This window comes from Gallinula chloropus (assembly GCF_964237585.1).
Source record: "Gallinula chloropus genome assembly, chromosome: 8".
NCBI classification, from domain to species: domain Eukaryota; kingdom Metazoa; phylum Chordata; class Aves; order Gruiformes; family Rallidae; genus Gallinula; species Gallinula chloropus.
In genome coordinates this window covers 11,348,146-11,478,349 of record NC_140093.1, presented here as the reverse complement: position 1 = coordinate 11,478,349, position 130,204 = coordinate 11,348,146, and the positions used below count along the sequence as shown (strand labels likewise).

The following is a 130,204-nucleotide window of genomic DNA, read 5'->3' as shown; positions in this document are numbered from 1 at the left end:
GGGTTGGAAGGCAGCAAGGGGAACCCAAGGCAGTGCCTGGGGTGTGCAGTGCTTGGGCCTCCCCTGCGTGTCTGTACGCCGTGGTGTTCACAGCTGGCCAAAGCGGTGTGGAGGGATGGCAGTTCTTCCATGTAGCCTCGAGCCTGGGCTGCCCAGCAGGAGCTTCTCACTGGGAAATTTTCTTTTGCTGCTAGGCCCATCATGAGAGCAGGAGAGATGGTTGTTATCTTTGTCTGGTGGCGCCAGCGGTTGAGCAAGAGGAGCGGGAGGCCGGCTGCTGGCATCTGTATTCGTGCCATCCAGGGCTCCCACCTAATCCCACTGGGTGGAGGACCTGCAGTCATGGTAACATTCATGGTATGGTGTATCTCACCTTTTGTTTCAGTGTAATTAGTCTGAAAGCGGAGAAAGGATATAGCATCTTCTGCCTCAAGGGGAACTGCTAAAGATTCGTTACGCTCCCAGAGCAAACACAATTTGCAGATTTGGCCAGATTCCTCCCAAGCAGCGATGCTAGCAGTGCAATCAGTCCCAGCAGCCAAGGGATGGGCATGCCAGCAGCTCTCTGCCACGCAGACCCCACAGCCAGGCTGCTTTCAGGGCGCTGGCAGGGTAGGGGGTCACGGCTGCTGCATCAGTGTGGCAGCATCCGGCACAGATGTTCAAGCGAACAGGGAGGAACATGTGTAGTGCCGCTGATCAGGATGGTTTTATGCTCATCAGCCAGGCTTTCTCTCTCTCTGCAGCGCCTAGGTTTGGTTCACCTTACATTTGGTAAACTTTATGTTTACTTTCCCTGCAGTGTCTTGGGCAGCTACAGAGGGGTGGGCAAACCCTAGCTGCCAGGACAACCTGATGGCAGCACCATGGGCTTATGGCTGGCAGGGTGGACCTGGGCTGGGCACAGCAGAGCATGGCATATCGGTGGCTCATGGCTGAGCTTTTGGAAGATGCATGTGAACATCCTCTTCATAGCCATAAGTGAGGTGGGAAAAAACCCTCCTGGGCTGCTTTGCTTGCGGAGGTGCTGCACAGCCCAGGTGAGTCACCTGGGGATGCACAGGACACAACCAAGCTCAGGGGAAAGTCCACATAAACTTTATCCCATCCCTAATTCACTGCTGGAGCTGTGTTTTGATGTGGAGACAGTTATTCTGAAAGTGTGTGCTCAGAGCACCGCAGGGTGTCAACCGCACGCAGCTCAGGGCTTTCCCTGGGGACCTTTGGTGACAAACCCCTTCCCTGCAGCTGCATGAAATGAGGATGGGCACCAAGGCTAGGATTTTCAGTGATCACTCCTGGGCTGGCAAGGAGCGCAACCTGCTTCATCTGCTTCCAGTGCCATGGGATGCCTGTATTAAAGGCTTCCTTTTTCTTTGACCCATTGCACAGAGCAAGGAAAAATGGGCTTGCACTAGAGCTGTTTCTTGTGTGTTCGAGCTGGGGATAGTCATGAAACTACTCAGCTCCTTCTGCCTCACCCAGGGCCAGAAGGGGTTTTTGAAAACAAAAATAAAGGGGAAAATTCAGTCTCCACCCATCCACCTAATTTGGCCGGCAAATCAAATAAAACAATCTTGGAGCTGGCACCACTGGAGCAGTGAATGCCAGCTCCCAGCCTCTCACACGAGGTGTCGAAACGAAAGATGAACAAACAACCCCCAGGTGCCTGGGGGCAGCAAACTGGTTTTAAGATGCTGGTGGGTTGGTTTTTTTTTTTTTTTCCTGTGCAGTGGTGAGATCAGCCCCCCCCTTGCCCAGTCGCCCCAGGACTGGGAAACTGCTCCACACAGTGCTTGGCCATCTCTGGGCCACGGATACACATGGATAGGGCTCCATAAGAAGGGCTTCACGTAGAAATGCATGTCACCACAGAAGGTTTTCATGGGCATCCTGGTGTATGGTGATGTGGCTAGTGACTAACAACGTGGTGAAGGGGATGTCAGGCTTGGGCATCACCTTGGCTGTGCCCAGACACTGCCGAGAGCAGATATAAGCCTGATGCCAATATACCTCACATGAGCTGGGGCCCCTGCCCCTATACTTGGCCTCTGTATGTCTGGTTACTGTGATTAATATGAGGCTTTTAAAATACAGGGCTTTTCTTTTAGTGGTTTTCCAGCCCCAGCTCCCCTGCTAGAGCTACGTACACTCAGAGACAGCTCTAGGTTTGCCATGAGCAGGCCTTTGATGTGCACAACAAAGATCCTTGCAAAATTTTCCAGGAGGTCCACGTTCCTCATTGCAGTCAAACCAACTGGTTTAGTTTCTTGCACTGGAGCTGCCCAAAGGTTATTGGGGGCAAGCAGTGGCCTCATTTCTCACTGACGAAGCAGGGGCCAGCCTTTAGCCCAGCACCTTCAGGCAGCATCAGGTGCAAAAGCCCTGCAAGGAGGGAATGGTGATGCTGGGCTGTGCTGGATGGTCAGCCACGTTCCTGGCATTGCCAGCAGCAGCTGGGCCAGTACAATGCCACATGTTCCCCCAAACTTTGGAGCAAAGCCACCCTCTGGCCACTGCAAAACAGCCACAGGAATTAAAAGGGTTGTTTTTCCAGTGTTCATCCCCATGTGCTGGCTTTGTTGGGCTCACATGTGAGGCAGCACAGGAGCTGCTTATCGTCTCACCCCATCTCGGCAGCAGACTGATGGTGCCACTACCATCTCTGCTATTAATCTCATTACAAATAAAGGAGGGGTAGAAGCTAAACTGAGCTCATATTAATTCCCCCTGCCCTGCCCTGCTCAACCTCAGGAAATACCTACTAGAACTGCCATTCTTGTGATCCAAACCACCCCTGGAAACAATCATTAGCTGACTCTCTCCTCTGCCAAGCCTGTCCACTCGCCAGCCTGGCTCTGTTTGCCCACGGGGCCCTCGCGCTGCCGGCTCCTGCCACGGCACGCACCGCGGTTCCCTGCACCCGCGCTCCCCCGCACGCTGCCCGCTGCCAGCAGCTGGACCAAGGCTGAACCCTGCTCCCCTGTGGCTCGCCGACTCTCTCTGCCTTGCCCTGGGAACAAGGTGAGGGTGGCCAGGCAGCTCCCTGTGTTGCCTGCTTTGCTTTTTCCAGTTCCTGTATTGCGCTGGACTTATTTTTGGCAGGGTTGGATGGTGGCCAGGGGGTTGGGGCATGTTGACATTTATGATCTCTCTCTCTCTTTTTTTTTTTGCATAACAAAGTTTTGCTAAACGAGAAGGAAACAACCCCAGTGCCAGCTTCCACCGTGTGTTCAAAACAAGATAAAAGTAGTGCTAAGCTGGCCCTACTATCCACTAGGCATGTGGAAACGGCAGTTTGGTGGTGCAGTGTGTGCTCTGGAGATGGATGAGTGACCCACAGACACCATGCAGTGCTCTGGGGGTAAGTGGGGTTGCCCTGCTGTTCTGTGTCCTCTTCCCTAGCCTCAAAGTGAAGTCGGGGCTATGCCTGAGCTGAACAACACTGCATGAGCTGGCCTCAGGCACAGCTGCACTCTGTTGTTTCTGGGGTGCCAATGTTGCTGCTGGCACCAAAGCACCTCAGACACTGGATTTGGGTGTCTGGAGATGGGGCGGTGGGAGGAGAAGCGCACGCATATCTGTGCTCATCCACACCTGGGGAAAGAGCAAAATGCCATGGGAGCTGATGAGGGTCATACCCCAATGTGCAGAGAAGCAGCATTTCCCACAGGAAAAGGTGGCTCTTCTAGTGGGGTGTGGGTGTAGGAGCAGTTGGAAACAAAAGACACGCATGCTGCTTTCCTTTTTTATTATAGTTCTTCCTCAAAGCAGATCTAGCCCATTTTTATCTCACTGCCAGCTGTTTTGTTCTTCTTTTCCCCCAGGCTGGGCAAGGGTGTGGACAAGAGGAAACAGACTTTTTTTTTCTTTTTTCTTTTTTTTTTTTTAATGACAGTTTTTCATGGGAAGATGTTCAGCTGCCTGAGAGTGTTCAGGTTGGCTCTGCCTAGATTTAACCATGAGGGATGAACAGTGCTCAGTGCATACTCCATCTCCTTCCACTGCTCACACCTTTCCCATGGCCAGGTTGCTGCAGCTCACAGGCAGCCAGTGGCTGTAATGCAAAGGTGACAAACCAGTCCAGGTTCTGCTCCTACCCACAGCCACAGTGCCTCCAAGACAGGGAGACCCTTGCACAGAGACCGGCCAACCTTAGATGCAGCAGCTGGCAGGGATGATGCGACCCCAAGTGTCCATCACTAGGGCAGAGACCGAGGAGACAGCAAGAGGGATTAAGTTGCTGGGTGGGATGGAGTGGCAGAACTTCAGCTGGGTTGGCTGCTTGTAGGTCTTGTTACTGGGTCTCCACAGGCCATCAAAGCTGCTGTATTTTGGGGTGGCAGTTTAGTCCCTGAGAAATTAAGGGGACATACAAATTATATTTTATAAGCTTATACCCCAGCTTGGAATCAATGTGGATTAGTCATAATCCAATGGAGCTGCTGGGGATTGACTTGTTCACATGCTTCTAGGCCTCCATAGCAATAGTGGTGATGGTCAGTTGCTTAACACCTCAAGAATTCTTGCAGACAAATGCTTAGAGGGCATGTCCAGTTTTTATTAGACTCTGTAGTCACTGGACATTAAGATATTTAGATATTTCAGCCTTGACTGGGGATTTGGAAATCTGCAAATTCCCACAAGTCTTATTTTCAGGGGTGAGCGTTTGACAGGAGGGAAAGTTTCAGCAGCCACTTGCATTAAGGCATTTACAGCCCAAATGGGCTCAGCCTCAGGCTTTCTGCTGCTCTCCATAGCTGATCCTTTACTTGTGCAGTGTGCTGTCCCTGCTGGTACCCCCTGTGCAGGGCCCAGGTGCATCTCTGAGCTACCATGACCCCCCTGCTAGCTACTGCTCCCCACACCTCAGTGCCCTCACTGCCGCCAGCTCCACACACCCTGCTGCCACAACCTTGACTGCAAAGCACAATGATTCATCTTCTCCTTAGCAAAGGCATCCGTTTCATCTGTATTTCATTCCTGAAACATTACTGAATCCGTGTGGCTGAAGGCAATGCCCATGGCAGAGACCGGCCTCCTCCAGTCTCCCCACAGCCCCCAGCAGCAGCCTTGTGCAAAGGGTGACCAAGCCTGGCTTGGATCCACCCGAATAGCAAAACAAAACGTTCCTTGCTAGTTAAAGATCCCCTGGCATTGAGCAACACTGCCCAGGGCTTTGCTTTCAGAGCAAGGGCCGCACCCAAGGGCGAGCACGCCTGCGCACACACACACACAGTTATTATTTTAAGTACTTTTAAATTCTAATACGTTTCCTTTATGAGTTGCTTCCTTTTTTTTTTTCTTTCTTCTCACTGTCTGTCATAAATCAACCCCACTAATCCCACCCTTTATCTGTTATTAGTATTAGGAGGGGCAGAGGAACAAGGAACTAAGACATGGTTCAAGCATCTCCGTCTTCAAACCGCTCCCATTGCTGGTGATAGAACTGGGGCACATGCAGCAAGCAGCCAGTGGATAACAGTAAAGTAGGTTGTGGCTCCCATCAGTGGCCAAGTCTTGGCTAGAGGAGTGCAGAGCTGGCCCAGTAGCTGTGAGGCTTGCTCTGAAATGCACATCAGCTTTATTGACTTCAGGCACTGCTTCCTTGGGGCAGTGGGAAGGAGCAGAAACCAGACTGGCAGGGCAAAGGGGAATAACCAATGTGAGCCAATGTAGCAGGAAGCAAAAATGTTAAGGCACCAGGTTGTCCCTGAGGCACATTTGACCAAGGAGGAGTGTATATGTTGTTAGCTTTCTTTTTCCAGGGATGCTGGTGCCCTGTGGGCACTCTGGATGTGACCCTGACAGCTCTGGCAGATGCCAGCCTACTACACCAAATCTGAGAGTTAAAATTCACTCCTGAAAGGCCAAGTCACTGTGGTGGCAATCCGTCCCACTTGGACACCAAAGGGATCCGAAAGCCTGCATTGTGTATTGGTACATACTCCAGAGAGCTCTGTAATGCCTACATTGTATATTGGTGCATACTCCAGAGAGCTCTGTAACTTGCTCCTGTGAGGCTGTGGCGTGCCAATAAATTTGGCAACCACCTCTGCTGTTGCAGCAGAAATACAAATCCACTTCTGAGTGAGACTTTGCCAGAGCAGAGAGCTGGAAAAACAAACAAATAGGGAAAGTGCCTTTGACTCACTGCATTCCTGTTTCCTGGCTTCAGCCTGGCATGGACAACAGGCAGGTCTCAGCGGCAGAGCAGTGCAGTGAGCGGCACAGCCCCACCAGCCCCTGAGTCTTTCTCCTTCTTGCAGATTTGCAACTGAGCCCCAAAATGTTGCAGCCTTCTGAAGCTGCTCCACCATTCTCCACCAAAGCTGTGGTTTCACTAGGAGCCAGCCAGCAGCCTGTTTTGTTCCCCAGCCTGCTGTGCACCCTAGCAGCACACAGGGGCTGCAACATTCCCCTCGTGCTCCCCAAATTGCCTGAAGTGTACCAATGGTACCCAAGGTACCAAGGTACCCAAGGCAGCTGGATGCAAAGGAGATGAACAGACAGGCAAATGCATGCACACAGCTTTGCTTAATCCTGTCCATACCAGTATCTTTGATGCTCCTCTGGCATGAGAGGGGTCGTGTGTGTGTGTCCGTGTCCTAGGACCTGAGGCAGGATACCCCAAAGGGAGAAGCACTATTGTCAGACAAACCTCACACCTCCAAGTCTTTCCTTCCAACAGCTGGCTAAAGAAAGCCAGACAGCCTCTGTTGTTGTTCAGTTTATGTCCCCTGGATTTAGGCACAGCTCTGGTTAACCACCTCAGCAGCAAACCAACCTGCAATGTCCCCCTGCCCCCCCATTCCCACAGGAGGACCAGCTAGTGGGATCCCTACAGCTCCTCAGAGGACAAGCTCTGCACCCAGCTGCGGGGGGTGGGGGGGGGGAGCGGGGTGTCAGGGGCCAATGCTGCAGGACATGCTCAGGCAGATGTAGCTGTCAGGGGATGGCAGCACAAGCTCATGCTGAAGGCACTGCATGTTGGGAGTCAAGCCTTGGATGCAAATGTGGTACAGAGGGGGGCCAACACAATGCATATTTAATTTCAGCTCTCCAGCAGCTCTGCCCTCCTGCCTTCCAGCTCGTCCTCTGGCTATTGTAGAAAAGGAGACTTAAGCATTTACAGGGGAGGCAGGGAAAGGTCTCTGAAAGCAGAGGCCTGTGGGCAGTTCTTTGGGGAGCCAAAACAATTTCCACAGTCTATGAGGAAGGGAACTAATCTCCAAGAAACAAGCTACACCAGTAACTCAGAACTTTCTCTCCTGCAGATTCCAAATTGGAGGAGGTGCAACAAATGACCTTTCCATCACTTTCAAGGCAGTAATCTCTCTTCTGAGGAAAGTCTGAGAGAGCCTTTAGTCTGGAGAAGAGAAGACTGAGAGGGCATCACATCGATACTGGTAAATATCTAAAGGGTGGATGTCTATAGGATGGGGCCAGATTCTCCACAGCAGTGCCCAGTGATAGGACAAGGGGCAGCAGATGCAAACTGGAACACTCAAGTGGGAAAACTTCACTCTGAGGGCACTGGGACAGGCTGCCCAGAGAGGTTGTGGTGTCATCTCTGGAGAGATTCAAACCCTGCCTGGGCACAACCCTGTGCAACCTTCTCTAGGGGATCCTGCTTTAGCGGGGGTTGGACTTCATGTCCAGAGGTCCCTTCCAACCTGTCCTCTTCTGTGAATCAGGGAATCCCATTCTGTGGTTTTGTAATGGTGCCTCCTTCAGAGTCTGGGTTTTTTGCTTGTTTGTTTGTGGTTTTTTGCTAGATATGCTGCATACCCATCACGAACCAGCCAGGAGAAGCCTGGGACCAGCTTTTGGGGACACCTCTACAGAACATCCTTGTCTGTGGCCTTTGCAGCCCGTGAGAAGGTGCTGCTGAGCCTGGCAGGTCTAGGTGGGCACATGCTGCATGCACAAAGAGAAAAGGCAATTCCTTATTGCAGACTTTAGGTCCTGGAAATGCCAAAGCTGGCAGAGGGGAGCAGAAAAAGGACTGAGAAAGTGCTAATGCATCGGGAACCTGAGCAAAACTGCTCAGGGATGGAAACTCCAGCCAAGATCCCTGCAGTGCTTTCTGGAGATAGCAGCAGCCTTGCAGTAAATTCAACAGGAAAAAATGTGGAACCTGCCTTTTAGGAACTGCTTTCTAGCAGCAGAAGTAGCTGTTGGGTCAAAATAAAAGGTGCAAGAGCAAGAGCAGGGACTGACCATGAATGGCACACCCTATTTCACCAGAGTCAGCTGCAAATCAAACCCCTTCTCATCTGTGCACAGCTCATGCCCCTGCCCAGCTGGTGACTTCTGGAAGCTCTGCTCAGAATGAATGCCCAAATGCCAGCTACAGAGAGATACGTGTTTGATGGGACCTGGGTTTGCTTTGTTTTTTCCATAGAAAGCATGTTTCAAATGGTGGGTGGCTCCAGTTTCCCCAAGGGCAGCATTGCCCAGATCTTCAGCTAGTACACAGCAGCAGTAGGAAGACGTGTTTGTTATCACACCTGAGATATTTCTCTAGCAGAGGCTAAAGAGAAGCAGGCATTTCTGGCTGAAGAAGAAAAAAGAAAGGGTTCTACTAGGGGGCACAGTGGGTCTGTGTAAGTCCTGAGAAGTACCAGGGAATCAGACATGGAGTCTGTCACAGCAGGAGATACTGGCACAGAGATGAGGGGTCCCAGCAAGAGCTGTCCTAAACACAGAAGAGACTCCTGAAACACAGTCATATTAACCTGTTAATTTATACAGCAGCTCTGTACAAAAATAGAAGGGTTCTAATAAGATTAACAATATTAAATAAATATTTAATAGAAAAAGTCTTTGGCCTAGTTCATAGCTCATCCTTTGGGTTGATGTTCATTTCACTGGGTCCTAGATGCTCCTGGTCCAACATTGCAATCACTTCATCTGCCTGGATTCGCTCCTGCAAGAGGGGAAGGGAAGAAGCTGTAACACCAGACCTTCAGTGCAGGCTCTCAGGTTATTCAGTGTGGCTCAGCTGGGAGCACCCCTGCAAGCAGCTCATCCAGGGACCAGCAGTGTAGAGAGGGGACTCATGCTGGGGATTTGCTGGGCAAAATTAACCAAATCACTTTGCACCTCTATACCTACTTCCCCTCATCTCTCTGAGGGGTTGCAATGGATGGGACAGAGATGATGTATTGCTGTTCCTTTATCACACTTCACTAGCAGTCACTGAGTACCCTCCTCCTGCCTCCTCTGCTTGATGTAGATTTCCAGCTCCCTGGGCAGGGCTGATGTGTCATGTCCCAGGTCATCGTGTGTGTCATCCCCCCCACCCCACCAGAGGCACCAAGCACAGAGGACTTTCAGCTAGCACCAATAAGCAGAGACACAGTGAAGTGTCAATAAGCTTCTCCCAAAATCTTGCAGCCCACCTGCTTCAAAAGGCAAAGTCAGGGAGGTTTTGTTCTCTCTCTGCATTTACTTGGCCTTTTATCTTCTGTTCTTATAGACCAGAATTGCCATTGCAGGGAGACAGTGGCTAGTGAAAGGCACCACAGCCCAGATCTTCCCAGGCATCCTGGTGACCAGACCCAAGGACTTCAGGCTGCCAAACTGCCTTCGATGACCCGGCAGCAGCTGCACATCAATACGCTGCGGAGGACCTGCCCGTTCATCAGTTTATTGCCACTAGGTGTCAGAGATGGCCAGCACAGCCCAGGGAAGAGCCCTCCCGCACCCTGCTCTGAACCCCAGCCCGGCCCTGCACCCCGGGAGCATGGCTGGCAGGGAAAATCGTTTGGTCCCAGGGCCACTGGCTCATGGTGCAGCGGATGGGCATGCTGCTGTGGGGGAACTAGGTTTACTGGGACTGGAGGATAAAGATAGTCCAGGTTGCTCTAGGATGCTGGGTACCCCCCCAGCTCCCCTCACAGCATGGTGGAAGGACTCACCAGCTCTCTGTAAAGTGGGTCCAAGGTGAACCAGAGAGCCACTGCGCACCGCTGGCCTTTGGTAACCGCCTTCACCCCATGGGGGTTCTCGCCGCCCGATGAGAAGCTGATCATTCGCCCACACTTGGGCTTGATGGAGGCCTGCAGGAAAACAGGTGACACCAGAGTGACAGGGAGCATCATGGCTGCATGCACTGACCATGCCTGAGCTCACCATAGTCCAGGTCCTGGGATCTTAATGGCCATCACCCCAGGACCCAGTGAACTGCTCTGGAGGACACGCAGAGCTCTGGGCATGGCTGTAAAAATGTGTGTGGTAAACACAAAGGTGTAAGGCTTAGTCCTGTTTGTACTGACACCATAGAGAAAGGAGATAGTGGCATGGTGTCCTTCAAAGCCTACAGGTGACAGCCTATGGCAAAAGAGAGTCATGGCAAAACTCAAGGGACGTTCGGGCTAACGCTGGCATGGGCTGTGAAATGCCTCTTTCTTCTTTCTGCTGAGTCCACAATACGTATCATGCAGGACCTCAGGAGCAGAAGTGCCAACTAAATCATCCCTCTGGCACTGGTCATAGGTAGATGCAATCTGCCTTCCTGCATCTACTGGAATTCAGAGCCCCGTGGCCAGATACTCATGCAGGGGCTTCCCAGCCTCCCAAATGGCCCCACACAGAGGTAGGGACTTGTGCCTGAGCCCCATCCTTTTCTGAGACTGATGTCCACCACCATGACTTGCTCCGGGCCAGGCACTGCATATGTACAGAGACAGTGCCTCGTGTTTGGCCACGAGATGGGGTGGGAGCTCAGCGGTCCTCCAAACTGAGAGTCATCCCTCTCATCTGCAGGTTTCCTGCCTGGCTCTGCCTGGGAGCAGGGCACAGACGGTCTGTGCACCTCTGTCAGCAGGATTTTCTATGGGCTCTTCACAAGGTAGGAGCCCCAGCCTGCCTGGGGAAGCCCAGAGCCTGGGTACAGGCTGCTGAGGAACAGCATTTGGTTCACAGCCCTGACTTACCGTCACCGTCTTGGCATCCATCTCGGTGAAAATGAACTCCCCGCCTTCGAAATCCGCGTTCATGTACAGGAGGGCGCTGGGGGAGGAAGTAGGAGACCCCTGTGAGAAGGGGAGCAGCAGGGAGGGCTCGGGGCTGACCCTCACCTCCAGGGCAGGTCCTGCATCACTCCACCAAGACACAGGTGGGGGTCTGCGGGGTAGGGGTTGCCTTGCTGTGGGGCCTGTTGGGGCCACCCAAACTGCCCCCATTTTGGAGGCACAGCTGAGAACCATCAGATCTCTCTTTAGGTAAAAATTCTCAAAATGTCCCCTGGGTCCCAGCTCTCACCCTCCCTCTCTGCACCAAAACCACCTGGCAGAGACACAGAACTTTGGGCCACAACTAGAATCTCCTCACCTTAAAATATCACAGCTTAGCCATGACGCCTGTAGCCACCAAAAACTACTCTCATTTCTGCCATAGCTGGGAGGTACCAGCCTTAGGACATACAGCTCATGGAACAGGATGCCCTGCCTTGGGAAGGGTCCCCAGCAGCAGCCACCCCCTTCCTATCTACCTGTAATCCCGAAAGGTGTAGGCAGGAGGCTCCTTCCAGCACTCATTGGCCTCAGGGTCCAAGAGGCAGTTGTCAGCGTGGATGGGGTGGCTCAGGTCATTTCTTCGCTCCTGCTGGCCTAGGCAGGACCATGTGGAGGAAGGGGGAAGGAGAAGGGGTGGATGAGATGGAAATGCCATGCTCCGTGAGATCCGTCACTGCGGGGGAGCCTGCTCCAACCCCACTCTGGGTGGTGTGCACAGGTGAGAGGAGGAAAGGAAAGGCTGGGGAGAAAAGGCAACATCTGAGGACTTGGGTCTGCACAGCTCTGCCCCTTACTGCATGGAAGCAAGATGGAGAGCTGGGGGATGGAGAGGAGAAAGGACAGTGAAAGGAGGCAACAGAAGGGGGAGAAGAAAAGAGGAAGAGTTGGAGACATGAAAAACAAGAGACACCCCAGAAATTAACTTCAGGACAGCAGTGCCCACCCTTTGCTGCTGTGGGGGCAGTGACTTTGCCCAGCCTTCAGGCATCTGTTCAAGCATCAGGCAAAACAGAGCTACTCTCAGGCTTGGGTGTCCCACTCATAAGCCCCTGTCCCGTGGGAGGCCAAACCCCTCCTGCCCTCCCAGCTCTGCCCTGCCAGCAGCCCCCCAAGCCCTCACCAGAGAGCGCAGTGCGGCACACCAGGTGGGTGTAGGAGAAGTAGAGCGTTGAGTTCAGCATGAAGTAGGACTCGACGATCCTGCGAGCCTTCTCACTGATGTCGTAGAAGAGCCGGGCGCTCTTCAGCGGGACGCGGCCCTCGTAGCCGTACTGGGGAAGGAGAAGAGGTGAGAGAGGGTCAGTGCTGTGTGCCAGCTGGGAAGAGGGCATGGGAGAGGAGGAGAAAGAGGGAGCTGTACCTTGAGGGCTTTGAGGACGGTGGCTCCTTCAAATCTCTCGTTTGGAGTGTGGGGGGAGGTTTTGCCCCTGTAACCATCTCCAGCCAACATGATTCCCTGAAAGACATGAACATGGGTGAGCAGTGAACTGGTTGCCCAGGCAAGGGAGAGCTGCAAAAGAAGCATATGGGACTCTCTTCCCCAAATCCCCCAGGGTTGCATTCCCTAGGACAGGTGAGCTGGGTGGGAAGGTGCTGCTACATGAGCACAGTCCATTCTGAGATGATGGAAAACAGCCACCCACCTCCCAACTGGGGATGTTCGAGCACCCTCAGTCCCTCCCCAGGCTCAGCTGATGATGAATGGGAAGGCTCACCCAGGCTTGTGGACGAGCATCCTTTGGGGTTGTGTATAACACAGGGCAAGGAGCCACCTCTGCCAGGGCTCTGTCTTACAGCATGTTTCTAAGAATGGCCCAAGATGTAGCACCAACTCCTGTGCTGCAGTTATGGGTGCGTTATGGGGATAAGCATCTGACTGCTCTCTCCAGACATCCTGGGTTAGCTGCAATACTCAAGAGTGAGGTATGAACCCAGAGCCTCTCCAGGGGCTGATCACACATTCAGCTCTCACAAAGCAGATACTGGGGAGGACATCAGGCACTCAGCCTAAGAGGCAGTCATGTCCCAACACAGGGGCATTGCCTACTCACGCTGGCCACCCTGTGGAGCTCTCGGCACTGCTCCTCTGAGATGACGTTATCCAGGAGTACTCGTTGGGTGCCATTCAGCTGCTGTGAGTTGTAGACAAACTTCACATCACTGTAGAGAAGTGGACCTCCTGATGGAAAGAGAGACACAAAATGACCCTGCTGAACATGCCCTGGCTGCACTGGCATCTTGTCCCATGGCCAAGGGCCAGCTGAAGTCACCCAAGCACGCTGCCAGGGAAAGTGCTTCACAGCAGAGAGCAGTTTGGCCTCACATCAGCAACAAAAGAAACAGAAGCATAGGAAACACCCAGAGATTAAAGCAATTTGCTGCAGGAGCATCAGCATTTTCCATGTTCTCATTAGCTGCCTTGCAAATGCAGGGACCACAGCCTGAAAATGCCAAAACCCATGAGACACGATGAGAGACACAGACACCAGCTAAGCTGGCTCTTCTGTGCAGCAACCAGCTTCAATGGAGGCCCTGTTTCCAATGCCTTTGTGCTGCGTGGCTCCGGCTGGCTTGGCATGCAAAGCTGCTCTCTGCAATTGTCATCAGGGGGCTGGGTTCTTTCTTACTCATGTAGAAAACTTGACATGGTGCAGAGCTTGCAGCAAGCATCACTTGTGCTCCACCAAGGAGGGCTGGGAAGGACCGTAAAGGCTATCCTCCTCCACAGAGGCAAAGGAGCTGGTGTGGCCATCCCTGTCATCCCACCTTCCCTGTCTCTGAGCTGCATCCCTCTGCTTGCCAGCAGCCAGGGACTTGGCTGTGCTTTGGAGGATGAGAATATAACTGTGGCTGGACTCCCACACTGCCAACCCCTGCCTTGCCATGGTCTAGGTGAACAGGCAAGGAGAAGGGAGAGATTATCACTTTACAGAAGTTTGGATCCATCCCCCTCATAATTGCCTGATCAGAAAAATATAACAAGGCCACTAAATCACTCTTTTCCAAAGCCTGTTCCCCTCATCTCCTTGATGAGAGCAAATGAAAGAAACAGCAACAACAACAAAAACCTAAACCAGATGTTTCTCCCGGAGGAAGGTGAAATGCATCTAAATCATGGGAAAAATTATCTGTTGTCACAGAGCCACAATAAACCAGAGGACACTGAGCTGCAGAGCTCTCCCTATACAGCACAAGGAAACTCCTCTGCAATGCCACTTCTATAATTACCACTTTTCCTGCCCATTAATGCACAATGTGTTTTTGGAAGGTGTCCTTGGCCTATGGAGGACATGTAGCCCTGAGGGCAAAGCCTCACCACTAGCCCACAACTATTTCTGGAGAGTTAAGTTTCTTGGAAACGGAGAAGATGGGATGTTCCTCGTGTTCACTTTGCTGTTCTTGTTGCTCAGTAATTACATTTATTATAAATGCATCTGGATCAGAAACAGGACTCTGAAATCCACACTCCTGCACACACCAACTCAGGGCTGAGTTTTCCAGCTCGGATGTTGCTCTTCCCTAGCCATAGGCACAAGAGGGACAAACCTGGAAAGCATCACTCACCACCGGGAAGTGTCTTCTGTTCCTCCCAGGGAACTAGCTGGGGCTGCCCTGTGCCATGAACACTGAGCCCTTGTCCCACATAGGCAGTCCACTCCCAGCTGCCTTCCTCACCCCCACCGCTTCTAAGCACCAGCAGAGAGACCCATTTGCTGCATGCATGCTCTGTGAAAAACACCCCAAAGAAATTGGGGTATTCTTTGGTCTTTTGGGAGTAAAGAAATTGGAGGAAAAGAGGAAGGGAGGAAAGAGAGAAGTACAGAAGGAGTAGAAATTCAAACCAGACTTTTTCTCTATCAGCCTTTTCTCTTTCCAAGTGAAAAGAGAAAGAAAAAAAGACAACAGAAAGGAAGCAGCTGGATGGACATTTTCTTCTTGAAAGGTTTCAGTTTTCTTTGTAAAGACAACACATTCTGCAACTAAACCAGAATACAAGCACAGACAGAAGAAAAAGCCAAGAAGACACACTCTGAAATTATTTGGTCATAGAAGGCAAACATGTCAACAAATATAAATCAACAGGCTCTTGGCTCAAGTAAGGTCTTCAAGACCTTCCTGTGGTATTTGCCTATTTTACATATGGCTGGAGAAGGGACAGCAAGACACTGAACAACACACTGAGCAGCTGGGGACAACTTGTGCCATGGAAAGCTGTGAAATTCCCCCAAAAGTGGAGGCATCCTTTGCATTACAGGGAGGTTAAACTGCCTGCTGCTATGGAGCTAGAGACACAAGACACCTCCTGGCTTGAGATGCCACTGTTTCACAGTGAGAAGCACACTCTGGTATTTGGGCACAATATAGATTTTCAAAATTGTTATGGGGAAAGTCTTGTCTGTAGTAGAAGATGTTAGGGCATTTTCTCTGGCTGTCAAGAATGTGTTGAAATTAGTTACAATCTCTGCTGACAGGCTTTAAACCCAAGGGATTTTATGTAAGTCAAGACATGTGATCTCAAGCTGGTCTGCCAGCAGGAATGGTTGTTAATATGGTGTGATCTGGTGCACTTAGCAAAGCATCAGGACTGGAGTTCCCGAAACCTAGTGCCTTCAGCATCCATCCTTCTGCATCCTGGACAACAGAGAACATTTTAACCTTAAAAGCAGCTGGGGAAAAACTCCTGTTTGTTGGTGTCACCTTTCCCATGATGAGGAGGAGCTCTGCATCTCAAGGTCCTGTGCTGAGCAGCTGAGCAGGTGGGAAAAACAAGTCCAAGAGCAGAGCAGTGCTGGTGGGATCCGCAGACCAAGAAATGCTGTGGTAGCAACAGAGATTCCTCTGTCACTGATAAAACCCTTCATCTCTCTCAGGTAGAATTGGCCCTCATTGCTTACCTACCAGGCTTTGCAGTCTGTAGTCTCCAGCAATAGGAAGAAAAACCCTTATGTTTTTGTTAAAACACTCTCATCAGACTTACCCTCCTTCAACTCCCGATCTGGTTTTGGCGTGGGTTTCTTTGCCAGGGACAGCCTTGGCCCTTCCTCTGGTTCACTGCTAATACTTGATGGGACACTGAGGAGCAAGAGAGAAAAGGAATATTATGACTTTGGTCATAGGTCTCCAGTTCTGGAGACAGTTCCAGTTCTGTTCTGCACTCCTTGGTAACCAATATATGGGGGCAAAAAATAAAAAATGAGCAGGTTACTACTCTACAAATGCCACAACCTTACAGTAGAAGCCCACACCCTGTCCCATGATAAAACACATTTTTCTGGTAATGGAAACATTGGTTTCCACCAGCCAAGCACAGACACCAACTAAAGCTGACCAGCACCATTTGCCTCACCAAACAAGTTCCCTCTGGACTGTTGCTGGTTTTAAGGCACTCAGCTAAAATAAGGTGCTTGTGGGAATCCCTGTAATGGTAACGGGCACACAGCCCTAATTTAACCACAGTAGGGTGCTGGGGTACATGGGCAGCACCACTCAAGCAGCAGGTTGGCATCCCATCAATGGGCACCTTCCCTTCACAACCCCTCCATGGGGATGAGGGGGGCTGTGGATGCGGGCAGGGTGGCGGTGGCTCACCTGTGCTCATCCTGGCGTGCGCCGTACCTGTTCCAGTAGTTCTGTGGGGAAAGAGAGAGGTCGTGATTCTCAATTTAATGCTCCAGCCAAAGGCAGGGAGCTGCCTGCTCTGTCTTGCACCTGCACCCAGGGACACCAGCCAGCCTCTCTGGGATGGATCCATCCCACACAACTTCAGGCAATTGGTTGGGGTGAACAAATGGAAAACATACCCCAAACCCAAGCTGGCACCACACAAGTACAGAAGGTGGCTAGCTTGCCCATCCTTCTCTGTCCCACCCCACTATCATGGCTGTGGCTGAGACACAGCCAGACTCCACATCAGGAGAGCTGAATTAGGCTGCATCTGCTTCTCCTTCACCCCAGGAACAGCAGCCTCCCTTGTTTTGGCATCATCATTTTCCCATAGGGAACAAACTGGGCCAAGTCCCAGCTGCTGAGTCACCTACATGGGACTCGCTTTACAGGAGAGGGAAGCTGGCCCTATAGCTATGAAGTCCTAAAGGTCCTCGGTGTTGCAGACCCAGGCATTACCGGCTCTGTGTAGCTGTACCCGAGGCTGGCTGCAGCCACCTGCAAGAGGTGAGACTCCAGTTTATGGCGCCGCAGCAACGTCTTTGCTTCCTAAACAGAAGAGGAGAAGGGGAGCATTTACATGTGCAGCTTTCACCAGACACAGTCAACGTAGCTAGAAAATTACTTTTCAGTGCAAAAAAACCCCCCATTTATTTTATTTTTACAGAATAATTCAGGGGTTTTTTCCTAGATTCACTTGGTGATGAGAAACAGTTATTGTTCTTGTTTTTTATCATTTCCTTTGTCTTTTTTTTAGTATTTTACCAAATTCACCTTGATTTTCTTGGAAATCAAGGAACTCCCAAGGGAATGGAAAATCCAATTCTCACCTATCCTCTGCTTATGGCGCAAGGGGAATGAGCCTTAGCAGGGCTGATGGGACAGGAGGAACTTCTCTTCCTCTGCATCGTGAGAAAGACAGCTCCAGGGCTGCAGATAAAGGCTGTCCAGACTGGAGAGGAAGCCTGTCATGCTGGGTGACTGAGCACATACTGGTTGGTTGCCTGAGCCCAACCTAACACTGTGGTAGCAAAACTGCTGCCTGCAGAACAGGCCAGACACTGAACTCCAAGTTCAGTGACTCAAGACATCCCTATGTTCTATCATCCCTATCTCTACCATCCCTATTTTCCCTTAGGAAAATATTTCTCAGCCCTCTGTTCCCTGCTTCACTGCATTCCTCCTCCACATCTCCTCCAGAGCACTGAATGAGGAGTTTACATTGTTGAGACACTCGGTCATCGCCCTCCCTACCCTTGCTTGGGTTTTGCTAAGCTGCATTCCCCACTTAAAGAAGACCCTGCCCTCCTGTTCCACCCCCACATCAGTGACTCCAGACTTGCATGATGACAGTCAGCATCACCAGCTAGTCTCCACATCTGTTTTCACTGTGGGAAAACTGTCAAGCTGCTTCTATTTCCAGGTGGTGTTTTTGTTAGAGCCTTCCACCAAGGGCTCTAAGATCACTCTCACCTTCCTGGGTTTGACGGTGTCTGGATCCATTGTACCTTCCAAGAGGCCCTCATAATAGGCTGCATTGTCCAAGACATCTTCATCATCCGGGTGGAAGAGGAGGTAGGACTTGGCACACTCCAAGGCTTTTACATAGTCACCGACTGGGAGGCAACACAACAGTTGTCAGGGGGGCAGAGGGGGCACAGCCCCGCCGGCGGTGCCGGGGGTTCACACAGAGCATGGCAGGACAGAGATGAGTAGGGGAGCCTGCAGAGAGGGAGAGCAGAGCCTGAGCTCTCCATCAGCTGAAGGGTGAGCCCAGCACTTTACAAGGCTCTTCTGATGCAAACTTTCTCTTTACCACTCCATTTCACTGGCAGGGAAACTGAGGCACGGAGACACAAATTCACTGCAGTCATGCACAGCTCAGATGGTATCCAAATTGGATCCCACTGGATGGCCAGGGTGTGGATGCTGTCCAGCAGCAAACTGCCTCTTTTCTGTGCCGCATCCCTCAGGGCTTTGGGGCTCTTACCCACGGCATTAAACCTCTAACTGGGCAGAGGAACAAAAAAGCCTGTACACCACACACAAAACACTGCTGAGACCTCCAGCTTCCTTCCCACTGCACTCATGAATAAAGAAGCTTTAGGTCTGAGCTGCAATTTTGACCCTCCCACATTTTGCCCTTGTCAGGACAGAGCTCTTAGCAGAAGCCTGAGACAGTGGACTCCTGCCTAGATTTTCCTTTATGTAACAGAACATAATAAAATACCACACAGGACCACACAACTGGCAGTGTTTTACATACATTCACACTGCCAAACTCTGGTATTTTGCAATGTTGCCGACACCTGCAACTTTACTGCCATTCTTAAACTATTTGGTAATTAGCAGAAACTGGCACCTTGGGATAAGCTTGGGCTAACTTATAAATCTGTTACATATTAACTTAGAAAATCTATGAGCTGGTTTCAGAAAATGGGAAACATATAGATGCCCAGAACTTTAATATCGAGAGACAAATGAAAGGACCCTAAAAAAAAGTGAGTTATTTAAAGAATAATCATGTTTAAGCTAAAGGCTGAGCTTTTAAAACCTAACCAATGATTTAAAACACTTTTACAAAAACATCTAACTGCATTTCAGTCAACATGATTTTGGAAGAGAGAATTGCCAATGCCTTTTGTTTCCTGCCTCCTTCAGACCATGCCACTGCATCACTGCAGCACAAACATCATGGAGAAATATCCTGATTTCCATGGGAAACAATTCAAACTTGTACAAACTGTAACACAGCTCAGCAGTGCTATGAGGAACAGAAAGACAGCTTTTACCTCTATAGTAGGCAAACTGCAGGTAGTCATAATGGAGAGGAAGGAAATTTTCGATGGGCGAGATACGTCCTGAGCGCGTGGCAAGTTCTCGGACACAGTCATGTTTGCAAGCCAGGACCTGCATGTAGTGATCTGCCAAGAACAGGAGAAGACAGTCTGAGGATGGTGAAGATGCTGAGATAAGGACAGACAGAGGTTAAATCTCCCCAGCTGAGGGACATACAACTCATGCTGCTCTGAACCAACAGGCTATTTTGCACTACTAGAGCTCAGGCTACTTCCCAAAGTCAATGGAGGACTGCGGTCACGCTTTTGCCACTCTTGAGAAATGCCTTTCTCCTCCTGTCAACTGTAGAGGGAGCTTGAGCATCTCTTTTGTGTGCCGGGAGCTGCTGCTTCTGCCCAGGAAAGCTGGATGGGTGCAGGGACGCGCAGGCGGCAGGTAGCTCTCCACTCCAAGGACCAAGCCAAAGGCGAGGATATCCACTAAGCAAATGGAGATGTGTAGAGCAGGAGGCCACATCTGCTGCCACACAAAAGCCATCTCCACTCTCCCTCCCTTCAGCTCATCTTTAATCCTTTCCTTTCTGAAACAAGTGAGCTCTGAGGGCACAGGGAGGTTTAGATAAGAAGGGTCGGTGCAGCTTCTCAAGCATGGCTGAGCAAGCCACCTGCACCACGAGTCTGAAAGGTCTAAGGTGCAAATATTGCCAGCAAAATTCACATGTTTGCTGCTATCAAAGATGAAATATCTCCCAGGGAAATGCAAGCATGTGGTAAACATCTGCCATTAGCAAGGTTTCTTAAATTGGTGGGAGTCCACAATATAGGCATTGAACCAGCTGTAAAATTTTGAAGCCAATGCTGACATCTGATTCCAGTTTGGAGCCTTTGCTGCAATGTACTTACAAATCTACTTCGCTTGCTCCATCTCCGTACACCATTAAAAACCTTAAGAAATAAACACAGGCTAGGAAAAAAAATGTGCTCAGCTACCAAAGCATTTCTCAGAGCTGCCAAAAAACAGCCAGAGGAATTTGCAATGAAATCAAGTGGAAAGTCAAAACAGTCCCCATTTGCTCTGGGCAGGTAGTCTGAGTAGTTATCTGACTTACTATACACATCCTGGGTATTACATGAAAGAAAGCAAGAAGGAAAACCTCATAAATCATTTTGCTGCAATTTAAACCTATTTAAGCATCCTAGACCTGGAATAACCCATCACCGAGAAGCACTGCTTTTTCCTGGTTCTGTTGAGGTGCCCTAGACACAGGCTACAAAGGCTGGAATCAACTCACTGAACTGTGCCTGTCCCTGGGCTGGAGAGGTGAGAGCATTTCAACCCCATGCAGCAGCACAGCAAATCAGCTTGCAATTGGAAAGAGAATCGAGCTAGGAAGAAACATCAACTCTCTTTCCTCGATGTATTAGTGTTCCCACTCGCTGCTCAAACATCTGGGCACTCTGTGACCCAGGGGTAAACTCTGGATTATGCTGTCCTGTAAGGAACTACTTCATTTCTTACAGCCAAGAGATGTATTAAGTATCTAATTTCCTTCTGTGTGCCCTCGCTCCTCTCCTTCTTTGGGTGCCTGAATAGCTCTGGCTGGGGTTTGGAGTTGTTATTCCCAGACATATCTGGCCAAGCCAAGTGACACCACTGGCAGAGACCATTTGGCTTGTCCTCACCCCTTGATGCCATGCTAGGTTCAGGGCCACCACACCATGACCATGTCTGCACTCCGCATGACCCAGCACAGAAGCATCTCTGCACTGGGGCTGCACTTGACTCCTATAGCACAGAAACAATTTAACTGAGACCAAAACTTACTTTACAAACAGCAGCTTTCAGTGAGAAGAAAGGCAGGTTTTCTTTGTCACTGAAGGCTGCTCACTGGGAAGGCTTGGTATGGCCTGGGGTGTCCAGGTCACAGCTCTAACAGCAAGCACGATCAGCTGGTACCAAGTTAGCCCTTACAACACTTCTAATATATTCTGCATGGGTACATAAACCCAACAAGGCAGCTTTCCATCCAGTATGTTGGTGGTTTCTTGTCTTGGTTGGTTCAATTAGATTTCCTGTCTCGACACAAACAGAATTATACAAAACCAAAGAACAATCTGCATCCGAGTGAAGTATTTTCCACACAAGAAGCAAAACTCCAGAGCTTGATGCAACTCCAAGACCATGAGCAGATAAATAAAATTTCTGTCACCAAACAAACCTTAATTCACTGCTCTTCTTTCCCTTACCACTAATTAAATGTAATCTCATTTCTACTAAGAATGAATGGTTTTAATCCCCTCTGGCTCCGAGCCACACATGCAAATCTGAAGATTACATAGCAATGTTCAATTCTCTCCAGAGACTTCACTCAAGATCATAATTAGGCAGGCCTCCGCTAATAACAAATCCATCCTTTGGATGGGGAGGAAATCTATCTTCTGAGCTTTTTTGGCAACTTTCCTGGCCATCTGGAGCGTGACCAAGAGGACCCTGCTGCTCTCTTCATATGCACTAAAAAACAGAGAAAACATAAACAGAGGCCAGCAATGCCTCAATTCCAGCAAGGTACAGGGCACTGCGTACAGGGGGACACCCAGGCAGTTTTTGTTAAAGCACCTGTACTCTCAGCTCTTACAGGAAGCTGCAAATGCTCCACACATCTGGCAACACAAGTCTTCTAGCCCAGCTTCTATTCAGGACCAAACTGAGATGTTCGCGTTTCCTGACCTCTCCATTTGCATTTTCTGGCCTTCCAACTGCCTCCTGTGGTGTTACTCACCAGCAGCAGTGATAGAAGGGAAGACCACCAAATTCAGCCAAAGGCGTCAACTCAATTAAAAACCCAGTGCCAAGGGTGAGAACTCTAAAGATGCAAAAAGACCTCACCTGCAATAGCTTCATAGAGGCCAGCCTTATATTCCAGGTACTCATGCTCCTCAAACCTCTGTGGTCCCTCACACATGATCTGGCAGTCTTCATCCTCAGAGTAGTACCCTTTCAATGCACGCTCCAAGAAACTAATGGCCAGCTCGTACTCCTCCTTGTCGTAGTGTCTTACTCCAGCACTGTAGTCTTCCTGCAAAGTAGGTGAGCAGAAGACAAGGTTGTGAGTGGGAAACTGCAGGTGCTTCTCAAAAGAAGGCATAAGTGGGCAAGGACAGAACGATCAGCTCAAGTACCTACCAGATGGATGCAGTTGTACCAAACCATGGTTAAGCCATTAATGGACTTTTGGACCAGTGGAACATCATGCCACTGCTGCATTATGTGAAAAACTATTCCTTTTCTTACTTTATACCCTCCTACCCAACAGCTACACTGAATGCCAAGGGAAAAGACTGCTCCTGATCTGGGCAGTTCAGCCCTAGAACGGGCCCTAATGAGCACCTCCATTAATTACATCAAACAGCCACTCCTGCTTCTTTGTGTCTTGTGAAATTAAAGGCTTTAGGGTGGCCCTGGCATTCAAGTTGGGCTTTCACTTAGGGGAGGTGGAAAAAGGCATCCCTCTCCCACCTGCCATCCTGCACACTCACCAGCACAGCCTCTCACGTGCATGTACCCTGCCCAGATGGGAGAAACCAGCTCAACAGAAACACACTTAAGCCAAGATCTGTCCATCAGTGGCCATGAAGGCATCCACCAAAGCTGCCTGCTGGTGCATGTTCAGAGCCATGGATGACCCCAGAGCTCTCTGGAGAGAGGGACCAGGTTGGGGATGTAGTTATCAAAGAACGAGCAGTGCCTTGAAAAAGCAGGAGAGCGCTGAACGGGAGAGTTTGTTTTGCTGTACTGTGGCACAGACCTGGCCAAGAATCTTCCCATTCAGACATCTTCTGACCTCCTAAAGCTCTTCTCTCCAGACTGCCTGACACTTTACTCACATGCCTCTTCAGCTCAGACTCACCATATGCTGCCTGGCCTCTCGGTCAATCAAGCTGACCTTGCCTGCCGTGGTCTTGTAGTTCTCAATGTCCTGCTGTATCTCCATGTGCTCAGGGTTTGCCATGAAGAAGGTGTGAGCTGCATTTGCTGCCTCCTCCAGCTTGTTCATCTGTAACAAGATAGGAAAAACCAAGTGGGTTGGTGATGTAGGACAGTGAACACAGCAGTTTATGATGCACCCTCTGACACCAATACCACCCTTTGACACCACCAGACTGGGCAATGATGGGAAAACCAAGGAAAACCTGAACACAGAGGCTCAAGAAAACAGCTGTAATGATGGGAAAGCCCAGTGCAAGGGCAATCAGAAGAGCTGGAGTTCCCAAGAGCCAGACAGGTCACTTATCTGTCTGCTGATGGGATCCAGCCTACTTTCCAGCTGCCCATCCTCTGAAATCAGTTACTCCAACTCCCTGCACAGTCCCAGGTGGAGAGATGCTCTCATGAGATACGAGACAGAGAGAGGAGAGGAAAGCAGCTACTGAGGCTGCTCTCTCCACAAGCCTTCCAGGCTGAGCTATGTCCAGTCTAAGTGTTTCTGTTTGTAAATGGGGACTTGGGACCAACTCTGAAGCTCAGCCATGTCTAGCTGGAAAAGATCAGACTCTGCAGAGTAAGAGATATAAAGAGGAGTTTATTTTGGTCTATCAAGTTACTTTGGACTTAGAGATTCAGAACTGAGACAAAACATCAGTTTCACCCTGGAGAAAGCCTCCTAAACAAACAGAAATGCTAGTGCTTAACACACCCACAGCAGCTGCCAGGAGCTCAGGGAGCAGGCAGATGTTTAGGTGAAACATCTGCATGACCTAGCAAGAAAAAGGCCACTTCTCTGGCTAATGCACTTGTTCCTGAAAGAAAACCAACACCACTGAGTACTAGCAAGGTGCAGAGTCAGGTCCCTGGGATACCATCTGCAGTCTGAGCAGGCTACCCAAGCTTGTTAGCCAGGACTAGGGTAATGCTAGCCCTGGCAAGGCTATGTCTGAGTGTTCTCTCCTTGACAGTAAAACCCACACCAAACCCTGTGCCACTGCTCCTACATTCCCCCGAGGTACTGGAGCCAGCAAGCTCCAGCACATCTATGCCACTCTGCCCTCATGGTAAGGCAACTCACCTGCAGAAACCTGCTCATTTATCTACTGGACAATGCAAGTGGCAAGATGATGAGAACTGCAAAGAGGGACCTGCAGGGAAGCAGGGGCTTCATGCCCTGTTATGCTACTCCTGGAGCAGAGCAGAGAGGCCACGTGAGGTGAGGTGAGACCATTGCTACCCTCAGGACCCTGCTCATCCCTGGGAGACAACAGTGGCTCCTTGAGGCTCCTTAACATTGGATTAATATTTGCATGCACTTAATGAGCATCAACTATAACTTGCCTTTCAGCCAAGCCATGAAAATACCCAAAAAATCTTTCAGTGAGCCCCCATGAACTGCCTAGTTCCCTGCATGTCTTGGGGCTCAGGGCATACAAACACCACCACCAGAAATAAAATAATGAGTTTCATCTCTGACATGTGGTTATCTTCAGAAATGTGGGTGAACTGTAAATTATTGGAGCAGCCACCTTGTCAGTGGGTTATTTGTTACCTCTGCAGAAGTGTTTGCAACCATTTTTAGAATGAAAATACACATCTGATAACATGTGAAATCATGTTGGACCCAGTGGGATTGACATCTGGATGGAAATCATGGGGCCTTCTCCTTGAGAGATGCCCCTGCATACTTCTATCCTGTGGCATTTTTGCTTGTGGGGGTTGCAAAAGCTTTGTGGGGAAATGCTAAGGGAAAAAATGCAAAGGATTCGCTCAGGGCACTTGGCTGCAGCAACAGCATGGCAGAAAATCCTGTGTTATGCCAAACACTGCTCTGAGCAGGGATAAGTGGAGTGGGGAGCAACAGCTTCGATTCAGCCGGACAAGGAAGAGTCCCCCTGGAAGCTCCGAGCCTGCACCAAATCACAAGCAGAGCTGTCTGCCAGTGTTAATAACATACTCCTGCTGTTTAACTGGCAGAGTGCTGCCTCCTTTCCTACTGCATGTAAAGCTTGGCAAGAGTCTGGAAAATACAGGGTGAAGACGGGCATTATTTTTGCAAGGTAACCTCCTCTGAGGACAACGTGGAGGGAGTGGTTCTGGCTGCAAAGGAAGCAGCTAATACTTTGAATTCCCACTCTCAAACACAAATTTCAATTGACAAATCTTAAAATATTACTGTAACAGGTTTCCTTTGGCTTTTCCTCAAAACAAGGTGGAACTAGAAAAATTCAGCAAGCTGCTGAAAACAATTTTTGCATCAGAAAAAGCAGATGGATAGATGGTGGTGAGTGGGAACCCAGCCTAAAGGTGAGGGAACCGGAGCCAGCACTTTCACTTGGACTGTTTAGATTAGGATGACTACAAACACTCTCCAGAGCAAACAAGGAGGCTACCGTGAGTCAAGCTGGTGGCAACTGGAGTCATGACAGCTGTTGGAAAACACTGGCTGAGCTTGTCAGGGATGCTCGGGTGATTCTGACAGGGAGGCACTGAATGGGAGCAGGTACCCAAACCTACCAGGAGACTTGTGACATTGGCACTTTTAAATCAGACCAGCCATTCCAGACACACTTTCACATTGCTCACTGGGGCATGCAGGCATTTTGAGAGCAGGTGCTCAGATACACAAAGACCTTTTGGAGGAGAAGCCCAGCCATTGCTGCAGGCCAGACCCATGCCAGCCTAAACCCTAAACGCCATCTTCTGCTCTGCTGCTCCAGCACAGCCAAAATTGCTTGTCTGGTTCCCTGAAAGGCCAGGGCAGAGCTGGCCAAAGAAGCATGCATGAATACCTCCAAAAGGAAGATGAAAGCTCTGGTCAGACGGCATCACAGCCTGCTCCCCAGATCTGCCCTTTGAACAGCAAAGCACCACTGGGCTGCAAGGCCCAGAAACACAAAAAAATCTCCCTTGTGTAAACTTGAAAAGTTTTTCAGGATTAGCTCTTTGCTGACAACATACACAGGGAAGCCAGCTTTCACTGCAAAAACAGGATCTATTCCAGTCCTTCACTTGGAGTTTTCCTAAGGACACCACTCTCCAGCAGCATAACAACCCCTTGGCTTCCCAGCCAGCAAGCAAAATGACTGTATGAATTTTTTTATCCATGACAGCACCAAAAAAAAAAACAACTGACCCCCCAAGCCCCCAAAAACCCCAAAGCACCAAACCCCTTCACTATAGAAATAAAAATTTAAAAATAAAATAAAAAAAAACCCTAAATTAAAAAAAAAGAGAGATTCCTTTTCAGAAACATAAATTCCATCCTAAAAAAATGTCTCAACATAATCCCATCCTGGAAAAGGCTATCACACCTGGACAGCATCTGATATAGGAAAAAAGGACCAATGAGAGCATGTTACAGTGAGAAGTTTCACATCATACTGAGTGCAGGTGGGACTGCTACTGCAGTCGGTAGAGCAGTTGAGATGGGACAAGAGGTTTACTGGAGACACACGAGCTGCAGACCCAATCCAGTGGACTGTTGTTATGCCACTATCTGAGCTGCTTGGTAAAACTGCATCCTTCCACGCCATGCCACTGATTTCTACTCAGAGACAGCATCCTGCCTGTGCAAACTTGAAAGGGACCAAACACATCTCAGCAAGGGAACTGGTCCCTCGAGACTCAAACTGCAATAGTCTTGTGGGATGCTCTTTTTCTCCTTTGGATCTAGCTCCTTTTCAGAAAGCTGTCAAAAACTGCCACAGATCCGAGGATGGGCTCAGTTCTTCCTGGATAAAATCCACCCTGTGAGATTGGAAGAGTCTGATTTCCAGACACAGCAGAAAATCCCTTTCCCACTCTCAAAACAAGGCTCATACTGTGTCTAGTCCCGCTGGCTCTTCACAGAAGAGATGACCTTTGGGTTTTGCTAAGTGGACTTAAAGAAGAACATCTCAGCTCAACACTTTTCAATTTATCATGTCCCATATTGGCCTCAGAAACATCCAAATAACACAAAGCAGCCAACAGCTGTTTTTGGGAGGTTTTAAGCGGATGCGTGTATATAAAAGCAAAGTAATTCCTAACTGGTAAGACACATGCAGAGTCTAGTGCTGACACTAATTATGAAACACTCCAGAGAAACTTTTGCCAAAACATTCCAAATTCACAAGGAGCAGGATATTTTGGTCTTTAAAGGACTGGGCTGGGACTCAGGACACCTGGACTCAGTTCCTGGCCCCCTGTTGCAATTTCACTGTGCAGTCATTGGGAAAAAAACCCAAACCAACCACTTTGTTTTCTTTGTGCCTGATTTTCCATTGTTTTAAATGAACAACAATGAAAATAATAGCATTTCCCCCCCAGTCATTTTGTTTATTTAGATGGCAAACAACCCAGGAACCGTAAGCATATGCGAGCCTGTAACACATGGGAATTTTGATCTTTGCACTGAATAAAAATCAGCAAGGAAAAACTGACAGCTGTAGAATCACAGCATTAGTATGTGCTCTGCTTGTTCACCCCTCTGGAATGAGATCGCTGGACTATCGCTGCAGCTTTGCACCAAACCCTGTGTGTTTCAGCCAGAGAGGACACACGGACTCGGACCACCACCACTGACAGCACCCCAAGAACACCCCGTCCATTTTGATTTTGCCATGCCAAAGGTTTAGAGTCCAGAAGGCAAAAACACAACATTTAAGTGCTTCTGGGTTTTGCTGCTGGAACGTGTTTTTCTCTTCTCTTGTTCCCATGTCAGGAGCATTTCATTTTACAGAAAAACAATTTTAAGAAGCAAAACCTTAGATTAAAGAATTTCAGCAAATTCCCAGTGCTCACTTCCATTCCCATCTGGGACCCAGATCGCCAGCCTGCAGAAGTGGCTTGGATTAGGAGGGCTGTTTGCACCAGAGCATTAGAAAGGACCAAGCACAGGCCAGAGAAAGGGCCTTGCGTGAGTATCTTCAGCATCGCTACACAGCCACTGCCAAGTCTCACTGGTAACTGTTGAGAAAATCCTTCCTGCAGCTTTCACGGGGTGCATGATGAAACATGTAATTCGATGTTAACAGTCCTTTAATAGTTCACAGCCATTTTGGTGCTTGTCAAGCTATGTATCAGCCAGTACACTCTGCCAAGCAACCTAATTTGTATCCGTAAGGCCGCTGTCACCAACCTGCCACGCTAAGGACATACACTGTCTCGCTGGCACACGTCCTACTTGCTGTTTGATTCTATCGTCGCTTCAGCTGCCACATCCCTCAAAAAGAAACACAGAGGGTCCACCCCATCGCTAATGCCCACCCCAAAACAACTCAGACTGGCTCAGATCCACATGCAGGCATGTGCTCTGAATTCACACTTGTCCCCACTCTCTGCATACAAATTCTGACCAAAGCTCCTCTAATGGCAGATGCTCAGCAAGCCTGCACCACCCCCTAGCCCCTTCCTTAGCAGATACACGTCACAACAGCACACTGGTTTTAGCTGTAGAGACCCTAAACTTGCAGCCCTTAAAGCCTTCTCTTTCTTACTTGGCAGTGGGGATAGGGAAGTGGAACAAGCATGTGAGACAGCATCACACAGCTTTACAGTCCACTCCTGCAGCCAGGGATATTGCACTGTACCACCACCACTTCACCAAATGTTAACATGGTACTGTTAATGGGGGAAAGCAGCTGTAGCCAGAACATCTACAGGTATCCAAGTGCTCCCAGCTCTCCTTGAAGTTCTTATGGCAAAAACAAGAATAAAAGAGGTGCAGAAATTAGAGGATTTTAGCAAGACACAAGAATGTAGCCAAAGCAGTATCAATTCTGAGGGTCTGAAGCTACCAGACACAGGAGGGCAGGTTTAGATTAGACATTAGGAAAAAATTCTTCACCGAAAGTGTTGTGGGGCACTGGAACAGGCTGCCCAGGGAGGGGGTTGAGTCACTAACCCTGGGTGTATTTAAAACACAGGTAGACGAGGTGCTCAGAGATGTGGTTTAGTGAAGGACCAGTATGGTTGGACTCTATGATCTCAAAGGTCTTTTCCAACCTAGCAATTGATTCTGTGACAGGGCATGATATAACCAAGACCTCACACTGATTTTGACAAGGAGTTCCCGTTTCACTGAACATATTATCAGACCTTGGCAACTGTCATACATTCTGTGTGGCTGTCATAATCCAACCTCTTTCTATATTAAGGTATCTTCAGCACATAAGACCCACTTTGAAATTAAACTTCTATTTGTGGTAGCAGAGAAATAAGCCTTATGCACTGGAAAATGTGTCAGATCCCTCAAAACCCCGAAGTTTCTTCCCATGCCAAAACTAGACCCACCTGCACGTAACCTCAGTTAATTGCTGGGTGCATGAGCCTGGCGTGGAGCTTTGTGAGAAGAAAACTTCAAACCATTCAGCCAAGCTAGAAACCAAAGTCTCAAAACTTCAGATAACTCCAAGTTTGCTGAACAGACACTGGGTTTTGAAACTTTTCCACAGCTCCACTGCTTCTGTGTTGCATCAAAGGCTCAGTGCGCTGAGCCTGGCAGAGGAGGGAGGCTCTGGAGCCGGTGAGCATGGTTAACAGGGGAAACAAAAGGTTCAGTGTCACGAAGGATTAATCTCGTTGTGTCTGTGCAGAGCTTACTGCCGGGGTGAGCAGAAGCAAGCAGCACTGAGGTGGCTATAAATAGCACGTGACCTTGTCTCAACTGTTTTATTATTGCAGATAGAGAAGGAAGAAATTTTCCAGAGAAGCTCATCAGGGAAACTTTCTGCTGGAAACCTTCACAGAAAGGTGCTCGAGCTGTCTGCAACCCCCAGTGGCACCCACTGACCCCTCTGAGTCTCTGAAACCACAGAGCAAGGCAAGCAAATGGCAGGGAAGGGCCTCAGCCAAATGTAGGGAATAGGCACCCAGTGACAAAGACATGAAGCAGCCTTGGAGTTCATTAACACACCATCCCCTGCTCTCCAAAGAGTTTATTGGTTCCTTGTCTTCTAACTCGAGACAAATAAGGTTGGTTCCCTCTCCTCTCTACCACTGTGATGGGGGACAGATCTGACACCCTCCTGAAGGCTCCACTTGTGTCTTTTCAGAGGTGTTCTCCATTCTCAAAAGGCAGAGAACCTCCAGTTGTGTTTTGGACGGTTCCTCTCAGGCTGCCCCAGCATGCCTCGCTCTGTGTTGCTGCTCAGTAGTCGCTCTGGTAGTACCAAATCCAAAACAGAAGAAATTAGGAGCATTGGCACAGGGAAAACTTCTCATGAGAAAGGAAACTTAGGAAGGATTTGGGGTTTTTTGTTATTCCAACAAGCAATTTTTCAGGACACAAACATGTGCAGATTAGTAGGTACATGGTCAAAAGAGCTGACTAGACATTGAATTAGTCTCCAGAAAGTGGCAGATACTTGGAAATTTAAAACTAAACTAAACAAACCACATCAATATTCTTCATGGAACAAATTCTTTCAATTAACCAAGACAGAAATCAGATTTCCTAATGAATCTCTTGTTTGGGCCACGCTGGCTGTGTTTTATGTAAGTGTACTGACTGCACCCCCCCACCTGAAAAGGTCGTTTTGCACTGAGAAAGCAAATCAGGCCGAGACGCTTCCTTCTTTCTCTCTCTGAGATGCCCCCCTTCAACTGTTCCCTGTCAGGTAAGGAGGAAGATTTCCACAAGTTTCAGGCTGTACTTTATGTGCTTCAGTGCACAGGCACAGCAAACACTGCACAAGGGTATTACGGCAAGTGACTTGCGATATTGCTTCCCAGCAGGAAGGACTCTTCCCAGATAAATCTCAAGAACACTGAGGCATCATTGCAGGATGCATCCATGGAGCAAGTGGTGGGACACAGGCTTGTGTTCACTGAACATTACATCTGACATTGGAAAAACCACCCTGAGCCAGATTTTGTCCTGTGTAAACAGGATTTTCAACAAGGAAAAATTCCTAGAATATGCACTGTGGGCTCTCCTGGCAAAAGAAGAAAAGCCCTAGAACTGGGGGGGGGGGTTAAAGTTTGGGCAAGAAACCCCTTGTAGATAGGCTTCTTCCCTCCATGCCAGTACAGCACAGCCGTGATCACAGGCAGGAGCTGGCAGTACACACACAGTACTGTGTACAAAAACAAGTGCCAGCTACCAGCGGGTAGCTGGCCAGTTGTCCTTCTCCCTCTGGCTGCAAGCACACAACCACACTGCCAACACACCATGGCCATGCCACTGTCAGTGGTGCAAAACCCCCTGCACCCTGGGCCGTGGCAGGGCTCTGAGCACCTCTCCTAAAAGTCCTGTCTGGCTAGAAGAGGGTTCCTTCTCTATTTTTAAGGATGCCAGTATAATTTGAAGGCTATGTAAGAGTTTCCCTTATAATTTTCCTTGGAAGAGGTGGGAATTATTCAACCCTCAGCAACGTGTGCAGATGGTTACCCATGAGGCTCCTACAACCCAGAGGTCTAGGTAATTAGAGGTGAACCAGCAGCCCTCAGAGATGAGTAGCATGGGAGAAGCAATACATTTACAGATGCATGGCAACAAGCAGAGCTCAATACTATAAAGCAGAGAGTATAAACCCAGCTGGGCTTTCCAGAGCAGAGGTTCTCTCATGTATGTCTTCCCTCCTGCTGTTAGAGCATCCCTGTGGCAGCCCCAGTTGTCACACTACTTGGGAAGGCATCAGTCAAAGATTAGCCCGTGCATTGAAAGCTAATGAAACTGAGCAACTGGAAACAAGCATCATTTAACTATCCCCTCTTTGTGGACTGTGGGCCACAACCTGTTTGACAAATGATGAGCTTTCATCTGGTGTAGTGACTGATAACAGAGAGGCAGGTGGTCCCCTGCAGAGCCTCAGAAAAAACTGGGAGGAGAGAGGTCAATGTTGCTAACCCTGTCAGCAAGGAGCAAGGGAGTCCTCTGCCCATGAAGGGAGGAAGGTCAAAGCTGGAATGCTTCAATCTGAGTAAGGCTAAAACTGTGCACAAGCTTTAAGGGGGGAAACAGAACAAAACAAACTTGGCAGGCAGTTAAAAGGGCTGGGGGGTGCATCATGTAGGTGTGAGTCACAGGAGGAAGCAGACAGGGCATTCCCTCCAGCAGCAGAGATACCACGGGAACATAACAACATTCTACATTTCCACAAAGGCTTCCAACCTCAGGAACCCAAAGGCATTTGATTTGGGCCAGAAACAAAGCAAACTCATCTGTGATGAAAGAACCGAAGTGATGACACAGAGATGGAATGGGGGATGATTGGGAAAGGATCTCTGTGCTTTCACAGACAGGCTGAGGGTGTCTTAAAATCCCTAGGCAGGTATAATCCACAGCACAGAGTCATCAGCATGGAAACTAACTTAACTGTGCTTATTCTAAGGAGGATGCAGCCAAAACATGCTGCAGCATGTCTCGATCAAAAGACTTCCCGTCAGTAAAGGATTTCATTAAAACAACGGCAACACACCAAGGAGGAAAGAGTTACACTCTTATATATACTTATATATACAATCTCATGACTGAATCAGTTAACAAATCCTGCACAAGTGATGGTAAATAACCTGGAGGCTGTGTGTGACAGGCTGATGCCATCTATGTGTCTACAAGAATACTGCAAAGCAGCTTCTTCCTGCAAACTTCTGCCTGGAAAGGATCAATGGCATTTCTCCAGTGGGTTTGCAAGAATGCAGCAACACAAGTCAGAGACAAGACCCAAAACTAGCAGAACTGTCATATATTCTCTGTTTTCCAGATCCTGCATTTTTCCTGCTTTTATGCATCTTCCCTCAGGACCTACAAAGCATCAGTGTTATGGATTAGATATGAGCTTTCTCTAGCCTCCTGCCTCCCTGGACATCGCTACTAATCGAGCTGCACTGGCTGATAACATCAGGCACTGGGGCACACTCCCAACCAAGCTGTCCTCACGCTGATGTCTCTATAGAGATAACTACTAAAACACTTGAGAAAAACACAACACAAAAATCCGAGACAAACAGAAAAATTCTTACAGCAGAAACTTTCCTCCCTTTCCAGGGTTTAGCAATGGCTCAGAACCTTGTAAAAGAGTCAGACGTGATGAGCTGTTGAATGCCCTTCAGGAGCCAAAGTTTCCTGTGAAAATGCATATGCTTGTCTGCTGTTACTCACCATCATCCAAACAGCTATCTGTGTCCCTAGAAAACACCTTTCTGCAAGGACACATGAATCACAACCACCCTGGAACCAGGAAGCCCCATTGATCCAATGATAAAATTATACTCCTTTTTTGCATCCCTTTTCTGATGTAAATAGAGTTTTGTCAAATAGCTTATCTAAACCCTGTCCAAAGCCTGAAGAGTGCTGCTCCCTGACAGGTCATCTCCTACAGAAGGTACGGACTGACCCTAAAAGCAACTATGGTCACTTTATTAACACCACAGCATTTGTTTGAAAAGTAAAGTGCATAGCCCTGAGGGTGGGCTGCAAATTGGACTGTCCTACCTGAGAAGGAGGTTATCTCCCTCTGCTCTGAGCCACAATGCGACAGCAAAGGGAGAGGCAAACAAACCTTTTTCTCCTAAACAAGGATAAAACATACTCATCTATGCATTGTCTCCTCACACAAAATCCTTGACAATCCTCAAGGAAATGGCTTCAATTATCATGATTTTTCCAGCTATAATGTTTCTGGAACATCTTTTCCAGGGCTCAAGTCAAAACAATGAAGCATGAGCGGCAATGGCTGATGCTTGGAAAACATCGTGATGGTGATCAGACATGAAAGCACTGCAGACTTGATTAAATAAATTATCCAATCACCATTCTAATTCAAAGGCATTTTATGAAGACTAAAGATCTACGAATCAGGGATGTGCTCTGCTCACCATGAAGGGAACCAACTGAGGCCAAGTGGAAGCAAAGTGGGCTTGTGCCTCAGATGACTTTGGAGAAAACTGCCCCCATTGAAATTCCTATGCTGATCTGATAGATTCCCCCACTACTGGGACAGCATTGAGGCATTGTGTTTACTTTCTGCAAGAGATGCTCATAGAGAAACAGAAGGAAGTGAAAAATCTATCTGTATTTCTGCAATATCATCTCAGTTAGGCTGGAAAGTGAAGGAGAGGTTTTGCAAGGGGTACTACCTGCATGGGCTGCCAAGCTGCTTCATGTATCCCAGGAGCCTTACCCCAGCAGAGGCCATGGGTGGACACTCGTGGGCAGAGCATAAGGACGTGGCAGGTACACAGTGATGCTCGCACGCAGGGCATCATCAGTGAAAGCAGCAGCTTATGGGGTTTCTGAATCAGCATTTACCTCTAGAGCACTGTGCTTAGAGCCATGATGGACCTATGCTCTGGGGAATACATTTATACAAGCTGCAGTGAATAAGCGATTTGGGAAGATCTTAAGACATCAGTATCTTATTTTCACCAAAGTAGATCTGTGGCTGAGAAAGACCTATGTGGTGGTTTGATCACAACAACCTACTGCCAGGCTATGTTAGAGCTTCCAGAAGACATGGGTGTTGATGCAAAATACACCTGCACATGTGTTTATGCACCTGGAAAACAAGAGCCATTGCAGCAGCACTGCAAAGCTCCTCGTGTTCCTCCAATGTTTGTTACACTAAAACTCAAACCTACCTGAGTAAAACAGGGATGCATTTTCCAACAAAAATGCATCTTCTGAAATGAAGGCAGATAAAACACGGCAGGGGAGGAGCCCCACAACTCACCCTCTCATGCAGGACACTCAGAGCACATCAGGTCTCAAGGCATGTCTCTTGGTGGCCAGGGTGAGTATGCTGACATGAGATGCACTGCGTTGACTTCACTGTGTGGCAACTGCCAGACATGTTCTCAGCAAAATCTGACCCTGCATATTCTGGAGGAGTGGTCCTCTTTCTTAAGTGTTTCTAATTGCTGTGGCTGAGGTTGACACATGGAATGAAAACATGCTGAAGAAACCACCTTCAGTTTATCCAGCCCTTCTGAAGATGTATTTCATTTAGAAAGGATGTAATTCTACCCTTGAAAATGTGACTTTACCCCACTCCAGCTCCCCAAGCTTTGATGACCACTGTTACTAATTTGAGAGAGGAATTACCGGCTTTGAGAGAAGAATAACACCAGCCTCCACAATGACACCTCCGGCTCTCAGCCCAGGGACATGTTACAAGCAGCATCCACTGCTGTTCCTGCTCTTGGTGCAGCTCCAGTATCTCCTGTGGAGTTACACCAAGGTGAATTTGGCTTGTGCTTCAGTGAGCAAGGCCACATACCACTTGGACAATTGCCTCCATACATGACACACACCGCAAGCCTCAGCTGGATTTGCTGCTTCTGAAACAAAACCACTTTGCTCGCTTTCCCCAGCCATAGCTTGGTAATCATTACTAAACACTTATCGACTAGACGGCCTTCATTTCCTGAGAGCCTGGACCTAATTACACAAGGAAACACTCTGCTTTTTCTTCAGACACTGAGAAATGTTGGTTTCTGAACCCTCCTCCTACAAAGTCAAACTCTGCACTGATTAGTAGAGGGGAGAGGAGGGGGGAAAAACGCAGCCAAATCTCAAAAGGCAGTGATTGTTCACAGCGATGCCCCAGCTTCACTCTACACCATTAATAACAACAATAAAATGTCACGGCTATTCCATCTCCCCTGCCTCCCTTATTCCTCTTAGCTGAGCCCTGCGAGGCCCCTGCAAAGAGGTATCACTTTCCCCAGCTTGCAGGTAAGGAGCCTAGTGTCTCACTGCAAATCAGAACCAGATCCCAGGGTCGCCAGCTCCTAACACCAGTCCTCAAAGGAGCGAAACGAGTTCCCTCAGCTCCGTTTCTTTATCAGGACATTCGATCCACTGGTGGGATGAAGGAGCCTCTGCCAAACCCGCTGCAGAGCAGCACTTTCAAATCCTTCCTTTGTGCCACAGGGCTGGCTGGGATGTCAAGCTACAATTGCCTGCTTGTAACAGAGCTCAGAATATCACTGTCAAATCAAACTGTTGGTTAATTAGTGTATAAAAAAGCCCTACAAATGCCCAGTAATGGAGTGGTAATGTCCACAGCACCAAATCATAAGATCTGCTGCTGCAGCAGCATCGGTTTTGCCCTGTGAACTGCCCAGCGGCTGCTACCCATCCTGGCGGGTGGCCAAGCAGTGGCTGCTGCATGTGGTGGGAGCTGCCTACACCAAACCTGCCTGGGGAAGAAGAAAGGTGAGGAAGACTTGTACTAAGGGGCTGTGCTTCCTCTGACCAAGGTTTCTTGTCAGCCTCACTAATCCCATTATCCTGGCTTGAAAAACAGCCTACAGAAGGGCAGAGCAGAGTTCCCAGTGCCGCAGTTTTCCCTTCACAACAGTTGGTAGAACGGCATGAGTGGGATTTGTCAGCTCCTAGTTCAGCCAAAGGGGTGACCCATGAAAAAGCAGGCATGTGTCTGTCCTCAAGAGATGTGCCTTCTCCAAAGGGCTGAGCAGCAGCACATCCCACATCTCTGACTCTGGATTGCTCTCCTACAGGTATGTTCCTTCACATCTCTTCTTCCTGTCAGCCAAAAGTTGAAAACAGGACACAGACCCATTATCCTGGGCAAAAGCAGTCCACGGCCTGGACTCACAGGGACTGGCACAATCACATCAGAGCCAGTACTTCCCATTAATCACTCCAGCGCTGGTGACCAAGCACCAAACTGGAACCACCAAACAGCCAAATGAAACAGAGCTGAGGTTCTTTGTACCACCATCCTGCGTGGCCTCTCTCACAAACACATTGCCCATAACGCAGTTTTTATAACCCACAGCACATAAAACACATGGCTGAGAGACTGCAAGCCTGGGCCTGTATTTCCTTGTCATGCCTGCCTGGCCTTTCCCTGTAGATGCAGCACACCAGGGAAGTGCTGCAGGCTCAGGATGCTTTGGCAAAGCACCTCTTAACCCTGACACACATTAAGTCCTGGTCCCACAGCTCTGCCATGCTTGTAGTGATTTCTGTGGCCCTCCAGCAGTATGGGTCTTCCCATTTCAGGCCAGCAGACGGCCTCTGGGAGCACAGCAATTTGTGGTGGGGGAAGAGCTCAGTCCTTGTGCAGGGAGCTGAACCCCAACTGCATGTCCCACATGGGCTACTGTTCAGGCACGGTGACAGCTGAAACTGCTGCTTGAAGAACAGGACTTCAGAGAGGAGACTTCTGTGTTCACTGCTGGAATAAACCCAGAGACAAAATACACTGATATCTACCTCTGAGCAGATAACCACTAGATAAACACTTGGTCTGCACAGATTCCTGCACTGGGGGCAGATACGGATAGAGCCAGGCTGGATGGCTGCCACAACCTGGACAAACACATGCAATGTTCTGCTCAAACTTCTGACACCCTCGTGGACATACTCACCAGAAACCCTGAAGAGGCACATTCCTTCACAGTCTTCTTCACAACAGAGGCTTAAAAGCATCCCTGATGGTGGATGTTTCTCAGCTCTTACCTGACAAAAAAGCATCCCTGATGAGCAGTTTTTCAGCTCTTACCAGCACCATCCTAAAGGAAGCAACATCCTAAAGGACGTGTGTGTTGCTTGTAGGCAGGGAAAAGCAGACGGGGACAGCAGCTGCTTGGTGCAGCTCCAGCAAAGGATGGCAGCCCTCCAGAGAGGGACCCCCACCAGCAACTGTGGGATGAACAGCAGCCTGGAGCCTGCAGGGAGCCGGACACGAATGTCACGCAGCGGCATACCCGGGCGGTGCGTGTTTCTCACAGGGATGCCGGCGGAGATCACTTCCCTCCTCCCGAGCACAGGCTGTTATTACTCCTCACTGCACTGACACGTTCTGCATCCCCACTGCCAGCTGCAGCCCCACCACTGATGTCAGCCTGGCAGGCTGAGAGACATTACCCGCTGTCTGGGGCAAATCTGTTTGCTAGTATGCAAAAAATGAGGAGCTGTCTGCCCTTGCTGAGGACACGGCTGGGGCCAGCATTTTCTGAGCACTTCCTAGGGGAGTCTGGGTTTCTGCTTTTAATTCCTGGCTCTGGCTCTGACTTACTGGGAATTCTTCTACCAGACACTAAGCATCTCCATGACTCGGTTTCCCTGTGAAAAGGGAGCACAAGCCTTCTGGCCCTGACTAGTAGAAGGCTGAATGACAGCATTTAAGTGCCTTGGATGACGTTTCAGGGCTTAAGACATTGCAAGATTTTTCTGTTGATCTTAAAATTATGCACCGGTCTCCTGTAAGAGCTCACTCAATCCCTATAAGTGGCTCTTTGTCACGGTTCCCATCCACACCCTGGTTCCTCTTTGAAAGGCAAATACCATAAAAGGCTGTTTATAGAGACTGAGATCTAGAAAGGAGAAGTCAAATAGGGTCAGGCTAACTAAGGCTTCTCTGCCCTGAGCTGTGGCCAGGGAGGGGTGGCTTCCCACTCCCCCTGTGATCTTCAGGGAACAGCAGTCCATCTGTCAGAGGAGCCTCCGATGTGGGTGGGTGTTTCCTGCCCCTTCGCAAAGAACCGTTTCATCTCCAGTGGAAACAGCTAAGACGGAAAAGGCGGGTGATGCCAAGATTGAGTATGAGAATTGGGAAAATAGCAAAGCATCCCTAATCAATCAGGCTTGGACAGTGAGGGCTTTATGTGCACAAAGACTTTGCTTAAATTCTTTTTTTTTTTTTTTTTTGCATTTATCCATAAGAAAGAAAAAAAAATAAACCCGGTGGCTGAGGAAATTGCCAGATGTTGACTTGCCCTTGCTTTCTGCAAATGTTTCCAATTTGTTGAAAATTCAATTTGCAAACCCAGGAACCCTCAAAAAATAATTAATTTTTATTTTGTTTTAGAAAACAAAACCTGCAAGGAGCTCCAATGACGGTACATGATGTGGATGAAGGCAGAGGAGGAACTCTGCCATCTAGCAGACTTTATGTTGCTAACTTTTCCCTGGCCTGGAGCAGAAGAACCATACTGCTGCCTGGTTCCAAGTCTGGGTTTTCCCTAGCATGGAGAAGAAAATGCTTAATGAAATAGGTATATCAATACAGGGAATTTACTAGGAAAATACAGCTAACTACATTAATAAACATTATTGGAACTGGTCCTGATCATCGTCTGGTTCACAAAGGTCCTTTAACTTGCCTAAAGATGATTCAGAGCCACAACTGAGAGGGGCAGAGACTGAAATAGAAGCCACAGAAGGCAGAGAGGTAGCCATGATATAATATGCAATGACATCCCATGGGACTCACACCAAACACCTGAGTGGAAACCACAAGTCTGGAGAAATCCCATCACAATCAGTGAAAAGAACCTGCATTCTGCATCTCAGTCCAAAGACAGCATCTCCTGTACAGCTGCCCCTTAGAAACAGATATGGGGTTATTCCAGCATTGTTAGAAAAAGACCTCACTTGTTAAATCATCTGTAACTTCATGTCTCACCTCTCCTAAGAGCCAAAGCATGCTTGCTCAGTGTGAGTAATCTGCAAAACCTAGAGCCTGATCAGTAGCTGTGGCTTCCCAGAATACCTAAACCCATGTTCTGGTCACAGCAGGCAAAGACACGCCACAGTGTCGGGGGGTTTCCCCAGGCCCTGCGTACCACCAGGCACTGCTAACATCTCAGAGCGGTCTCAGAGCATCCCATGCTGCAGAGCACAGGAGCTGCACCATTTCCCAACATTTTTGTTCTAAACACAAATTTACAGCCAGCCATTGATGGATTAAATATGGGAGAGCGAGTCACAAGTCTCTTGTCTCATTTGCTCACTTAGCCTCCTGGCCCATGCACCTTTTTGTTTTTATAAAGAATCGCTTTGGACTTAGATTGGCTCACAAAGCTCTTCTGTTTGCTTTCGTGCAAAACAGCTGTCCATTTCAAGCAGCTGTTGGAAAAACATTCATCTGCTTCCAGCCCAGAGGACTGTTAAAAAAGCAGAGCACACTTCTAAAATATAAATAAATAAGTAAAGATCCTGTAAAAAGTACAAATGTGAAGAGCTTTTGACAAAATTGTTTTGGTCATTGCTGTGGCTAATTCAAAACATGAATCACTGCAGGTGTAACTTCACTGGAAACACACTGCTTTCCATATGAAACAAACCTGGGCCACAGGATAAAATCCACACAACTTAAATGGTGACTTGGTTGGCAAAGGGAGCCATGGGCTGACATGCACAGCTAGCACCAGCACTGCATGCAGCCCCCCGGGTTACCATCTACAGATGCTTCCCATGAGGACAGCATCCTTCCCCTTCATCTCTTCAGGAGCGGCATGGGATGCTCCTGAGCCTCTCCCCATGCAGGGAAGCACAGCTCACCGTGCCGAAGCCGCTCTGCCAGCCCACGCAGTGGGCAACAGGGCAAAGATCTCTCAGCTGCACTGCAAAGCCCAGCAAACCACGGCACGGCAGGACCCAGCCCAGAGCCTGTTTGGGGGCCCAGGGCCGTACCCACAAGCCCTCGAGGCCTGGCAGAGGGCGCTCAGCTCACCCTGCCAGGCTGTGGCACAGGCACATGCAGCAGAAACATCCCAGGAATGACACAAATATTTAAAAATAAATAATAAATTGTTCCCAGTGACAGCAGCAGAAAGCTCTCTGGCTGCCAGACCACAAACAAGCTGGAGACATTTCCCTCCCTCATCCTACTTGACACAAGACCTGAGCCAAGCTCCTTCAGCAGCTCTCCAAGTGCTTTAGCATGAGACCATCCATAAGTCCAAATCTTGGTTGCACACAAACCTGTCCTTACACTTGCAAGGTGAAAAAGCTCAGATTTAAGGGGCATGGGCAGGGTCTCATGATGGATCAGGAGGTATAGCAGTGACCTCTGATCTTCCAACAACCCCAGGCTGGATTTTACACCAGACCAACAGCAGCAGAAACTTCTGACTCATGGAAAAAAGAGAGAGATGCATTGAGTGAAGCACCAGGAAGGGCCAGAGCCCCAAGTGAGCTTCTCAATAGCCTCCACATCTCAGCTTGCCTGGGTACACAGGCAGGATGGTTCTTATTGCAGCTCAAGATTCAAATTCTCCTTCAAGCCTGGGCTGAGGGCTGCCCACTGTGCACAGCCGCTTCAAACCAGGGCTGCAAGGCAATTGCTGTATCTCACTCTCATGCCATACCATGCCCTTTCTTCTCATATCCAACAGGTCACTTCTAGTCCCAGTCTACAGAGGGAAAGAGGTCAGGTTTACATGGCCGTTAACTGCACAGAATAGTCCTCTTCATCAGCCCTCCCATGGAAAGGCTGGTCCTGAAGCCAGTGGGTCCCAAGAGCCAGCTCAGATCAGGGCCCTCTCTGTCAGCTGGCCAGTGCAGCCCCAAACACACACAAGAAGGTGGGTAACTTCTTCTCCCATCCCCAAGTCAGCTGAAGGCTTTAGGAATCCCCCATTCCGGAAAGTTCATTAATGAGGCTAAGGGAAGGTGCCAAAGACCAAGGCTGGAAGAGGACAGCGAGTTCGAGAGGGGTACAATAAAGCTTAGCTTTTGGAAAGCAGATGGGCCCAAGTCATGCAAGAAGGTTTTATGATCCCTCAAGCAGGAAATAAGCGATGACATACTGTCATGTTGCTGTGTCAACAGCTGACGCACCACAGCAGGGTAATTTCATGGACTCCCACGTTATTTGAAAAGCTCTCTTCGAAATTACAGAGCTAGAGCAGAGAAGCTTTGGAGAGCAATGGCTCTGCAGAAGCCCTGCTGCAGTGGTTCTCAGGAACCAGAGGAGCCACAGCCAGCCCTGCCATCCACAGAAGGCATCTGGGGCTCACCGCAGACGGCTGCTGATACAAGACCAAAGCACCAGCCTCCCTTCCCTTTCCCCCTCCAAGAAAACAGTAGCCTGATATAAAATGTGTTCAAAGGGTTCATTGTTGTCTGGCCAGCAGAGTGCTTGAAGCTAGCCTGGAAATCCTCAAGGTTGTGGACAAAGTTCTGCATGTCTCAAGCACTTCTGAGTCTCATTTATACTTGAGGGGCTTTTTGTTTGCTTTTAACATTATGCACCAGAAACAAAACATTCCTCCCTCCTGCTGCTCTCCCTCTCCTTTTTATCAGAAGCAGCTACTTGCATTTTCACCAACGCAATCGGCTGTCTGTTCTTCTAAGGGTCTGCATGTTTACTGTCTTTGCTTTTTTCAGCAGTGGGATGCAGGAGCCAAATCCTTGAGAACTGGCCCACAGGGTCCTGCCATGCTGGAAACCAGGAGGGGCATCTCCAGGAAATCTTGGATTTCATAGCTTGCCAACTGGTCCTGCATTTCTGCTTCCAGCAGCGGGTTCAGCACAAAGCAGGGACTCAGATACCAGCAGAAAGAACAAAACACAAGTTCCCTACGAGCCTCACAGAAAGGTTATCCCTGTTCCACACAAATTCTGCACAGCCCATTCAGTCTCTAAGGAATGGCTGTGTTTCCAATCTGGTTTTCTTTGCTGGCCCATGATGTGGCAGATATAGCCTTTCTGTAGATCCATCTCCTCTGTGGCTGTGCTTTGTGGAGTGATCCCACCCTTTGGGAGAAGTTTGCTGGAGTTACCAAGTGAGCACACACAACCCTCTCCCTTGAAAGCAACACATTTGGAAATGGTCTGGGCTCATACATCATAGCAGGCATTTTTGCTCGTTAACCTCTTCATCTACCCAGAGCAGCAAAGCTCCCCCTGGTTAAGCTTCCAGGTTAACGCTCCGTCCCCACAGCAAATGAGCGCACAGAAGCATCACCAGCAGGTCTGCTCTGACCCCGCTGCAGCACTGCCGGCCAAAGCAGGAGGCAGGATCCCCAGCCACGGCCATGACTCACTCTCCAGGCCCTGCCAAAGAAGTAGTTTTGGAGCAAGGAAGCAACAGGGAGACTTAAATTAGAAACCTAATGAAACAAAATGAAATAAAATCCTCCTCAGCTCTCCTTGCTTGGGTCCAGCAGGGAAAAAGGGGAAAGGGTGTGCAAAGCGTGAAAGGTGACAGAGCACGGCCTGGTGCTGCCCCGACACAGAGACAGGCTCTGGCCAAGCCACCTTCTCTTTTACACAAGTGAAACATCCTTTTTAACATTTCACCACCTGCTGTAGTAGTGTGATGACTGTGTCCATGCTGCTGTCAGGCACACTGCATGAGAGATGAAGCACTATACTGGCATGGCAACATGCTCTGTGGGGTTCACATATAAGACTGAAAGGTTTTGAGTCCACACACAGGTGCACAAAAGCATCAAGGCTCAGATCCACAGAAGCCAATGGCCAATCTCCTAAGGGGGTCAAAATGCAATCAACAAGTGGTCCAAACCCCAGACACTTCAGGTTTGCCTATCCTGTCAAATCCACTCCCCAGGCCCTCTCTCAATTTGATGCATTAAATCCAGCCATTTCTTCCATTCTAGCTACATAGCTAGCTGCTGGGCTAGCAGTCCCACAGGAGCAGACAGTGATGCTCCACTGCCGGTTCTGCTCTCCTCCAGCTCGCACTTCCAGCACAGAACCTCTCCTGTTAATTTTCCCAGGCAACTTTTAAAGTAAATGGTTGTCATTGGGACTGCTGCGAAAGACAGACAAGTCACTTGGGCTGACTCTGCAATCCAAGGAGAAGGGGGTGGGCCATGGGAATAAGCCTGGACCAGCTCTGAGCTGATGAACTAAACAGACCCTTGCTTTTGGGGTTCACAGCCATTGCATCCCAGAACAATTACAACCAAGGCAAATTTGACCCCTCTTCCTGTGTTTATGTCCCTGACCATGGATGCTTCCTACAGGAAAACTCATTATATCCTGTCCCACACACACTATTTCCAAACCCTTCTTTCCCAAGTTTCAGCCGTGGCTGAGATTTGACAGCCAGGTTCATAACTTAGGGATGTGTCAGTCAGAGCAAGGAGGATGACAAAGTCAGGCTCATCTTTTTCCCACAGCCCTCTGTGCCTGGTAAGTGGGACAAGCACCAGGAATGGGAGGAGGATGCCGTGCCGCGACCCTTGGGAAATCCCACTGCATGACTGGCCAGGCAGGCTGGATCAGCTCCCAGACAGGCAGGGCAGATATTGTCAAGGAAAGAAAAGGTCTGATTAGGCCTTTATATCATTAATAATATCAAAATAGCATATTGCTTTCATTGGCAGTCAAGCAGAAAATGAAACGGTGCAAAAAGGAGAAGCCATGGGTGAAGTGGACTGGAATAATGTGGTGTCTAGAGGAATGACAGCCTTCCAGCGCCCTTAATACTCGAGATTTTCTCTTGCACATCAGGAGATCTGTGAGGTACAAGCTATCAACTCCTACTCACCACCCCACGGGAATCCTCCCACACTCCTGCCTTTGCATTGCTGGTAAATTGGCAAGTGTCTCTTCCAACCTACAGTGAGCCCCTGGGAAACACGAGCCAGATGGTCCTCTCGCCCACTCTGATGTGCTAGAGGAAGAACATCCTCACTTTCCACCTCTGAGAGCCATTAAAGCGCACTCTCCTCAGTGCAAAGGGGAGCAAAACCTCTTTTGGCTGGCATTTAACCCCAATAATGAATTGTGGCTCTAGAGTCTGACCCGTAGGATCTCTCTAAGCTCTCAAATGAAAATCCGCAGAGAACAACTCGCTGCTGCGAAGACTTTGCCAGATGTCGATGCCTTGGCTCTCCTTGTGCTGGGGTCTGACATCCTGCTCCTGCCCTATAGCCTGGACAGAGCCTGGGCTCTCTGGGGCAGGGAGGGTTTGATAACACGCCTTACATTGAGTAACAAACTACAGCACTGACCTTTTGTGACTCCCTGCTGCTATAGCAGCATAAAATAAATAAAAGCAGGAATACCAAAGAATTAATTGAAGCAACTTAGTGGAACTCTCTAGAGTGTTCCTAAATTAGTTTGTTTTGGGGTTGGGTTTTTTTTCCTCCCCTGCAGATCCTGTGCAAAACCCAGAGCACACGGTGGGAGGAAGCAGCATGCACATGAGAGCACAGACCTGGCAGGTACCCTGCAGTGGGGGATAAGGGCACTGAAAATCTTCAGGATGGTGTTCTGTTCCCAGCCCACACCTTCCTGAAAGTCTTGGAGCTCTCATCATCTGAGCACACAGCAGCAGGCACACTGCAACACCATGCAACCTATGTGCAACGTTTGTACAGACCTACATGCACTTACATACAATGCAGATATTGTAACAAGGGCACACTGTGTGCCTGGAGTGAAAGCTGGGCACAGAGGATCAGTTTAGAGGTGCAATGCATCTCAGTTCCAGAACTCAAAGAGCTGGATAGAGTCCAAAGGTACTTTTCCTTTTTCCTCTCTGTGCCATATGTCTCCTCCCCCATCACCTTTACCCCCAGGAAAGGCTGAATATAAATTATCTGCTAATTCACAGCAACAGAACAAACCCGGCTGTAGCAGTGCTTATTGTGCTCCTGAGCCCAGCTGCACTTCAACCCAAAACCAGGACCTGCAAGGCCCAAGAAAACACCTGGAAACACCCAGGTTGAGAGGCTCAAACCTCAGCCTGCTCAGAGGTCTATTGAACCTGCAGCCCAGCGACCAGGGGCAGGGATGTTGTGGGAAGGCCTAGAGCATGAACACCGTGAGTCTGTCTTCAAGAAGGGCTTGCAATGGGTTAAAGGCAGGGACACTGGTGGCTGTGGGCGAGCAGGATGATGGAGCTGGCAAACCCCTTTTCTGGGATGCTAAAACCGGATGGGTTTTGCTACTTTCAGTAGTCTGTGCAGAGAACAGATGCCTTTTCCACACACAAAACAATTTTTTTGCTCTCAAGGAGACACTTCCCTCCCACACATCTGTCTACTTAATGTACATTTCCAGCTCCTCAAGGGGAGGGAAAGACCAGGGACACAGCACACACACAAGCACCTTGGCTGCTCTGCACTTTGCTTCCTAAAGAAAACAGCCCCTTTGCTGCTGGAGGGCAGCTCAGCAGAGCAGGGTCCCCTAGGAGGTGAAGGGCAGCAATCAGGGCCAGGATTTGGGTCGAGCTGGCTGCTGGCAGCACTTCAGCTGGCAGTGCCACAGAGAAAATAAAATAGGGGGCTGGGGAGTTAATGTCATTAGGTATCTGACAGCTGGAAAATGTGATCAGCCATTGTTTGCAGCCCCCCTACAGCTCCTCCCACCACACAAGTCTGCTGAAAGCAGTGGTAATAAAGCCTCAAAGCCAAGACTGGAAATACTGACTTCCCCTCTCTGCCCCTCTGCTCCCACCAAGGGAACAGGACAGCTCTGAGCCCATCCTGCCCCAGCTTGTGGGCCCATGGCTTCCTTATGCACCCCCATCCCCTGCCCTCATCCCCTCTTGCTGCTTGAGGCAGCGGCTCCTGGATTCGCACTGAGACCCCCGGGAAGGCCACGGCTGGAGGTTTCTCATCTTTCCCCCACTCAGAGCAGCTGTGCTCTGTCTCTGCACACAGCACTGATGCTGCTGCTGCCACCACGGGGGCGAGTAAACTGCTTTGAGTGCAGCTTCTGTCCCCACTGAGCTGCTGCAGGGAGGGAAGGAACAAGCCAGCTACACATCACCCAGAACTCAAAGACGTGGCTCCGGCCCCTTCTCAGTTCCACTAATGGGAATTGCTAGAGAGCCTAGGAGATGCAGGCCATCACCTGAAACAAAACTGGTCCTTTGCAGCCTAAGAAATGACCCTTACAGTGCTTCTTCGGTGTGCATGAATGTTTTAGAGTTGGCAGCATGAAAAGCGAAAGAAATCCAGAGCTCCAGTCATGTACATCATCTTCCAGCAGTCAGCAGCAGCCAACAACTCTAAGGGTATCAACACCTTATTTATCCCTTAAATTTCAGGCTACCTTCCCTTCTAGTAGGTGGCCTGAGCCCATGACACATTCCCCACATGAAGGCTGGTCACCAACTGCTCCCAGCAGCACCCTGAGCCTCTCCCCAGCATCAAAGTGACCTGGTGCCAGCCTGGGCGGTGTGTGCTAGTGAACACAGTAGAGAGGAACCTGGGGACAAGATTTGATGGTAAATTTTAGCTTTTTTTTTTTTTTCCTTTAAAGCTTCCAGAAGATTTTAATCACAAAAATCTTCACAGTCTCACTCTGAAAGTACTGAACTTGGGCACCGAAACTACATCCCACTTCACCCCCCAATGGGGGATGCAGGCTGACACAGTCAAGTGTATCACCAGTTTCATATATTTTGCTATAAAAGTCCTATTATCATTATTTTCCTCTCTCTACTGTCTGTCCCAGTAAACTATCCTTCTCCCAACCCATGAGGTTTGCCTGAAGTTTTTCCGTTTTCCCCTCTTCCTTCCCGGAGAGATCGGCTCCGTGGTGCTCATCTCCTGGCTGGGGGCAAAAGCACAACAATCGGATACAAACCTGAAGCTCACTATGTGGCCCAAGGAAAAGGAGCTCCACAACATCTGTCCGTGCAGCTGAAGTTGCTTGAAAGTACCTCTAGGAACTCACTCTTTGGTTTACTTGCCCATCAAACTCACAACCTACCCAGAATTGTTTCAACCCCCCCCCACACTGAGTCAAGCAGCAGCAGGGAAGCAGCACTTCCAAGAGGTTTCATTTTCTTGGTGGAAGCAAGTAGAATTAACAGTTTTGCAGTAACTAGCAGCCAAGAACAGACCCAAATCACATTGCCTGGGAAGACATAACCACAGCACCTTCTCTCTCCCCTCACCCCCAAAAGCTCCTGTGGAAACACAGAGAACCTTGCATGGTGTGCAACTTCTGCATTACCAAAAGACATATTCTCCAACACATCCTAAAAAAGAGACCAGGTAAAGGGATGCTCATCTTATCTGAGCCTCTGGTAGGACACTGAGAGTACCCTCATGTTTCAGAAAGTATTCTTAAAACACATGAGACAATATCCACCTTCCAGGTTTCAAGCCAAACAGAAGTATGAGTGATGATATGATGGCCAGCCAGACATCCACTCCCAGCAGGTCACAGAGGAGGAATTATTTTTGGCCATGGCAGATTTTCCTCTCTCCTGCAATGATGTTAACTGCTGGGTTCTAAGAAAAGATCAGGGTGGGACTATGCCTCTTCCCTGTGCTCAGACACAGGTGCAGACCTGTTCTTACAAGCACCAAGGAACATGACTCTACTATAACCCTCTAATTTAAAGGCACAGTTGTGGTTAAATGGAATTGGAAAAAAAAAAAAAAGAAAAAGGAAAAAACTAAGAAAAAGAAAAGAGGACATAACTGAGAAGAAATGTAACCTTCAGACTTGGTCTTTTCCACCACATTGTGCCTCTGTTACCTTGCAGTGTCTGTTAGGAGTTTGGTGACCATGTTTCATTAAGCAGTCGCTGTCCTGGAGTGCTAACACACACACACAAACACACACACTGAGGATTCTCATTAGCCTACTCACGTGGGATATATCCTGCAAGCCATTAAATGACATTAATACCCCTTGACCTTAAGAGCTCTTTGCTCAGCATCTCATTAGATGATACAACTGCAACTGATCTATAGCAAAAGCGTGACGTGCACACCCCCACGTACATTCAACAGCAATAACTGAGACCACAGGAACGTTCATTTTCTCACCGCTTTCCCTGCCAAGTCCCACATGCTTCCACAATGAACAGGATCCTGATCAAGGCAATTGACATGGGGATAAATCACTTTTCCCTGGCACCTTCCTCACTAGATACTAACTCCATAAAGAGTATCAGACCACCTCATAGCAACTCGTTTTAAGGTCTTTATGCTTCCTTCCAGAGCAGTGGCCTTCCTCTCCCTCAGTTTTGTCCTACAGGGAAACCCATATTTAATTACATTCATTGATGTTCAAACAAACCTACTGAAAAATAGTGGATTAAATGCTGGTCTGGAAAAAGAATTAAACCCTACTGCAGTGCAACACAGCCTGTGTACTTGGGCTGCAATGTAGTTCAGGCAACAGGAATTCTCCCCTGTAAGAGGCATGGGGAATTCAAAGCTGCAGCACAGCCAGCCCTGCTACCTGCAATGCATTTAGCAGACAGCAGAGACCCCCAGCCTCATCCATCTACCCTGATCTTATCTTCTAGCCCTTCCTTCCAAGGCTAAGCAGCCATTTAACCACTGGAGAGGCTCAGTGCATTTCAGCAGATGGCTCTAAACCATGCTCTGGATTCGCAGGGGTAGTAGCCACAAGTATTTGTCTCCAGGCAGCAGAATATGCCCACCCATTTGTACCCTCACTCTCACTTCACTGTTACCTAAGACCCACATCTGGGTATGCTGCTTGAACACGGCCTTTCCATTGCAGCAGCTGGCTAAGGCAGTTGGGAGCTGGCTACTGAGTTTGAACATCAACACCTTCCTCTTTGCATTTCCCACTGGTGGAGCACAGCCAGGCTGCTACTGCTCAGCCTTCAGCTTCCCAGGAGAGCTCCTGGGAAGGTGGTGAAGAGACCAAGACAGTGCAAGCCTTTCCTACCTCCAGAGCTCAAAGTCCACTAGTGAAAGGTAATAAAGGTTACCAAAAAAAAAAAACCCAAAAAATCCAACAAAGCCCAAAAACACCCAACAAAAAAAACCCCAAACAACAAATTAACCAACAATTTCTACGAAATTAGGGGCAAACAGTCAAAATGTTGGAGTACCAGGCATCATGCCCACCGTACGAGAGCAGAGACACCTTTTTCTACTAACACACTACCCACAGACCTGGAAGCAGTGAGACTGCTTAGTCCAGACGTCGGGTCAAGGCAGCAGGTACACACAAAGCCTTGCTTGCCTCCTCCTTTCCCTAGCACAGCCAGAACGCAGAGCTGGTGTGCTCTTGCTTTTAATTAAGCAACAGCAATTAGGCAACACATTTTTAAGTGGTTCTCCCGCAGGTGAGCTTTCTGTTCCTTGGGAAAAGGCTGGCTTCAGTGTTACACCGGCAGCTGTGTTCAAAGTGCCAAATCACTGGGTCAGAAAGAAGGAGCCCGATATGTAAACAGCCTTGTCACTAATTACCCCGTGCCTTCGAGTGAATTGTGGTGGCTTCGCTCCATTAGAGCCTCGACTTCCTCAGGGGCAGGGCAAGGAGCAAGCATGGATGCTGCAAGAAGCAGGAGTCTGTCTGATGGTTAAACTCTCTGGCCTGGGAGACTTAACAGGAACAGCCTCACTGACTACTTAGTGTTGGACAAATCCCTCCACCGAAGGCCTGTTAGAGGGAGTGGTCGGTCTCTGCACAGGCTTGGAGGATTTACTTGTCTGTTCCACATTTACCACAGCAGATCATGCAGGGCAGAGGCTTTCTTTCCCAAGTCACTTGGAGCTGAACTCAGCCCTTTCTTCAGAAACTCCTCAGGAAGAACCTGGCCCATCTGGAGGAATGGGAGGACTCCATCGGACTGGCAGGGAATTGCACCCAGCTTTCCTCCTTGCCCCAGCGGGAACCAGGAGCTTCACATGATCCATGTGTTTCTGGAAACACGTTCCAAAATCCCTGAGAAAAATGCTCAGCAACTCTCTCACAGACAGCGTTCAGCAGCTGCAAAGTTAGCGATGCCTGCAGGACAGCGTCTGAGGCAGCCTGGCTCTGGCTGCGATGCTCCAGGAAGCAGCACACTGCTCTGTGCCTCCTTTGCCTCCTCTCCATGCTTCTGGCTTTCACTGGGATGTAAGAGCAAGGTCATCTAATCTCTGTGTCCAGAGAAACCGCAAGCAACATTTTAAAAGATTTCCTGTTATTTAGAAAAGAAGAAAAAAAAAATAGGCTGTTCTTCCTCTGCTTCAATAAGGGTGAAGTTTGCCAAACACCCCGTGAATCTCTCTCTCTCACACACACGCTCCCCTTCTCTCACAGCTGAGTATTTACAAATTTCCAAAGTGCTAAACCTCTTCATGCCGTTCAGCATCTGCTTTCATCTGTAACATCTATGGTGTGTCTGAGGTTTCCCCACAGCAATCCTAAATTAACAAAGACTGGAATCTAGGCATCATCCGTAACCCTAAAGGTCAATCACATCATTTTGCTTCAAAATGCCAAGCAGGCAAGAAGGAAACAAACACAAAGATTTTCCCAAAGGAAGATGAATGAAGAGCCCTGACCCAAGGGAAAGCAAAAGCCCTAAACTAAAAAGTGACACTACTTTATGTCTATATGTCTAGATAGTGGTAATATATGCAATGCCTGGGTGGTAGCAGGATACCCCAAGCTATGTGGGTTTTCCCTGTATTTCCAAGGGGTGGTAAATCATTCCTTGCTATTTTAGGACAATGCCACTATAAAAATTTTGCATTCAAAATTAAATGCAGTTTTGCACATCTGTGGAGAGTCTGGCAGTCTTAGGGTGGCCCCAAAATGCTTCTCCCCAGCCCAGCCCACAACACCCATGTTATCCTGAGAACACAGCTGCCAGAGCAGGAATCCCAACACAGGGAATGGGAGGGCTTCAGAGACTGAAATTACTGAAGACACCAAATAGAAAGTTCCAGATTAAAAATCACTTCTCTGGATAGCTCTGGTTCCACCAACATAGCCCGCAGCAGGCAGTGCATGTCCTGCACCCCACAGATTGCCCCATCTGGTACCTATCTGGTATTCCAGCTTGGGTTTGGTTCCCAAGAAGGAGATGGGCACTGCAAGCATGGAGGCTCTGCTTTAGCTCTGAAAGGATGATGTGCAGATTCACATCTACCCAGGGGTGGGTGGGATGTGTCCCACTCTGTGTATTTCAAGGATTCAGTATCAGTGAGGTGAAGGCAGCGCCACATCTCCAGCTCTGAGACCGGTTAGTTCTGCTCTTACCACTTGTGCAGTCCAAAAGGCTGTCACATGCTGAGGGAGATGTCAAAAGATCAAGTGAAGAGAAAAATACGGTCACCAAGAGTTCTGCACATGAGTTATATGGCTGGAGGACAAAGTACATCAAAATGAGTAATAGTGGTCTGAGGAGACTGCACACAGCTGGAAAGTTGAGTTTTCCTGCTCCTGCCAAGGCAGAAAAAGAATCCATCATCCCTTGGTAGCGTCCAAAAGAGTCTCTTTTTCTAACCAACCCCGTTTCCATCTACGTGTGACCAGGGGAGATAAGTGGCCATGTGTCCCCCCTCACAGCCCATAACCAGCACCCACTTCATTGCCTCAGACCCCGCACAGAGACTCAGACTGCAACCATGAGCACTGCTCAGGCTTTTAGTCCAAGATACGAAATCATGCTCCAGGTGAAGCAGACCATGAATTTAAATGATGTTTGCAAGCCGTGTTCTCTCAGCAGTCAAAATAACCACATGTAAAGAAGCACCATGAAAGATTCTCCAGGGCCCTCCCCTTCTAGCCAGCCTTCAACTCTCAAAGTAACATCCCTCATTTCTCATTCACGTACTGCTCTGTTGCCTTTAATAGCACTTTTCCCCAAATCTGCACTCTCTCTTCTGCCTAAAGCACTAATTTCCATTACCTCAAGAGGTATCAAATTCCAAACCTTTGCTGCAGCTTCAGGTTTTCACACTGGTTACAGACACCTCATTAGCCGCCCCACATCTGGTCCAGGCTACAAGGTGTTTGCTCTGCAACATGCCAGCATCCGTCAACACAACTGTCTGATTACACACAGGCTCCAAAATGTCTCATGTATTAAAAAAAAGAAAAAAAAAAAAAGAAGAAATTAAGCAGATGGCCTGTGGAGCAATGGAGATCTGCAGTTTTCTTCCTGGAAAACTGCTGGTAACCCTAGTTCCAAAAATAATACCAGGAACAGCCCTCCATGTGGGAAGGAAGCATTTTCTAAAAACCTTTGATCTCTGTGTTCCAGAGGAGGGAACTGACACATTAATTAGGACATGTTGCTGAATGGGTTGCTATCTCACACCACAGGGCAAAACCAAAGTGGGTATTTAAACTCTGGTGGCCAGCTCCTGATAAAAATGCACTGGGTTGGGGTTTTTTTTCCCCCAGGATCCTTTTTCAATTAACAAAGTATGAATGTACCAGTTCAACTCTTCCATAATCCCTACTATCTTCATATTCTTCCCTAAATCCCTGCAGATCTCCTACTAAAATTTCTTTCCAACAATTCTCACACAGAATTTTATGCAGGTTTGCATCTGCCCTTTTCAATTTGTACATATGATGTGACTGTCCAAATATAATGAAATTATCTATGGCTACAAGCCTTATTTTACAAGTGAGGCACTGAGACACCACAGAGCACAGGCATGCACTTGGTGAGAATTTTGGTAGTTTACAGCCAAGGGATAAATACAGGTAGTCAACACTCCAGCATGACCCTGGAGTGTTCCAAAGTTCTCAGGCTAAATGTGTCACCCAGAAGTGTCATTTCCCCTCTCAAGTTTCATTGCAAGTCAGAATTTAGAAGATAATCAGCCTCCAGACCAGACATCCCTGCTCTCCATGACTTGTCACCACTCTCAGACGATATCTATGGAGGACACACATTCCTGTCCATCTCTTCCCCAAATCTTTACCTAATCAGTGTGAAGGACCCTTGTTATCTAATCCCTCTTCATGAGGGGGCTTCTTCATTCTGGAAACAGCATATTCAAGTTATTGATGGTCCCATCTCCCCATATTCCAACATCAGCACAGCCAAGTCCCCAGACACGGGAGCACGTTGCAGAGCTCACGTCCTCTTACAGAATTGCCTCTGACTGTAGAAGCCACAAGCTGACAGCATTTGTTTGGATTCCTTTCTTGGATCAAACCTTGCTTGAAACACTGGATTTGCTCCACTTCTTCCACTTTCCTTCTGTAACATGAAGCAATACTTTTTACCCTATAAAAACTGAAATTGGGAGCACGCAACCTTAATTTCAAGGTATTTATAATTTTTGGCCCACACAGTCTCAGCACCACCCTGCCAAGCACTACTTGCTGCTTGGAAGGCTGACAAAATGTGATCAACTATAAACAAATGAACTTTAACTCCACTACAAGGAAGGGGAAGAAAGGAAAGGGAAAGGAAAAAGGAAGTTAAAATTCTGTACATTTTAACTAGAACCTAGTGCAAACAGAATAAAAAGATATATGTAAAGCTGTTTGAAACCAATACTACAAGGTGGTAGATGCAAAATGGCATCAGACAGCTACCACACTTGTTCTTTTGCAGCAGTTCAGGATGATGACCCTGCTGTGGACTGACAGCACACAGACAGGCTGGTCTGCTGCAGGCTGCCAGCAGTTTCTGGTTCAGCATGAAGCCAGGATGAGGGGCAAGAGGTTATCAACTCTCGTTGGAGTCAACGATAACAGGGTGAGGGGGGAAATATGGAAAACACATCTCCAGTTTTCTAAGGAGAGCCCACCTAAGAGCTTTAGCCAGAAGGATCACATATTCTGTGTGGCTTTATCCACAGACATGATTGTAGTAGAGATGCGTGGGCTGAGCTGCTTAGTGATGTTTACATCTGAGAAGGCATACAGGAAAGCAGAAAAGTCAGCTACCCAATTTGGATAGTTAGAATTTGGCATAGCAATCTGACCTATATTAAGTTTCCATTCTCTTCAGTACTACTTGGAGGGGATTCTTAACCACTGTTCTTGTATCCTGTGCTTCCAGTTTGTAAAGTAAGTTAATTTACAAAGAATCTGAGTTACCTCAGAGGAGGAGAATGATGAGAGACTTCCTCCGTCTGGATCTGATAATTCATTACCCAGTGGAGGGGAATTTACTCTTAAGCATGACCACAGGACGCTCAGTATAACACTGAGCAACTCGCTGTCTTCAATACTAGTGGCAGCTCCATGGTGCTGTGCAGCCAGCTCAGACCCCATGCTAGGACCGTATCCCATTAAACCAGCTCCCAGCTAGGCAGGAGGCTCCCTGAATGGCATCTGCTTCTAGAGCAATGCCCTGCAGCTCTGCCTTTGTTCCCTGCACTCCTCCTTGTGAACAGAGTTGTATTTTCCAATTCAATTGAGAGGCAGCACCTAGCATCTCCCACGTCTGCTGGCACAGCAGAGCACACACGGCCATCACACAGCACGTGATTAAACAAGGGCTCAGCGTCATTAACTCACCCTGGGAACCGAAGAATCCCACTGCAACACTGAACAACAGGAAGTATTAAATCAGCATCTCCTCTGGAAAAACACCGCAAGAAACCACCCACGGGACTCTGCTCTTGCTCTTTTGGCCCTGAACAGAACTTCCTCAGCAAATTAACCATCTCTAACAGGAAACGCTGCCTTTGTCCATCCTATCGCCTCCAAAACATCTGCTCATCTGCACACGCTGTCAGTGTTCTCGAGTAGGAGTCATCACCCCCTTGGTCTGTATCTGTGCCAGGTCCCGTGGTAGGAAGAGCCCTTTCCACAAGCACTCTTCCAGGAAAAAAATACCTCTCCAGGAAAAAATATCTCTTTACTCCTCTGTAGTTTTAACCCAGCCTGGGGCTTACAAACACAGAAGATACACCTGCACAGCAAATCATCTGGTGCCTGCAGAAATCTACGTACGTGCTAGAGTAACTTGAAGGACGTGGGCTGCGCTCGCAAACGGCGTCTCTCACATAACTTCAGTCTTAGCAGTCCCACTGCAGGACAAGAGCAGCAAGAAATGCAAAGTCTGTGCTCCAGGAAAAGTGAATGCAAGCTAAATAGAGCCCAACAGGCTTGGGGTGGGGAGGGAAGGAAGGGAGAGAGAAAATGGTGCTATAAGTTCTGGCCCAGGAGGAAAGGCTGAGAGTGGTGCTTTTCTCACACTAGAACTGAAACAAAACTGAGTGGGGAGCTGGTAACAGCCTTCAGATGTATAAATGGCTGATGTGCAAGGAAAGGTGAGGAGGAGCCAGGGACTACCCACTGGCTTATTTTGTAGTGTGTAAAAATGTTTATCCAGGCATCAGGAAAAAAACCTCCCAACTTCAAGGACTGGTCATCTCAGGGATGTTTTCCTTTTGGAATTCAGGATTCTCCCTCTCAGGAAGGTTTTAGGAGCACATAAGAGAAACTCCTGGCATGTGCCCATCTCTGAGCAGGCAGCTGGGCTAGGTAAGGTTTCAAAGTGCCTCCCAACCCAACATTCCCACCCATCCATCATTTTGCACAACTGAGTTAAATTTCTGAAAGATCCTGAGCGCTTTTAGCTCAGAAAGTTCCCAGGACATTCAGTCTCCCCTAGTTCTTAATGAATCCCTGCAATTGCCAACTGCCCCCAGTTTCAGCTGCAGCTCCCAGCAGACCCCATTGTGGGTTTGTAGACCACAGAGCTTTCTCCTGCTGTTTCGATTTTCCCACAGTGCCCTGTGACCCCTCCACCCCACCGACCTCATCATCCTGCCTCCTTCACTCACACAAATGCACACATTATTAATATGACACAGAAGTCTACATGCTGATCATCTGTAATGTAATTTAAATGCCCTGCCCCACCCCCACGACCCCCTTGTTTCTTTAATTGTTTTCTCAGGACATTTTAGACTTCTGAAGGAGTTGACCAAGATCAATAAATGAATTTCAATGCATTTCAAACACATTTCAAGGGGCAGAATTTAGACCAAAAGCAAGGTGGCAAGTCTCCACACAGAGCATCATTACACTTTGAAGTCCTCACTGAAGGAGCTGGGGATGCAAAACCCTTATGAAATTTCTGAAGCAACCGGACAAATTCATAGAGGAAAAATCCAGGAGGCTTTCACCAGCACGGACATTGACCTCAGATCTAGGCTGCCCTGCAGCCACCAGCTCTGGAGGCCAGGAGAGCATCTGAGGCAAGTGTCACAATGTTCTCCTGTCCTTCCTTCAGTGCCCAGTGCTGGCCACTCCTAGGGACCTTTATTCTAACTGGATACAGCTGCTCTTGTGTCAGTTGCCTAAAAACAAAACAACAAAAACAAACCTCCTCTCCCACCATACCCTTAATCATCTGTTTTCTAGTGCGCACAATGTTCCTAAGAGTAACAGGAGAAATAACAAAAAGCCTGGGACAAACAGGCTTTCTCACTAGAAAGCTCAAATGTGGTTTCTGCACTGCATGTCAAGAGTCTGTTATTGCACGGAGCTTCAAAGGAGCAGAATTGCAGAGTTTATGACACATCTGGTATGGGGCTTGAGTTTATCTGGAAGGGATCTTAATTGAAACAGAAAATTCCTAATTAAGATTGGAATCCCTAACAGCTTTCCCAGCACCCAAACAGGAAATTCCAGGTGGGAAACTGCTTCTCTTCCAACTCTGCCTCCTGAAACCAGAAGCCAGAGGAGCCCTGTGTCAGCCAGGCAGCACGTCACCTCTGATTTTGTGCTGCTCCTTGGCGCCCTATTGAACCCAACAGTATAGACCCAGGAAAGAAGAGGATGAAGAAAAGTTGCTTGACCAATGTCATGAGTATGTTTGAAAAGCCAGGAGCAGAAAAATCAATCCATGGTGCAAGATCGGGGCACCAGGCACAGGCAGCCAGCCCTCGTGCATCACTGCCTTCATCTGCCTTCTCAGCCGGTTATCTCAAGCTTCAGCCTAATTTAGTGCTCTCCCCCACAGTGCCCATAGAGCCTCTGATGGTTTCCTCACGCTGGGACTTTTCAGCTGAAGCATCTATTGTGTGAGAAGCATCAACAAGTCGCTTGATGAAATTCAGATTAGCACTTCACACCTTTTAGGATAAAAATAACCAGAGGAAACCGGGATTCATCCCAAAACACACTAGACAATTCACATTAATCAGGGGGCGATATACCTGTCTTTCCAATCCTTCACCTCCTCTTCTCCAGCAAGATAAATGGCAAAGAAAACAAACCAACACCCCTCTACATTTTTCTTCTGCAAGGATCCAGTTTCCATGTGATTAGTCTGCCTTGGCTGTGAGCTGGGAAATAAACCAGAGCTCTGCTCTTTCTCAAGGGCCAAGAGGCTGTGTACAACCAAGAGTGAAAAAGACCACGACTCTACATTTTCCAGGCTCCATTCCAGGCTGGTTGCTTATAACTGAAGTTATGAAGAAGTGTAGCTACTCTCTTCCCAGAAACAATTGCTTTTGGACAAATGTCCCAACACAGGGAATCTTCTAGCATCTACCTGCCTTTCTGAACCCCTGTCACAGTAACTTCCCAGCCCAGCAAGGTATCCCAGCTCCACGTGCCGCAGCAGCCAGCATCACAACCCCAAACACCACAACTGGGGTCCTGATTCCCCAAGGCTGAAGCAGGAAGACCATGAGCTCTCCAAGAAGCCAACCCCAGTGTTTGCCTCTGGAACTTCAGTGTGAGGTTCACACCAGCTGTCGGTGCTCGGGGCTCCTGAAAATGGACTTAATTGTTCTGCTGCAGGACGAGACATCAAACACTAGGCTCCTGGTTTCAAAACACTGTGACCAAACGGTTCTCAGTGAGGGGTTGGTCCATTCTGAGACTTCCCAGACAAAGCCATGGTGGTATTTCTAGTCTAACCTATTCAGCATTGTTTCTGTTGACACAGGGTCAATACAGCAGTCCTCATATGCCACTGAAGAGCTAAGTGTTGGGAGCAACTCCCAGGTTCCATATGTCACAGGGCTTCAGGTGATGAGCTCCTGAAGCCACAGGACCAACCATGCTTCCTGCATGAAAGAGACAAAAATCCAGGTCCTTCCTCTGCTATGTTTCATCTGGTTTCATCTGAAAGATGAGTCAAGTCCCTTAAATTCTATTTTTGACTGAAACCACAATGACTAACTGGGAGGTCCACAAGGGTGGAAAATCCTGGAAAGTCAGAGATGCAACCTATGCTATGTCTAGGCTGCAACTGCCTGACTCAGCAACCTGTATGGGGGGTAAGACCAGCGTCTGTGGTAACCAAGAGCCTTCCCCTACCCTCACAAAAATGCACAGTTGTAGTACAGCCAGATTCTTAGCAAGCAGTGTATTCAGAGGTGAAGGGAGGAGAAATAAAAATACGTCCCTTATCTAGCAGATTACAGCAAGGCTTTTTCAGTAGGGAGTGTGAAACGTCATCTGTCTCCAGGCAGCAGCTCCAGCACCACAGCTTTTACAGCAGAATGGTTTCACTGCCCTATCTGCTGCATATCACATTCAAGACAGTGACATGGGACCAGTGGCAATATCAGCACCCACTGAAAGATGTGGCAAACCTCTGTCTTGGGAATATTAAGGAAAGATCAAGAGCTGTTTCCCCCTTATACCCACTTGTGGATTTGGTTAGGTCTAACCAGAAGCACACAGAGGCAACAAGTAGCTGTGCTGATGGACCGTACAGCATCTGGGTGGGAAGGAGATACAGAAGAAGAAACAGAAGGCAATTCCACCTGCTGCCCCACAACAAGCTTAGATCAAACACTCACAGCTTGCTAATGAAGAGATAATTGTTGTCCACCTGCCAACACACACTGCTCAGCCTGATCCCCACAGTGCAGAGAAGCATTTTTCCTTCTGCAGTTATTTGCAATGAAAACCTCCCACCTGCATGTGAGTTTCAACAGCTGTACCTACCTCACTTCAAACATGAAGAAAGAGGGATGGACTTCAGGTCACTGCAGAGTACCATGTTGCCCATAGCAGGGCACAGAGCAGGTCTGCCCCATACCCCCTCTGCCATTGTTCCCCTTCTGCCATACATCACTTTTTGTTGGTTTTTTACATTTCCTGTGGAAGGCTGGGGCTTTTCATCCTTCTTAACTGAATAATCCTGAGTGGTGCTGTTATCCATGGCAAAGCACATTATCCAACTTTTACCCTCTTCCTATCTTTTCATTTTATTAGCATGGCACCTGCCTGATGCCCAACAGGTTCTGCCCACAGTCACAAATGCGCTGTGTGCTTTTTGCTCAGCTGAAGCAAGCTTCTTGCCCTGGACCCCCAACAGCTTTTCTTTCTCAGTACAAAGGAGCCTTCTCAACTTTCGTGTCAGATATGAGCACATAACATCAGTCATTTCTGTCTGATTGGTACCTTGTTGTTTACACAACAAATAATGTGATTAATGAACCTCTGAGGGAGAAAACAGAGGCTTTACTAAACTTAGAGCACCAACTAAGCACTATGAGCTTTTCTTAAATTCCCTAAAAAATGAAGAGCAGCTGCCTGGCACGGATTCCCCCAGCAGCAGTAACTGCAGCATTTGGAGCAGCTCTTGATGCTTCTGAAAATAGGCATGATCTTGTGCCAAAGAAAAGAATGGCTTAATTTTATAGGTGTCTGAATAAAAAAAAAAAAAAAAAGAAAATGAGAGTGTCTGGGGAGACACATATAATGCATTGTCTGGTGTCTACAAAGGTCTTTCCCTTTGCCTCTCTCCAAGTGTTGGCAAGTGGAACTTGACCACGTTTAAATTGAGAAATCAGGGGGTTCAATTTAAAAACCTTTTCACTTCATGATTAGTTTGCTATTGATTTCAGTTGTTTGTGGTCAGACCACTCAAAAAAGAAAAAGGGGGGGAAGCAAAACTTGACATCTTTCTCTTTCCTAATACTAAAGAATTGCACCAGTATCCCACAGCAATAAAAAGTCCTCAGCAGCTCCACATATTGGCTGCTGGCAGAGGAGATTTTTTTAAGAGGCAATTTTAGGCTCTCCACATACAGAATGGCATATGCTATTGCCATCTCCTGGTGTGAAACCGTCAGGGATGAAAAGCTGGGGAAAAAATACATTTTTTGCTCCTGGGTAACTCTTCTGGTCTACATTATCAGTAGCAGGAGGAGAAACTACTTTGATGGGGCTCAGTGAACACAGGAAGGGGAGCCTCATGCCAAGGAGGACGTGTGCCATTCTGGGGAGGGCTGAAGTCTCTCTGCTGGGAAACCTCCAACCAGGAGAAGGACTGATAATCTTGTGACTGCCTGCACCATGATGCCCTGCTACACACAAGCCTCTGGAACAACTTCTAGACAGCAAATGGGGAAAGCTCCCACCAGAGCATGACACAAAGCTCTGGAGTTATTTAAAACATGGAAAATACCAACAACAGCCATGAAATGGCAGCTGTGTGGGACCGGTCTTTTATAAGCTACTCTAAAGAAAGCACCAAATATCCTACTTATGTTGAAAATTATATAGGTCATCTTCCATATTTAGTGCAGAGATGCACAGATTTAGCCAGAGGACAAGACTCATTCATGCTTTAGCACAACTGCCACCCAGGTCCATATGTGATCTTGGCCTTCTACCCCTTATATTTAAACTACAATGAGCTGTGCTTTGTATTCAAGGAAAAAGGAGAAAAAAAAAAGAAAGAATCCAGACCTTTGTGGGGAAGGTTTCAGTGAAAAGGCTGGCTGCCTTCCTGTGGTCACTGAGGTAATGAGACTTCAACAGGGGCTTACACAATGTCAGCGTGGAAGAAATTCTAAGCATCTGCTAGAAAGGTTTTAAGTTACTCAAAAGCCTTACTGATAGGATTTCAGAGCCAGCTACTCTATTCGGACACTAATGTGCAAGCGAACACGTCTTTCAAAACCACATGTGGCCAGGCTATTCATCCTCCCAGCCTTGTTCCCTACCATTCATAACTAGGAGTGTGAAGCAGCAGGGCAAATCAAATAAATGACTTCATTCCTCTGGGGACATGAGCAAATGTGAACAAAGAAGCAAACATTTACAAATTCAGGATGCCGTATTTTTGCCAAGTTTTCTTCCAGTGGGGAGCTCTGAAGGATTCAAGGAATATAACTGTGTGTATGCACAAGCAAGCTCTGGGATCTCCCAAAGCTGCAAGACTCCCTGTGCAGCCTGGGAGAAGCCATTGCAGAGCAGTTTAATATACTGACACTTGTGTGACTGGATACAAAGAGGTATCCCTCGGGTAAAGCAGAGTTTGGGGTACTCCATCACATGCCAGGGAAGTGTATCCCTTCTGCTAAAGCAAAGGCCAAAAGCACCTGGAAATCATCGCTCTGCAGGAGAAGGGGTGTTTATGAACAGGCTAAGATGCTCCCGATTGCTAACCTGGGAGCCATCAAAAGGCCAATCAGCTCCGTTATGAATGGTGTTCTGTAACAATATGTGTAACTGCAGTTCAAAAATGTGTCTATGCTTGCTGCTGAAGACCAAGGCCCTACAAAAGAAAGATTACATTATAAATGTGACATCTTCTAGTGAGGTCTGAATGAACAAACAACCCAATTTTGGACATACTTCAGTGATGGGAAAACCTGATGTGCACTACCTGAGAGTAACCTTGGTTAAACCTCTCTGGCTACCTGGCCTGGAGGACTTGTCTCTCCTGGAGAAGGACCAGATCCCCCATATGACAGTGCTGGGCTTGCCAGAGACCTGGCACACAGGCTGTACAGCAGTGGAAGCAAAGCTACACAGCCTTCAAAACAGTGCCTCAGGCAAGACAGCCTGGCAAGTTAGAAGTCATGACCAACAGCCGTTTGCTTTGTGCCGGGTTGAGACCCTGCAAGATATTACTGTCAGCTTTGTCCAGCTGCAGGGGAGCCTCCCTGGCTGCTTCAGTGTCAGCACGAATTCTTGCTCCAGTTTTCCACACACAGGAGTTCAAGTCCATCCTTTTAGCAAGCTCCTCCTTTCAAGACAAACTGAACCCACCACTCCTCATCCTCCTCTAAAACTTGCTACAGACGAGCACCCCGCAACACGGCAGCATCCCCATGAGCTCCTCCAGTTTGGTGCAGGAGGCTGCCAAGCATCTTTGATGCTGTGGCTCATTTCCCCTCATACTCCTTTGCTGTTTCTGTTCCCTGCCTCACTTTTCTCACTTACATTTCTCTTTTGACTCTCTTGTGGGAGGAAGACAAACTGAAACATGCTCCAGAGCTGAAATTACAGTTCACTCCATGGATTTGAAATGAAACAGAATATTGACTTTCCAAAAAACTCTCAGTGGATGTTGAAATAATTATTTTTCCAGCAGTGTGGGGCTGTTGTTTTTTCTTTTAAAGCAAAGCAATATGAAAAATAGATAAAGTCTTGCTGCAAAGGGAGAGTCACTCTCACCAACTTTCCTCAAGCAGCAGAGCTGCAGACAGGGCAAGCTGTCAGCCCTGCTCAGCCCCATTGCCAGTGGTGTCTGGCTCTCCTTGCACCAGCTTATGCTGATTGAAGGGGTTTTGCTGAAAAGGTTCAGCAGAAAGAAATATAAAGGTGTGCAAAGCAGATTCCCAGAGGAACTTGGGGTGTGATGATGGAATGGGATTTATGGAATGGTGTGATGGTGAACTGGGTTCAGGACATTGAGGACCTTCACACCATTCGTCCTTGACCAGACACATCCTGCTCTGTGAAATGAAAGCTGTTTCCCATAAATAAGCCTTTCCAGATTCAGTCCAGATCCCAGCAAGAAGGTGTTTGTAACTCAGGAACCACTCAAAACCAAACCAAACCGAAACAACCCTTGGGTCACATTTCCTACCATGAACCTACCAGACTTTAAAGGCCCAAAACAAGGAGGCTCATGCTGCTGCATCCTGGTAATAATTCAGGGCTCCCACTCACCTGAGAGGCTCAATTTCCACCAGATCCCAGGGATGTCATCAGGTTTTGAGGGCCTTTGAACAACAGCAGCAGCTGAGGGAAAAATATCTGGAATAAAAAATACTGAGGGTCCCAAAGTCAGAGAGATCTCTGCAAAGGTAATGAGGAACTGCTCGCTGCAAAGGGGCTTCAACAAAGGGTGGTGCCTGGAGCTGACCTGTCCCAGACCCGCATGGCTGTCATGTATGTCTCCTCTGTTATATGTAAGACAGCCATGACCATTCATACTGCTGTATGACTGGTTTCCACAGAGAGGACAGTTAGCTCATGCTCTACTAGTAAGCCAGGCAGCACTATTGACTTTGAGCAAACCACTTCCATAATTGGGCTCTTCTCCTGCAGTACAGGACATCTTTAATTAATCTGGTACTGTTTATGCGTGCTGTTCCTGTCAGAGCTCGCTCACAGCACACAGACATCGTGCAGGGCATCTGACACTCTCCAAACATGTGATGTCAGTTGTGTCTTACAATGCCAAGTGCCTGGTGTATAATTGCTGCACATCAAACTCATTCTAAGGATGGGCAAATCAGGGCAGGGAGTTCTGGGGCCCCTTCTGCCCCTAAACTGACAAGCTGTAATGGACCAAACCCAGCCTTTCTGTCCTGCCTCTCAAACCGCTGCTGGTGGCTACAGCAGCTCTTGTCTGGGACACACACAGTTGGGACTATCAGGTAGAGGTGGATGCTGTAGGAAGATGAGGTCTGCCAGATCCCACCCAAGTGCTGTGCAGAGTGAAAACCCGACAGACAGGATCAAAAATCTACGGTTTGATGCACAGTGCAGTAGCTGTGCTCCAGTAAGTCAGCAGGCATCAACACGAGTAATCAGAATTGGTGTATGCAAGACTACAGCAGGTATAGGTACCGACTCTGCTAACTCTTCTTTCTGCATAAGCTAGATCACACAACCTCCAGCTCAGTGCTATAAGGGCAGACACACCTATGCCATTACACTGTATAAAGCTGCAAGCTTTATTGCTAGTATCACCAGCTTTCAAACCCCGCCACCTGTGAGGACGTTCTGCTAAATCCATCAACCACTGACCATGCAGCCAGGCAGTCAGAGCAGTCACTCTCAGGTCGGACCAAGCACAAAGTGTGCACAAAGGCTCCAAGCCCTGTTGGCTTCAGCAGCATTTGGTATAGAGCAAAATGAAATATGCTTGAGAGCTCAGCTGTCTGGGTTTAGCTCTCCTACCCCAGTAATAGAGGATCACATCCAAATTTGGTGTTAGATAGTGTTAAATAACGTGAGAAGAGCCTGTGATACATACCCAGAGCATGCAAGAGCACAACCGTCAACCCTACCTATCAGGACTTTGCTACACAGCACAGGCTGGCTGCAACACACCAAAGCAACCCCAAAGAGCGGCACAGAAGATCCCCAAGGACAGTCCTTTCTGGGCACAGCTCCACCAACCTGACTCTGCTCGCAATTCCACTTGGGAGCTGAACTGCAATATTCACTGAGCAAAATAACAGCAAGAGCCCAGGAATGTAAACAATAAGCCTGAGGCATGCAAACCCTTCCTATCTAATACTTCTCAAGAGCACCATGAAGGACAGTATGGTTTCTGCGCTGTGTTTTCCGAGATAACTGAGCACACGGATTACGGGAAGGTCACTGACAGTTTTTAAGTGCTGTAACAAAGAAGTCCAGACAAATGATTATTCAGGCTCTACCTGGTTTGATTCACAAAAACATTGGAGGTTAAAAATGGTTTGTTTATAAATCCATAATTCAGCTAGATTTCAAAGCAAGGTTGCAAAAATAGGTTTGGAAAGCAGAATTATGCTGATTAACGTTAACAGCGGTTTGAAGCTCAGAAAACTGCTGTGGGAAGGCTGGTGCTACAGTGCAAAAGTAATTTTTCCAGGGACTGTTTTGGTGAACATCTAAAACCCAAACAGCAATTAGGTTGGAATGAGTCCCCTAAATTGGGGAAATCTCTTCTGTTAGGCTCCCAAGACATGAGCTTGGGAATATTCCTAGAATCTCAGAATAGTTCGAGTCCCAGAGCTTCAGCTGTCACGCTGCAGCAGCCAGCTGCCGAAACTGAAACCCTCCTGCATATCCTGGGCAGCCAGGGAGCTACAAGCCTTGTCCTCTGCAAACCTGCCTTGCAGAGCTGCCTCGCCCCAGCACCTACCTCCTCTCATGCGGCTCACCACAGCCCTCCCATCATCCAGGCTTGAACTATGCACTCAGGCACTGCGGAACAATCAGGCACTGTGGTGGTGTGCCTTTGAGGGTACCAGAATGAGACTCTACTCCAGCATTAAAGCACTGAGTACATATAGGATCTGCCCCTTTACACAGTGCTGAGTCAGGTCTAGGGATGTTGAGGTCACAGTTGAGAAAGATTCTGTCAGTTTGGGGGCAGAGGGCAAACTAAGCAGCAAAAGGGATGGGTGGGAAAGCACAATACAAACAGACACTGCAGAAGAGCATGAGGAACAGCACATTGGGAGTCAGGGGTGCCACAGCTTCAACTCCCCCATGCAGGCAAAGTGCTGCATGAAGCCCAACTGAAGGCCATTGGCCAGAAAGGGACATTAGCCCAGAAAGGAGCTCTGCACCAAACAGGGTGCTGATGGTTTGCCACAGCAGCCAAGCAGAGGGAACTACAAGATGCACAGGCAGCTCATACCCAGGCAAACCAAAGAGGCATTCAAAGCTGTACAGACACTGCTGAAGCTGACTGCCTGATGTCAAGAGGGATGTCCTGAAGATGTCCTTTGCGTCCTTGCAACATGCTTGCAGAGACCTCCCAGAAGCATGCAGCCTGGGAGGTACAGAGGGGGTGTGTTGTTGACAGCTGCTGAGTGGACAAACTCTGTTTCCTAAAGCAGCACACTGCTGTTTCATTTGCTAGTTGCCTGCCTTACAAAAGGATCCGGTTTGAAACCAAGTTTTATTAGCAGTATCCCAGTGAGCCAAGGTGGCTGGCTGGAGGAAGAGACAAACTCAAACGGGCAGTCACAGCCAGCGTGTCTGCTACTGACCCTGGAGCACCAACTCCAGAGGAGCCACAGAGCCACTAGCATCTGGACACCAGGATGCAACGTTTATGTTAAAGGAAACGGAGTGAGACTGCCAACCAAGGGAACTACCAGCTGCCAAAAGACATTAGTATTTGAAGCAAAGGAACAGAAGTGGCCAGATGCAAGAGCAATTCAGCTCTTGTCATGCTGTCTGCTTGAGGATGCTGTCAGCTGTTCAGCATCTCAGTCCACTGTGATGCCAGCACTGCAGTGCTGGGAGCTGCATTTTGGTGCACTCACTCCCCAGCTAAGCCTATTTGGTGACAACCTGGGAGGGGGGGAGAGGTTTAATCCTTTCTGCACCATGCCAGCCAGCCTCACAGCTGTGTGAAACTGGTATCCTCTGCCTGCCCCAGGGTGGGAGTGCTGGAGCAGTCCCTGTGAGGCTGCAGGCCAGCTTCCCCAGCAGCCCACCATGAGGATCTGCAGCCCCGCAGCACCCTGAAGTACCTACATACAGCATGCTGACTGCACCACAGCAATTCATAGCACGAGATGAACCAGCATCACCTGCCTGGGCTGCAGCCAACTTTGCCCCAGCCTTCTGCTCTCAGCAGGACAGATCCGCAGGACTCAGGAACACCACCAAGCAATAACAACCTTTCCCAAAACTGACATACCTTTCTTCACCCACCTCTGGACATCGGCGCATCTCTCAACTCCTGCTCAACAGCCTGCAAACACCTCCTGGGACCAGCGCTGCCCACGTGTGAGACAACTCCTGTCTGTTCTCAGCCCCTACGACACAGACCAGCTGTCCTGGCAGGTAGGATGCTTTGCCACATATCTGAGAGGGACACGGGTGAAGTGAACTCTCTGGAAATAAGGGGGTTTAACTAATTCTGGCTTCCTCATAATAGAGGTTTAACAGAGTCCTCAAAAAAAAAAAAAAATCAATCCCTTATCACCTAACTACCCACCTCTGAGATTATCCCTAGAAAGACTTAAAGAACAAAATGAAATGTTTTGTTCAGCGAAGCATCTCTGAAATACCAGTGCTTAAAAAAAAACCCCAACACTTATAACACAGCTCTGTAAGTAAGAAAAATGAGGATAAGACACAAAGCATTTTCCTTCCCATCACTAAAATATTTTCCAGTAGCAGCTCAGTGCAACATACCACAAGTCAGTCCTCTTCCTTTCAGACTATTTCAAGGAAACTTTGCAGTTTCTCATCTGCTTCCAAAGAGACAGAGTAACTCAGGACACGGATGCCCCAGAATATATATACACACATATATATATAAAAGCCTTAGAACAGGCAGTGCCTTGGCAAAAACCACTTTAAAAATAGAGCTTTTTAAGCAAGGGAACCAACAGACTCACTTCAGTCGCTGGGCAGTCACAGCAACACCTTCAGCAAATATTTTGAAGGGCATTTTCCGAATGTCTTTCTCTCTGTACCACACTGATCTTTTCTGGGAAAGGGATATGGCTGGCTCCATCTTCAAAAGAAGTTGTACCCACAGCCCTGGGCTATGAACTTCAGCACATCTCCCCTCTCACACCCTTGGGAGTCCAGTCCCGACCTCACAGAGCTGTGGGTTCAAGCAGCGCTCCTCTCCCCTCACACAGGATTTGCCCACCCTTTTTTGGGGGCAGAAAGTTCTCCAGATTCAAGCACTCCTGTCTCTAACTTCGGCACATCACAGCAGAGTCTCAGGCTCATCTTTTTGCAGGGACACAATGTGAGATGAAGGCCATCACTGCGGCTGCTTTGGAAGAACCACAGTGAAAAGCAGAATGTTAGTTAGGGATTCCTCTGATTTTTGTTTAAATTCCATTGTAAAATCCCCATGTGCTGGGCGGGGAGAGGAGCACATGCAAGACCATGGGGGTCTTTGCACTGAAGAGGAGCAGAGGGTCTGGCAAAGCATCTCCATGCAAATGAAGGGGCAACGTCACTTGGCAAGGTGGAAAGCAAAGGTTTGGCTCTGCCAGGGCAGAAGCCCAGCAACGCTGTCCAGGTCATTGAGCAGTCACATTAGCATCAATTACTGTTTATTGCAACAGCAGCTACTCCCAATGGCCATGTCATGTCCAACTCACACCAGCCACATGCTGGACTCAGAATGTTACAAATAGCTTGGTCATGCAAGTGCCAGAAAGTGACTGCACATCATGTGGAATTGCCCTGAACAAACCATATGATGGGAGAGAGGCAGCAGAGCACCTCACACTGCTCCCTGGAGCCAACAGCATCCCCAAAACATGCTTCTGATCTGCCACCAAACTATAGCTACATACCCTGAGGATGCAATTTGTTACAGTGGAAACAGGGGGTTTTTAAAGGTGCAACCATGAGTTCAGCTTCAGACCTAAATCCCAGGATTTCAGCAGCGAATGTCCCTCCTGTAGGTCACCCATCATTCGGCACGTTCAGGGAAGCCATTCACTGGACAAATCTGCTGTTAGTACCCCGGTGTGAAGCTCTTGGACAGGGGTATATTTGGGTGCTACAAACGCTCTGTTTCTGACAATGTCACCTCATTTCCTTCCCCTTCAAGGGTTTTGTGCCACCCCCCAGATGTTACTTCCACCCTTAATTAAACCCTTAGAGCTGTGAAGACAGCAGTTTCTCCCACCCGGGGATGCCCCACATGAAAACCTCCCATCTGCCTGTGCCCCCCATGCTAATACCATTCCCCCAAACAGCCATGACCGTCTGCAAACTCTGCCTGACCCAAGAACCAGCATCAAGCTGGGAGCAGAGGGCAGTGGGAGCTGCCAGCACATCGCTTCTCAATGGCCAGCCTGTCACCTCCATGCTGTGAGGGAACACGTTCCTCGGCACGGCAGCATGGTCAGCGTGCTGTCCCGCACCCTATCTGCTTCCCATCTCAGCGGGAGCACAGACTCAGCCTTTCATCCAATCCTGAAAGAACATGTTTTTCTCCTTTTTTTTTCCCTTCTTTTTTTTTTTTGCTAAGTGAACAAGAAGCTACAAGAGAGTATTTGGCCTTTGCAGCCGATGGGCTGCAGCCAAACTCTGCCATGTGTTCCAGCTAATACATGTGGGCTTTGCTTCCCATCCAAGAAAGGAAAAAAAGGACATTTATGAGCCGGGATTCAGCAGGAGCATGTGGAAAGGAAGGGGTGGGGAGGGGATGCTATTTTTGTTGCTATAATTATTCAGTGGCCAAATCTCTGACCCTTGACGTCAGCTCTGGAGGGTCTGTTTAACTGACCAGTTGTCATGGAAAGGACGACGACTGGTTGGGAGGTACAGGCTGACGAGGAACAGCTCTTTGCTGCCTGAACCCACACACGGGCAGACCCCCTGCCTTCATTAGTCATCACCAGCTCATGGCCAAGAAATAAAAATGTCAATACCTTATTGCCGATACATTGGCTGGAAACGCAGGCATCCAGGGAACTTCACACCTTCTTTCCTGCCATCAGTTACCCGTAGAAAGCACAGGCCAAATCCTGATCTCAGTTTCCCCAGTGTAAAGGCTGAGAAACGTGACGGACCTCAGCTGGGTCACCCCAGGTTCACATCGACGTATCCAAACTCAGCCCGGCCTCAATCCAGACTACACACATGGAAACATGCCATGTGCAGAGCGCAGGGGTCCCTACTCCTTGGGAACAAACCCAATCACAGTGACTAATTCATACCACCTTCCAAAGGAAAAAATCTAAGATAAACAATCCCCAAATCCCTTGCTCCAGATGTTAAGCACTGCCTCAAGCCCAGAGCCCCACTAGCAAGGCTCCTGCAGTGCTCAGAAGGTTGGCAGCAAACAACTTAGTTACTGACACGATGGTTTCTCGTTACTGCCATGCCATCCACGATGAAATCACCAGTTGTACGAGGAAATGGGAATAATCCTTGTTAAAATCTCAGCTGCAGCTAGTGAGTGTCGGGCGTAAGTTTACTTAGTGGGGCTAAATTGCATTGCTCATTCACAAGCAGTTTCATTACCTCCTGCCATCAGTTATTCCTGCGGCCAAGGACAACAAAAAGACTCATCAGAAGCCAAAATGAAGTTCAGTAGGACCAAAAAGCCACTTACCAAATCGCACACCAACGGGGCAGCTGAGCAGCAAGGCTAGCCAAGGAGCAGTCAGTGGGAAAACCACCTTGAGACAAGTGAAGAGCAAGGTGCAAATAACCATGGGACACTGAGGAAATAAACCAGCAGGGAAGGGTCAGGTTCCTGGGTTACAGCCCAGCAGCAGGAGTCAGCTCTCCAAAGCCAACAGGCTCTCTGTGCTACTGGTGACCAGTTTGCCCCAGTTAGGATGATAACCTGTCTCAGATGTGAGGATACCTTTAAAGACAGACCTCAAAAGATGCACTGAAACCAAGTGAGTCATACCACTGCCTTCTCCATCACACAAGCCGTGGCCTCAGGGCTTGCCAAGAAAGGAGGAATACAGGCTTACCTTTTTTCTTCCAAAAGACAGAGAAATTTTTCAGACAGCGACCTGTCTCCAGTATATTTTGGAGCCCTGGCATAACTGCATCACTATGAGGTGAGAAAGAAGAATTTCACAAGACAAAAATGTATCTCTGGCCATCAAGTGCCTGATTAGTAGCCTGTATGAAATGAGGGTAGTGGATCTAAGCCCATGTTGTGCTAACTGGTTGTGTCGTGATTTGCAGCAGTGTTAAGCAGGACTGCAATTGACTGACTGTCCACTGAAATGACTTGGAAATCTGCGGACACCACAGTTTTAGGTTTGCTCTATTAAAAACGAACAACCAACCAAGCAAACAAAAAAGCCCAGCAGAAAGTCACTACAACCATGTAGTCTAACTTTTGGTACAGCACCACCTCCATGTCAAGCCAAAAAAGTCAAGACAGAGTCTCTTGTGAAGACCCCAGCAAGGAACCCCAGCGTAATACTTGGTACGTTGGTGTCAGCAGCTAGCTCACTATTACCACAAAAACATGTGCCAAGTCTGCATTCACCACCATCAGTCCTGAACCAGTGGGTCACCTCTTTCCCCCCAGTAACACTTCCAAGCCAAAATGAAACATTTCAGAAATGTTTCAGTTGAGGCGGTTGGCAAGAACAGAGAAGTCAGGATATTTTGTCCTGCCCTAAACCTGGGACACTGACCCAACCCTCAAGACTTGGAGTTTTCCATCCCATAAACTGAGTTTATTTTTGTCTACATAATTTTAACTCTCTGAGCACTAACATTTACCCTCTGGTGAGCACTAGGAATGCTCTCTCAGAAAATCTAAATAAAGAGATGTTCCAGGAGATTAGTTCTGGGATCTATTTATTTATCCGGTATCTGAGTAATATCAATTCTCAAGATCAAAGATAAATAAACACCTCTAATAGCAATAATCCAAATAATAATGATTATCTGACAGTCCCACTATAGGTCTTTGTCTGGGATGTGCCCTATAAACCCTACAAAAACAAGACCAACTGACTGGGCAGACCTCACAGGACAGGTGGCGACTTTGGTGACAAACAGTCTCAGCAGGCTGGTCCCACAAAGACTTCTATGTAGCAGGGTTGTGCATGTTATTCTGTGTCACTACCCATGAGATGCCATAAGTGAAGTCACCATGTTCTTTGCAAAGGCTGTGGTTCACCCCAGGACAAGACACTATTACCTGCTTAAGTCCACGCAGCTCTGCAGCGTGAAGGAAAACAGAAGAAAACTTTCATGGAAAATATCAGCAATTGAGTGAAACAAACCAAATTGCCAGAGCAACTACATTGGTGGGAATCCAGAGTTATGCTGCGATCCCTAGGTAGGTAATCCAGATGTCTGTCATGGAGACAAAAGACTCTGGCCCAGCACAACAGCTCAAAGATGGGCAGCAGCAAGTAGTTACTAGAGGTGGAAAGAATTTGGTGGAGATGTCTTAACAACCACCGCAAGGCTTGCAACAGGCACTCAAGTATGGCTGGTGGTGGCTCACATAAGCACTGGCAGAAGACACACCAATCTGGAGCAGTTAAGCCTGGTTTGCATACACAATTTTCCTGCCTTGAGTTGGGATTCACATATATAGGGAGTTTTCAAAGGCAGGAGTAGGGCAATCATCTGTATTGCAAACATGTCTCCTTCTCTGGAGATATTCAAGACCCGTCTGGATGCCTATCTGTGCAATATGAGCTGGGGAGCTGCTTTGGCAGGGGGGGTTGGGCCCAATGATCTCTCGAGGTCCCTTCCAACCCCTGTGATTCTATGATTTCTGCGAGCTTGGGCTCCCACTCTGTCTCATTTTGATTTTGTTTTTTTTCTCCTGTGGCCTTTTATCAAGTCATTATTGTGTCTGTGCTGAGTTTCAGAAATCTTGTCGGGATGAGTGGGCAGGGGAGCACAGTGTGACTCAAGGACATGTTCCCAGGCACTGCCCCATCAGCTGAACCATGGAAGACCAGCAGAGAAGATAACAGTGCAAAGTTAAAGTTAACAAACAAGACCACTAGAAAGATTAAGCTGCTTGTATGAAGTTTGCATGACCAGAAAAAGGTATTTTTTTAAAAAAGAAACAGGTTGGAAGAACAAACAAACAGCCTCTCCTACAACATGGGAAACCTAAACATTCTTGTTTTGTGCTTGCAACACATGAAATCATGGTAATAGCAGAACTGCAGCACATCTCAGACACAATGTGGAAGAACTCAAGCCAAAGCCAGGTATAGTCCCCCATTTGAACCTTTTACTCCACCTATGATCTGACATGACTAAAAGAGGAGAAATGCCCTACGTGCTGGACACTTGTTTTATTTATGATTCAAAGCCAAGAACAGACTAAGAGGCTTTTCCTCATCTAGATCCAAGGTAGTTACAGACTACATCCCTGCAATTCCTGTGCTTCACTGACACGCAATGGAGCGTGCAGGCAAGCAGGGAGATGAGGCCATCACAAGTCAGCATTTGCAAAATGGGAGCAAGCGCTCAGTAACAGCACACCAGCACACAGAGAAAACAGAAATGAGCTGTCATGATCGACCCTGCAAACAGGTCAGGGGATGCCATGGCTGGGAACAAGATGAGACAAGGGAAACAGGCCTTGAGGGAAGGGTTAGTAGGCAGAAGAGAATCAAGTCCTGGTTTTCTAATGAATAGAGCAACCTGCTTTCCCAGGTTATTTGTTATTTTTGGACCAGGTTGACATGCAGGAGTCAGCACGGGGACTGGAAGTGATGCTCTGTCACAGGGTTCATGCTCCAACATGGCAACTGAGTCAGCAGCTTGCGGCCAGCAAACGCTTGCATGATGTACATTGCTTCCTCCTCCACTTACCCTCAGAGCTAGAAAACAACCCCAAAAGCAGGGGTTAGAAGCATCCTGGCCTGCAGGCCAGGTGTTAACAGAAACAAGGTGACTAAGGCAGGAAGGCAGGAGGACATGATTAATAAAATATTTAAGAGGGCAAAAAGATTCCCCACACCCAGCTGCCAGGCCTCAGGGGCATTGCACTGACAAGGACAAGCAGCCAGTGTGAAGCAAGGAGACACCAGCATAAGGCAAGCTGTCCTTCTGACCATGGGACATGACATCTGAAACCCACTGAGGGACCTTTTCTCTGGGAGCTGGAGAGCCCACTACAGGCACTATAAGCGCTAAATCCCACGTGCTCATCTACATCCAAATTACCCAGAAACATCAGCTATCCTAGGAAAAGAAGCCTTTTGGAAGGTGCAAAGACAACTTGCAAGCACATCTGGATGTAGGCTGCTCATTCAAAGCAATATTGCCTACAGTCTAAGGACCGCAATCAGCCTCTCAGAGGCTTGATACTGAGCCCAACGCCAATAGAAACCTTCAGCTGAATCCACAAGCTGTCCCAGTCCTGCAGGGTACCACAGTCTCCCCTCACATCATGCCAGAGTTGCCAAAAAAGACTCTGACCACATGTATGAAGCAGAACAGTGGTCTTCAGAAGTCCAATGTTTCTACTTCGCTGAAGTATCTAGAAAAAATAGAATTAGGAAGCACTTTAGGAAACTGGTAGGATGACAGATTGGGACCGATGGGACTTGTTCTTACGCACGGATACTATCAGCATTTCACCTAATCGCGTCACGCTGCCCTGTGACTCGGCAGCGCTCAGTGCAGAGTACCTCAGGCATCTGCTCAGGAGCGGGAGCAACACGGCACAGGGCAGCCACCTGCTACGGCCCAGACAACTGCGAGGAAAGTCCCAAACCTCCAATTCTACTAACAGCAGTTTTCCCACCAATTCACTGCAGAGACCAATTCACATCACCATGACTGGGTCAGGCTCTGCTTGCCACTTGCTCTGCGGCCAGACCAGAGGCAACGGGACACCCCAGCCTGCTCCCAGGGCACATGGGGTGGTCCTGCTGCCCCAAAAGCAGCAGAGGACACAACACAGAACAACATTTGGCTTGTGCATCTGTCCAGCAGGACTAAAGCCTTTGTTTTTCATACCCCACAGGCGTGTTGCAAGGATTAGCTCATGTTTGTCCAGCACCATTTTTCAAATCACTGCACAAGAGCCAAACCCTTCGATTTTTCAATCTATTCCCTGCTCCATCACTCCCTCCCAAAGGAACATGTTTCTCCCCTCTGGAGAAACAAATGAGCACAAGGTCAGCAGGAGTGAGAGGTGGGAAGCACATTCCAGGCTGCTCCTACTCTCTCCAACCTGGCCAGCACCCCACAGAAGTGCCCAGCACCCAGAACTCCCCACGCCGCCTGGGCAGGGGCCAGACAGGATGCGCAGCAGGATGTTTAACCTCATTTCATTTCCTTTTCGGTTTCAAGGAGCAAAACACAGAGGTCAAACAGCCACCCCTGGAGCCATGCAGACTGTCCACGTGCTCACAGCAAGGTGTGGGGGGGGGAAGCTCCTCGTTGCAGCTCCCCTTATCAGACAAAAAGCCGAGTGGATGCTGCAGCCAAGGGATGCTGCTGGAGGGTGTGTGTGCTGATGCATCCCAAGCCCAGGGAACATGCCAAAACCTTGGCACTCAGCCCTGGCACGAGGGGATGGTTCACATCCGAGCGTACGTTAGTGCTGCACGTTAGACCTCGTGTTTTGTGCGAGTGTGGGCAAATCCGATGCGGGGCATTTTCTTCTGTGCACAGACTTGTTGAGCCAGATCAAAAGAGCAGCCCTGGGAACAGAGCTCACACACAGGCAGCAGCGCGGTCAGGATGGGGACAATGCACTACAGGTCGCTCTGCAGGACCAAGCTGATCAGTGCTCTTTACAAAACCCAAGCACTAAAGAAAAAGGTATTAAAAACATAAACAGGTCTATTCAAAGAATACCTTCCCTTGGCCACAGTGCCCAAAATCTGGGCATCCCTGCAGACAGCAAAAACATCTGCTACTCCATCAGAGAGTGGTGAAATCAACGTGTTAGTGTGATTAACAACTCTCTCAACGTTGCAAAAGCAAATTAAGGTCAGTCAGGCATAAGAAAAATTACCATTTTCAACACATTGCTTTGATAACTTTACATTTTTAAGTGAGGAAAATAAAACCCTCAGTCCCAGAAGAAGCAGAAAAATCATCTGGCTTTCTGTATACCAGTTTTGCTGAAATGGGAGACAAAAACCCTCTTCCCTAATTTGGAGGAAAGATTTTTCAATAACCTTAACATGAGCAAACCTCTGTGACTCTGGGAAAGGTTTTGAGTTCAGGAGAAGAAATCGCTTAATATTTCAGCATGACAAATTTAGTGTCACTTCCCACAGGTGATGACATTACACAGAGCATCCTTCAGGGGAAAGGCCTGCAGGAAAATTCTGCCAGCTTCACTGGGATTACATTCAATGGAATATATCCAGATATAGTCTCAGTTCACTCCCAGGATTTCTTTCAGGAACTCCATGCAGCTCCTGGACACTGGAGTTCTAGTCCCTGACTTGTGAAAATGACATTAAGGCAATGACAGAAAAGGAAGGACAGAAAAAGCAACACTGCTATGATTTTCCAAAGGGTTTTAAAATCCCCTAGCTGATGATTTGCCTCCTTGTTCTGCTGCTGCATTCACACTGCACCACAGGGTCTGTGCAGGTGCCCTGAGTTTTGGCTGGGATGGAGTTAACTTGCACAAGAAGCTGGGAGGGGACACAGCCAGGACAGCTGACCCAGACTGGCCAAAGGGGTATTCCATACTGCATGACATCATGCGCAGTATATAAGAGGGGGAGCTGGCTGGGAAGGAGGGATTGATGCTGGAGGACCAACTAGTAAGCAAATGGCATTTTGTATCACCTGCTTTGTATACTCTTTTATTAGTACTGACACTTTCCTCTTCCTTTGTTGTCTTATTAAAGTGTCCTTATCCCAACCCACAAATTTTACATTTTTCTTCCAATCCTCATCCCCATCACACTGTTGGGGGGAGGTGTGAGCTGCCTAGTACCCAGCTGCTGTCTGGAGATAAACCATGACACTAGGACTGACATTTGCTTCTTCAACTGGAAATGGGTTTTAGCAGAATCCCCCTCCCCATGCTCTGCTGTGCAGGTCGTCCTGTATTAAGATGCCTATAGCAACTAAAAAGTTATGAATGTGCTCAAGTAAAGCAGAAATCCAGAGGGAAATGTTCCAGAAATGTTTTAAACATTCAGCTTGGCATGAAATAAAATTCCCACAGTTTCTGTCCTTACTAGTCATGAACAGGAAGACGTACTGCAGGTACCTGGCTTGACACAGCACAAGTCTTGAAAAGAAAAATACCATTAACTATCCTGGCCTGAGGGAGGTTGCGTTGGAGTGTTTTTCCTCCTTTTTGGCAAGGAAGTTCAAAGAATAACACCATTTACCTCAGGGAAGGTAACTGCTACAAGGCAGAAATTACTGGGATAATACTCAGGATGTGGGGTGGCTGCTATATACTGGCTGCACAGCATCATACAAAGTATTTCATATCACACAGCAGGATAAAGGCCACCAGGTCCCAGCAGCAGAAGTTATCTACCTCCCAGCTTCACACACACTCCCAGCTCCTGGAACAGCCCCTCGGTTCCATTTGTCTGAAAGCAAAACACCTCTGGCAGAGGACATCAGGGTGTCCCAGGGGTCTGTGGGCTTTTCTCTGCAAACTCTCCAACAGAGACAGAACATTTTCAGAGTTACACTGTGCTGTTACACTACAAGACAAACAGAAACATCCCTCCCCAAAAACTAGAACCAATCAACCAAAGAGGAGTACGGCAAGGCTGGACATAGTCCAGGTTGCCAGCCAGGACGCTCCCGTGTCGGGAACGGGCAGTGCCCCTACACATCAATGAGACCGGTAGGGATGGGAGGTACACCTGAGCGGCTTGAGAGAGACGGAAGAGGGGGACCACACCTGGGCTATTCTGGGAGGATGGAAGAGAGGATAACCTTTGGGAAGGGGAGGTTAGGAGGGATGGGACGGGAGACAGCTCTGCCTGGGGGGGTGGTTGCGGGCGGTGCCTACCTGGATGTAGGCGCGCTGCAGGTAGCTGTAGGGCACCCTGCGCTGGAAGTCGGCGCGCACCTCCTCGGCGGCGCGGTGGCGGGAGGGGGCTCCCAGCCGCGGTTCCTCGCACTGCCGCACGCAGCCGGCGCGCCGGAGCACCGAGCCGAAGAAGGGCAGGTCACCTCCGGCGCCCGGACCCGGCGCCGCCAACCGCACCTGTCCGCGGCAGCGCCGCCGGCACCGCAACCGCGCGGCCCGCAGCTCCCGCCGGCTGCGCAGCGCCCGCTCCAGGCACCGCGCCGCGCCCGCGAAGTCACCGCCGTAGTACGCTTCCACGCCGCTGGCGTACAGCGCGTCGAAGGGCTCCAGCGGGCCGCCTTCCCCCGCGCACACGCCGCCCGCCCGGCACGCCGCCGGCAGCAACAGCGGCAGCAGCAGCAGGGCCCCCCAGGGCCGGCTCCCGGCTGCCATGCCCGCCGCACCGGTGGCCCGTGCGATGGGGCCCGGGGGTTCCGCGCAACGGGGAATCGTGGGACCGGTGTAATGGGGGTCCGGGCACCGCGTGGCGGGGCTCGGTGCGATGGGGTCCGGAGGCGGGCTGCAGTAAGGGACGGTGCGGCAGGGTCCGGGGGTCCGCGCAGTAGAGTCTGCCGCGGTAGCGTCCGTGCGACGGGAGCCGGGCACCGTGCGGCGGCTCTCGGTATGAAAGGGTCCGGGGGTCCGTACGGCGGGAGCCGGGCACCGTACGGTGGGTGTCGGTGTAGCGGGATCCTGGGGTCCGTGCAGCGGGACGCGGTACGGTGCGGGAGAGAGCCCAGGGGTCCGTTCAACGGGAGCCGAGCACCGCGCAATGGATCTCGGTGTAGCCGGCTCCGGGGGCCGTCCGAGGGTCTCTGCTGCGGCTCTGCCCGAGCCGGTGGCGGGGCCCCGGCACGACTCGCTACACACCCGGCCCTGTGCCGCCCTCCCGCGCCGCCGGCACCTCTTAAAGGGCCCCGCTCCGCCGGCCCGGGCTGGCCCGCCCCGCCCGCGCCGCCGGCCCGGCCCCCCCGAGCGAAGTGGTGGCGCGGGGGGGGGGAAGGGGGGGAACCACCGTCCGGGCGCCGCTCGGAGCATCCCCGCGGCTGCGGGGATTTTTAAATGACGTCGCGAAATTTAAATCGCCCCGGGGTGATTTAAAGGGCAACAGCAGCTTTTCCTCCCTCTGTTACCTTCCGCGCCCCTCATCCTGCCTCCCCACAGCCCCGCGGCCTGCGTCGTTATTCGCAGGATGCTTCTTTCCCCGCATTGCGAGCCGGTTTTGTCTGGGTTCTCCACCCCTAGCCCCTCTTACCCGACAGCCTCCTGCCGCTGGGATTGCTGCAAATAGATCATCTGGGATGGGCACGGTAAGTGCCCGGTGAAGCCGCCTCAGCTCCCAGCTCTGTGGGGTTTATTTCGCTTCCTCCAAGGTTTCTCTTCCAACGCTGCAAAGCCCTACCCTGCCGAAAATGTTACTCCCCCCACATGACTTTTAAGGCGTTCTTGTGATGAGGCACTTGGCAATGCAGCCTAGTGACACACACCAAAAAAAATCTTAGTTGTCATTTTAAACAATCTCAGTGCCGAACACCTGTCAGTAAGAAGTTTTCCATATTAATACAGTTAATTTGCCTGAAATCAGCTGTTCAGTAAAGCTTACAAGCACTTCACTGTAAGGCACTCTGGGCTCGAGTACCCCAAAGCCTGTGAGCACAGCACTGTGCTCAGTGGGGTCTCTCACCAGGGACTGCAGACATCGTTATTTCAGATATTTCAGGGACATCTCTATAGATACTGGCTATCTTCTCATAGATTCAAATAGCTGCAAATGGGAGAAAGCCATTTGGTCCAGATTCTGTCATTGAGTCAAGATAGATGTTCCACACTGTCATGCTGGTCTTTCCCCTCTGCTGCTCAGATTGTTTCTCATTTATGCTTCTGTGTCCAGGATCAGAAACGGGGCTCAGCACCCCCTCCTTGGGCAAGTGAACAGATCATGGAGTCTAGTTTATGGCAGTTTCAAACAATAAGTTCTTTTTCCTATATGGCTGAAGATGTACTGGTGTTCTTGCTGAAAAGCTTTCCTATATGGCAAAGATATCATAACAATCTTCCTTGCTGCTTTCTTGCAAATCGGCACAAAATGTTTTAAAGGTTTGGATGTCCCTCCATCTCTCTCCCTGCCAGACTGGTGTGCTGAGGTGGAACCAAACACCCTGAAGGAGGATCTCTAGCAGGAGAGGTCCGTGCTGCAGCAACCTGCCTGTGCAATGCAAATTGTCAGATCCAGATAAAGCCTTCTGCAAGGGAAGGGTTGTCCTCATTCCTAGGAAACAGAGGTGACGTTTTTAAGAGGGCTACTTCAATCTCCTCAGAGGTCACACAGGAGCTACTGGTGGCTGCACAAGTTTGCAGTGGAAGTCAGCTCTAGCCCAAATCACAGAGATAAATCACCCAGCTCCTTGGGTGCACTTTCTGAAGGATGCACCTCAGATGATCTATTTGCAGAAGTGCTGTATGAAGTTCCCTATTGTTTGCAAGTCAGAAACATCTCTGTGCCTGCAGGAATGCAGAAAGCACATGAATGACTGTAGAGGGAATGAAGTTAAACAAAACATTTATTTCATACTGCTGCATTTTCTGATCCAGATGTTTCTTTTATTAAAAATCCTCTTTGAAGCAGTAAAGAAAAGGTTCTTAGTCCTGACACCCTGCAGCCCAATTCTGCTGCACTTCCTCAAGGGTTTTCTCTGCAGGCATCCACTCACTCCAGGACTAGACTAACACTACCCCGGCTTTACGGTCCTCCTGGTCTGGGTCACTCTGTTCACAGAAGTTTGTATTTTCCTTCACCTTGATGCATCATTGCTACCTAATTGCAGCAAGGTGCTCAAAATAATCAGCATATACAAGGCAATCAATCCAGGGTGTCTCTAGGGCATCCAGTGGGGTTGCTTGAGCAACCACCCTTATTTTTGTATCCCTGCTCACTTCTGAGGTATAAAATCTGCTGGTTCCTTGACTGGTGGTCTTTTCCTTGCAGATCTGGACCACAGCAGCTCAGCAATGCAGCAGGATGGTAGGCATCAGAGTTGGAAAGGAGCAGGGTTTAGAAGCCTTGCACTGATACAGGTGGGATTTCACCTGGCAGAGCAATTAGTAGTTTAATATGTTCCAACTCTGATTCAGGCCCCAAGATACTCCTCATGCCTCTAATGAAGGGAATAATTCTAAAAATGTAACAACTCAGCCCGTGTTCTGGTGTTGATCCTGGCCACTGTGCAGTTGTTTTAAAAGACCTTTTCCTACGTAAATAGATTATTCTGAAGATTTATTTTATTTTTTTTTTCCTTGAGGAGAACTCTGATATGTGGGTCAAACCACTGGTGAATTGGCAACAAGATAAGAAAAAAATTTTAGAATGGCTTTTCAACATCCACTTTACAAGCAGACCTAATTTTCAAGCCCTCACTGTTCCATTTGTAAACTTACCTACGTATTTACTTCATGGACAAACTTTATAATTCCCAAATCAAACACAGGTGACCTCTTCAGACATATACCTTACTGAGAGGGAGGTTTGAATCAGATGGAAAAGTACTACACACCCTCACTGAAGAGCTTTGGTCCTTGCCTCACATGCAAAAATACAAGCTTATTGAATCTGACAGAACTGTTACTGAAGGGCTTCATGGTGGGTGACAGGATGAATGACCAGCAAGGAATTTTTTCTGTTTATTATGATTATTCTTATAGCAAGATGTAGGCACTGTGACAAAGCAGGGTACGGATGGAGAGAATGCAAGGTGTGTGTTTGGGATGCCAACCCACCCACTCCAGGTTGTACCTGTGGGTTCTTTGCTGCTGGCATAGGAATCTGCTTCCCCATAGCTGTTCCACTGTACATTTGAGCCTGTCTCTGATGTATTGCTGTGGATGTGCTGCTGCTGACTTGACGTCAGCACAGGTGGACAGAAGGTCTTCAATTTTTCTTCTTAAACTTTTTCATTTTTCTTCCTTCTAGCAATATTTCTGAAGCTCAGGACCTGGGAGTGACCGACCCCCAGACATCTGACCTGTGATCAAATGCTCTATGTTCTTCCTTAAACTGCACTCACAAAAACCCAAGACATCCTCTGTCCTAGCAGGCCCCTATCCTGGCATTTCTCCAGAGTATGTCCTTCTCATATCTTGCTGATGAAAGCCTCTGTTTTTGTATTACCTCCCCTTGACATCTGCAGAGACATTACCTCTGCAGATGGACACAGTGATTGCCAGCAAAGCTCTAAATGCGCATCCTCCCTCGCACACACTGTCAAAGTCATCTCATATTCCCCTTTGTAGCATCCAGTAAAATTGTCTTGGCCCAGGCTTGCCCACCTCTGTCTCTGCTGCACTCCGTTCTTAATACCAGCCTCAACAGCTCACTCTTTTCTTTGTTCTCTAGAATGTGCCATTGCTTCTCTACTGCAGCACAACCCAAAACGAACTCCCCGTCTCTGCAGTGATCCCTCCTCTGTGCCTCTCAGGGCTCTGGACATGTGCTTTTTGTGATATACAGAAACCCCTGTGCTGGATCTGTAATAAAAACCTTAATACAAGAGCACAGACAAGTACAACACAAAGCTTGCTGTTGGCACTCAGCAGAGAAATACAATCACATAAATCACATAAGCAGAAGATCCTTGTGACGTCCCATGTGTAGGCAATGTAGAACCTTATTAAATTCCAAGTGCTTGTACACTTTGCTTACTCAGAAACTTGGACTCTACTGCTGTCATAAATTAAAAACCAATGAAAATAAAGTTCAAAAAGTACAAAATACACAACCACAGGCGCACTTGGTGTCTTGGAGGGGTTGGCCACATGCCTGTATCTTTGAGCTTGGATTTAAAATGCCCCCATGGCCTATATTATTTCGGATGACAACAATTAATAACACTAAGGAATTGTTGTATTGTGTTCTGCCTAGGGCTTTTCTCACACAGACAGCACAAAAGTTCTAGGTATTTAGAGAGAGTTGCCGTTACAAACAGGAAGGTACCTATAAATGATATAAACTGAGAAAACTTAATCATAGACTCATATGACACAGTTATTTTCAGTGCATAGTCCGGAGTTAATGAGACGTGTGAATGGTTCCATTGTGTAACAGCCTGAACTTGAGCGGTAAGCTGTGGCAGTTTCAGTTTCAGAGGGTGAACAGGGTCTAATTCATGACTGCTGTAATTGGACCGAAGTTGGTGACACTGCCAAAATGATGGGTCAAGTGCAGAGTGTGTGCACGCACAGCCGGAGTCTGGCTGTAGCTCTAAGAGGTCCCACACATGGCGAATGCATGGGGGTGGGACAGGCTAGACAAAGTGCCCTGTTTGAGTAAGGTTTGAAGGACATGAAATTCCTCTAGGAGTGGCAAAGCTTCTCTCTGGCATGACTGTGGCACCCTGCGGTGGTGAGTGAAGGGAGGAGACAGGCAGACAGAGGGTGGAGGAAACATGCCACATGTAGCAAACCTCCTCTTCTGCCCACAGTGAGGTTGTTGCTGGAGATCAGAGCAGTGGGTGGAGCAGCCCAGGCTCCCATACAGCTGGGGTGGATGTTTGTGGACTCACCATCTCCCCAGGGAAGAGCTTACCATGAAAACCTTCGGGATAAACATCTGGTGGATTTGACTCCCAGGTCTCCTTGTCCCAGCAGCTCTGCTGCCTGCCATGGGGCTGTTCATGCTCAAAGCGTGAGGACGGAGCTGCTGTTGAGCAAGATGGCAGAATCACAGCTTGTAGAAGTGAAATGTGGCCACTGAAGTGGGACAGTAGGGAAAATATTTAAGGACCCCTCCAGAGCTGTCTCAAGCAGTTTCTGTGGAAATGTCAGAGTCCCCATTGAAACCAATATAGCTGTTCCCAAATGCAGCGTGGCTGTAGTTTCCTCTGCATGACCTTGTGCTCATTTTTCCTACACATTAAGTCACAATCTGGACACCTGGATGCATTTGTTATTTTTGCCATTCCCTTTAGCAGTTCTTGTCTGGTCTCAAAATACTGTTCAGCACTTAGAAAACATCTTAACATAAGACCATGTGAAAGTCACAGAGCTGCTGAGCCAGCTCAGGTAGGTGCTGCATCCCACCCTGAAACGTAACCTGCAGACAGCAAGGTTTTATCCACAGACCTTCCCCCCATGTTGCTCAGCAGTGAGAGGCTGGGTCTCCAGGAGTAAATATCTCCTTTCCCTGCAGAGCTGTCCACGTGAGCCAGACCCCAACTCATTGTGGGAAGAAAGAAGGAAACGCCAGGCTAGGGGAAGAGGCCCACAAGGAGGGCAGCCTGATGGAGAGAAAGGAGGGCTGTCACAAGGGGAAGCCCAGCATCCTGCCTGTGAAACCAGAGGAGGAAAGAGAGCTGCAGGGGAAGCCCAAGAGGCAGAGAAAGCCCACTGAGGAAATGAGAAACAAATTTGGCAGTGGTAGGACACGCATTGCTGAGAGGAGCTCCCTGGAAGAGGCACGGCTGAGTGCCAGCGGTGATAACCGGGAGCGCCGCCATCCCTGCCAGGGCCACAGCAAACACCAGCAGCTCTCACAGATGGCAGCATGGCAGAGGCAGGGGTGTGTGTGTGTGTGTGTGTGTGTGTGTGCTCTCATGTCACCAGTCTTTCCCAATTTTCATTTCTGTGACTCAGTGAGAAGACAGGAGGCTGAGAGGCTATGTAAGACACTCAGCTCATTTCTTTCCCAGGCACTCAGTTCCCTGTGGCTCCCCTTTCACACTCCATCTTTCTTGCACACTGATGCAGCTCTGACTAATCCAACCATGAGGAACAAATCAACATCCACAGCACCAGTGTCCTGCAACATAAAGGGAACTGGAAGAGATGGCGTGCAGTTAAGTATAAATTGGTAGCTCTGTACCTTCTCCTTCATCTCCTCAAAATCCTACCCTGGGTAACAGGCAAAAGGCTTCATGACAGTGAAGTAATGTTGGGACAGATCATAGAAATACTGCATGTGCAGAGATAGAGGCCCAGAGGTTAAAACTAAATCTACTCCAAAGTGCATGTGGCTGAATCATTTTTACTGCAAGGTGCTAGGTTTATATGGCAGTAGTTTTCATCCCAGAGAATCCTAAAATGCTCTGCTAACACTGTGCACATAAAACTCACTTCACTACAGCTGCTAAGCAGGCAGGTTGCTGGCACACTGCTTCCCACCCAGATGTGGGAAGCAAATAACCAACTCAGGACATCTCAGCAAAATCCTGGCTTAAGGGAAATTACCCCTGGGAAAAGAAACAGAACTCAAATTCTTAACATTTTATGTAGTATGCAGACCTCTGGGGTTCCTGGCATCTCCTTGCAGATGTAATTCTGGAGGCAGAGTGCTGCTCAGCACTGGGGCAAATGGGAGGAAACACCAAGATCTCAGAGCTGGGCTGAGTGCAAGAGAACAGGCTCAGATTCACATGGGGGAGAGGCAATAGCAGCTACTCTGTGTTGCTTGCTACCAGCTTGGTAACACACACCAGCAGCGGGGGTACCTCCAGCTCCCAGCCCCCAAGAGCCTTCCCAGTACCTGATCAGCCCCAAATGAGAAGCCTGTCCAGAAGGAATCAGGAGACTGAGGGGTCTGTGGGCAGCCAAGGGTGCAGGGGAGTGCACTGTCACTCCTCCTCCCACCGCCTCCTCTGTGCTCGTATCAGTGACCACACAGGTACTGTGCAGGACCATTCCTGACCAAGGAAGGCCTGGAAGGGGTGAGTGAAGGAAAGAGGCAAGAACTGGTGGCTGAATAACACCATTATTTGCAGAGCTGCTGCAGGCCAGGGGAAACATTCACTTTGGGAATAATCCTGCCAATCCAAGCAATGACATGTTCCCTCACTCTCTTTTTTCTTTCCTGCACTTCCCCATGGACAGTTTTTAGGCTTTGTTAAAGCTGAATAAAGCTGGACAAGTTCCCCTGCGGCAACATATTTACTCTGGTTTCACGATGGTGGAAATTACAGAAAATTTGGGTATCAGAATTGGGATATGGTAAAGCAGTGGTGTACAGATGTTTTCTCAAGACCAACACTGAAACCTGTGAGATGAGAATCTGCCTTGAGCTGCCCCATGCTACCCTCTCCTTCATTTCTAAGGGATGCCAGCTGCATGCCAGCCGGCAGTGGCACTGCACAGGGTGACCAGAACATCAGCTGGGGAACATATGGCAGGAGCAGCGCATGCAGACGGTGATAATGGAGAGAAGCAAATATCCTGTCTCACTGAAGTCTTCCCTGTAATTAGAGAAATTGCAGAAGAGAAACAGCGCTGAAAAATGGGAAGGGAAATTGATTCTATGTTCCCTGTGGTGTAGTGCTCTGTGAAAGCTGATGTTGCTGTGATCAGTGGCTGTTTCTCCAAGGGGAGCAGAAGGCAGCCTTGAAGGGAGCAGATCCCCAGCATACACCCAGGAAGGGAAGTGAGTGGCTTAAAATCACTCAGGACAGAATCAGCTCTCCTGACTCTCCTCCCTGAGACTTCACTTGGGGACACCCTTTGCCAGGTCAAGCACCGAAAACAAGAGCCCCAGCAGAGAGGGCGTCACTGGCACAGGTTTTGCCCTGCAGCTTCAGCAGTTTCTCCAGGGCCTTTTTTGGCTGAGGGTGGTTGGGGAGTGGGGGGAGGCAGATCTCAGCCTTACTGTAATCTCCAAAAATAGATCCTGGTGTGCATTTGCTCACTCTCTCCTAGATTTCATTACCTTTGGGACTTGTCCAAAAAGAGATTTAGGAGGGTAGCCAGGAGGAGATCTCTGAATACAGTAGCAAGAACACTGGTTTCCTTAATTTTCTAGTTTCTGTAGTGCAGCTTCTATTGAAAAAACAAGTGAGCTACAGACAGTGCTGCTTTTGTATCTGTTCCTTCCATCGAAGATCTCAGCTGTTAGAAATTAGAGTGTGGTTACTTCTTTGACCCCTGCAATTTCTGCAGAGAACGGTGATCTGGTCTCACAAGCATCTCCCTGGCCAAGCCTTCAGGACTAGGAGTGAAATTTGCTCAGTGTGCCAGACTAAGGGTGCTCTTTGAAGTGTATGCCTGGAGAAGGAGAGCTAAAAGCTTCACCAGCTTCTGCTGTGGTAATCCATCACACTCTGACAAGCAGACAGCTCAAGCAGGCTGGATCCTTCATGGAAGGAGGAGTGAGGTTTCTCGAGAAAAGTGGGATTTTAATAGCAAAAGAGATATGCAAAAGCTTTAATCATTGTGCCAGAGCATGTTGCTCTTTAAGCAGATTCTGACTTGATTCATCAGGAGAGATTGCTGTGAACCTGGCTTTGCAACTGGCCCAACTGTGTATTTATTTCTTTAAACAGCCTCCGTTGTTATAAGCCAGGAGGGTCACTCTGAGCAGCAGCTGCTGAAGAGGCTGGCGGGTGCTCCGAAGCAAAGGTCAGCAGAGCATTTCCAAGCAGAGTGCAGAGCATATCCAAGGGATTAGCAGCTGGTTGGGTGGAGACATCATCCCAAAAAGCATCTCACAAGGCCCTTGGCCACAGCTGGATGCTGCTCTGGGGCTGCTTCATGCCAGTAAGGCCAGCGCTGTCATGAAGGACCACAGGCTTTTGAAACGACGCATACTTGGAACTGCTGGGTCTGATGGTGTTTGAAACAAGCTGCACAAACAGCCCTGGAGATTCTGCTTCTCCACTGTCTCACAGCTGTAATCAAAGGCAGCTCTCTTGTGATTTTCTACCATGATTTTTGCTATCCTGGGCTTCAGGGCCTTGGTTCAGTTGGTACCTGCAGAGGCAAAATTGAGCCTTTATTCATTGGTGGGGCTCCTGCTACACTACCAACAGCAATATTTATGGTGCAAATCACTGCATATGGGTAAAGTGTACAGCACAGACTTCACTGTGGGATTTCCCACTGGAACAGCCAGGAGAAACCCTTTTCTGCCGAGAGTAAGCAGGATGTGAGAACAAAAAGGGGTCAGTACATCATTTGGGGTTCAGACCTCTTCTTGCCACTTCAATCAAGATAGAAGTTGAAATCTCTTGTCTCTGATAGTCCTTGAAGGGGCAGGGCAGAGCATCCATACATCATGAAGGTCCTTCAGATGGAGCTCCAGAGAGAGTTTTGAAGCTCAATACTCAATGCAAGACACGTGGCAGCACACTTCTGAGGAAAGAGGGCTCTTACTTCCCTGCTAACACCAGTCTCCGTGGGATGCAAGTGCTCACTGTGATAAGGGTAGACTTCTAAATCTTCATTTTCCACTATGGAAGAAGCAGGGAAGGCAACAAGAGGCCACTCAGGGTTCAGAGATGCTCTCATCCTTTGGATAGAGATGGCAGAAGAGCCATTCGGAGGCAGGAGGACAGCACACCCTCCTAAATTTTCTGAAGGCCACTGTTGAAAATACCATCTGCAGCAGAGGGGGTGAACTGGTGAATCACTGCATCACATTTCACACAACCAGGCAAGAGATGGAGCCCAAAAAGAACAGAAACCATGGACTATGTGATCAAACTTACACCCCTTTGGAAGTCTTAATGAGTAGCAAGTTCACTGTTTTGCAGTCAGCAACACACCTTAGGACAAGTTGTGCTGATAAGTTACAGGTTTTTCAAGCACATCTTGTGCTAATTTTCCAAACTTCAGGGGGTGGGGAAGAGAGCAGATGGGGGATTTTGTACCTAGTTAGTTTTATGGAGTGCATTGGAGTAAGGGTGGATTTATTTTCTGAGCTAGGTGTAATTTCAAATGTTGCTTTGTGTTTCTTCACTGTGGATACAGGCTACCAGTTTATTGCCCTGTGTAAATTGCTCGTTGTTTTATTGAAGCATAAAAACAGTTGGCAAGGCTACAGTGTCCCATTATCTTTCAATTGGGTGGGCAATAATTCCTTAAACAAACACAAAACCTTATTAAGCTCTCAAATACCTAGAAATCAAAACAAGTCAAGAACAGGGACGTCTGATATGCTGTGAGTAATGAAGGAATGAATGTGCTTTTTAACTATTGAACACAATTAAACCTTGAAAACTACCTTAAAAGCTAAAATAAAAGCAAGTCTGATGTTTGCGCCGGCCACAGTGTTCCTTTGGTTTTCTCTCTGCTTCTGTCTCTGCCTATAATGCTGGGTAGGAGTGCTGACCAAGTCCCAAGGAACTGCTGATATTCTGCTTCCAGACAAGTTTGCAGATATTAATCCAGTAGAGAGAGATGGCAAAGGAGAAGCCGGAAGAGCATCTTGTGTTTTCTCAGCCCTCAGAGAGGGACATGTGCCAGTACTGGACTCTGCACTGAGACCATCACATCTTCGTACATACACAGGATTGAGATCAAGTCAAGAGCTAGCCCTCTTCTGCAGCATTTGTGCTTTGTGAAAGCTGACCTCATCCCAGGCAAACCTCAGCACATTCATCACCAGGAATTTGTGAGTCATCCCAGGGAAACTTTCTCCCTCGGCACTAACCATCTGAACAGAACAGCTCATATTGCATTGGCCAGAGCTTGGCTGCCAGGTAGGGCTTCAGGGGATCTTCTCTGACTTGCTAAGAAAGCAGCTTGTGGATTGGGATCTTGTGTATCAGTGGCATGTCTAGAGGCTGTGCCCACAGCTTTTTCTCCAGCCCCCCTCTCGCAAAAGAGCAGCATCCTGGTAGAGGTACAAGGGTCAGTCTCAGGTGTGAGAGCTCCTGGACAGCACAGCAACCAGAGACAGAGCCTGAGGAGAGATGGCAGCAGAATGCAGCTGCAACAACAGTGCTGAGGATTGCTGCTGACATCAGGGTCAGCATCAGCTGGCAGAGAACAGGGAATTTCCCCAGGCCTGTTGTCTCAGTGAACCACCATCAACTCTCCAGCTGCTTAAGAACTGACACCACTTGTGGTTCCTGTCCTCAGCATGGCACACCTTCAGCCAGACATTACATGGGAGCAAAGCAGCCTGTTCTGGGCATCACTCCCCAGAAACCAGGAGTCAGATCTACTCTGAGCGCAGTGCCTCAGATGAAATGAGAGACAGCACTGATTTTCAAACTCAGGATGGTCAGGTTGTGACCCTCTTCCTCCCTCCTAAATTGTGGCAGGTCCCCACAGGTCATTACCACAGGTTTGCAGAGGGTCCCTTGCCTAGGAACTGAAGATGGAAACCAAAGAAGGACCTATGTAAAAGCATACTTCAGCTCCAGGACAAACTGAGCAGCAGAGTGACAAGAATAGATGAACAAGTAGAAAACCTGAGGCAAAATAACACTGCCTATGTTACCATGGGAGAAATACCAAACCACACAGCCCATCTGCCAGTGAGAGGTTTTCCCTTATTGATGCTGTATCCGTTACACACAGACTGAGCTTCCACAAGGGAAACGCTGCCTGTAAAAAGAGCTCAAGGGAGGTGCTTAGTTTTCAGAGGAAGGTCTGAATTAGCAAGCTTATTTTAAGAAAAAACCCTTCAATATTTGAACCCATCCCCATGGACATCTGCAGAGAGTGTCTGCTCAGTCAGACGTCTCCAGAAGTTTTGCAGTTAGGAAAAAGGGGGCTAATTCAGGCTCTAGGATGGATGGGTGGTGTGGAAGGAGTTCAGGCAGCTGGAGGAAGTGGCAGTAAAGGCATTACAAATTCTCATAAATCATTTGTGAGCATTTGGATGCTTTGTTTTGTGCTTATGCCAACATGCTCACTTTCTGGGCCAAACACTGCTGATTTTATTGGAGTTTCCCCAATAAGGATTGGCCAGGAGAAAATAAGACCTTTTTCCTTCAACTGTGTGTCCACTTTTTCATTACAAAGCATCACAGCACCTCATTCTTCCTTATGCTGCACCCCCAGCTTTGCACGCACACCAACATTTCTGTGCGAACAGAGTGAGCTTCTGTGCTCAAGAAAGCATCTCTTGAGGTCTGTGTGTGTTCAGCCTGAAAATCTATGTCAAAGCTGAGTTCCTCCTGCCCTGAACACAGAACAGGGTCTGCAGAAGCAGGCAGAGTCACTCCCAGTACCAGGGAGATCTGCTACTGGTGCCAGGAGCACTTGATCTCTCTGGAGGGTTTTAGCCATAGAGATTTCTACTGCACTAAGCACAGCAAAGCCAGGGCCTGGGGCATGTCAGTGACATTCAGCAACCTGACACTAACACAATAAATCCTTGCATTTGGCAACTAAGATGTTACCTCCCCTCAAATCAAAGGGGAAGTGCCTGGGTAGGCACCCATGAAAAAAACATGCCCTCTTCTACCCCCATGTCTCCAACCATCCTATCTGTCTTACATTTAGCTTAGCTATTTTTTCCTCCTCCTTTATCCAGCCACATAGCAGAGAAAAGGTCAAGGTCTTCTTCCCTTAAACATATTTTGAGCCAGATTTTTATAGTGTATTACCACTACCTGCTTAGCTCAGAGAGGTGTTTGCTGATTCCCAGCACGGTCTGCCAGGTCAGTGACACGCAGAGCAGTTATCAGGTCCCTGGGGAGCCCACTTCTCCCTGAAGGGCTGAGAACTGATAAGAGATAACCAGCACTGCCCAGTACCAAACCATCTCTCACAGTGACAGGTGCACATGGAAAAGCTCAGAGAGAAATCTCTAGCCACATGTAATATTTCAGCAACTGTCAGGTTAAATATAGTAGTCCTGCTACCACAGGACAAGAACCAGGCAGCTACACTAATTTACACCAGCTATGGAGCTGGGCCAAGCATTAGATATATAGGTTAATCATGCATCTCATCATGAGGCCAGGAGGCAACGTAGCCTACTATATACAGAGGGATCTTTAGAATATGTGCATGTTATGGCAGCACTGAGGACTTGCACAAAGTGCTAGCCAAAAGCAGAATAAAAAACAACTCTCTCTGGATCGCACATTAAAAATCCCTCAAAAAACCCAAAACAAAAAACCCCACAACCAAAACCTAACAAAACCCCAGCAGATATACACAGAAAAGAAGATTAAAAAAAAACCCCTTATGATGCTCCTAAAATACCCCAAACCCATCAGCACTGATTTGATGTACTCACCATGTTGATCAGCACCTTTGTGTCTGCAGTCAGGTCTAGTTTCACAGGTGGACTATTAGCTGGTGAGAGAAGATGTTTTGGGTTAAAGCACTGTGTAGGGACCAGCCACGGGGTGTCATTTAAATGCACAGACTAGGGACCCTGAAAGGTAGAAAGTAAAATCTTTTAGGAATTCTTTCAGAATGACACCTGATTTACTAGCACCATCGTCAGATGTGACATCTTAAACAAGCAGTTTCACACAGGGTTTTGCCACAAAAGGAAACAAAGACCTTCCAGACTCCCTAAAGACAAATAAAGCTGTGGCAATAGAGCTTGACCACATCAGTGGCTGTGACCTGAAGGCTGCCACTCTCTGTGCCACACCTGCTGCAACTCAGCAGTCTGGCAGGAGCTGGGAAGAGAAAGACCTATGGAAAAGCCTGCTATATGCCTCTGAGGCAGCAGACAGAAAGCAGAAACTCACAACCAGACCCCTGCCCAAACCCCTTACCTCCCCAGAGCCACATTCCCAAGACTCTGGTAAAGTTTGAGCAGCACTTTGAAGGCTGCAGGTGCTACTTAAGTGCTAAATGCTGCTTCGAATTGGAAGCCAATAGGTGTGATATTGCCTACACTTGTGCCTAAAAGTATAGGGGTTGCATTACTTCCACACTCACTCATAAAATTGGCCCAGGCTCTTTAGGAGCTTAACACAAACTTATTTAAAACTTGGCCTGCCTTTGGAGAAGGTGGTTGAAAGGTTTGCAATCTAGAGTGGTGGGTATGTGATGGCAAACAAACCAAGGCAAACCTCCCCCTTCCCACCCTCCTTCCCCAGTTCTGAGTAACAGAGAAGAGTCCCAATCTCCAGCTGCCTTCTCTCCCATTGAGCCCAACCTGGCATCTCGGGGTGGGGAGAAGAAAACGCACCCCACGGTGACTTATAAATTAAGTGTTCAACATGGGCCTAGTACACTAAGGAGATGTGAAGGTTGAGCCTGGCCAGGTTTGTGAAAGAGGCACAAGACCTCAGGTATCTGCAGGATTAACACAAGCCAGGGGGAGGTGACAGAGCTGGGGATACTGAAGTACAAACACAACTAAATGGCTTTATCATGTCACGCAGGGAAGTTCTCGCTTCCTGAACTGGAATAGGAAGGATAATTTTTCTCCATCCCATAGTAATCCAAAAACCTGGGAGTAATTTATTATTAAAATAAGCTTAATGTTGTGCAAAGGCAGCTTCTTTGTGGGGGAGACTTAGGGCTCTCACGAGGAGAGGAGAAACAGAATGGAGACCCCACTTTCTAGATACACACCTAGAGTGGATTTTTAGGGTGAATACAACAATGAGAGAATAATGGGGCTTATCCATCTCCAGACAAGCAAGCTAACATCTGTAGGAGGCATATGCAAAAAAGCTTTGACTCTGTATATTCACTAAATTAAAAAAGAAGCTGTTAAAACAATGTGGCAGTTGTGCTGCCTAACACTCTGAAATTAGGGGGGTATCAGATCTAGGGCTGCTTTATTTTGCCCCCTGTTGTACTCGTGAGCTGAATGTACTACAGAAGGACCCCAGGGCATATTGCTCGTTATTTCCACTTTCTGCCTCCTTCTCCCTTCAGCACTGTGGTTTGTTCAGGCCACAGAGTTTGTCACATGAAATCATTTCATGGTTTGTGTTCTCCTCGTTGTTCAGCGTGCAGCTTCAGGCCTCACTCAGAGCGAGCATTGAAATACTGCTCTGAGGATGAAACTTCACTTTAAGCTTTTCTGTGGCTGTTCTGTGCCGTCCCTAACCCTTGCTCTGCCATTCATTCATTCCTTTGCACAAGAGGGAAATACAATTAGCTCTGTGTTAACTCTGTAAAAATAATCCACACAAAATGAAGATGAAATATAGCAATGAGTCTTTGTGTGCCTTCTGAGGCATCAATATGCTGCATTTTTGTTCGGGTATGGCACATTTAAGATATCTAGGATTCCATTCCCATTACTATCAGCCACATCAGTGAGCATCCACAAGCACCATCATCCTCAGGAAGTTCTACCAGAAGGTTTTTTGGACACCTGTAACTTGTCCAATTTGGAGAAAGCAGCAGACCTCCCTCTCAAGGTGGGCACCTCCTGCCAAACCCCCAGGCTTGGGCAGCACATTGTTTTCTTAATAAACCAGAGAGAAGAATGCTCACAGCTACATATGTGTCCCAAGTCTTGGCCACAGAGAACAGGACAATTATAGCTGAAACTTTACAAAAACACAGAGGTGCTTGAGGCAGACAGACCACATGGAAACCTTTGGCTCAGAGTGTTTGGCAGAGTCATAGGGCAAGGTCTTCTGCTGGAGATACTGCCCAGAAGTATAGGTGGGCACCCAGCCAATGGTACCTTTAGGGTCACCATGGCCTAACCCCACTGAGGGATGAGGTCCTGCATCATGGGTAAGCTCTGGCATCCCTCCCAAGCCAAATGTTCCCGTGCTGCTGCCCCTTGCTGAGACAGAGCCTTGACGAGCGTGGCCAGACCTCATTAAAAGCAGCATGAGGAGGAGGTAGCAGTAGAAGCCCTGTGAGGCCTCTGTATTCTCCTTCCCTGATGCTGAACAGCAGCCCACATTGATTATTTTCAATTATCAACAGCTATCTGCTGGTCTGGGAAGGGCACTGCAGGATTGCAGCACAAACTTTGCTGTCACAGCATCCAGTCCCTGCTCCAGTGAATAATGAAAAAGTAACAGCCAGGGAGAGGAAATAAAAATGCAGTGTGGCAGTGGCTGGTGTGCAGCACACTGAGCTGGGGCCATTGCTCCTGGCAGAGGCCGTGCTAGGGTGGCATGGTGCCCAGCTCTTGCACAATGGGAGATGTACAGAAGACTGTGCTTGACTGAGGCCTTGGCATGGATCTAGAGGGGCTGTAGGACTGGACATGCCATTTTCCTCCAAGATGGAAAACAACTTCTGGATGTTTTTACTCATTTGAAATAGCAAGTGGTTGAGTGCTGGGCAAATTCCAAGTCAGATAGTATCATTATGCCTAGTTAAGTGGTCATGGTGGTTTTTAATTACACTCATAATTCTTTTTGATTGTCCTCTCCAGGCTTTTGTGCAACATCACCAGACCCTAATAGGCAAGTGTGAGCTGGGATGTAAAGAGCTCTGAGATCCCTGTGGCCATGCTGCAATTATCATTACTATGGTACCTTCTACAGCCAAGTTGTCTCACTAAATGGTTTGCACAGCAGATGTCAGCTATTCTGACTGCAAGCAGGTGCAACTGCCAGGATGTTAATCTTCCCCAATGAAATCTGAAGGATGACAGCTCCAGAGCAAGGATAATAAGCTGTTAGAAGTCATGCTTGGACTCTTCTTGCTCTGGCTTGCCTAGAAGTATAGAGGAAAGACAGTAAAAATTATGGGTAGGTATGCATATCACTATCAGATCCATTGATGGCACTTGAGTCCAAAAAGACAGAGGTTTGGCGCAGCTTCCTGCACAGTATGTGTCTTTGTTACCCAGGGGTCAGTGCTGCATTGGGTGGGCCCATCTCATGTTCCACTCAGGCAATGGCTTTACTGCTGGGACATCGCTCAAGCATCCAGGCTCATTATTATTCCCTGGGCAAGGGAAGCTGCTGTGTGATGAGATGCCATCAGGCTCATTTTGCAGAGCAAGCACTTGACTCCTTCCTGGTGGTCTTACACAACAGTCCCCATGGAGGTGCCCAAGGACAGGCATCTCAGGACACCACGACCACAGAGAACTAGAGATAACCCTTCCCATTCCCCATCCTGGATGGATTACAAGGAATCTCACTGATGTCCAGGCATTGTGGGGTTCATGGCACCACATTCTAAAAGAAGCCTTTTTGATGCATGGTACATTTGGGGTTGTGGAAAAACTTACAAAGTGTGCTGTGCTTGACAGATTTTTCCAGGAGGGCTTTGAGTCGATTTTCTTCCAAGAATCTGCATTCAGTTATAGTTTGGAACATGTGATCTCATAGTGTTTGTATTTATACCTCTCACAAAACCATTTTTACAGCATCAGTATCTATAGGTTACTGTGAGGCACCAAGTGAAGTCATTGTAAGGTCACTCACAGGATACTGCCTCCTACGTGGAGTACATCAGTTTGGCTGCAGGACAGCTACAGCTGAAGTTACTTTCTGTAGCTATGAACTGAGGAAATACAAGAAAGGAATATTAAAGTTATGAAATAACACAATAAAAAGGGAAAACATGCTACAGGGAAAACAACCCCCTGGCTGAGGGCAGTTGTACTGAGTTGATAATGGAAGGGGGCTTTTCCATCACCTATTCCCACACTAGGAAAATGTGCAGTTCCCTGAGTAACAAGCTCAAAAGTTTGTTTCTTTCATGAGTTCTCTAAAGAGCCCTGACATCTCATGAGTGAACAGAATTTCTATGCTGAGATATTTCTGTATCATGTCCAAGATATCTAAGCTCTTTTGGGAATATCCTCCCATCAGTGTAACAGGGGGAAGGAGGCAAAGCAGCTTCAAGCCACACAACAGGTTGGCTCTTGCATGGAGGATTTTTCCTCCTTCTCAACCCATTTGCAGGTAAAGAAAAGAAATCTGTATATTGGAGGAAGGGAAAGCATGGCACAACAGACCAGAAGAAGAAAAGGTGCAGCAAAGGTTTGAATCTCAGCCATTGACTCTGGGGTTGCAACTTTTCCTGGGTAGTTGAGGAGGAGAAACAGCCCCATGATTTGGACATGTGAGCTGGGGGCACGGGAACATCCACAGTGTGGGACAGAAGCACCCCATGGGCACTGTGGAGGTCCTAGAAATCTGCACCTCAAAGGTCCTCCCGAAATGAGCTCTGCTGCATACACAGCTGCGTGAGTCCACAGAGCTGGACTTGGACCTTGTTGTGCCATAGGGGTGTGATAAACACAGGCTTTTTGGGAACCTTGCCAAATAACAGAACAGCTCAGAACAGAAATATCAGCTTGTCTGACACAGGCTGCATGTTCCTGTAAATAGTGGGGTTAAGAAACACCCTGATTTCCAAACTGGTCAGAGCTCTAAGGTGACTCACAGTGCTCTGAATGCTCAGAGAATTTCAAAAATCTTTTTTTAATTTTTTTTCTCTTTTTCCCACATTCATGAATAATTTTTAATTTCTTTTCATGATAGACACCTAAGTGATAACACAACCATTTCCAGAGTTCACTGCTGCTGATTATTTTATCCAGTGAAAAACATAAACACTCCTTTACTCATTAAGACAGTCAAATTTATTCTGCCAAATACCTCAGAGGCATTCCACCACTCACTGGAAGTGGTGGTAGCTTTCCCACTGACTTTACTGGGCACAAAACATTCCCCAAACTGGAAACCCCAAATTACCTGCATCTGTTCTGCACATTTCTGAAGCCTTCCAACTACTAACGAGACCATCATGTTGCAAGAATAAGTACAGCTATGTGAAACATTAGTGAGATCGTGTGTCTCAGCCTGAGGTCCTGGTCTACTCCAGTTGATTGGAAAACTGCCATAAATAAATCAGGATTTGGACTCAAGTGTGCTAAAAGCTAAGTCCAGGTCCTTCAGCACGCTGTGTGCACAAGAAACAGCCCTTGGCTTGGGGTGCATGGGAGGGTAGTATTCGATGTTAGGGTTTCTATGGCTGCCCAGGGAGTGTGAAAGCTTCCCACCCACCTTGTCCTCAGCTGGGTGGCTACAATGGGTGCAGGGGGGAGAAGAATGTAGTGTGTTGTAAACTGGAGCAGTGAGCGTGGCTTTCCCTCTCTCCTTGGAGTAGAGAGTAGGGTGAGAAGGAAACTACAGGAGTATTTAGAGAGAGTACCAGAGTGTATTGGGAGTACTTGGGGAGTTGCTAAAGGACACAGAGGATAGCAAGCAAGCAAGGATCCTGCATTGCAGAAGAAATTTGACATGCAGTGAGATGCAATGAGTGTGTGGGGCACGGCAGGAGAATGTACCACCGCAGAGAAGTTATGGTCTCCCAGGTCTTTCTCTTCCCTAACTCCTGTCCTGGCTCCTTGTCTGCTCACCCTGCTGCCCTCCTCCCAGCTCTTCCTCTGGGGCTGCAGTGCAAGGGAGGATTGCTGAAAACTGATGCCAGAGCAGGGAAGGGACAAGGATGGCCAATAGGATGAGCGTTGTGCTGGGTGCAGGCAAACTCAAGGGGACACGGAAAACCTAGGGTGTCCCAGGCAGGAGATGACCACGAGGGAGACCTCCCCACTTCTGTGTGAGGGTGCTTGCCCAGCATCTCACTCTGGGAAAATTTAAGGCTCTCAAATACCAGATCAAAAAACCAGCCCATGGTAGGAAGTCACTCCCTTTCCCTCCCCATGCACTTGTCCCACCCAGCACTGCCCCATCGTGCCAGAGACACGCTGCTGCTTCCCCTCGCATCCCCCTGCTCTCTGGTATCTCATCCACTCCTGCAGAAAGACAGCGGTGCCTTGGCACTGAATTCATCCCCTCTTGGAGGATGGAGTAAGGTGACTCCTTGCCACCTGGGAAGCATCTCACTTTAATAGGGAAATATAAAAAGGGAAATTAGTTTTGTGGAAGGGTAAGGATTAAGTTTGCATAATTCTTGCGTAACAGCATCTATCTGTTCAAGGCAAGCCAACCCAGGGAGAGAGGAGCGATAGCACAGGCGAGGCAGAGAAGGGATGAGCTGCTCTATTTTTATGTCTGAAGTTGTAGCTGGCAGCCTCTCAAAAGGGCCAGTCAGCATTTTGGGGACAAAGCTGCCTGGCTGTACCGAGGAGGCAGAAAACACGCTTTGGGACCAAACTCACGCCTTTTACTGACAAGTGTCAGCTCAAGGGGATTAGCGGGGCACAATGCCTCCCTTCTGATTCACTCGCAGGCTTTTCATTCCCGGCAAGGCGGGTAAGCAGCCGCCCCTGCATTCAAACAGGGAAGAAAGGGGCAAAGGTAGGGAGGTCAGAACCAGCTGGCTCGTAGGCAAATTCCTCCCTCCTTCCTCCGCACCCTCGCCTGGGTCGAGGCTGGGTAACAAACGCCGGGGAGCCAGCGGAACAAAGACCGGCTGTGAGCTGCGCACACGGGGTTGTTCAGGGTATGATGGACCTCTGGGACCCGGGGCTTCTCGCAGCTGAGGGCGCGGGGCTCTGCATGGCAGGATTTTGGGCTGAGGGCCCGGTAACCCGGGCGATAACTTCGGCTCCCTTCGCAATGATCCATCCCCGCCGCCTCAGCGCAGAGGGAAGCGGTGCCAAGGCCATACCACCATCTACCGGCCTTTCCTCACGGCACAGCCGCTGCCGCCGCGGCGGCGGGTCGCTCCCCGCCCGGCTCAGCCCTGCTAGCTGCCCGGTACCCTCCTGCCTCCTGGGCAAGGCCAGGAGAGCTGCCCTGCCAACTGCACGAAGCTGTCCCAGATCCCTGGGGTTTGTCAGAGACAGAGAATATTTTCCCATCACAGAATCACAGAACTACAAGGTTAGAAAAGACCTTTAAGACCGAGTCCAACCGCTCCTGCCCTATACCAAACCATATCCCTACGTACCTCATCTACCCTTTTTTTAAACACATCCAGGGAAGGTGACTCAGCCCCCTCCTTGGGCAGCCTGTTCCAGGCCCTGACAACTCTTTCCATGAAAAAATTTTTCCTAACATCCAATCTGACCCTGCCCTGGCACAGCTTTGTGCCATTTCCCCTTGTCCTATCTCCTGTCACCTGGCTGAAGAGACCATCACCACTCAGGTACCTCCTTTCAGATAATTGTAGGGATTGATAAGGTCTCCCCTCAGCCTCCTCTTCTCCAGGCTAAACACCCCCAGCTCCCTCAGACATTCCTCATAAGATTTGCCCTCCAGACCCTTCACCAGCCTGGTTGTCCTTCTCTGCACTCGCTCGAGGACCTCAGTGACCTTCTTATGGTGAGAAGCCCAGAACTGGACACAGTACTCGAGCTGCAGCCTCACATGGTACCTTGGTACCTCACATAGTCCCTTCCTAATTGCCCTCTGCTAGTATTGAAGCAATCAAGGCACGCTCTGCTCCAGACTGTACTGCTCGGATTTGCCATGCATGAAAGCACAAGTGGATTGATGTTATTTGTGTGTTTCTTGCCAGCTTACTCCGTATGGAGAGCTTGCAAACCGGCAGGTGAAGCCAGGTCAACAGCAGCCCAGCTGTGCCAAGAAAGGCACTGGGCCTGGTCCAAGGCCCTCCAATCTCACATGTTGGTCTCTGCATCAGACATATGAGCTGATGAAAGAACTATGCTTGACTGATTGAAAAATGAGGAGGATTGTGGCAGTGTATTGCACACAGACTGGTCACATCAGTCCTGACAGGTCATACAGATAAAAGGTTGCAAAAACTCTTTGGAGAGTCTTAATGAGAGTCAACAACTTTAAGTTCTGAAATGGAAGTTCTTAAATGAAATGAACATCGTTTAACTAGTTAATCCCCATAACAGCTCTAAGCAACTTTTGCTGAAGCATCATCATATTTCATATTTTTACCCAGTTTTCATACCACAGCTGGTGGGATTTCTCTAACCCTAAACTTCAGAGCCAGGACTTCCCAGACTGTGGGCTATTGGTCAGTCTAACTGTCCCTGACGCCATTTTCTCCAGATAGATGGATGGATAAACAAGGGCTCTACACACAGGCACAAGAGACGGGGTGCAAAGTGCTCATCTGGCTGATGGGAAGGACCACGCTCATGTTTTCTTAGGTTAATGGGATCAACACACATCCCATGAGCAGTCCAGCCTGAATGCTTTTCCTTGAACAGACTGACAAGCCTGACAGACTTGACCACTGCTGGCTCATTTCGTTGGCTTTGTTTTCATGTACCAAGGAAAACTGTTGAGTTAAAAGTGCTGTAGGCCAGTGCTCCTCTTTACTTTGTGACCTTGTACAGCAACAGCAGCCACTGTGAAATCTAACTGGAGAATGAGTCAGCCTAGGCAGTCTGCTCCAGTATCTCAATGTTCTCACCTGTGGAGAATCTGCTGGACTCTGCCCGCAGCCATCTCAGAGAAGATGCCTTTCACAACACACAGCAAACTGGATATGAATTGTATATGCAAGCCCCACAGTAGGTATTGTAGGACTATTTGTATATTGCTGTTGTTAATGCAAGAGCAGAAGCCCCTTCCTCAGTCATGGTTGCTCCTGGGACATTGATTTTAGTTGCAGACGGGGATGTTTAAGGTCTTGACAACCCTCATAGCCTCTCCTAGTAGAGTGCTAATCTAAACATGCACTCCCTGGCTCAATGCAGTAACCCTATGGCTGTAGTTTCAAAGGCATACCAAGCCACCATCACAACCACTGGACCCATCAAAGGAGTGGTGAAAGCTGCTCTGGTCTTTGGATGATGTGGCCTCTCTAAGGAAGTGACTGGCAGTGGGCAGAGGGACCAGCCACAGCCCTGCAAAGAGCTGGGAGAAGGCTGCCACACTTCCTTGCATGTCCTGAGGACCACTGAATGGAGAAGGACACCAGTGTTGTGGAACATTGTTATGGGCTCTGGTTTAACTGTTGCTGGACTATGCACTGAAGCTTCTGCCTGCTCCAGGGACACTTACATGTGATGGGGATTAACATAGATACACAGGGATGGGAACTTTTGCACACTCCTCAAACCACCTTCCCAGAACTTGCTGCCCATGGCTTTGTGGTCCTGTTTCTCCTGACAACCCCAGCAGTGAGCACAACAATTGCTGGAGAGTTTAAGAATGCGGATGTTCACATGACAGCAGCAGCCCATGTCCCAGCAGGGACCCAAGCTAAAGATACCACCACACACCCTTCCTCTCCTCATAACTAGACGATGAATTTCTCCTCGGTGTCCCAATGAAATCCTGTCTCGAGGGAAGATCTGAAGGAGGATAAGAAGGATCTTAACAGCTCAAAGAGCTTGGAGGGTGAAACGTGAGAACATCCCGCGTGGCGAGGCAGGCGGTGGGACAGGCCGGTGCAGCGGCACCCCGATGTCGCAACCAAGGGCACGAACCCGACAGAAGGGGCCAGGCAGCAACGGGCTGCGCAAGCCCAGCGTGACCCGCGCAGCCTGGCTGGAAATGCGCCGTGTGCGGGGCTGAGCACCTGCAGGTGGAGCTACGAGCGCATCTCCCGCCGAGCAGCAGCCAGCGGGCTGCGAGCAGCACCTCCTGCCCGCAAAGCCCGGGGTGGAGGTGGGGGAGGCAGGGGGGAGCACACTGACCTGGCCACAGGCTTTGGCAAGGGAAGGTCGGGACTCTCCAGGCTGGGAATCGGTCTTCGTGTTTGGAGGGATCCGGCAATGCTCTGCAAGCAGTTTCCCAACAAGATAGGAGAGAAATCCCAGAGATGGTGGGAAAAAGCCCTGCCTACAGCACAAGTACCCAAACAACAGCCACTAACCCAGCTGTCAGGCATTTGCTTTGAAAACAGGCTGAAATCAAGGTTCGGTGCCGTTTAAGTCGGGGAGTGAGACTACGCCACACAGAGCTGTAGAGGTAGCCTTCACCTTGCCAGGCTTTTCAATTAGCATAAATATTCAATATTCACTGACCCAGAAAGACTGAACCTGTCCCCAGGGTCTGGCTACAGGAGAACCTGCTAGACTTCCTCAGATTTTCCCACAAAACCTCCCTCCTAAACCGTAGACATTTTCCCAAGGGAAAAACCTAAGTGCCACCTATTGCCATGAAACAGTCTGCAGTTCCCTGGTTTAGTGGAAAATGGTTACTGTGAGCCCTCCTCCTGCACAGCCACCCCCGCAGCAGCAGCTGAGGCAATGCCCCACACCCCCTCCTCTCCTCCCCCACACACACCCCGCCCTGCAGATGTACCACACCCCGGGGGGAAGATGCGGGGTTCCCCATGCATTCCCGTTTCCAGCCCCACATCCCTTCCCTACGCGAGCCCGGCTGCTCCAGGCACTTTGGGGTGCTCCAGCAGCTTCTGCCAAGCACTTCCCTGGCAGAGTGTAGTTCTCCTGCAGCTCGGCTGGCTGCACTCTCAGCTCCGCTTTGGAAACAGGAGCGCTTGAAGCGGAAACTGGTCTCGGAGCCGTCCAGGAGCAGCAGGTTCCTGCATTCTTGGCAAAGAAAAAGAAAAAATTAGCAAGTGAGCAGAGGCGATGTTAGTGTGAGCAGATGTGGGGGATGCTCAGCTTTAGCTACCGTGTGCATCCATCCAGGGGGGCTGTTAGCATCAGTGTGCTACAGTCACTGACTGGTAAACAGTATCTCTAAGCCATTGCACCCAGAAAAGAGCCCATCCCTACACATGTCTCCCAGGTCAGGCACCAGCCCCATTTCACCCAAAAACTGGCTTTTTATTACTGTGGTTTAGTACAAGAGCAGCCAGGGTGGTCAGCCGATGAGAGAATTGCTCAGCAACACAGAACATATCCATTGTCCAGCCCATTTCTCTGCTGAGCTCCCTGTAGTCCCCCAAGCCCAGCAGCAGGATCCGGCTCTCGGTGAGATGCAAGCCCTACCCATGGGTTCATTTTCCAGGCTCAGCTGCTCTGAAGTGACCCTGCTCCCTGGGAGAGGGGTGCAGAATCCAACTATCTGGGGGGCCAAACAAGGAAAGCCTTTCTTGGCAAGGGAGAAAAAGGACCTGTGAGGCCCCCATAGCTCAGGTGACCTATCGGACCCATGTTGTGAACAGCTATAAATCCTCCTGCTTCCCCACCACAGCATTCCCGGGCACTCCCCTTCTCTCTGGGCCTGGCTCTCCAAAGCATGTCAGTGCTGGCCAGAATTAGAAGGTAAATATGCAGCTGGCTGACTTATTTATCAAAGGGTTTTTCTGCCTGAGAATGGGGCTGACTTTAACTGGCGCGTAGCAGGGCTGGGGGACAAGCTGGCTGCTGGGTTGTACCAGGCACTCTGCAGGACCGGTTCTCCCAGACCCCGTTATCCAACTTCATCAAGGCTGTGTGGGCCCTGCCAGGAGCCCCAGCGGGGGTGAGCCTGGCACCAGGTGCTCATCCATCATCCAGCTGCCATCAGCCTGGACTCAGTCTCTCAGCACATGCTGAGTTAGTGGTGGGCAGCACATTTCCAGGAGCAGCTACCTGCTCAGCAAGTCTTTAGAGAAGGGTTAACTAGAGATTAGCTGAGTCCCCAGCCCTCAGAGCACCTCCCACCTCTGTTCATTTGGTAAAAAGCTGGAAAACAATCTGCTATGCTTCCCTTCCCCTGCTGGCTCTTCCTCCAGCTCCATCCCACAACCCCAGCAAGGCTGCTCCCAGTGGTGTTCCCACATTTCGCAGTCACCTTCTCACCCTACACCTTCACCAGCCTCCCCTTCCCAGCTGAGCCTGCAAGCACCCCGTCCCCCCTCTCCAAGCCCCCCTTAAGCAGCCTGCTCTGCTTCCTTCCTTTAGGGATCACCCTCTCTACCTCCTCCCCATCCCAAGTCCATGCTTGCTGGCTTGGTTCTCTCTCTCAAGATAAGCTTGCCAAGGAGGTAGGAGTATCCACTCCCCACACCAGGGAAAGCCCTCTGGCAGAGCTGTAACCCTGGCTCACTGCCACGCAGCATCACAGTTGTAGTTAGCCTGGGGCAGGGGGGAACCCATGGGTGCCTCTGCCAGAGATTGAAGGGGGGGAAAGGGGGTGTCCCCAGGCGCTTCCAAGCATGCTACCTGCAATTTGTCTCAGTTCATGGATACCCTGGAAACATGACGTTTTATATAAGAGGTTGCTAAGCATCACCACGGGGTTCACCCACAGCAATGGCCCAAACAGGGCTGCAGTCCCACGAATCACACCCGGGGCAGCTCTCAGCTCCTCCTCTTGGCAGATGGAGAAACGCACAGCTGAGATCGTGTGGATAAGGGTGACACAAACTTGTTCCGGCTTCGGGGTGCCAAGGGATCACCCATACAATAGGCAGGGTGCTGGTTTCGGGGGTGCTGCCCTGCACCACAGCTTCTGCCGGGCCTCACAGCACCACAGGCTGCCAGCGGGGAGGCTGCAGCATCCTGCCCGGGTCTGGGTTCCAGGGGCCATTAGCAGAGGACGCGGGGTGCGGGTGACACACGGTGAGGGCAGGGGAGTGTCGGCAGAGCCTGGCAGGGCAGGTTCCAGGCAGAAGGGCTGCAACCCGTGCGGCGCTCGGGAGGAGCGTCGGGCTGGTGGGTGAATCACGCCTTCCTCCCGGTTTCTCCCCATCGATTACGAAAGGAGCCGAGATGGCTGCTGCAGATACGGCACCTGTGCTGACAGCCACAGCAGGCACCCATCGGGTGACCCATCACCCCACAGGGACCAACCACACAGCCCCCGACCACTCAGGGCTTGCAGGACTTGGGATAGAGACTAAAGATCTCTCAAGACGTTTTTAAGAGTTTTCTGGGACTTTAGTTAAGCTTCCCACGGCGTGGTTTGCAGTGCAAACACCGTGGAGGGATGGTTTCTTCTGAAGCTCCTGCTCCAGGGAGCCAGAACCTGCTAAAACTCACCAAACTTGCACATCACTTATTTATTTTTTTTTTCAGCTCATTCCTTAAAGCTTGGCTGCCCATGCCTAGCTGCATCCCGCCCAATTTTCTGAGATTCAACAATATTATCCTTGGGAGTGTTAAATGCATAAGAGAATCACGTGTAGCTAACCTAAATAACAAGCTGGAGGCTTCCAAAAGATACTTCCTCACCAGCCCAGCCCAGGGATGTGTGTGCCTCTGAGCGATCACAGTGGGTAGCATCAGGATATTTGCCATCATCTCCAGACCTTTCTCTTAAACCAACATCCTTTCAGGCTGCAATGCTTCAGCATGGTTTTGTGTTTTAAGTGGACGGAAACAGTCTCGACTCACATCCATCACCCCTTTACCCTTGCACAGCGCATGCATTTTAACTGGAGCAATCCCAGTGCTCAGAAAACTCCTTACCTGACTTTTATTTTTTGTTTTCCTGCTTAAAAGGCCCTCCATTTCGACTGGCAGAATATCCCCTTGGTTTTAGGCAAGACCTCTGCTATCATTACTGTTCAGAGGGTTCCAGCTCTCTCTGCTGTTCCACGCTTCAGTCCGGAATGCCCTGTGCCTATTTTTTTTTCCCTTTCTTTGTTTTTCTTTCAGGAATGTTGTAAGTAAATTCGCAACTGAACAACAGTGGGACTGGAAACCCTCAGAGCTATGGGCTGCCGGCGTTACAGGTATGGTAATTCCAAACTGATCCTCCTTTGTGCTGATAACAGGGCTGGCTATTGTTTTCCTGAAGTCCACATGTCCGAAAACACCGCAGGCGGAGATAATTGCAGTGAGCATGTGCTTTTGAATCTGTTTCTAAAACACGCCTGGGATTTAAGCTTTTTAAAAATCATCATCCTGATTCTGCTTTTTCCAAGCTCAAAAGCAAAAATTCCCTTGGCTTGAAATGAAGAAGGGTCTAGCTCTTAAATACAACTTATAAAGGGGAAAATGTGCCCCTCTATCTTTGCTGTGATGAAAGAACAAAGCCTGAAAGCTTTCAGCATTTCCCCAGCTTCTTTCTTTCATTTTTTTTTTTTACCTATGATTTTATTTCCTTTTTTAGCTGTAGAAAGTCAGATTTTATCTGAAGTGACTGAACGATTTGAAACTCTCCCACTCACTATTTTACTCTGATGATGATGATGCTCGTTTAGGTTTAAGTTTTGTCTTTGGATATAGTACAGGATTTTCTTTTAGCTTTTGGTTGATGATGGCCATGGTTTCATCCTTTCACCCTGTGCAGCCAAGACCACAAACTCCATACAGCTAAAGAAAGAAAATGAGTGAGGGTTAGCTTAACAGGATAATTCCAAAGGCCATTTTGTGGTCAAAGCCAAGGTACCTTTTGGCCTCTTCTCTATCTAACAGGGCAGCAGAGGTTTAGGGGCTGTTCGATTGCACACTGAGCCTCCATTTTACTTTTGCTGGATGTGAGCTGTTGCTCTGCAGCCTCTTCATCATTGATACACCAGCAAAGCACATGACACACAATGGAAAACAGGGGGGATTCCGAATAAATCACTCTCCAGTTAAATATTTTTAGGACAGGACACAAGAAAGGAAAAAAAAATGGTCTGTGTCCCTGTGTCCCTTTTCCCCATCCTCTCTAACACCCAAAAAGATTTTGGCCTGGCAAAGGTATGACATGCTCACGGTTACGTCATCACGGAGCCATCTCAGCCGGACAAATGTGAAGTTGTAAACATGTTGTTACTTGGGGCCTAATTCCCCTTGGTGTAACATGGCTGCACAGATGATGTTTGTGCCGTGGATCCTTCAGTGTCCCAGCTTAGAGGGATCATAATTACATCTCACCTTACAGATCTCTTTGGCTCGCCTGCCTTGAATTGCTTCCCCAGACCTGTTTGACTTGTTTGGCTGCTGCTGGAGACCTGCTTATTATTCAGCACAAGCCCCCACCCACTGCCCTCTCCTGAACATTCCTGTTTGTGTCTAAAAGCCACAAAAGGACATTTTTTGAGGGGGAAGGTGATGAGTGTTGGCTGTTGATCGGAACCCCCTACGACTCCCTGGACTCCTGGGGCTAGTGGTGAGGCAGGGGTGAGTCCTGTGCTCAGTGCCTCACACCGTGCCAGGACAAAACAGCGGCTGGCTGGGTACAAGTGACTCACTCCTTTTTCAAAATCCTGAAAAAATAATGAGATGCTTCCTGAAACTTGAGCTTTGTTCTCACAAAGCAAAGGAAAAACTGCAAACCAGAATAAAGCAAGAAGCTAGGGATAGGGTGTAGATACAGACTTGATCAGGGACAGAGCCCAGTCCCTTCCTGCTCCCCACTATTAAGTCCAAAGTGTGTATCGCACAGGCAGGTGCAGGCAGCACCGATGGAAAGAAACAACCTCACCAGGTAAAACTGTGCTCTCTCTGGTGATGCCAGCTCCTCTCTCATGTGGAAAATTCAGCCTCACACTGGTCCTTAGAGCAATGCAGCTCTGATACCAGCAGTGAGAATTGCCTTGCAGTGCACAGGGCTGCTTTTTGACTTTAGGTTTGATCTCACCTGTTGCAAAAAGACCTTCTGTGTGTAGAGGAACACGCTAAGGGTTAAGAATGATGCAGGAGATTTCAGAGTGCTCTGATTCTGCGTGAAGTAATGGCTGGGCAGCTACATGAGCAGCAATGAAATGGAGGAGGATTCTTGCAGGAGGCATCTTGCTGCCTTAGACTTTGCATTTGGTGTTGCCCTTTAAACAATGAGCCCAGCCTAAGGCAGCAGTTAAACTTGCACTCAAATCCATAAATCCTAAAGCAATTCCTTTGTTGAGTGCTTCACCCAAGTCACAGCATTATTTAGGAGGTGCTAATCAATAAAGTCTAATGGGAGAGTTGAGCTGAGTCAGCTACCGAGACAGCTGATCAGCTGGTCTCAAGTGATGGGCATGGGTCAGGCTCCCAGGCATCCATGTACCCAGTGGCATCCCAGCCTTTCACCAGGGTGCTCAAGAGCTGAGGTCCTGCAAAGGAGCAGCTCGAGCTGGAGGTCTTAAAGGAGAACTCATGGGCTTTTCCCTAGCCTCTGCCCCAGGCATGCTCAAAGCTGCAAATGAGGCCAGCCTCAGTAAAAGCAGCATGTGCAGCAGGTGGCAGTTGGGGTTCCCACATGAGAGGTGGAAGATTTAATTCATGCTCCTGCTCTGGTCACTTTAGAGGCTGGAGATATTCTCCTAAAGGCTTTGTGCTTGTGGCTCCCTGTCCTCCGCTCTGGACAAGGTGTGCCTGAATGTGAAAATACCTGTCAGAAAAGATGAAACAAGACTCCCGTGTTCCTGGTGAGTCAGTCTCATTCCAAACACTAGAGTCACTCAACATTTGTACCTGATGGCCCAGGTCCAGCAGGTGCGATCCCTCCATTCCTGCTCACCGTGCTGTGCTGCTGGGCCAGGGTTGTCACAGGGGAATGGCTCTGTGGCTTCTCTTTGGGTGGCTGCCTACAGGCGGATGGGGGAGTGGGGATGGTTAAGGTTTCATCACACTTCGGAGCTGCTGGAGTTGGAGCAAGCCTGAGCACGACTGAGCGAGGCGGTTGGGACAGCAAATTCCAGGGGAGGAGAAACTGCACCAGAACAAAGGAAGTTTGTCTGAGGACAGAAACACAAAGAAAAGTCCTCGTTGTTGCAGCTCAAATAAATAAACTGTTTCTAAAGTTAGGCGAAGCTCCCTTCCTCCCAGCCATCCCTCAGTTGTCACCCAAATTATATTGAGTCCTGGGGCGGCACCTACCTTTATTAAACTGAGTTATTTGCATCCAAAAATGAGTTGTTTAAAAAGAAGGTTCAGTCATTGCTGCTGGTCTTGCTCACCTGACCTCCCTCAACTTTGTGGTCAGGCTCTGGATTTTATTTATGTTCTTGTTTACACGTTTGACTCTCGTGGAGTTATTGTTGCCTTGCCACGGTGTAACTGAGCTGATAATCACACTTATTGATGCAAAGAATGTACCAAGGGACAGAGGCAGGAAGTCTTCCTCCACCTGGACTCGGCTGCGGTGCTGCCAGCCCAGCCCAGCGCTGTGCTCAGGCAGCGAGCCGAGCCTGCTCCCCGCCGAAACTGCTTCTGACCTTAACGGAAAAGGGGAGAGTCTTTCTGGATGACTCACAACACTATGGTGAATATTATGTTGGGAAGTGAGCCGTTCAGATCCGTAAATTAGCTTGCTTTCGTTTTCAGGAGTGACTGTTCTGTTGGATGGGGATCAGGGAGTCAAAAGGTGGTTTGTTTACCTAAACGGAGAAAGGGCTTAGTCAAAGTTTTGGTGGCTGGTGAGAGCCCAGAGTCCATAGCAGAGGGTTGCCTCGGGCCAGTTTCAGGTCTGAAAATAGTAACAGTCCGGAGAGATTGGGATTGTTTCTCGATTTGAACTGATGTGAACATGCAGATGAATCAGGGGCTCATCAGAAGCCTGACAACCATGTTAGGACATTTTAACTCAGAACTCAAGAGCTTTCTATTCAATCAGCCACAGCCAGGAGTTTCTATCAGAACCAAACGGGACCCTCTTGTAAAGAGGTACAACATACCCCCTCCCACACTAGCATGAGGAAAGTGAAACATGTTGCATCTTTGATCCGCTGCTTGCTTAATTCAGCCGAGATAAAAGCTGGCGGTAGCTGGTTACTGTTTACTGAATGGTAGCTATGGACAAGATCTTTGCTAGTTTGAATACAGACCTCAGCCAGATGAGAAAAGGGATATGATGACAAAGGTAGCTGTAACAGCAGGATAAAAGGCAAACCTCTTCCCTTCCTGTGTTGTTACAACAAACAAGCGGACAGCCTTTCTCCCAGTGGGAACCCTGTATAAAAACAACTGAAATTGCCCCACAAATGGCAGCAGTCCCAAGCTGTCACTACTCTTACCATGCCGCTAGAACCTTCTTCTCTAACACTCTGGCATTTGCCCTTGCAAAGTTAGCCCAATGTGTGTATGTCACCCAGGCACACGCACCCTCAAGCAAATACGTGCTGTCTCCAGCAGGTCCTAGGACAGACACCCGCTCTCTGCTCTGCCGAGCAGTTAAAGTTGAAGGCTGGAAGGCTGCCTGTGTTGGGCTGTGCCACGCTCCACTGACACACATGCACAGTGTTTCCAAAAGACAGAATCATCCTGAGAGTCTAACTTCACCAGTCAGCTTAAAATTTGACTGATCATCTGTAACAGAATCTTGCTAACTGGTTTTCACAGATGAGTAAGAACAGATACTGCTGCTTTTTTTTTTTTTAATTGCTACCATCAAGCTTAATTGGATGTTCAAGTTGAATGAATGTAAGTATACAGAGGCAGGTGTGGGAACATGTCCCAGATTGCACCCACCACATTCTTCTGGTCTTCTCTGGAAGGAGATATCATCATTATAGTAACCATCTTTAGCCATCCCACAGGCTTTGGGCTGGCTGAGGCCCAGAGCCTCCCTTCCCCACCTGCCCTGGTCAGCCAGAGATAATGTGTGGGAAGCTGACACTGCCTCCACCCCGCTCCTCTGCTCTTTGCACACACAACAGCCTCCAAATGCAGGATTAAATCCACAGGAGAAACATCCACCAGGAAAAAAAGGAATCTCTGGCATGGAAGAGATTGCACTGTGGAGGGTGCTCTGAGGAGCATGGGAAGGAAGGGAGCCAGTGCTGAGTTAGCAGCATGGGGAGCAGACCCATGTGCTCTGCTTGCAGGGGGGGACACCTTGTCCCATCCCTGGCTGGGTGTTATGGCACATCCATCAGCAAGTGCACCTGTGGCCTCTGCAAACATGTGTGGCCACCTATTCTGAGAAAAACAACACTATAGATGCTGAGCAGAAACAGCATTTCCTAGGAAATCACATCCATTGCTTTTACGAGGAATGACAGGAACCTTTCCTATCTTGATTAGCATTATTGTGAGATGTTTTGCAGATGAATTCCAGGTCAGAAAGGAAGATCATTATCAGCATTTCTTCTGAATTTCTTTCAGATCTTCTGCAAAAAAGTAGAAACTCAGACATCCTGAAAGAATCTCCCATGGGAACTCATGGATGTTGTATTAATGGCTTTTAACTTCTCTTTGTCCAGGAGACGTGAATCAGCCCCAAACAAGCCTTTCTCCAGGTCTCTCCCTGGAAATACTCACACTGCTTTGCTTGTGCATCTCCACTCTGTCAGGGAGTGGAGAAATCCCTGCTCCATGTCTCACCTGCAGCCATTCTGTAAGAAATGCTTAACTGACCAGAGCAGGGGGCTGTGGGCAGTCCTAGGACCCTCCATGCTTTATTTGTCCTACATTTCCATAGGTATCCTTTCTTTAGAATCAGTAGGAACAGCCAAGGTATCCTGATAGGAGTCCAGGTGCAGCAGTTCCCACTGCAGGCTCAGGGACACAAGGCAATGCTACCTGCTTCACCCGAGCTGTTACTGTGCTCTGGTCACGCATGAGCAAGTTGGTTTAAGTGTATATCTTTGGTTCTGTCCCACCCTTAATACATTATTTATTGTTTCAAGCCCCGAGATGTTTGCACAGTACCTGGCAACAGCTAAACTGAAGCCACTCATCAGAGGGGCTGGGGAACAGCATCACTGATACAACGCTGAAAGGACTGGGGTTAGCAGAGCACTGATGGAAACCTCTGCCAGTTGGCGTGCAGTGTCTCACTGCCCCTTTCACACAGCACAGATTTCATTATCCAGGTAAATAATAGGAGGAAAGGGAGGGCTGACTTCTGAAAGTCAGGACACAGATAAGCAAGTTTGCCAATATTAGGAGGGGGTAAGCTGGCTTAGAGCAAGTACGAATCAGCTTGAATCCCCTCCAAAGCCCTTGTGGTTTTGGGTCCAAGCAGACAAAGCAATGCAATCCTTCAAGTGTTGTCAGTGTTGACACACACTGCTGAGCTCTGTGTATGCCAAGATAAAAAGAGGCAGCCTCCACCAGTCCATTATTCAGTGTGAGACAACTTGATTATGATGGAAACAAACTATACTTGAGCAATATTGACACTGAGATCTACAGTAACAAACAAGATATAAAAGTCCTGTCACATTTTGAACTACTGCTAGTGCTGTAATTATCGTTAACTCGATCTGAAACACACAATCTGTCTTCTTTGGGAAAAGGCACATGCAAAATACAATTCTATAAGAGCAGTTTTCATCCTCTCCTAGCTTGGGTCATGATGTCATCACCTTTCAAAGCTGGCCCAAGCCAGATTCTAGGGAAAAATGGTAAGGAAATTCCTGTTAAAGTATGGTCTTGTGGTGATAAGAGCTGCTCTGCATCCAGGAGTAATTCATGTCTTCAGCAGAATTAGGTGTGTGCAAGGAAATCTTGGTCAGTTCTCTACAGCATACTACATATTTTATAGGCAGGACTACATATTTTATGTTCCAGTTTCAGAGAAATTCTGCAGAAGTCCTGGGAGTGTTGCTGGCCTACCATGTCCCAGGGCTCACCAGTGCCAAAAGTATGGCCTGACCCCACTGCTCTGCTTCTCCACCTCGGAGATGAAGGGTCTCAGCCCTGCTCCCTGTCTTCTGCTGCTGTGATCATCCCACATGACAAACCTGGCAGAGACCCCACTGCTCCACTCAGCATGCTCCAGAGATGGCAAAAAGATAGCAAGAGCACATGGCTGGTCAAGATGGAGCAAAGAAGCCCTCCCCCTTTGCAGGGCAGCTTGAGGGCAAACCGGTCCATCTTTACCCTGTGCAAGCACCCAGAGCCAAATAACTCCTCACAAGTGTGTGATGGATTTGTGGAGGAGGAGAAGGAAGGTTAGAGCACCAAGGCGGATGATGGTTAGAGCATCAGGTTGACTCAAGTTCAAAGTCTCATGCATCTGTAGGCACTTCCCTTGGTTTCAGGGATTTAAGGTTCAGGGCTATAGTTCGCCTGCAGCCTGTCTGTAAGCAGAATGAACACAATGCTTACCCTCGAGGCTGCTGAGGCTGATGGCTTAAGGTGTGCAGATAAAACTGTAAAGAGCCATTTAAGTCCTGTGGAGATAGATGCTCATTTCGAAGTTGGCTTGAATTGCAGACAAGTACTTTCTTTATCTGTGGGGCTTAGTCCTACAGACTTACCCTGAAACATGAAGCAGACAGCCCGAAGCAGCATCCTGAGCTCAAGTGCTGCATGGGTGTAAGCAGTTAACAACCAATCTGCTAGGCAAACGTGTTGGGCCATAATAATGTTGCATCCCAAATTCAGACCAGATCACAGAGCAGGAATTATTTGCTATCAGTTCAAGTCTGTCTGTCCAGTGTCTATGCATGGTACATCACCCTGGCATCCTGGTCTGTGCCTTGAGATCATCTGTGTTATTTCTGCTGCCGTTGTTGTTGGCATTAACAGTGCTATCCCCACCATCGTGGTCTGGACTCAAAGAGCAGCAGGTAGGGGAAAGGTTATAGATGGGAGATGTTTATTGAAAGGGTCAGCAGTGATTTGGGACCAGTTTCAAAGCTTTAGGGAAATATTGCTCAATCCAGAGCTAACACTTTGGGTCTAATTAACCTGGGCAATAACTCTCAATGAAGAGACAGCATTACTGCAGCAGATGCTGGGCTGGCATATCCTAGTTGGCTCTGGAGGATTCAGGGACCTGCTCCAAACCCACCAAAGCCCCAACAGCTCAGCCCCAGCTGAGCTACTGCCCCGTTATTTTCACAAGGATGGTCCAGCCACAGCCCAGCGCGGTGTTGTTTTTCATGTCGATGGAACATACCACAGCTCCGATGCGAGTGAACACGCTAACATCAACAGAGCCTTTTCCCCAAGCTAAACATATTACGGCATCAGCAAATTACAGGGCACTGTAAATTAGACTCCCTCTTGTGCGGGCTCTGCTTGCTGGGCCAAGGCCACATCCCTCCCTTAAGGAAGGCAGCGGCAGAGGGGTTTGTTATGCCTCGCTCTCCCCTGCTACTGCACAGGGCTGTGTCCGTGGGCATAGTTGCATTTCTCATGCTCCCAGAGCACCCATGCTATGCATTCCCCAAAGGATGCTTTTGTCACATCACACCATGCCAGAGATCAGTGAGTCTCCACAAACGAGACAAGCCATAGGTCTGGGCCAGAGGTAGGGCATTTTTACCCATTACCAAAAAATACACACATAGGAAGGGACTGGCTTCCCCTTTCTGCCCCCAGCTTCTGAGCACCTGAAATCAGGAAAGGTTCCCATGACTCCCCAGAGCACCTACCTTGACATCCTGGGGTCAGGTAAACAAGCCAACCTAGCTGACCAACAGATGTGTTTTGGCTGATGTTTTTTTTTATCAGACCGTTTCTAGAGAACTGCAGTGCATGGAGAAATGCTATTGCAGGTCTGGGAAAAACAATAATTAGAGTGAGCTGTTGAGCTCTTTTCACTGGAAAAACAACAAATACAGCCCACACTCTCCCATCCCCCTTAGTGCAGCTGGCAGCTTTACTTGCAGGAGTAACCCGGGGCCACCAGCTCCAGCTCTGTCTGCATGTGGCAGAACTCTGCCAGCTCCAGCACCAAGACCGTGTCACACCTCAGCACAGACACCCCTCCAGGAGCTCCGTTTAGTAACAAAGGCCCTAAAAAAAAGCAGCAGAAGAGGAGCAAGCACAGGTAAATGATTATTTACATCTGCTGTGTGGGGAGTGTTACACAAGGGGAGGGTGGAGCACGTTCCACCGCCCTTCCACAGCTTGTGGGCAGAAAAGCCTATCACTGCCGTGGTGTGTTTCTACTCCCCCAAGTTGGAGTTAATGCTGTTTACCTTGTAATAAGAATGCTATTTCTCGCTTTCTTTCCCCTGTCTGAGCTTGTTTTCATGGCTCCCCTGGTGTTCTCCTGCTGGGGGAGCTGGCTCTGAAGGCAGCCAGAGTGCTGGGCTGGGAGTACCAGCATCCCACCCCTCCCACCTGCTGAACATTGCTGTGTGGGTCCCAAATCACAAACCAAACCCTTTGCCTGCAGCAGGAGGTGAATCCGTGGCAGGAGAGAGTTCTAGCAGTAGCATCGAGCAGCTCTCACATAGCTGGGTCTTTCCTAGGAGCCAGGGAAGTAGAAAAACTTGGCACCAGCTCATCCACCTTGTTCTTTCCTTCCTGCCTCCTGTAGGACAGAGTCTTCCTCGCTTTTTTTTTTTCCCTCCTTTCTTTAATTTTCATTAACAGTCACCTGCAAAATATAGGGCATTGGCAAAGGTTGTCTGTACCCTTTGGTCCTGGGGATCTCCATTGGCAATGCAGATGGAGGTTGTTAACTGTGATGAGATGGTTTGTTCTCAGCCCTGACGTGAAAATGCAATTCTGTTCCATGTCAGTCACATCCTTCAGCTTCTTGGACAAGAGCCAGTGATGTGCCTTTCACAGGTATGGTGTGTTATGATGTGGTAGGTGAAGTATGAAAATATCATGGTAAGAACAGGACTTGTGCAATGTCCCAGACAGAATGTGCCACCAGCTGATCTAACCCAGCCTGTCAGGAATGGCCTGGTGTGGTCAGATGGACCTGATGATGCAAGAACGTTGGAAAAGTCCTTCCTCAATGAGGACCTGGACAACTGTAGGGAAGAAGGGCAAACAAGGAGCAAGAACCCATGTCAGACCAAGGCAAAAACTGAACAGACAAAGATACCTAAATATGGGAAACAACATGAAAATTCAGGTTCCTGACATAAAACTTGCCTCTGGGCCTGGCTGATGAACCAGACAGCAGCAGAGGGCAGTTTCTGTGCCTTGAGGCAAACCCAGCAGATGAGTTACCAGGTGCTTAGTCCCCAGCCCCAGCAGGACCTACCAGCAGGACCCACCAGCTCAGGGCTGTTTGCAGCCCCTGAGGCAGCAAAACAGAAGCACCCACAGGTTCTCATGGCTGGGGGCTCCTGGTGTCTCTGGCAGGTCTCTAGGAAACATAGACCCTAGAAACACCAAGTCCCTGACGCAGTATGCTAGGAATCCAGGCAGGGCTTTTCTGGAAAAGCTGTAGGAGTTGGGATGTTTTCCAATCGAGCACATGAGGCTCAACAAAGGAGTGTTTTTCCCTTTCTGCTCAGTGATGCAGATGCCATAGCGTGCAGGACTTCTGTGGGAACTGCAGACAGGGTCAAAAGCAACATGTCATAGAAGAGCAAGCTCCTTATCACAGGCTGGGCTTCTAGAAGATAGAAAATGGCAACCAAGCAAATTAAGGAAGCAGTGGGATCAGAGGAATGAAGAGTCTAACAAATGGGGATAATGAGGAAATCCTTGCAATGTTTGTGTTGCAATCAAAATGTCAGTTTGGAAAGTCCAGGTCAGATGCTCAATTGGATGCAAAGCCTCACCTGCAACACATGGTTTGTGTGTGTGGTTGGTGGGGCAAACCATGGCACCCTCTGTAAAATGAGAGCACCTGGACCAGGTCTGTGGTGAGCAATCCCATCTCTGCTTGGTGTGACGCAGCCATCTCCTCTGCCATCTGGCCAGTGGTAAGGTAGTTGGACATAAATCCTCCTGGCATACACACACATCAGCACTACTCACTGGCAGGACCTGCATTTGGTCACACAAGAGGTCTTATATCATGAGATCTTACCTGCAGCCCTGCCACAGTACAAACACACAGGTGCCTTTTCAGCTGGACACTGGTATGAGACCTCAGAAGAAGATGCTGCTGCTGCTGGCATCTTTTAGATGTCCATTGTGAAAACACTGAGATAACTTTACATCCCTGTCAGTTCACTGGCTGCCAGAGTCATTCCATATGCTTCCATGCTCAGCACAAAGGTTTGAGCTCTTTCAGTCTGGTTACATATCCAGGTTTGTAAATCTGCTACATTCAAGGAACATCAGGAAGCTCCTGGCATTTCTGGGGTCTGCTTTTAAGAAACGCTAACTTTTTCCCTCAGTAATACTGTTATTTCTTCCTCTGCTTTATATTAAAGAGATTCTGAGACTATATGAATATTTCACAAGCATTTCTTATCACCAGCTGTCACCAGGTCTATTGCATATTCCAGGGATCTCCAGTATGGGAGAGTTTTCAGTGCTTCAATACACTGTATCTATGTGCTCAGAGCAGTACAGAAAACAAAGGCAGATTTATTATAAGAAGCACATGTGTGAATCAGAAGCTGAATCTGATAAAGACATTAGCAAAGACAGTGTGTTAAAATTATCAAGTTGGAGAAGCCAAGAAATCCAACAGGCTGATGCTGTTCCAAAAGCATATTGATCTCTCATTTCTTTGAAATATCAAAGATAAACAAGTGTGTAATTCCCGCCAACAGTGAAGTTCTCCTCACACTATACACAGCTCTGGCACCACGTGAATAATAATAAATATGGTGTGGAAGAAGATGCCAAGAAGCAGTCAAAGTTCCCATTGTCTGAAGAGAGAAATGCCATCATTTCATTGCAAGATGGAATGTCAGTCACATGCAAGGCTTGAAATCCAGTGGGAAACTCTTCCCCCAACTCTCAACTCCTGTTACTCCTTTTCTATGCAACCTACAGAGGAGATGGCCAAAGGGCTGTAGAAAACACAGCCAAGGGGAATTGTACTATCCCACAGGAAAGGCAGGGAAGAGGGTTGGGAGTAGGATCAGGGTAAATTTTAAGACATCATCTCTCCAAGAGACACCTTACTCCTTGTGACCACCATACAGGAATTAGGATCACAAGCCATATGAAATTATGTTTACCTCCAAACTGCCTCCTTGGCTTTCCAGCCAGCCTGCTGATCAATCCACAAACCCTATCCAAAAAAGTTCAGCTGTGATTTTGTCACACTAAATGTATAGCAAACAAACAAGCTGGCCTCTGGCTCTTTCCTTCATTGCCAGCCTCACACACAGATCTATCTCCTGCAGCAGCCTAGTTTTGCTAGCAGCTGAGGTCCCACTGTCCATTTTACAGATGGGATTGCTTTCCTTCCCTGTTCTTCTGCCCAGGAAACCTCAGAGTGGAACTTGCAAGAACCCTTGGAGTGGGAATGAGCATGAAAACATGGGAAAAAATTAATCTCAATGGAAATCCTTGACTAATTGACAGGTTGGAATAAGAATGACTACAGACCCCAAACTATGCCAGGCAACCAGTCTGCTCCGGGCACTGCATGCTCACTCAGCCAGCCCACATGCCTGGCTGTTTTGCTCTACCAGCTTTACAAGGCCTAATTAGCTCTATTCCTTTTGTTTGTAATTACAAAAGCAAACAGTCCTTGGAGAGAGGGGGAATAGGGGAGGCAGCTCCTTAACTGAGCTTAAGAAATGTTTTTTAAAAAGTTCACCTCTCATCACATGTACTTGAAAATAAAAAGGGATGAACACAAGATCCTTGGTGAATGGGAAAAAACACCCCAAGGTTTAAAGGCCAGGTAGAAACAAGGAAGCTAGAGCCTTGCTGCCCTAGAGAAGTGTCAGTGCAGGTTAGAAGAAATCTTCTTCAGCTAGAACCATTCTCTGACTTGCAAGTTATACACCTGACTGGTTATGCTCATTGCCAAAGCTGGGAGCAGCACAGTACCCTCCCAAAGGGGCTTTAGAGGGAGATGGGTCCTCCCAGATCCCATCTTTCCCCAGTCCTGTTAACACAGAAAAGACAAGGAGTCGCACATAAGAGTTTTTACAAGACAGATCAGCAGGTCTCTTTCTGCTCTGGGGGCAGAACATCTTGTACAGATAGCCACAGCCTGCACATACCCTACCCCAGATAAAGCTACACAGCAAAGCACTGCTGAAACAGAGCATCTCTCCCAGGAGTGCCTTGGCTCCATACCCAATCCCTTCCCCATTCCTGTAGCTCCCACTCCTCTGAGGGGGAACCATCTGCCTTCCCCCTGCCCCTTCCTGCCCCACCCAGGGTGCAGCCTGCCTTGCTGAGGAGCAGACCTTCTGGTTCTTGGGCTGCAATCACAGCCAATTACTGGGTGAGTTTCTGCCAGAGGCCACAACTGCCTGACTCACTGCAGAAGATCTGTCCCCACCTATGTCTGCTGTAGATACACACAGCTAAACAAGCTTCATACTGACAGGCAGCCTCCCAAAGAGCCCAAGCCCCCTTTCTCTCTTCCATACACACAAAGTTCAGCTTAAAACCAAGGAATGAAGCAATGCAGTCTGATTTTCCTTAAAAAAGTCCATTTATTGAAATTGTTTAAACACTTTATACAAGTTCCCAATACAAGCATCTGCCCCCTGTCTCAGGGTTAATGCAAATACAGAAGCACAAACTTCAGTAGCTCTTTAGTATGACCTGAGCTGCCACCTCCTAAGACAAGGTCTCATGAGTCAGCTGCTGCACACAGGCAATTCCCCATGGAGAAGTGGAAGCCACATGACCCAACTCCAAGTACAGGCCAACATCAACTCAAGCTTGAAGCAAATGCTCTGTTTGGTTTCTTTTAGTAACTTATGTTGCAGAGTCAGGTCAAGCAGTGGTACAAGGCTTACACAAACCACCAATGTTGTATACCTCTCAGCCCCATAGGCTCTTCCTATCTACAGAAGCAAATCAAGAAATCTGATGCCCCTAAACACATACATAGTTATATAAAAGAAACCAGATTCCTCCTGTAGAAAAAGCAAGGTTGAGCTTTAGAGTACTGGTACCATCCTAGGATTGATAAGACTTAACTCTGGCCAGCCTCAACTGGTGCTAGTCAAACACCAAGTGACTGACTACATGTTTCAGCAGAAGGGTAGGGAACTTTCAAGCTGCACTTTTTCTTTTAGATATAGGACTTAATATGCAAGAATGGCTTTATCTTTAAAAATGCTAGTTTCTTCCTCTTTGGTGAGCTTGGGTTAAAAGAAAATGTTTTCATTTCCTTGGAATTTGCCTTCATATCATCACTGAAAGTGTTTACAAGACAGACAGGATCAAATGACAGCATGAGGTATCCTTGGGGAAACATCAGGGAGTGGCAGTGCATTCAATTTGGTGTAAGGCATTCAGCTGCATAAGGCAAACTGAGGTTGGTAACTAAGCCCAAGTGAGAAAGACTCAAGGAGACAGGACTTTGTCTAGTGGCCTCTAACACACACAAAGGTTTGACTGAAGGTTCAAGCTCAAGTTTGGTACTAGGGCAGTAATGTGGCCACACTCAGCGTGTCTGAGGAACAGCAGCAACAGCCCCACTGGAGACACCAGTGAAAACAGAAGGCAACTGGTTTTTCTTTAGCTCTTCCCTGTCACCAGGGAAACCTGCAGCTGCTTTGGGAGTCTGCTAACCTCTATTTTGCAGCCTTTGGCACAGACACAACCAACCTACAAGATCTTGTCAAAAGAGTAGTGACATACAGCTAAGCCAAGCCACCTTAACACAGCATCTTCCATTGGCCAACAGCGTGTACATGGACAGTTACAGATTTCAATTTAAGTCACAGCAGTTTAATTGTGTCTGACCCCTTGCCATGCCAATCTGCACACCAAGTGCTGAAGATGACACCAATAAGACAGTACAAGAACATTTTAGATATCTTCAAACATTCCTACATGTAAAGTCTTTTCCCTAAATTATGTTTCCCCTCAATCTAATTATTCCATCACTTTGTATAATATATGTTCCTTTAATTTCTACACACACCACACTGGGCTCTAACTTAATGGGATATGGGACTGAATTGTTACAATCTATTTTTTTTTTAAAAAAACAACTAAAAAAAGCACCAACATCCATCTAAAAAATTCAGTATCATTTTCCCTTTTACTCCCAAATACTAAACTTAACCCAAGCTTGGAGGTTTCACCTTTCCAGTGGCAATGCCTATAAACCTAGGCTGGCCTTCCTCCTTGGGCTGGGAGAAAAAGGAGAAGTTATGTCCAGTAGCAAAGAAGATTACAAAAATATACACATTTTTGGGAGAAGAGGAAGGCAGAACCTAGAGTGTCTGAACTCTGCTCAGGACAGTGGCATTGTAGTGTCCTCTCCAAAATGCTTTCACTACCAGTGCTGGCAGTTCTTCTTGGTTTCATTATACGTAATCCTTCCCTGTGGAGGGGGCATTTTTTGGATAGCCTCGGGTGGGTGGATACGAAGTTTCTCTCCGTGGACAGGAGCAGCAGAGGAAGGCTCCCCCCAGCAAGGCCAGAGAAGCAGCTGCCCATCCAATGAAGAGAGCCGATCCAAACTCAAATCTGGGGGAGAAACAAGGAAGACTATGAATACCACAAGTAGTGCCACTAGATTAGAATCTTAGTATGATGCCAACCCAGCCAGCTCAGGAAATTCCCTTCTTTGTTTTGAGTCCCAGCTGCCCAAAACAAAGCCCCATGTCAAGCCACTTGTCATGCTGTACTCTAGTGTTATATCAAATGGGTCAATACCTGGTGTTCACAGGGGTGAAAGGGTCATAAAAGGCCCGAGCCACTCTGTTCCCATACCATGATGTGGCCACCAGTGCTGCCAAACCTGCACATGAAAAGAAACAAAGTCATGCCTTAAGAGAGCCAAAACAAGCAAAAAATATCACTGCAGAAGTTTTATGAAGCCAAACCAACATCTGTAGGGATGCTGAGGTGCTGCTACCCTGGGAAGATACGAGCTATTACTTAGTGATGGTTGGGAGAGAAATTAAGGGGATTTGTGGTCACCCACAGTTACATGGTACCAGAAGCAGGACTGCTGGCAGCGTTTCACTGGGCATTCAGGGCAAACTCAGCTCTGCTAATAGAGATGGAAGGAACACAGTCCATATAGAAGGCACAACACTAGTGCCAACAGACCTATCTGAGGTCTCAGAGAGCCAGCAGCTAATGTGTTACAGTCCTCTGGGAAATCCCCAGCTCAAAGTGCTCTTGGAGCAAAGATAACAAACCCTACCTATCCTCTCACTTCCTCTACAGGAAGTGCCACATTTGATACTAAAACCGCATCTGTATGTTACCAACCTGAAATGATGAAGATGACCCCGCCAAGGACAGCCATCCGCATCTTCTTCACCTGGTCATCTTCCATGCACTTCATACACTTCATGCCAGTCACAGCAACAAATACAGCAACAAGGCCCAGGAGTATAGCAGCCACCATCAATGCCCGAGTGGCCTGCAGACTGCCTAGAAAACAGCAGGATTAGAGTTACCACAAAGAACGATCAATATACAGTCAGAGATTCAAATTACCGGGCTCAGCAAGCATGTGTCAAAACACTCTGCTCCCTGTTACACAGGATATAAACAAGCAAGACATTCCTTCATAGCTTTAAGCCCCAAGACACTGTCATGCAGCAGGATCAGAGGGCACTCAGCCCTTTCTAAAATGCATGGCAAACCAGGGCATGCAGCTCTTTGCAGGAAATGACCTGGGAATTGCCCCTAGACATCTTTTGTTCCTTGATCATTTGAATCCCAATTGGAAAGGACATATCTGTTTATCAAAAGCAGTATTCAGATTTAGGCTTTACCTTGACAAAGCATTTAGTCGCATGTTTTAATATGAATGGTCCATACATATGAATAGACCCACAGCAGACATTTAGTCCCACAGCCCCTTTATCACTCAACACTTCCAAAACCTGTCTCTTACACAAACGCCTCAGTGCCGATTTGGATATTTCTGCATTAAGACCCCAGAGGCTACAAAAATACACTTGCAACAGAAACAGGATTTTCCCAGTCGAGTGAAAAATAGTGGGTTTTCTCCTGCTAAAATATTTTACCTTATTAGCCTCAAAGTTATCCAAATGTTTCAAGACCTTGGAGTGATGCCTCCCATAAGCAAGAGGCATTTGCCCAGGTTCTCAGCTGACTTCATGTACTTTATACTCAAGATCTGGCTTTCTATAGACACTCTCACCCTATGTACCTGGGCTACCATATCATACTTTCTTGATACCAAAAGGAGAAAGTGATACAGGATTAAAAAAATCTCAGGTGACAACACACCTTAATGGCAGCGAAAGAAGAGCCTGAGCTCCATTGCCTGGCAAATCAGGTTTTTTTGAACAGCATGGATTTTAATATACAGCCCTGCTAAGATCTGGGAACAAATAAGGCTGGTTAATCAAAGGACCAAGCTCCCAGAAGCACACTGTAACCAAGGCAGTGTCCCCTGACACAGAACGTTATCCAGCAGTGACACACACAGAGCATTAGCTAAGTATCACCTGAATCTGTTCCCAACCCTAGAGCTCCCTGGCTGCACTCTGCTAGAGCTCTGCAGAGCCCTTCCAACTTGGACAAGCTGCAGCTGCAAGATCTAAGCCTAAAGCAGAGCATCTCTCAGCTCAGCACCGGGATGGTGAACCCACCAGGGCCTGTGCTACAACAGGCTCTTTGCTTCAACCTGAAAGGCAGACAGGAATTCAAACCCGATCCCACCCAGGAGGGTAGCACAGCTACAGGCAGTCTGGTTCTGCTTTAAACCAGAGCCAAAGCAGCCTCTATACTCACCACCTCATTGTTCTGTAAATAGATTATGAAACCAGATAAAACCAATACAATAAAAAAAGCGATATTCAGAACGGGAAGTGACACACTTCTGTAAGAAAAGTCTTTGATTTCTTGAGAAAAATCCCCGCTGTCAGCTTGGCTGTCTTCACTCACTTCCTTCAAAGAAAGAGGGTGACACACCTCACGTCACCCAGGTGTTAAAGCCCATCTGTTGCACTGACTGCAGAAACCCATTTGCAAAGCCATTATCACTTTCACATGAATCACAACAGCAGTAACCAAACACGTTTTTCAGAGATGTATCTCCAACGCGAAGGATTACACTCTAAAAATCTCTAGTTCACAAAAATTACACCAATTTTCAGAATAAAACCTCAGCTGACAGATTACCACCCAGGCAAGCAAATTCAGCTACCACACGTGTAAGGCTAAATTGTGCCTTACAGCAGCAGCTCTGAAGGGACCAGTGTCTGAACACACTAGTTCATACTAGGGACATTTTCTGGAGAGGTGTCAAATCTATTTTCTCAAGCCTACAGTAAGCTGGGCTTAGTCTTGCTGTAGAAGAAATAAAAAAAATATAAAAGAGGGTTTTGAAAGAACTGTTTCATGAGGCTGCAAATAGGAAGCATTACCTGGAACAACTAGAAAACTAGTTATAAGGGTGGGAAGAGACCTTCAAATACGTTGCTAAGTGACTAACACAAGAAGATGCCTGAAAGTTTGTGACCTCAGAAGACCTAGCTACAAAACCTGCTACAAATCTCAAGATGTAGAAGCATTAGCTGAACACACGCCACGACAGCTTCGCAGCAGCTGAACAAAGAGCAGCATTGTGAACAGTTTCCCAGGGCCGCAGGCTTCCAGCAGCCGACCCTGGAGGAACATCTCCTGGTGTCCTCATCCCTACCCCTCCCTTGTCCATGGCTCTTATGGTGTAATGAGGACAGAGGCTTTTCAGAAACTTGCAGTAGGACAGAAAGACAGGTTTGAGCATTTGCAGAACAGACTGTCCCTTCATCCCAAGAAGTTCTAGTGTGACACGACTGTCTTGGCCAACCACCCCTCCCATGGACTGGATGCCCTGTGCTCACAGCGTGTGCTGAGAGACAGGGCTTATGTCTTCCCACGGCTTTTGCAATGTGTGCAGTACATTGACTGCAGTTAATCATCACACAAGCTATTAGTTATTATGTACACGTTAACGACCACATCATCAATGGGAACTGCACATTCAGAGGCTGAGAAAGCCAGTTTAATATTAGTTCTATTGTTCACATGGGCCTTTCCAGTTGCTTTAAAAATACCAAACGATATAAGTATAATATTGTCCTAACCTGCTAAGCAGGACTGACTACCAACAAGCAGAAGTACTCTATGGCAATTTAACTTTGCAAATTCTGTCATATTGGAGAAAGAGGTTTTCCCCCACACTCCTTGCTGCTGCAGCCATCTCACCAAGAAGAACAGGTAGCACAACACTCACAGGCTCCCACACTGTACACACAGGCTCTCAGAAAGCCCAGGCAACCTCAGAAGCCTTTTGGGGAAAAACATCCCCCCATGTCCTACACAAGGCAAGACAAACTGGCCTGGCACCCAACAGCTGTCAGGTGGCAACAGTATTTTGTCAACATAAACCACTATTTACTTGAAGCCAAGCCTTTTTATTGCTGGGTAATAATTAGAAACCTGGCCTAAAAAGCCTACAGCAAAAAAGCAACAGAGGTTTAAAACTACAGAGAATGGTTAATAACTAATGTGAATTCTGCAAGCCATAAAATACCATTTAAGTCCACAGAAATTACATAGCAGCTCACACCTGTTTCACATAATGAAACCCACATTTTTCAAAACATGCTAACAAATAGCTCTAGCTTAATGTTAGTGGGTTTGCACACAAACTACCTGATGCAGTTTATCTGAAGCCTATATAAGGCTTTCCTTCCCACAACTATCATTACCTGACACAGAAGTAATTGCTGGCATCTACTTAGTAAAAAAAAAAAAGGACTTCAGCATATGTTTGAGGTTATTTTTCTGTCATCACATTTACTTATTTGTTCTGTTTATAACATCTACATTATAGAAGAGCAGTTGGAAAAGTGCCCAGATTTTTGTAACACCTGTTTGTAATGCAAAATTGCTGTAATGGCTTTGTGTGCAGATTATTTTCTGATAGGGATGCTCATTAACTGCCTTGCTGGTCTTTAAACAGCTTTTTATTCTACCTTCCCACAAGCCTGATACAGGTGAAACAGATGCTGTGCAGGTCCCTTTAATCTCTGCAAGGGCAGTTGCCCAGTGAGAGGCACCCCTGTAGCACAGGAAGCCTGTTATACTATCCACCCCCAATGGGAGTCAGCAGCCTTTAAAGCCTTCCCATCGGAGTTTCATGAAAGGTATCTTCTCCAAGGAGTAAGACCCGAGATGGTGCTGTTCTGCCCTGCCAACATGCAAAGTTACTTCTGTGCAGTAGGCAAGGGACCAAAGACCTGAGCAAGAGCTACTTCAGCGGTAGCCAGCAGACATCTCCCATGCTTTGCACTCACTGGCTGGACTCAAAAGCCTACTTACGGCTTGGAGGCTTTCAACTCCCTTATACCAGCCTCTGCAGGTGCCCAACACGTTCATCACCATCAGATATTTCAATCTGGACTCCTTCAAAGCACCTCTCCACAAGTCTAGAAAAGACCATACAAATGAATCTGGGGCAGGACACACAGGGACGCATTTCTTGCCAAAATGAGAAGGCTGGGAAGTCCTCACTGCATGTCCAGTAAGCAACAGTGGCCTTGTACTCTGCCTACCCCAAATCAAACACAGCTCAGTGCCCTCCTGTGTTCACTCAAACAGCAGAGGAAGCCTGCTGGTAAGACACACACCACAGTACCACTGTTTCCTGATTCCTGATCAGAGGAGAGCTGGGCAGGCTGGTTTCCCACAAAGCCTAGAAATTCCCTTACCAAGAGGTTTAGTAACACATAGTAACACCAGCTACTAAAGCTGCTTAGAAGCTGCTTGTAGAGCAATAAAGCCAGCGTATTGCAACAGACTCCTGTCCCCTCTTGCAGACACAACCCAGCACCACAAAGGAACAGCCTCGGTGGCATTCCAAATAACCCTCTACCTTCGCAAAGTGAAACTGTTTTATCACTCAATCACGACTTTTCATGAGGAAGGAACAGGGATTGGGAAACACAGGAGGAAATTAACCCTTAACCCACATGAAAGCACAGAAAGCAGCAGGTTCTACCTGCTTCCACCAGATCTGAAGATGGAGAGGGATGACAAGGCTGGAGACATTTTTACCTCCTGCTACAGCTTTGTCCTTCCTTGGGCCACCCTCCTAACTCCCCCACCATCAGGGCAAAGCAGCAGTAACCTGTGCATGAACCCTTTCTTTCCCCCACCCATCCTCTTCTACCACCCTTGCTAAGCCTGTTCCAGGAGCTGGAAAGACTTAGGAAGGAAGATTTCACGTTTCAGTGATGCTGTTTGACCCAGAGGGCATCCAAACCCTTGTTTGTTTTCTGGGCTAGGGCATAAAGACTTATTGTGGATGTATTAGGTTTTGTGATGAAGTGGTAGATGAGTCTCAGCTTGTCTCAAGTACAGAACCTTTCCCAGCAAAACCAAATAGGGTGATTAGGACCTTCAGCTAAAAACAGCCCAGACAGGACCCAGAACAACCTCTGCTCTGAACAGGAGGGTGTGATTAGGTGGGTCTGAAAGCTTCCAGAGACAGATACCAAGAGCCTTTCTCCCTTCTGCCTGAGACCATCCCCCTGAGACCCTGGAGGAGCACAAAGCTGAGCTAAGCTCCATTGGACAATGCTGGAGGGGTACAAGAACAATGCTGAGGCAGTGCAACAAAGCCTTGTTGCAAGGGTGGCTTTTGTTGCCTCTATGTCTGCATGTGGCCACGCACTGCTTTTCACGTAAGCCAGCAAAACTCAGCCTTTCTATTGCCTGAATGGGAGCACTGACATAAGCCCTCAGCTGAACGCAGCTGCGGGAGAAGTGCCAGCACGGGTGCACTCCAGCATGTGGCTGGAGGCCCCTCAGTTGGCCAACAGAGCTCATGAGCTTGTGCCAACCCCATCACTGACACACATGGTCCAAGCAGCCAAACACTGACTTGCCTAGAGGAATGGCAAGAGCTACCGGATATCCAAAAGCTTTCCACCATTCCCACAACCACGAATTACTGCAGGTGTGAGGAGACTCAGTCCTTTCTACAGGGAGAAGGTAATTGCCAATCTGAGCCTCTCCCATCAGCACATGAGGCTCTGACACGTGGCTCAGAGCTTTCTGGGCATGTGAACCTGTCTGGAAAGCCTGGCAGAAGTTTTCCTTCCTACCACCTACACCATGACAAATGAATGCAGTAAGGGAGCTCTTATTGCACAACTGCACCTGTCTGGGGGGACGGACAACATCACACAGCTCATTCGGTATAAAATAGGGTTTTTTCACACCTTTATGCAAAACTGCACTGCTGGTCCCTGCCCAGGCCTTCGTGGCTGTAAGACCTACCTGGATAAACAACTGATAAAGCATATCTAGGCATGATCTACTTTCAAGTAGGAAAGGTGCAACCTAAGTAAGCTGAGGTACCAAAAGAACAAGCAATCCTTTAGCCAGCCCTCACTGACTTTCAGGGCTATGGAAACATCGCCTGTCATTTCTTAATTCTTGGGCTTCCTGGAAATTTTCAGGCAAACCTGTCCTGCAGGACCAGGGGCTCCTCAGGAGGACAAAAGGCCACTAATAGCTCAGCCTCGATCCCTGGCACTGCACACCTCCCTCCCCAGTAGCCCTGGAAGAGAAGGGCCTTTATTGTCTGCAGGACAAAGGTGAGGGGAGCAGCTGTTTTTCAGCACTCGGCCATGAATAGGGCAGGTCTGGAGGTCCTGGGGCAGGTTTTTGGGAGTCTGTTCAAACCAGGCTCCCCATCAGATTCTGGAGGCAGGTCTCATTTACAGCACAATGGGCTGCAGCCACACACACCCCCCGAGGCAAGTTTACCTTTCGCAACCCATCCAGGGGGTGGCTGGAGATTCCTCAGCACTACTGGCATCTTCTCCCCCCCACCCCTCAATAAGAGATAAGAGGCTTGAAGCTGAGCTAACACATAATTACCACTCAAACCACCCTGGACTGTGTGTTTAGCCCAGCCCTGATTATCCGCAGACCTGTGCCCAGTTAGTGCTAAGTGGGCGCAGCGCACTCCCAAAGGGATTAATTTGCGCCCCTGCCAGCTGCGGGGCGCTAGGGCAAAGGGAGCAAGAGTGAGTGATGTGGGTTAGCCATGAAGGTGAGGAGATGCTCCCCCCCCCGGGTTTACGTGAAACTACTCGCTCATTACTTTAGGAGAGAGAAGGTGACCAAGGTGGCAATTATTTCATTAATTAGGGAGGGAGAAGGATGGAGGTGGTGCGGGTTATTACTGGACTCGGGATGAGGGGAGGGATATTGATCAAGGTGGGGTTTTTAACCGCGTTGTACCTGACGCCACGTGAGTTAAACGCTCCAGAAACAGCCCTCACCGGGGCTCCAGGTGACCACCCCGAGCGACACCCCGCAAGCCAGCCATCTGGAGTTTCTGCATCCATGAGGTGGCTTCGCCATCTCAGGAACAAAGATCTAGGAATTACCTTGGTATACTGGTCTGCCTGAAAACTAGAGGCGGTGCTGCCCGGGCTAGAGCGCAGCTCACCTGCCAGCCCTTTGCTTAAACCTCCCCCCCCACCCCCCCGCCCCGGGAGTAGCTACGACTTTCCCAGAGAATAAAAGACCAAAACAGTCAAAGGCAAAGAGAAAAAGAGCCGCGTTGGTGAGACGCTTCGCATCGCTGATGAACTTTGCTCCCTGCCGAGTTCTGCCCAACGACGGCAGTCCCTGTCCCAACTTCGCTGCCAAAAACTCTTGTCCGCAATCACAGCACTTTCCCGAACACAAGTTGAGGACCTGACCCCTAGGTCGGTTTTTTTTGGGGGGTTGGGCAGCCAGCATGCAGGCATGGGACTACGGGACGGCTACGGCTCCCCACCCAGGTACTGCTCTGCCGCCCCCAGCCCGGGGGATGTTTTAACAGCGGAGAAACACCGGGACAACCCCAAGAGACACGCATCCGAGCCCAGACGGAACGAGGGGACCGCAAAGAGATGCGTGACTCCGATCCCGTAACCTTCAACTCCGAAGGCACAGTAGTTCTAACGGGACAG

The 130,204-nt window shown here is 48.5% G+C and overlaps 2 protein-coding genes across 2 annotated transcripts in view; both read right to left on the bottom strand.

Annotated features, from left to right (window-relative positions):
* Positions 1–8,792: 8,792 nt before the first annotated feature.
* P3H2 (prolyl 3-hydroxylase 2) lies at positions 8,793–78,622 on the bottom strand (the record flags this gene model as incomplete). The annotated part of the gene is made up of 15 exons (XM_084267203.1): positions 8,793–8,932; positions 9,927–10,067; positions 10,944–11,019; positions 11,501–11,618; positions 12,145–12,295; positions 12,385–12,480; positions 13,076–13,203; positions 16,003–16,097; positions 16,614–16,654; positions 17,148–17,237; positions 18,162–18,304; positions 19,481–19,612; positions 22,374–22,563; positions 23,395–23,541; positions 78,170–78,622. 15 exons carry the CDS (start codon positions 78,620–78,622, stop codon positions 8,840–8,842), a joined length of 2,094 nt encoding a protein of 697 aa, XP_084123329.1. The 3' UTR covers positions 8,793–8,839.
* A 42,936-nt stretch (positions 78,623–121,558) lies between these two features.
* Positions 121,559–130,204, bottom strand: part of CLDN1 (claudin 1) — a gene marked incomplete at its 3' end in the record, with an annotated part of 9,217 nt that continues 571 nt past the window's right edge. The window contains exons 2-4 of the mRNA XM_084267116.1: positions 122,475–122,639; positions 121,911–121,995; positions 121,559–121,721 (exon numbers count right to left, since the gene is read on the bottom strand). Coding sequence (XP_084123242.1) covers positions 121,559–121,721; positions 121,911–121,995; positions 122,475–122,639 — 413 coding nt within the window. The remainder of the gene's footprint in view (positions 121,722–121,910; positions 121,996–122,474; positions 122,640–130,204) is intronic.